At 46.4% G+C, this 102,050-nt stretch overlaps 1 protein-coding gene across 2 annotated transcripts; it reads right to left on the reverse strand.

Annotated features, from left to right (window-relative positions):
- Positions 1–204: 204 nt before the first annotated feature.
- On the reverse strand, positions 205–71,189 carry smim14 (small integral membrane protein 14). Of its 2 annotated transcripts, XM_072496594.1 has the most exons (6): positions 70,748–71,189; positions 64,319–64,372; positions 63,579–63,681; positions 36,587–36,635; positions 8,038–8,186; positions 205–5,674 (listed from the first exon to the last, which is right to left on the reverse strand). In XM_072496594.1, the coding sequence occupies exons 3-6, from the start codon at positions 63,651–63,653 to the stop codon at positions 5,636–5,638; spliced, it is 312 nt and encodes a 103-aa protein (XP_072352695.1). In that variant the 5' UTR covers positions 63,654–63,681; positions 64,319–64,372; positions 70,748–71,189; the 3' UTR covers positions 205–5,635. The 2 variants fall into 2 exon arrangements, with proteins under 2 accessions (XP_072352695.1, XP_072352694.1); XM_072496593.1 differs by lacking the exon at positions 64,319–64,372 and having other exon boundaries at positions 70,748–71,188.
- Positions 71,190–102,050: the final 30,861 nt, after the last annotated feature.

Raw genomic sequence — 102,050 nt, forward strand, 5'->3', positions numbered from 1 at the left:
GATGGTTTATTTATATGGATAAAATCACAGAAATTGTTTTGGCACAATGAATATAGACATTAAGCAGTGTGAAATATTTGCTGAATGGTCACTGACAATAGGATGATTGTATTACATACTCGTGAAATACAGTAAATGGTTTATTTCAAACTGTTCCTTCTGTTGCCATTCGCTGCAAACAAAAATAAAACAAACTTCATCCCATGTTTTTAACCATTTAATATTGAACAAAAAGTGCATAGTAAAAGCCATCTTTCCCCATAACAAATCTTTAACGTTTTTAAAAACCTTGAATAGCACTAATTACAGTACATTAGCAGAAATCAAGGGTCAAGCAATCATTTCATGTAAATCTTTAACATGACTATGACCTTTTGGCATGTTTAAAAATCTATTTAAATAATTTCAGCAATAAAACAGTTCCTCCTGTAACATGTGATAGCAATAACATACAATATTAGTTATATTGCTACAGCGCCCAACTTTTGATTTGGTGCAAGTTTCCCCTTTTCCCGTGCTTGGGCATACAAATCTTACGTGGCTTAGAAAGTGGGTAGTCAGTTCCCCCACTCTTGCTCTTTTCATTATATCTAGTCAAGAGTGGCCTGTCTTCCAATTTTTACCTTCCTAGTGTGATAGCACCTGACCTGCACTTGGTTCCTGGCTCCTACAGCTAAGCAGGAGAAATCAGAAGATATTCTGCGACCTGAATGCACTTTTTCTCTGCTTTATATTTTTTTTAAAAGTACACTTACTACACTATTTGGGTGCAATGATATAGCTACCTTTCACATGGTATCACCTAGTAGTTCCAGGCCAACATAGATTTCCAGGGCGTGCATGGAGGTAGGTGAAAGGGCATCAGTCACAGACCTGAACCACGGAATGCATCAGAGATCAGCAGGACTAGTTGAATTAAGAGCATGTTCCATTAAATTAAAAGTTGCAATAAAAATTAAACCAAAATGAGATATTAGAAACAAAATATGCTAGAGGTACAATGGCGATATCATTCTGTATATTAAATAAAATTAGAGTTTTACTCCTTTGAGTAAAAGGACAGAAACATTTGTCTTATAAATTTATAGGAAATATTAAAATAATTGAGATTTGTTTGATAGCCGTATGCCATTTTAACTAATGGATAATTTTTTTTCTTAAAAGTAAAAAAAAAGAATTATTTCCCCAACACAAACTTAAATTGCACAATTGTGATTTATAAGTCTCTTTGGAACAAGAGAATGACAGACTTCAGATGGAGTTTGTTGTTTGATGAGCAGACCCCGAGAGAAATATCTCTTTTTAAAAAATAATTTAACTGCAAATATTTATGAAAACATGAAGCAATGTTAATTTGATGTGTTCAGTAGGATTCGATAAATTCATGTTACCAAAAAGGTAAATGGTTTGCGCAATGTTTTCTCAAACATCGACAAGATTTTGTTATCCTCATAATTTGGCTTCCATTTCTATATTGGTAAATTAGGAAATACATTTGATTTGTACATTACAATAAATGGAAACCAAGCAAGAAATTGGGAAATTCAAGTAGGAAATCACATCTGTGTTCAAATTCTTCCATTGAAACTATTAGTGTGGATTATAATTTCATATCAGAAAGTATAAATTAATTGCAATTTATTTCTGGATTTCCTTCAACTGATCCTCAACTGAGATGCACATTTCTTCTAGTAAATGTAGCCAAAGTCAGTGAATCCTCACTCACCCCATAAAAATTCATCAGTCACTGCAGCATGGATGATACACTACTCTTCCTTAGGCAAGACATGATTTTTTCCTTTAATGCAGAATCTACACTTTCAATGTAATAAATGGACTTGAACTCCTCAGGTTATGTGGACAAAGTGGCCCATGTATGAACTACCACTACTGGAGGATTTTTAAATGTTGAAGGTACCACTTCATCACATGGATAATAATGATTAGTTTGTAAACCCAGTATTGGCTACGAGATTAACCAAATCGATTGTGGACACAAATTTTCTTCAGAAAGGTTTATACTACAATTTATGCCAATGTATATCCACACATATCTCACCTTTTCTATCTTATTCATATTGTATATAAAATACTGTTACAATGAGAATTTTTCTGAATATGCTGCGCCGTCAAACTGAGGGAAACAATAATGATTTTGCATTTTTCCCTCAAGTATGGCAATGTCATATAAAAGGCACATCAACTGAACACTGGCAATCTTCAACAATTATCAGACACATTAGATTTTCACCAATTTTATCCTATTTCATTAAGGCTCTGTTACATCCCTGGGACATGGTTCCTCTGGTGCCAATCGCCCTTCCGTACATTGCCCAAGTATTCATTAATCCTGTGTGAGTATTTTTACCAGCTGTTCAATCACCAGAAGCATCATAATTGAGCTCATTATGCTTCTTAAGCAACTACAAGGTAGAGACTTGCTTTTCTTCACTCATAAGGTTAGCTTCAATTATATAAACCCCCTCCCTCCCATCAATTACTGCAGTACATACCAAGGATTGAACCTGTGACTTTGCTGATCTGTATGGTGTAGACACAGAGACTATCAGTACTACTGCCTACCAGAGATGGTAGTAATCATAGTGGTCATATTTTAAACTTGAGTACGAAGTAGTTCAATATAAAAAAGTTACAGAAAATAGGGGAGAACTATATTAAAGTAAGGCATTCATATAACACATGAATGAAATGAAAGCCACCATAGTCCCAGAGGTCCATAGGCTGCTCTCACCGAGAACACTGACTGGAGGCGATTTAACCGGGGGATCACCACACCTCAGGAAAGGGGCAAGGTTGAAAAGGCAGGGTCTTCATGATTAACCTCAGCCGGTACTGAACATAGAACATACAGTGCAGGAGGCCATTCGGCCCATCGAGTCTGCACCAACCCACTTAAGCCCTCACTTCCACCCAATCCCCATAACCCAATAACCCCATCTAACCAGCCCTCACTTCCACCCAATCCCCATAACCCAATAACCCCATCTAACCAGCCCTCACTTCCACCCAATCCCCATAACCCAATAACCCCATCTAACCATTTTTGGACACTAAGGCAATTTAGGATGGCCAAACCACCTAACATGCACGTCTTTGGACTGTGGGAGGAAACCGGAGCACCCGGAGGAAACCCACGCAGGCCCGGAGAGAACGTGCAGACCCCGCACAGACAGTGACCCAGCAGGGGATCAAACCTGGGACCCTGGCGCTGTGAAGCCACAACGCTATTCATTGTGCTACCGTGCTGAACCCATGCTGTTGGCGTCACTCCGCAGCACAAACCAGCCGTACAGCCAACCGAACTAACCGACCCCTCAATGTAACACATAGTTTAACAAACAAGAGGTAGATTTGTACCTCAAGATGAAATTTAATTCAATAAGTTTATTTATTTCTTCTTCCCATCATCTGGTCTTACTAGGCTCCCTGCAGTACATGATCTGGTAGGAATTGATCTGGTAGGAATTTATGAGCAGAACTTTAATTGGTCCCCGATCCTCCCTGCTTCCCCCCCCCTCCCCCCCCCCCCAACCACCTGTGGGGAAACCCTAGTACCTCACAACAATAAGATTTAGATAAAATAAGAATGAGTAGAGTGAGAAACAGCAAACAGGAGTTAAGGGTGTTACCGCTCCATACCACAATATCTTGTTTTCAGAAAGGTACACCCGCACCATGAAAATCAAAAGAAGCATCGTATATATTCACAATTAAGTAAATAATGAACAAAAACATTTTAAAGCCTAACTCCGGCAGTGCTTTCTTCAATGAGAGATTTTTACAAAATAAAACTTTACCCAAAAGATATTGCAATAATCTTTTCATGCAACATAATCAGTGACTACATTCACTTGAATCCGTTCTGTGATCAGTTTACAGGTCTTGGCCAACATGCTAGTGGACAAATCTTATGGTGGTGGAGGTGGAGTAGAGTTTCAATGAGCCATCTCGTCTTCCAGTTGTACATTAGAAATTGGCAGCACGTATAGAACAGTATTGGCACTGGAATTGTACACAAGTATGTAGTGCATCCTAATGCCTGATGAATGTTAATACATAATTAAATGCAGTACATTTGCAATATATATTGGCACCAGGATAAATTATACTGACCTCACAATACCAGAACATTTAAATGAAGCACATTGATAAAATTAAAAAGGTGGCTGGAATGTGCTGCATTGCACAGAAAAACAATAAAACATTTGAAATATAACTGTTACAAAAGGATTGTTGAATAGCCCCTCAAAAAAGGCTGTGGATATAATCAACAGATTCTCCGTTCCTGAGACTAAGTGTTGACACCGGGGCAGGATATGCGGACTTCCACAACAGCAAAACTGGTGCCGGACCTGGGCCAATTCAGCGACTGTTAAGGGACTAGCACCGGCTCCGTGTGGAACACAATCGATTCCAATGAGAAACGGTACCAGATTCGTGATTGACACTCAGGAGGCTAACAAGCTACAGCCGCATATACACATTTCACTTCTCACACACACACACACACACACACACACCACACACCATCCCAGCCAACAACATGGCACTGGTTGCACTGGAACGCACCCAAACGGCTGAAGAGTCGGCTAGGGAGTGGCCTGGAAGAAAACCCATACAACCGGTGGTCGTAAGTTCACAGTGGGCAGTGAGCGGCGTGCACAGCTGCATGGTTGCCTTGCAGGCTACGGCAATGGTCCCATGCCCATCCACCCCGACTCCACAGCCCACCTCCTGGCCACCCCTGCTACTCCCCCCCCTCCCCCAGCACAAGTGTCAGCAAACTATGGCGATGTTGGACACTTTCCGTACCCACTCTCTCTCCCTCAGCAGCCACAGCACCAGTTTCACAATTTTTAGAAAAAACAGTAAACCCCTCGCCATCGGGAATTCGGCCCATTGGAGGCGGCGATTACCAGGTCAGGCCCACTAATGATATGCCAATGGCGTTTACGTGCATTTTGGAACACATTGGTGCCGCTGTCGAGGTGACGGAGAATTGCTATTTGGCATGAAATCAATACTCTCCACGATTTGGGGGTCAGAACCGATTCACCGCCCAATGGAAATTCTCAATTCCAGCGTTGGCCGACAGAGAATCCCGCCCAATGTTTTAATCAGCAATGTTTAACCCAAGAATCCATCCTGTCCCTCCGTCCCCCAAAAATTGGCAGAAACAAAATATAACATTATAACCTTCTTTAGGGCCTGATTTGGTTTGTCCTGCTTGCATTGTGATGGTCCAGTGCCAGGTACAGTTGTGACACCTATTCCACTGTCCCTGCACAATTCAAGGAAACATTTAATCTGTATTGTTCTCACCTGGGTGATATCAGCAATTCTATGGGAACACTCATCTAGATTTTACAGTTGTTTTTGGAAAAGGAAATGTTTTCATTATTTTATATGTATGTTTGATTTTGTAAGTGGCACAATTAACTGTTCAACCGTAATTAACTGTTCAACCGTTAAGTACTATATAGGGAATACTGATCTTCTAAGAAAATATTAGTAAAATATAGAAGTAAACTAAGAGTTTTGAGAATTATTCAGGCCACAAGTCACTGGTTTGGTCATTGGTTTTTTGACTGGCAATTGCAAGATATGCACAGGTCTAATCCACTGGAGGAGCAGGGGGACCTTGCCTTGGATTCTGGAAAAGAAATTGAACTGAATTATTACCAAATTTTTGACAATACTAGTTCATTTCAATACTTTTCAAAGTAGATACCATCAAGAGTTCAAATGGTTTCACAACTACATGAGGAGATAGCAAGACCTCACCACTTGAATAGAATAAACTAAATAACCTATTGGGAACACTCTTTGGGCTGATCTACTGGCTGCATCCCGCTGGAATGCGGGTAGATGCTGGGGAGGCCTTGCAAGATCGAACCAGATCTCGCGAGATGTCGCAATCTGGGTCCCTCCCGCAATGGGCAGGACACAGTCTCGCACAGTTTAGGAATCCACTTTCCTGTGCTTGCGCCAGGTCAAACGGCCACCTGGCATCTATCAGCTTTGCAAATAGGGACCAGGCGGATCAGTATTTGGAGAGGGGGGCGGGGATCGTCCCAACCGATTGGAAGCCAACGGGTGGTCGGCCTCCAGACAGGGTCGCACCCTAACACGGTTGCCACATGGGCACCTTGATGCTGTTGACCTGGCACCCTGGCAGTGCCACCCACACCAAGATCTGGCCCAGGGTTGCCCTGTCCATGTGAGGTGGGACGCAGGTTCACCTTGATGACCCCCTTATAGGCTTGTCGGAGCTCCGCAGTGCAGGAAAATATGCTAAATGCGGCCTCGCAGGTGGCGGGGCGGGGCACAAAAGACGTTAGATAGCGGAGTCATACCCTGTACTTCCAGAGTGAATTATTTTTTCTAACTTATATCGCGCCCTTTATATCTGGCCACTAGAACATTGCAGAAGAAATAAATAGAAAATATTTTCGACAAGTACTCCTTTTGTAAAGTTTAGAATTTTGAAGTAACACCTCTTATTAACAAATTCTTATTAACAAATCTGACTGTAGCTGTAATGAATGAAAGAAACAAAACCAACTTTTAAAAAAAAACTCATTCAGGTTGTGGGCGCCGCTGGGCCAGCATTTACGGCCCATCCCTAATTGCCCTTGAGGTGGCAGTTAAGAGTCAACCACATTGCTGTGGGTCTGGAGTCACAAAAAGGCCAGACCAGGTAAGGATGGAATATTTCCTTCCCTAAAGGACATGAGGGAACTAGATGGGTTTTTACAATAATCGACAATGGTTTCACGGTCATCATTAGACTTTTAATTCCAGATTTTTATTGAATTCAAATTTCACCATCTGCAGTGGCAGGATTCAAACTCAGGTCCCCAGAATGTTACCGTGGGTTTCTGATTTACTAGTCCACTGACAATACCACTACGCCACTGCCTCCCCGGTCATTATAATACTCCAAACAGGAGAGTGGGCAATAGAATAAATTAAAACACATGCTAAAATGTGCCATATTCTTACTGTAGTGACCATCTGAAAACAACACTGGCTGTTTAAATATGCAAAGAAGCATCCTGTGCCTGTAAAATGACTCATCTGACCAAATTTGGGTAAAAGTGGAGCCACAAGTGTTTTTTTGGTCCTACAATGAAGAAATACAAGAGCAGACTTGCTTTATAGGGCTTTTCACAACCACAGATATCACAAAAGCCTTTACAGCCAAGTTTGACATGTACTCACTGTTGTAATGTAAGAAACACAGCAGCCTATTTGCACACAGCAAGATCCACAACAGCAATGTGATAATATTCAGATAATCTGAACATTTTGTGATGTTGATCGACAGATATTGTCCAGAACACTGGGGGTAACTCCCCTACTCTTTTTGGAAGTGTCATGGGGATTTTTAACATCCAACTGAGAGGGAAGATGGGGGTCTCATTTAATATATAATCAGGAAGACAGCACCTCCGACAGTGCAGCTGTCCATCAGTACTGCACTGGAGTGCCAGCCTAAAATTTTGTCCTCAAGTCCTGGAGTGCGACTTGAGCCCACAACTCCAGAGACGCAAATGCTCCTTCCAACCTGCCTGAATGCAGGGCAAGGAGGCTGAAATTCAACAACTGCAAATGGTTAACTGCTCCTGGGAGGTAGAAAGGTGTGCAGGCTAGGTGGAGTTGCGGGGATAGGGCAGGGGAATTGACCCAGGTCTTTTGGAGGGTCGGTGTAGGCTCGATGGGCCGAATTGATTCCTTCTGCACTGTAGGAATTCTATGGCTTCTATGATGACACAAGAGGATCATTATTACGTGGTCCTCTAGCCCAACATTTTAGTTGAGGCATTTGTTGCCACCCCTTGCTTTATGCCTGACATATCTTTCAAAATAAATCTCACTCAACATAGTCATCATGTGCAGGCCATTTGTTTAGTCGGTCAGATTCATCCTGGATACACCAGGAAAATCTGGTGCCATGCATCTGTGAATATAGGCAATTTGAGTGAAAAAGCATATATATGTAAACCAACTTACATTCTGTGGCCCATGTGACTTTCCACCTGTTTGATATCGTCTCAGACTAGCAGGTCTCATCAGGAATAGCACAAGGGCAATGATCATCCAAGCCATCATAATCATAGACAATGTCATTCCACCATCATTGGAAGCACTTGGTCCAGGTACTAGAGACAGACAGAATAAATTTTGTACTAGCAGACATACTAGGGACAATTTTATCTTAATCCATCCATTGTGTGCAACATTGGTTTTACAGCTCACTCAATAATATTGTCTCACCCAATCCTGTGGACCTCCCACCCGATAAGTTAAAATTACTGTTTTTAAAGGAGATAGGAGCAAACAGTTGATATCAAATAGACAATTTCCAGTTCTTTGTTGTTTATTAAAATAATGGAGGCATTCCATATTCAAAAGTTTGCTTAGTTTATCCTTTAGGATCTAGCATGCCAAATATGAAATTTGCAGTTAGCTATGAAGTAAAAATAAAGTTGTCATAGTCCCAGATGACCATTGGCTGCTTTCCCCTTTGAGGGAGAGAGCTTACTGGTGGTGATTTAGGATCACCTCACCTCAGACAAGGGACAAGGTTAAGAAGAGGGGACCCGAGGACAGCACGGTGGTGCAGTGGGTTAGCCTTGCTGCCTCACGGCACCGAGATCCCAGGTTCGATCCCGGCTCTGGGTCACTGTCCGTGTGGAGATTGCACATTATCCCAATGTTTGCGTGGGTTTCGCCCCCACAACCCAAAGATGTGCAGGTTAGGTAGATTGGCCACGCTAAATTGCCCCATAATTGGAAAAAATTAATTGGGTACTCTAAATTTAAAAAAAAAGGGGGGCCTTCATAAATAATCTCAGCTGGTAAGGGAATTGTTGGCCTCGCTCTACATCAAGAAATAGCTGTTCTGCCAACGGAGTCAAACCGGGCCCCAGCATAGTTAGCTAAACACAATACAAGTAAACAGTGAGCAGCAACAATTAGTGTATTTTATACAGATGTGGTGAAACCTGGAAATCCATGTACCAAAATATCTCAAGGATATTTTCCCAAAGGTTAGTGTTTTTTTTGACCTATGAAAAAAACATATTTTCTTGTTTGGAAATATGGAAGAAAACTATTTAAAAGGGGCAACTTCATAAGCTGTGACCTAGGCTCATTCAATGAGCAATTTGAAAAAGAGTAGAACTAGATTAGATGTATTGGGTTAAATTTTTCTTGTAGTCTTTCCTTGAAATTTATGGAAATTTGAATCTGTGTGTTCAAACTTTTTCTTGCATAATAGGCTAGCCATTGAACAACAAACAAAGCCGCCTAGTAAATGGTAATTAGAAAGCTTTCATAGAATACCTCCACAAATTACAAGCGGCCTCAGTGCAGGCCTGGGGTGGGAAGGGGGAATGCGATGTGTCAGGTTTGAAGGTTGAGCGTGGTCACGGGCGTAAAGGGGGGCCGTATGATAGTGAGCGGAGTGTTGGAGGGGACGCTGGTGGTGTTAGTCTACATACATGCGCCTAACTGGGATGATGTGGGGTTTGTAAAGTTGGTTACCGGGGGGGGGGGGGGGGGGGGGGATTCTGGACTTGGATATGTGTAATGGAGCCGATAGGGATGGTAGGGGTGGAGTATGCGCAAATTGTGATTTCGGACCATGTATTGCATTGGCTGGAGGTTAGGCTCAGTTTGGGGCGGGGCAGAGGTTGGATTCAGGACTTTTGACGGATACGGTGTTTCGTGAAAAAGTGAGACTGGCAATTGGGAATTTTAAAAATAAATTTGGAGTAGACAATTCTTTTTTCCCCCCAATTATTGGGCAATTTAGCGTGGCCAACCCACCTAGCCTGCACACCTTTCGGGTTGAGGGTGAAACCCACTCAAATACGGGGAGAATGTGCAAACTCCACACGGACAGTGACCCGGGCCAGGATCAAACCTCAGCGCCGTGAGGCAGCAGTGCTAACCACTGAGCCACCTTGCCGCCCTATTGGGAATTATACGGAACTTAATCAAAACGGGGCGATGTCGGCGGCCACATTTTGGGAAGCACTGAAGGCGGTGGTTTGAGGCGATGTTATTTTGTTTAAGGCTCACGGGATAGGAGGAGGAGTGAGAAGCACAGGCAGCTGTTACACAAGATAGCTGAGGTGGATGGTACATACTTGGGGGGCCCCATGAAGGAGTTATTGGCAGAGAGGAAGAGGCTGCAGGGGCAGTTCGACAGGTTGATGTTGCAAAGCAGTGGGGCAGCTGTGGAGGGCGAGGGGGGTGCAGTATGAATACAAAAAGACGAGCCGTTTGCTGGCCCACCAATTGTGGTCATTTAGGGAAATGTTATAGGTGCGGGCGGAGAAAGGAGAGGTTGTGTCAGAGCCGGAGAAGATAAAGGAGGTGTTCAGGGGGTATTAAGGGAAGTTGTATGAAGCCGAGCCGGGTGGAGAAGCGGGGGATATGGGACGATTCCTGAACGGGTTGGAGTTCTCAGAGTTGGAGGAAGGGAAGAGGCAGGCATTGGAGGAGCTTCTGAGGCTGAGGGAGATGATAGATTGTATCAGGGGAATGCAGTCGGGGAAGTCCCTGGGGCTGGACGGCTTTCCGGAGGAGTTGTGTAAGCTGTTTGCGACAGAGTTGGCCCCTACCTGTTGAGGATGTTCAGTGTTGAATGTAGTTATAACTCGAGCAGAAGGGTGGCCACCGGAGGTTATTGTATCTTATTGGATGTGGAGAAGACCGTTGACCAGGTAGAGTGGTGGTACGTATTCAAACTTCTGGGTAGGTTTGGGTTGGGCCAAAGTTTGTGGCGTAGGTGTGTCTTTTGTACCCAGTTGGAGAGGTTTGGGGCCTTCTCTGGGTATAAGCGGAATGTAGGAAAGAGCGAGGTGTTTCCGGTGAATGCGACGGGGCCAATTTGGGAGCATTACCGTTTAAGGTAGCTAGAGAGAGGTTTAGGTGTTTAGGGATTCAGATGACGCACGAGTGGGCCACGATGCACAGGTGGAATTTGGCAGCGTTAGTGGAGGAGGTTAAGGGGATCTATTTTTAAAAATATTTTTATTCTCCTCCTTTTTCACATTTTCATCCAAATTTAAACCGACCAACAATCAACCAACAATAACAAATACAATGTCAAACCCCTGGTCAACAATTCCCTCCTCCCACCAATCCCCAAACAGCCCCCATTTTTCAATTTTTAAAATAAATTTAGTGTACCCAATTCATTTTTTCCAATTAAGGGGCAATTTAGCGTGGCCAATCCACCTAGCCTGCACATCTTTAGGTTGTGGGGGTGAAACCCACGCAAACACGGGGAGAATGTGCAAACTCCACATGGACAGTGACCCAGAGCCGGGATCGAACCTGGGACCTCGGCGCCGTGAGCAAACATTTTAAATACAAACATCAAAGAAAAGGAATCAGGAATCCACCATCCACCCATATATAGTCATCAACAACATACACAGTCTAAACATCCCAACCGCACCTCCCCCCTAATGTTCAATGTCATGCAATTCTTGAAAGTGCATAATGAACAAAGCCCATGAATTATAGAACTCTTCCATCCTTTCCCTCAACTCAAACTTCACCTTCTTGAGTGTTAAAAACTCCAACAGATCCCCCGCCACGCCAGGGTACAGGGTGGAGAGACTGACCTCCACCCCAACAGGATCCGCCTTCGGGCGATCAGCGAGGTGAAGGCTACAACATCTGGCTCCGTACCCGCTTCTAACCCCAACCGATCTGATACCCCGAATATGGCCTCCAGAGGACCCGGCTCAAGCCTCATGTACCACCTTCGAAATTACCCTGAAAACCTCCCTCCAAAAACATATGAACGTGGTTTGCGGCCCCCCTCCCCCTCACAAACATCCTCTACCCCTCCCCCTCAAAGAGACGGCTCATCCTCGCTTTTGTGAGGTGTGCCCTGTACACCACATTCAGCTGTATGAACCCCAACCTCACGCACAAAGTTGAGGCATTCACCTTCTTCACACCACAACCCCTCCTTCATGCTCTCTCCCAACTCCTCCTCCCACTTTGACTTAATCCCCTCCAGAGGTGCCTTCTCTTCTCCCAGAATCGCCCCATAAATCGCTGACACCACCCCCATCTCCATTTTCCCTTTCGTCAGCACCTCCTCCAACAGTGTGGAGGCCGGCACCACCAGAAAGCTGTTTCTCCTTCTTAGCGAAATCCCGGATCTGCATATACCTAATCATTTCCCCCTGCCCCAACCCATATTTCGCTTCCAGCTTCTCGAGTCCCGCAAACCAGCCCCCCAGAAACAAATCCTTTAGTGCCCCAACTCCCTTCTCCGGAAACTCCAAGCCACTTCCCTGGCTCAAATCTGTGATTCCCCCGAATTGGCACTTCCATTGACCCCACCCCCAACCTAAAGTGCTGGCGCAACTGCCTCCAGACTTTCAACGTCGCCGCTACTACCGGACTCCCCGAGTATTTCCCCGGGGACATCGGGAGTTGTGCAGTTCCCAACGCCCTCAGCCCTGACCCCCTGCAGACTCTCCTCCAGCCTGACCCACTGGGAGACCCCCCTCTAACCCAGCTCCTGTCCTTCTCCGCTTTCACCACCCAGTAATAATATAGTAAATCCACCCCCCCCGGGGATATAAACAAGGTAATCATCTTTTCAACCTCCTGGAAAAATGCCTTTGGCAGAAACAAAAATCATTCATTTAAATTGCCTGAACCCAACCTGCTAGCGACAGAGGGAAGCTATCCCACCTTGTCAGATCTGCTTTCACACCACCCACCAAACTAGTAATGTTGTACCTACGGAGCTCCCCTCAATCTCGTGCCACCTGCACCCCCAGATATCTAAAGTGAGTCCCCGCCCACGGCATGGTAACCCCTCCACCCCAGCCCCCACCTCTGGCCGAGACACCACAAAATATTCACTTTTCTCTAAATTAAGCTTATATCCCGAAAAAGACCCAAATACTCGAAGCAACTCCATCGGTCAAACTTCTTCTCAGCATCCAATGCCACAACCACCTCTGTCTCCCTCCCCTCTGCCGGTGCCATAACCACATTCAGTACCCTACTAATGTTCAAAAAGAGCTACCTCCCCTTCACAAACACTGTCTGATCTCCGCCTATCACCTTCAGGAGGCACTCCTCCAACCTACCCACCAATACCTTCGGCAACACCTTTGCGTCCACATTCAAAAGTGATATGGGCCTATACGACCCACATTCTGTCAGATCCTTATCCTTCTTGAGCAACAGGCAGATCGATGCCTGCCCCAAAGTCTGTGGCAACACCCCATTTCTCTATTGCCTCCTCAAACATCCCCACCATTAGTGGCACCAACTTATCTTTAAATTTCTTGTAATACTCCACTGGGAATCGATCTGGCCTGGTTACCTTCCCCGACTGCATCCTCCCAATCACATCTTTTATCTCCTGCTCCACTATCGCCCCATCCAACATGTCCCTATCCCCCTCCCCCAACCTCGGGTATTCCAAACCATCCAAGAATTCCTGCATCTCCCGATCCCCCCCCGGTGGCTCCGACCTATACAACCTCTCGTAAAACTCCTCAAGCACCCTATTAATCTGACCGGAGCCACCACCAACTTAACTGCCCTATCTCTCACCTGAACAATTAACCTCGCCGCTGCCTCCCTCCGAAGCTGGCCTGCCAACATGTGTCCTGCTTTCTCTCCATATTCGTAAACCGCTCCTCTTGCCTGCCTCAATTGGCGCACTGCCTTCCTGGTGGACAGCCGGTCAAAATTCACCTGTAGTTCCTCCCTTATTTCCAACTTCGCTGGATCCCAGTCTTCTGCATAACTCCCGAGTACCTCCAGCACCTCATCAATTACAATGTGTCGCTCCACCCTCTTCTTGTGGACGACTGCGTGCCAAAGAAAGCAGTATGTACGTTCCCCAACTGGAAACCATGGCTCAATCACGAGATTGACTCCCTACTGAAGGACAGATCTGAGGATTTCAAGTCAGACAACTCTGACCTATACAAGAAATCCAGGTACGACCTCTTCAAAGCCATCCGCAATGCCAAGAGAGAATATCAAACCAAGCTAGTCACATGTGTAGCCATCTGGGATGGCCACTTTCAGCATATAAATGGACACTCGCAGAGCATACAGGGAAAAATGGACAATGAAAGTAACCCCTACCCCCGACTGCACAGGTAGTGCACAATCCCATGAACCCTGTCACCACACAGCGCAGGGCCACAACAGACGGAGACCCCGATTTTCTGTACACCACCCCATTAACCGTCACCCAATTAAGGGAAGCGTGTGACAAAATCAAACTGTTCCAACCCACATCGGCCCCACACCATTATTTTGTGAGAGTTAAACAACAGGCGACCATGTACGGCCTGGGCGAAAAAGAGCAAGTTAAGCTCACAGTTTTGAGCCTCGACCCCTCGGTCGTGGCAGCCCTTCCCGATCCACAAAATGTAGGAGGTACCCTCCAAGAAATGCATGCAGCGATCCTAGATGCGATCGGCTACAATAAGGGAGATCCCGTAGAAGGACTCAATAAATGCAGACAGAAAAAGACCGAGCGCCCAACAGCGTTTGCTGGATGCCTTTGGACCCACTTTACTGCAGTATTTGGAGAGTTAGTCCGCGCCCATTTGACACTAGAAAATATGGCCAAATGGACTTGTATCCTAGTCTCCCATGCGACCGAAGCAGGACAGAGAGCTTGCACCAATTATGACCCCTCAGACGACACACATAATGAGAAATGGGTATTAAAGAGATTATCCCGAGCTTGGGAACAGTCCCTTCAGGGAAGGTCAGAACAAGGAAAAGTGGAGGAAGAACAGGCAGATGCTAACATGCATCCAGTCAGGACTCATCAAATCCCCGCATGGGTAAACGAGGGAAGAAACAGCCCACAGCAGCCTAAATCACAAGAATGCTATAATTGTGGACAGTTAGGACATTACGCCCAGGAATGCAATGCCCCCCAGAAACAGCAGCGAAACCAGCAGGCAAATGCCCCAAATAAGACCAAAGCCAAGCCCATTCACAGTGTTAGCACCCGTTCTGAGAACGCAGACATGAACGGCACCGATTGACGGTGTTCGGACTCCCCAACTTGGGTTTGCGACACCTTTTGGGACAAGTCCGGAAGACCGGTAGTAGCAGGCACAGTTCGGGGACGCCCCGTAGAATTTCTTTGGGATTTCATGAGCTCCCACAATCTTTCGCTCAAACCCCGTCAATAGGTGTGTGTGGAGAATGGCAAAGGCAGCACGAGCCCCCGCCACGCTCACAGTTGGAGCCTACGCAGACAGGATTAGCGCAGTCGGAGACTTCTGGTTTGATCCTTTAGTCAAGACAAAGAAGTTATAGACGTTTTGCAGAAACACAAAGCATCTTTTGCCCGGTACAAGCACGACTGCGGCAAGATCGCAGGTTTAGTTAACATCACAGGTCCCGATCCTAAACCCCAGACACAGTACGGTTTCCCCCAACAAGCAGAGGGAGAAATTGCAAACGTCATCCAAAGTTTACTTGACCAAGGCGTACTTTGTTCAGTAGCCTCAACTAACAATGCCCCAATTCGGCCCGTAAGGAAACCCGATGGCTCATGGCGACTGACCATCGATTATAGGGAACTAAACAAAGTGATCCCATTAGCAGCCCCTACCGTGGCCACGAGTCCCGACACAAAGGGATAGATTCAACCCTTGCCCACCTCAGATCTCACTGTTGGTGGCCCGATTTAAAATCCAATGTGACTCATTACATTGAGAATTGTTTGATTTGCACCCAGAACAATCCAGACAGGTATGCGAAGAAAGGTCAACTCAGTCGCACCCACCCTGTTAATGGCCCCTGGACGAATCTACAGATAGATTATATAGGTCCCCTACCCCCCTGCAAAAATGGTTTTAAATATATGTTGGTAGTGATCGACACCTTCACGAAATGGGTGGAAGCTTTTCCATCTGGGACTAACACGGCTGAAACGACAGCCAAGATTCTAACACAGCACATCTTCACAAGATGGGGACTCCCCCGTAGTCTCGAGGCAGACCAAGGCTCACACTTCACAGGACGCGTCATGAAAAATGTCCTCACAATTTTTGGCATACGACAAAAATTTCATATAGCCTATCACCCCCCAATCCAGCGGGATTGTAGAACGCATGAATCGAACCCTCAAAACAATCCTTAGGACAATGGTACAGCAGCAAAATACGACATACTGTGAGCAATTTTGGGCCCCACACCTCAGAAAGGACATACTATCACTGGAGCGGGTCCAGCGGAGATTCACACGGATGATCCCAGGAATGGTAGGCCTAACATACGATGAACGTCTGAGGATCCTGGGATCATATTCATTGGAGTTTAGGAGGTTGAGGGGAGATCTAATAGAAACTTACAAGATAATGAATGGCTTAGATAGGGTGGACGTAGGGAAGTTGTTTCCATTAGCAGGGGAGACTAGGACCCGGGGGCACAGCCTTAGAATAAAAGGGAGTCACTTTAGAACAGAGATGAGGAGAAATTTCTTCAGCCAGAGAGTGGTGGGTCTGTGGAATACATTGCCACAGAGGGCGGTGGAGGCCGGGACGTTGAGTGTCTTTAAGACAGAAGTTGATAAATTCTTGATTTCTCGAGGAATTAAGGGCGATGGAGAGAGAGCGGGTAAATGGAGTTGAAATCAGCCATGATTGAATGGTGGAGTGGACTAGATGGGCCGAATGGCCTTACTTCCGCTCCTATGTCTTATGGACATGGGACACAGTTCTCCCATTTGCACTCATGTTCATTAGGAACACGGTATCGACTTCAACAGGATACACCCCCCACACCCTCATGACCGGACGACCATGAAGGGAACAGAATACTTATTAGGGCTTGATTTGGCCAGCCCCACAATCACCGCCGTCAACCATGAGAAAGCAGTACAACAAATCCTTAAAAACGTTAAAGCAGCCCAGCTCGCCGCAGCTTTTAGGCTTGGCACAAGATAAAACGGTACACCCAATGGGATTTTCTGTAGGACAGCAAGTCATGCTCTCCCTGTACAACCCCAGTTCATTTCTTTCTCACAAATTCGCAGGACCCTACTCAATTTCAGACCAAGTCAGCCCCTACGTTTATAAGGTCATTTATCCTAATGGCAAGTCAGGATGGTTTCACATAAATCAGCTTAAGCCTTATGGCACACAGAGCAACCACTCCCACCACATCTCACTTGCAGCAGCAGACGAACACACCCCGCCCATGAACGACCTATTTCTACCCTCCTTCAACCAGTCCAGCCCGTCCTCGGACACCACATCGACTCCACCCCCCGAGACGCGACTCCGCCCCTCCCTTCATTCGACCAGCACCGACAGCGACAGGGACAGCACTGATACATTAGGCCTCATGGAACCGCCACACGATTTGAATTCTGCACCAGGCCCCACTCCCAGCGACTCCGAACAGGATATGTTTGACCCCTACGAGACCACTTATGTAAAAGCCACTGAACCGGACCCACCGCCCGATGACGATGGATTGCCCCCTACCGCCTCCACCTTAGACACTAAGCATAAGCACCGTGACAATTCCTACCGACTCATCCGTAACGATGAGATGGACCCCACATCGGCCCAGGCCGCCTTGGCACAGCTACTCCAGTCACGAGTATGGCAACCGGGAGAAGATGACTCAAGAGTCTGACTCCCACCATGCGACTCTTTTTACAGTAGAACAATAATGTGTCCAGATGATGAGAAAAAGGAACCGATTGACATTTACAGTGTCCTTCTTTCCGATGGAGCCTGCCCGCTTTCTTGTTTCAGCTTGGTTTTTTAAAAAAAAAAATGTTGAATGTTTGTAAGTTGTTCGACTCACGATACAGTTTATTCATGGCCCCACTCCAAATCTTGATGCAGTCATAACTGCTCTTTTAATGCCACACGGCAGTTAAAGGGACAAGTTTGTCGGCAGACAACAGTTGATACAGTCATGACTACTCTTCTGATTCAACGGCAATCATAAGAACCAGTTTATCCACGGTGAACACAAAATCTTTCCGTTCTTGTCTGGTCACGCAGGCAGTGGAGTAACGGCACTGATCCCCGCCCTGCTTGAGGACCCCCATCTGGTCAGCTAGGCTTGGGTAGTGCACCTACGGCACTGGTCACCGCCCTACCCGGGGATTCCACTCAATATCGGGGCCCTTAAGGCTGCGTACTTAGCCCCCTACTCTACTCCCTGTACACACACGACTGCGTGGCAAAATTTGGTTCCAACTCCATCTACAGGTTTGCTGACTATACGACCATTGTGGGCCGGATCTCGAATAAAGACGAGTCAGAATACAGGAGGGAGATAGAGAACCTAGTAGAGTGGTGCAGCGACAGCAATCTCTCCCTCACTGCCAGCAAAACTAAAGAGCTGGTAATTGACTTCAGGAAGCAAAGTACTGTACACAACCCCTGTCAGCATCAACAGGGCCAAGGTGGAGATGGTTAGCAGTTTCAAATTCCTAGGGGTGCACATCTCCAAAAATCTGTCCTGGTCCACCCACGTCGACGCTACCACCAAGAAAGCACAACGCGCCTATACTTCCTCAGGAAACTAAGGAAATTCGGCATGTCCACATTAACCCTTACCAACTTTTACAGATGCACCATAGAAGGCATCCTATCGGGCTGCATCACAGCCTGGTATGGCAACTGCTCGGCCCAGGACTGCAAGAAACTTCAGAGAGTCGTGAACACCGCCCAGTCCATCACACGAACCTGCCTCCCATCCATTGACTCCATTTACACCTCCTGCTGCCTGGGGAAAGCGGGCAGTATAATCAAAGATCCCTCCCACCCGGCTTACTCACTCTTCCAACTTTTTCCATCGGGCAGGAGATACAGAAGTCTGAGAACATGCACGAACAGACTCAAAAAACAGTTTCTTCCCCACTGTTACCAGACTCCTAAATGACCCTCTTATGGACTGACCTCATTAACACTACACCCTGTATGCTTCATCCGATGCCGGTGCTTATGTAGTTATATTGTATATATTGTGTTGCCCTATTATGTATTTTCTTTTATTCCCTTTCCATGTACTTAATGATCTGTTGAGCTGCTCGCAGAAAAATACTTTTCACTGTACCTCAGTACACGTGACAATAAACAAATCCAATCCAATCCTTATCCTCCTTTGCCTTTAACGAGATCACTTCCCCTCCTCACCACCACCTTCAGAGCTTCCCAAACCACCGCCTGCAAAACATCGCCTGTACAATTGAACCCCACATATTCCTCAATTACTTTCCCAATCTTATCACAGAACCTTCGGTTCCCCACCAGCCCCACATCTAATCTCCAACCCAGCCTCTGCACTGCCCCCCTCTCCAACACCATGTCTACCCAATGCAGAGCATGAGCTGATACTGCAATTGCCGAGTATTCCGACCCTTTAACCCCTGCCAACAGCGGCTTCCCCACCACAAAAAAGTCAATTTGCGAATAAACCTCGCGGACCGAGGAGAACAAAAAAAGAGTACTCCCGCGCGCCGGGTGCAGAAACCTACACGGGTCCACCCCTCCCATTTCTGCCATTAATCCAGTCAACGCCTTCGCCCTCCCTGATGGGACAAGTGAGCGCTGCCGTGATCTGTCCTATCTCGGCTCCTGCACCAAGTTCCAGTCTCCACCCATTATCAATTTGTGTGAATCCAAGTCGAGGAAGGCCCCACACACCTTCACAAATTCTACATCATCCCAGTTGGGACCAGACACGCTTACCAGCATCACCAGCCTCACCTCCAATGCCCCTATCACTATCACATACCTGCCTCCCGGGTCTGCAACCACTTTCTGGAACGGTACTCTTTTGCTAACCAGGATCACTACCCCTAGAGCCCTACCATCAAATCCCGAATGAAACACCTGGCTGACCCAGCTCTTCCTAAGCCTCACCTGGTCCTTCACCCTCAAGTGAGTCTCCTGCAGCATCGCCACATCGGCCTTCAAACCTTTAAGATGCTCCAGCACCCTTGATCTCTTGACTGGGCCATCCAATGTTCCACGTAACTGTCCTAACCAGGGGTTTCGCCCCCCCCCTTCTTATCCACCATCATCGTAACACCAGGCCCTGCCTCATGAGCCTGACCCTCCCCTATCCATTGTTAATATCAAGCCCCTTCCCCCTCCCTCCCAGAATCCCCCCTGCATTTCCTCTCAAAAAACTCACCCAGTACCGATCCCCCCCCCCCCCCCTTTCACACCTCTTCGGCCCATCAAACCCTGCTCGCAAGGCTCCAATGTCCACAGCCCCTCCCCCCACCTCACCTCCGTGCACTAGCCGACTTAAGTTAGCTCGTGCGAGGGCCCCCACCCAAGGCTTTCCCTCCCCTCCCACCCACTCCCAGTAAAGCAATCGAATCCAAACATCTCAATAAAATAACATAAAACCGTCGCAACAAAGAATGACAATCAAAAAAACCAAAACTCTATAACAGCATGAAGTAAATCCCATGTAGGTCAAACAATAAACACATTTACACCCTCTCCCAGATCCCCATTCACAGTCCACAACCCCTCTTCAGTTCCAGTCTTCACTTCTGTCCCAGGCCTTCTTCCTCCATCGCCTCGAAGTAGAAATCTCTGGTGTTGTAGGTAACCCTCAGCTTCGCTGGGTACACCACACCAAATCACACTCTGCTGTTGTATAATGCCGTCTTAACTCGGCCGAAAACCGCTCGCCTCTTTGCCAGCTGCACCATCGCAAGTCCTGGTATATGCGAACTCCAGCACCAGTCCACTGCACCTCACCCGCTTCTGCTTCGCCCAGTTCAACACCCTCTCCTTCATGTAGTACTTGTGAAAGCAGATGATCACTGTCCTTGCTGGCTCATTTATCTTTGGCTTTGGCCTCAGCGACCAATGAGCTTGGTCCAGTTCATACTGGGGGTTCGCCTCCCCCTCCCCCATCAACTCCTCCAACACCTTGGTGAAGTACTCCGTCAGCCTTGAGCCCTCTACCCCTTCGGGCAAGCCCACAATCCTAAATTTTGCCACTCGAGCAGTTCTCCAGCTTTGCTCGAAGCCCCTTATTGGCCTCGACCACCCTCCGTGGCTCATCCTCCATCGAGGTGCGCTGATCGCTGTGCTGCGACATGGCCTCTTCCACTCCCTTTATCCTCTCGCTCGGCTTCCTCACTTTGGCCGATGTCTTCGCCACAGCTACTCTCACCGGGGCGACTGCCTCCACCAACTTCTTCAAAGCCACCGCCATCTCCTTCCTCAACTCCTCCATGTGTTTCATAAACTGCTTCTCCAGCTCCAAAGACATCACCTCAGTCACCCTCTCTGCTGTGAGCAGTGCTGCCCCACCCAGCAGTCCAGCCTCCGCCATCGTACTAGCTCCCTGGCTGGCCCTCTCACTCGACGGTGAACACTCACTCCCTCCCTCTCTTCTTCATGGCTATTTTTCCTTTTAAAAAAAATAAATTTAGAGTACCCAATTAATTTTTTCCAATTAAGGGGTAATTTAGCGTGGCCAATCCACTTAGCCTGCACATCTTTTGGGTTGTGGGGGCGAAACCCACGCAAACACAGACAGAATGTGCAAACTCCACATGGACAGTGACCCAGAGCCAGGATCGAACCTGGGACCTCTGCGCCGCGAGGCAGCAAGCAGGGCTAACCCACTGCCCCACCGTGCTGCCCATGGTTGTTTTTCTTTATCCTTTTGACATCCTTTGCCTTCCTTATATATTCTCTCAATCAATCATTCACAAATTGCACCTCAGGACCGGACTTTAAAACTTATAAAAGCACGCCTCAAGCAGGAACCACCCAGCATGCGATTTCCCCTCTTCATGCCACCACCGGAAGTCCCCGGTTAAGGGGATCTCAAGAGGTGGGACACTTTGCACTTGACGTTGGCAGGGAGGGTACAGGCGGCAAAGATGAATGTGCTGCCAAAGTTCCGGTTTATTTTTCAGACCCTCCCGGTCTTTCTCCCCAATGCGTTCTTCCAGAGGGTGGAGGCACTCATCTTGAGTTTATATAGGGGGGGGAAGGTACTGAGTGTGAGGAGGGGTCTGCTGCAGAGGCAGAAAGAGGGGTTTGTGTTCCCGAATCTGCTGAGGAGAAAGGGGGCGTACATAGGTTGGAAGAGGAGTCCTGCAGGAGCTCTTATCGGAGGGCCCTGGTGACAGCTCCGTTGCAGTTGGCTCCGGGGAAGTATAGAGGGAGTCCGTTGGTGAAGTCGACAATCAGGATGTGGAACCAGTTGAGGAGGGACGCATGGGAAGTGGAGGCAGGCGGGCTGAAGCAGGTTAGGGACATGTTCTCAGAGGGGAATTTGTGGGACTGGACAAGCTGTGGGAGAGGAGTTTAGGTATATGCAGGTGCAGGGTGTTGCTCAAAAGGAGTGCCGGACGTTCCCCAAGCTGCCAGAGTACACACTGTTGGAGTTGCTGCTTCCGGACGACTTGGGGGAGGGAAGGGCACAATACATGGGTGGTTGGGGGAGCAGGGCGGGGCACAGGTGGTGAGGATCAAGAGTAAATGGGAGGAGCTGGGGAGGGAAATATGTTGGGGGCTGTGGTGTATGGCGATGCAGCATGTAGACTCAACCTCGTCCTGCGCAAGAATGAGATTAATTCAGTTCAAGGTGATGCATAGGGAACACATGACTCAGGCGAGGATGAGTGGGTTCCTCCAGGGAGTGGCCTATGGGTGCGGGAAGTGGAGGAGGCGGCTGGTGAAGTATACTCACACGTTCTGGGGTTGAGAGAAGCTGGAGAAGCCTTTGGGAGGTGGTGTTTGGGACGCTAGCTATAGGCAGTGGAGGTTAGGCCGGACCTCTGGTGGCGATGTTTGGGGTCTCAGAAGTGTCGGAGCTGTTGGAGGGGCAGGGGGCCGATGTGGTGGTCTTCACCTCTCTTTCTCCAGCTGGAGAAGTTTAAGTTCGAGTTGAGGGGGTTGGAGGATGGCTTCAAGATGCGGTGAAGGCTGTTCATGACGTTATTTCAGGAGTTTAGATTTGATGGAGTGTATTTTATTGACGTTACATGTGTTTAGAATACCTTAAAAAGAAAATCTCAAGAAGTGTGGTAACTGCATTGTAACAACTTGCATCTGTACAGCAACCTTAATGTCCAAACGCACTTCACAAGAATGTGAGAAAACAAAATGCCAAAAACTTTGTCAAAGTGGCTAGTTTTAAGGAGCATCTTAGAGGAAGACAAAGAAGGAGCAGGAGGTTTAGGGAGGCAATTCCACCCTCAGAACATAGAGACTGCAAGGAACTTGTAAAATCCTTGTCTGTTCGGTAGTTCTCTTTCTTAAGTCCAGTCCTGCAATAATACAGACATTTGGTTTTGAGCTGAATCCCCCCCTGCCAATCTATTTTGACTGACCAGGCAGACCCCTTGATTCAGTATGTTCTGTGGCATAGCCTGTGATGTCACTTTGATGGAATTGACAAGCAGCCAATCAGTTCTTTTTTAAATTCTGGGACATAGGGCGGCACGGGGCACAGTGGTTAGCACTGCTGTCTCACGGCGCCGAGGTCCCAGGTTCGATCCCGGCTCTGGGTCACTGTCCGTGTGGAGTTTGCACATTCTCCCAGAGTTTGCGTGGGTTTCGCCCCCACAACCCAAAGATGTGCAGGGTAGATGGATTGGCCACACTAAATTGCCCCTTAATTGGAAAACATTTTTTTTTTTATAAATAAAAAAATTCTGGGACATCTTCTATTCTTGACTGGGATTGGTGGCGCCTTTCAGAAAATTCTGCAATAGAAGGCAGTCTCTATTTTTGTCTCAGTTATGTATAGCCATGGAGAGCAGCAGAAGCAGTCTCCAGCCAGTTCTGTGAAGGTTCAACTCGATTTAAATGTTGAAAGAGTTCTCTCCCACCAGGCCTATGCAAGTGAAATCTCTCCCAGAAAGACTGGAACTATTTTCTTCTCTCATACTTTGACTGGAGTGAGCAGGGCTGGACATTCTCCCTATCAGCCCTGTGAAGGTTTACCTGCTGATTGAAAGACTACAATGACCAGCTAGGTCTGTGAAAGTTTAAATCTCTGATTGAAAGGCTAGGTAGCTGAAACTGACCTCTCTGCAGTCAGTTTAACCCATGAAAGGTTCCAGTCCAGTGCCACCTGCTAGCAGAGAGGCGGTTTGAAAATCCATTTCAACCCTCACATGGAGAACTGTAGATTGAACTCAGTGAGGCTGATGGTCCGTCTGGTGGACACAAGTGAGAATTGCACCGACCTGAGGGGAATTGTCTGTGTACATCGTCAGTGGAAGTGAAGACAATTCCTGAAGAAATCATACTGCCTAAGAGATCTAATTGAAGGTAGATACTAAAAGATTCCAAACACACAGATGGTTTGCCACATCTCGTGTTTGGGGAAGAACATCAACAACGAAGACCACAACCTCAGCAGTGAAGAAACCTGCCTCTAATTTCCCAGCTTAATCCTTGTTATTTTGATCCTTTCATACCCCACCCCATGTGTCTATCTTGTGTGTGTTTGAGGGGAAGGTGGGATGGGGTTAGGGGAACAGCTAGTTCAGCAGACCCTGGTTTTAGTTTTGTCATTACGTGCTTATTTCTTCTCATGTTATAAGTGAACGTTTTAAGGCCTCAGGAAAATACACAAATTATTGGTTAATTCACTAATGTTGGGACTCTGGTGTCACGAACAGGAGTAGGAGAAGGGAAGGTCTCTGAGATCTATAAGGAGCTGATGGAGTGGAAGGGAGCCCCGATAGGAAAGGTGAAGAGAAAGAGGTGGGTGGGGAGTTGGAGGTCGGGTTATGGAAGGAGGCCCTAAGGAGAGTTAATGTATCCTCGTTGTGCACCAGGCTCAACCAGATAGAGTTTAAGATGGTCCATAGGACACACATGACTGTGGTCCGGATGAGCAGGTTCTTTCAGGGGGTGGAGGATAGGTTGGTGCTGATTTTCTCCTTGGTTCAATTGCTGTTTTATTACCTTTGCTCTCGAGTCGCCAGGTATCTTTATACCGCCACGAGGTTCAAGTCCGAGTAATGATCAATAACCCAATACACGGATTAGTAAGATTCAAATCAAAGCACATTTATTATACACAGTAATCGCTACTCATGCACAAATTCTATGTCCAAGCTACTTCTACAACTAACAGGCCTATAGTTAACTTCGGACTGGCCCACCAGGTCAGGGGAACAAATGGCCTTTCGTTCGGGTTCAGAGTCTGCGGGATTCGAAGTTGGTATGGATTGGTGGCTAGGAGTGCCTATCTCGTAGCGAGTGTTGAATTAAGACTTAATTTGTCGGGAGTCACTGCACTGGTCACGGTCAATAGTGGTTCGTGTTGCTGGGTGACCCGGGCAGGACGCAGAGGTGAAGAGAGAGCCATTTGAACTTGGGGCTCAACTCTTATAGTCCCCAGGGGCTTCCCGCCTTTTGGGGCGGACCCTATACCTGGTCGCAAGTGATTGGACTTTGTCCCAATCGCTTGGTTCGATTTTCTCCAATACTGGAGCGGTTCCCTGATCGATGGGCGGTCTTGAGGTGCTCGTTCACCTCCTGTGTGTTGGCTCCTGCTGGCGCCGAGGAGTCTGGCTTTGCTTTGTGTGTCCAAAATGTTACTTATTGTTCCTAGGGATTGCTCATCAGTATGCAGATGGCTGCTACTTTGTTATGCTGATGGTCGCTGGTATCGATGTTGTCTGGCCTTTTCAGAAGTAAATACACAGCAAACCTGCAGCTGCTGGTTTCTGTCTATGTTGGCTGACTTTCCCATCAGCCTTTGCCGTTCGCCATTTTAAATCGGAGTTGGCCAATTTAGGTGGCTACACTCCCTCCCTTGTGATCCTAACGCAAAGCGTGAAGGATCACATAACTACGTTGCTTTCCATTCCCTGACCTGGGGAGCACTTCTTTCATGGCCTCTACACTGACATTAACTATGTAAAAAATTTTTAGCTGACAATTCTAAGGGGCGCTATGTCAAACAGGGACATGCATTACAAAACAAAAAATTGGGAACCTCTAACTATCCTTAATACACTACTCTCACTTAAACATTTCATCACTCTAACTTCCTCAACCATACAAACAAAACCATAGCAGTCTATACACATTTTTCCTGGCTTGGCAGTCAAGCTCAGGATTGTACAATTGCTTATGAACATTTCTTTATTTACAACAAAACGCAAATGAATGCTCTTTATTATAGATCGCGGGGGTCGGGTCGTATCCGAAAATAGGGGATCTGATCCTATATACAGGGGTGCAAGCGCGGTAGGCTCTCCTTCTCCATTTTCTTAGACGCATAGTCTGCACGATGCAGCAGAGTATCGCCAATACCAGCAAGGATTCTATTACGTAGGACAGAGAGTACCAGGTTATAAACCTGTCACACCAAGATGGTGCGGTGTCGCTGGTAACTGGGCTCTGGGTACTGTGGGGAAGTGAAACATTAACGGCTGGGGGGCTTGAGATCATGGGGTTCGCGTTCACGCGCAACCAAATGTCCATCATTCCGATGAACCATCCGAAGGAAGGCCTCATGGTGCTTCTTCTTTCACTTCTCTTCTCCGATCCTGAGGCTTCTGGAGTTCTGTGGAAACAAGCATAGTGTCTGTAACTATCTTTGTTTAACATCTCGTATGATAGTCTGTCTGTCTTTTAGTGCCAATTACTCCCTTTATAATTGGTCACCACGTGTGACTCCCTCATTTTCCCCCCCAAAAACCAAATTTTAGGACAAGACACACTTTCAAATAATGAACCAGTGCGAACCGTCTCGCAGACTGTGCGATTTACCATCCAAATGTTTCAGGATGTAAATAGCATGTGGTTTGCAACCTAAGGGTTACCTGAAACAAACCAAAACTTTTTGAACTAAAATTTCCAAAATGAGGAGCGCATGGGCCGCGACGGGCAAGAGTTGGATGGAGTCCCCGGGTAGGACGGCTACCAATGGCGTGTCTCCCCTACCCAAGCGTAGTTGACCAGAGGGGGGGTTCCCAGGCAGGGCGGGTCCCAAGCCGTTTCTCCACTGCCTGAGCAACCGACAAGAACGGGCAAGAAATGTCGTGGGGGGGGGCTGCCGTATTGGTTCCTTCCTTGAACCGGAAGAGCAGTTATGAATGGGGGTCTGTGGTATCTGTCGACAGACGAGTTCTGCTGAACTGGCGTCTGGGACCTTTACAAGTCTCTGTGGGCAAGTCCTCAGAGGTTTCGGCCGAAAAAGCGTGGGGCCGTGAGAAAAACATTTTGCAGTCTGACAAACTACATTTAACAAACTTACAAACAACATAAAACATGCAGCAGGTTCCATCAGAAAGGACACCGTTTCTCCCAAGCGGTTCCTTTAAAACATCATCTGGCCACCTCAGTTATCGATTGCGAACAGGGTCGCAAAGGGGTTCTCGTTTTGGGAGTCAGACTCAAGGTCGTCAACGTCTCCCGGGTGCCAAACTCTTGAATGTATTAAGGTTGATAGGGCTGCATGGTGTGATTTGTGGTCGCTCTCGTCGTTTCGGACGAGTCTGTATGAGTTGTCTCTGTGCCAATAGGTGGTGTCTAGTTGTGTGGGGACGGAATAGGGGTCGTCATGGTAGGTCGGTGGTGGGGTTTGTTTAGGAAAATGATCATGAAGGGATCACTCAAATCGTAGTCGGGTTCGCTGGGTGTGGGTCCTGTTGCATGGGGATAGTAGGGTGGCGTGCTGTGGCTATCGTCCGAGTCACAGTCACTGTCTCTGCTGCTGCAATCAGTGGGCGTTCCGGGACGGAGTGTATATTTCGGGGGTGGAGTCGAGGTCGAGTCTGTGGCTGGGCATGTTGGGGAATGGTAGGGTATCGTTGGCTGTGGGCGGGGTGTGGTGTGCTGCGCGAGCATGACGTGGTGTGAGTGGTTAGACTGCGTTCCATATGCCTTCAGCTGGTTGATATGGAACCACAGTCTTACCGTTGGGATACTTTATTTTATATACGGAAGGGCTTACTTTGTCCGCAATGGAGTACGGACCCGAGTACTTTGGTGACAGGAATGTGCTGGGGTTGTATACGGAGAGCATGACTTGCTGTCCTACACTGAACTCAGTCGCATGCACTGTCTTATCGAAACAAGCCTTGCTCGGTTTCTTCCTTGTGCCCAATTTCACCGCGGCTGCTAGCTGAGCCGTTTTAACATTTTCCACTAATTGCTCTACTGCTTTCGCGTGTGTGAGGGCCGTCACTTCGGGGCTGGTCAAGTCTAGACCTAATAAAAATTCTGTGCCTTTCATGGGGTGTCCGGTCATGAGGGTGTGTGGGGTGTAACCTGTGGAAGTTGAAACTGTATTTTGCAAAAAAAATCAGCGCAAAAGGGAGGACCGAATCCCAAGTGGTGTTGTTCTGCTGGACCATTTTTCTGAGGGTGGATTTTAGGGTCCGATTCATGCGCTCCACGATACCACTCGACTGTGGGCGGTATGCTATGTGGAATTTTTGGGTGATGCCAAATATCGTGAGGACGTTCTGCATGACACGTCCAGTAAAATGGGAACCTTGGTCTGATTCAATGCTGCGGGGAAGTCCCCAACTTGTAAAGATGTGGTGGGTTAAGATCTTGGCTGTGGTCTTGCCGTGTTTGTTCTGGATGGGAATGCTTCGACCCATTTGGTAAACGTGTCTATCACCACGAGTACATATTTGTAACCATTCCTGCAAGAATGCAATGGTCCTATAAAATCAATCTGGAGGTTAGTCCAGGGGCCATTAATGGGTCGGGTGTGACTAAGCTCAGCCTTTTTGGCATATCTGTCCGGATTATTCTGGGCGCAGATAAGACAATTCTCGAGGCAGTGATTTACATCCTACTTTAAATGCGGCCACCAACAAAGCTGCTTGAGGTGGGCTTTCGTGGGATCGATTCCCTGATGTCCATGACCGTCATGGAACAAACAAATCAATTGATTTCTGTCCTGTTCAGGAACCACATAAAGGGTATCTTTTAACACCACACCGTCATGTGTGGTCAGAGCATTTTTAAATCTCTCGTAGGGTGCTGGATATTTTCCTTTTACAATCTCCCTGTGATTGCTGTCCTGCTTCTCGGCCTCCACTAAATCCTCGGTCCTAGTCTGCGAGACCTGAACTGCACTCACTGGTGCGCTTTCGGGGGTGTCCAAAAATATCCGTGTCTGGAACCTGCTTTTGCCAGTGCGTCGGCTTTCACATTTCCAGGGGGAGGAGGAACGATGGTGACTTCGAACTTTGACTATCCCAAAAGTCCTGTTCTGTGCTCGCTCTAAAATGTGACGGAGCAATGGGGCTGAAGGGAGGGGTTTTCCGTCTGCGGAAACAAATCCCCTTGCTTTCCACAGGGGCAGGAATTCCGTGAGGCTGTTGCAGACATAGAGGCTGTCCGAGTATATGTCTGCTGGGCTGGGGAAGGAATCTGGGTGTTCCACTATATATGCGATGGCCGCGAGCTCTGCTGCCTGCGCGCCTAAGTGGCTTGGCAGTTTTATTGCTATTTCTTCTAGGGCACGTCCCTGTGCGTCCTCGACATAAATACCGCAACCTGTTACGCGCTTCCCATCCAATACTGTGGAAGATCCATCCACAGAGATCTTTATGGGCTCGCATGTGTCTGTGTGCTGGGAGCTCGGGGTTGCGCTACCTATCTTTCTGGGGGGTGTTTTAGCGATAAAGGGGCCTGTGTTGCGGTGTGGAGAGATAATTTCACATTCATGGGGGGTTCCGGGGTACTGTAAGTTGTCGGCTAAAAAGGTGTGCGACTTTGTCCGTTTAACAGTGATGTCCCGTCCCTGCAAGAGAAGGGTCCATCTAGCTGCTCTAATCTGGCTTACTGTACCGTCCTCGAGTCGTCCGTCCAGTAAAAGTTGGGTGGGGGTGTGTTCGGTGAGAATTGTGATGGGGTTCAGTCCAGTAATATATGAAAAATACTGACCTGCCCAAAATACTGCGAGCAGGTGCCTCTCTCAGGCTGAAAATCCCTGCTCCACAGCATCTAAAATTCTGGAGGATTAAGCTACGGGCCTTAACTGTTCGCGCCGTTCCTGGAGGAGCACGGCCGAAAGGGTGCGGTCTGTGATCGCTACCTCTATCGCGTAAGGGGAAAGCGGGTCTGGAACTTGTAGTGCGGGGGCTGCTATGAGTAATTGCTTCAATGCATCTACAGCATCCGTATGCTGCGGAAGCCATTCCCAGGGGGCTCCTTTCTTTTGGAGGTCTGAGAGGGGTGCTGCCTTGCTGGCGAAACCGTCAATGTGGTTTCGGCAGTAGCCAACCAGTCCTAAAAACAACCGGAGGGCGGAAACGTTCTGGGGAAGGGGCAATTTAGCAATCGAGTCAATCCTTTTATGCTCGATCTCGCGTTTACCGTGCGTGATAATTGTTCCCAAATATATCACCTTATCTTCCAAAATCTGGGCCTTTTTGGGGTTAACTTTACAACCAATTGAGTGTAAGAGATCCAGGAGTTCGGACAGAAGCTCAATGTGCTCTTCCTTGGTGTCTGTCTGCAGTAGTAGGTCATCTACATACTGGACCAGACATTCGGGGCGAGACAATTTGGCTAAACCATTTGCCAGCTGTCGGTGGGAAATGGAGGGGGAGTTGTGGAATCCTTGTGGCAGGCATGTCCACGTGTACTGCTAATTTTTAAAAGTGAAGGCAAATTTGTACTGGCACGCCTTTGCCAATGGAATGGACCAGAATCCATTACTGACATCCAAAACCGCAAAGAATCGGGAATTGAGTCCCTGCTTGAGCATGGTCTCGGGACTTGTGGCTACTGTGGGGGCTGCTGCGGGGGTGATTTTGTTGAGTTCCCGGTAATCGATGGTCAGTCGCCATGATCCCTCAGGCTTTCTCACTGGCCAAATAGGGGCATTATTAGTAGAGGCTACTGATCTAAGTATGCCCTGCTCTAATAAGCTGTCTATTACCTTTGAGATTTCTCCCTCTGCCTCTTGGGGAAATCCATATTGTTTTTGGGGTCTAGGGTCAGGTCCGGTTATTTGTACGGAGCCAGTCATCCGTCCAGTCGTGCTTGTGGGTTGCGAATGCTGCCCTGTTCTTTTGCAGAACTGCCCTAACCTGCTTGTCCGTACTAAGCGTGGTCGGGTTGAACCAAAATTCACCGACTGCGCTAATTTTGTTCGCGTACTCTCCTATGTTGAGCGTTGCGGGGGCTCTTGCAGACTTTGCCATTTTCCAGACACACTGGTTGACTGGATCAAATGATAAGTTGTGGGAATTCATAAAATCAATTCCCAGAATCTGTTCTGCTGTGTGGGGCAGATCGACTAAAACTACGGGGTGCTTGGTCGTGATGTTACCGATTTGAATGGGCACAGGGGCTGTGATGTGTCCCTGCTGTGAGTGGCCTGTAAGTGATGGTGGCTGTAGTGGGCCACGTGTCTTTTTGAAACAGGGTGGAGGAATTTATCGTGGTGCGGGACCCTCCTGTGACCCATAGAAATTCGATGGGCTGTCCCCGAATTTTCGCTGCAACTACCGGTCGTCCAGACCTATCCCAAAGGGTGTCGCAGACCCAACTGAAGGAGCCCGAACACAGTCAGTCCATTCCGGTCAAGTCCGTCTGATCTGAACGGGCGCTAACACTATGAATGGGCTCTGTCTTCTTCTTACTCAGAGTGCCCGTCTGCTGGGCTCTCTGTGGCTTTCTAGGGGCATTGCACTCTCTTGCAAAGTGTCCTAACTGTCTACAGTTGTAACACTCCTGTGACTTGGGTGGGGGGGGGGGGGCTGTTCTTTCCTTCATTTACCCATGCGGGTTTCTGGTGTGTTGTAACTGCCTGTATATCTGCGTCGGCCTGCTTTTCCTCGGGATTCTTGACTGCGGGTTTGCTTTGTATAGATTGCTCCCAAGCGCGGGACAATCTTTTCACTACCCACTTCTCGTTATGGGCCTCCTCTGAGGGATAATAACTCGCGCAACCTTTCTGTCCTGTTTCTGTGGCATGGGAGATAAGGGTGCGGGTCCATTTGGCCATGTTGTCTGGGGACAACTGGGCACGGTCTAAGTCTCCAAAGACTGCTGCAAAGTGGATCCACAGGCATCCAGCGAACGCTGTGGGATGCTCGGATTTCTTTTGCCTGCATTTGTTGAGGCCATCTACGGGTCACCCTGGTTGTACCCGATCGCATCCAGGATCGCGGTATGCATTTCTGCAAGGGTGCCTCCTCCTACATTCTGTGGGTCGGTAAGAGCTGCTGCTACTGAAGGGTCTAATCTTAAAACTGTGAGCTTTACATGCTCTCGCTCATCCAGGCCGTACATGGTCGCCTGATGCTTTACTGTGGCAAAGAAATGGTGGGGGTCTGAGGTGGGGAGGAATGGTGTGATCTTATCGCACGCGTCCTGTAATTGGGTCACTGTTAAGGGGGTGGAGTATAGAAATTCCGCATCATCCGATGTGGCTGTGCGGTGGCTGGTGACTGGGTTCATTGGAGCCTGAACTAGCTGCTCTGTGGGGGGTTGGGGCGCTTTCCTCTTTTGTGGCTTTCCCTGCGCACATGTTCCTTGAACAGGTCTCTGCGCTGTTTCATTTAATTCTTCCCAATCAGGGCCGTCTTCCTCATCTGATTTCGCTCCAAAGGTTTCCTGGAAGCCTTTCTGAACTGAAAGCAGCGATTGCAGCTCTGCAATCTGCTTCCGGCACTTTGCATGATCTAGAGTGCTTTGTCTTTGCTCTGTGGTGGCAGCATGGAGTGCTCTTAATGCTGCCTTTAGGTCGCTGCACTGTCTCTGCAATGCTACTCCCTGCTTTACTGTTTCTTCATGTACCAGGACTGCACGTTGCGTGTCCTGATAGGCCTTTTCATATTGAGACTGGAAGCTGCTTAAGTGCGCCAGACTAGACTGGTGTGCCCTTTTAGTATCCTCCACCTCTACGTCTTTTGCTGACAACTTCCTTCTCAATTCTAAATTCTCCTTTTCTACCTCGCTTACATCGACCGTACTCATTCGATGTATGGCCTCTACTTCTTACCGGAGCGTCCTAACGACCTCCTCTGTGCCTCGCAATTGTGCCAAGCAGGACACGATTGCCATCGGCTTGCGAGCTTTCCCTAAGCTCTTTTTGTGAATCTCGCTCAGGTTCTCCCACCAAGTATGTCCTATACTCCCGGGGCCTGATTCCTCGTTGTCACAGAATTCATTCCAAAGGGGCCATCCTTTCTCTTTGAGATATTTCCTGATCTCTTCCTCCCAAATGGGACATTGTCCCACTCTACTGCTGCTGGTCGCTGCAACCGCAAATTCCTCTGGGTTCATGAGGCGTTGCATTGCCATCTTTCCTATCCGAATGCTGCTCTTCAAATTTGGGACAGGGGTATTAAGACGGTACTGTAAATACGGGTACAGCTTTCGCTACTTTCCGATATACAAACTCCCGACAGTTTAGTCGCAACAAAAAATCTATCAGTTTTACCGTATCGTCCTGTTAGTTACGCATGCATACACACACTTCCGAATTATGAGTATTGATCAGAACTGCTTGAACACTTGTGGTTTTCTGTTTCCAATTGGATCTCTAATTCAAATTCTTGGGTTCTCCCGGAGTGATTTTGCCACTTCTAGATCGGGTCCCGTCAGATGTCGCCAAATAATGTGTTGCTGATTTTCTCCTTGGTTCAATTGCTCTGTTTTATTACCTTTGCTCTCGAGTCGCCAGGTACCTTTATGATACCGCCACGAGGTTCAAGTCCGAGTAATGATCAATAACCCAATACACCAATTAGTAAGATTCAAATCAAAGCACATTTATTATACACAGTAATCGCTACTCATGCACAAATTCTACGTCTAAGCTACTTCTACAACTAACAGGCCTATACTTAACTTCGGACTGGCCCACCAGGTCAGGGGAACAAATGGTCTTTCGTTCGGGTTCGGAGTCTGCGGGATTCGAAGTTGGTACGGATTGGTGGCTAGGAGCGCCTATCTCGTAGCGAGCGTTGAATTAAGACTTACTTTGTCGGGAGTCACTGCACTGGTCACGGTTGGTTCGTGTTGCTGGGTGACCCGTGCAGGACGCAGAGGTGAAGAGAGAGCGATTTGAACTTGGGGTTCAACTCTTATAGTCCCCAGGGGCTTCCCGCCTTTCGGGGCGGACCCTGTACCTAGTCCCAAGTGATTGGACTTTGTCCCAATCGCGTGGTTCAATTTTCTCCAATGCTGGAGCGGTTCCCTGATCGATGGGCGGTCTTGAGGTGCTCGTTCACCTCCTGTGTGTTGGCTCCTGCTGGTGCCGAGGAGTCTGGCTTTGCCTTGTGTGTCCAAAATGTTACTTATTGTTCCCGGGGATTGCTCATCAGTATGCAGATGGCTGCCACTTTGTTATGCTGATGGTCGCTAGTATCGATGTTGTCTGGCCTTTTCAGAGGTAAATACACAGCAAACCTGCAGCCGCTGGTTTCTGTCTATGTTGGCTGTCTTTCCCATCAGCCTTTGCCGTTCGCCATTTTAAATTGGGAGTTGGCCAATTTAGGTGGCTACAAGGTGTGGGCGCTGTGTTGGGGGGTCCTGTTAACCATGTCCATATGTTTTGGGCATGTCTGAGGCTGAAGGGTTTCTGGCAGGGTTTTTACAAGTGAGGGTGGTTCTGGGCAGCACGGTGGCACAGTGGGTTAGCCCTGCTGCCTTACGGCGCCGAGGTCCCAGGTTCGATCCTGGCTCTGGGTCACTGTCCGTGTGGAGTTTGCACATTCTCCCTGTGTTTGCGTGGGTTTCGCCCCCACAACCCAAAAGATGGAGTGGCCACGCCAAATTGCCCCTCAATTGGAAAAAATGAATTGGGTACTCTAAATTTCTTACACTAAAAAATAAAGTGAGGGTGGTTCCGAGTCCAGAGGTGGCGATCTTCGGTGTGTCGGAAGACCTCTTGCCTCCCTGGTGACCCGGAGACAGATCTTACTAGGGTGGAGCAACTCTGAACCCCTGAAGTCGGAGAGTGGGTTAGCAACATGCGGGGATTCTCAGACTCAAAAAAAGTAATTCGCCTTGAGGGGTTCGCTCGGAGGTAGCAGCCGTTCATCAACTTCTTTGAGAAAAATTAAGCTGTCAGCAGGGGAGGCACGGGAGAGACGATAGGAGAACCAATGGAGGAGTGGTTGGGGAAGGTGGCATTGTTTGTGTAAGCCATGTTGGCTGGGATTTGTTGGTTATATTATTGTATTTTTGTTGAAATTTGATGTGCTGGTTTAACACAAGGCTAAATAGCTGAGCTGGCTTTTAAAGCAGACTTTAAAGCAGACCAAGGCAGGCTAGCAGCACGGTTCAATTTCCGTACCAGGCGCCATAATGTGGCAACGAGGGGCTTTTCACAGTAACTTCATTTGAAGCCTACTTGTGACAATAAACGATTTTCATTTCATTTTTTTATTTCAAATTGTTAAAATTACAAATGCCTCAATAAAATATTTTCTGAAAAAAAATTAATGTTAGGAATCCGGGGTCTGTGGAGTTGGAACTGACCGCACATTCACCCAGGGTGTCTCAACAAGACAAAAACTAACAATTATTGAATTACTCAAAAAAGGTTTTACATTTATGAGAGAGAGTATATACATTTATATAAATTTGTTGCATTGTGATGACTTCTCAAAAGCTCTTTATAACATTAAGTTACAAATTAAAAGGCATGGTCAGTAAAAAGATAGTTTATTTCTGCATTTAAATCTAACAGAGTGGCAGTGGGAAAGGGATAATGTATTACATCGATTTAAAGTTCCAAAATACAGTAAAATCTCGGTTATCTCCGGTGGCACAGTGGTTAGCATGGCTTCCTACGGCACTGAGGACCCGGGTTCGATCCCGGCCCCGGGTCACTGTGTGTAGAGTTTGCACATTCCCCCGTGTCTGCTTGGGTTTCACCCCCACAACCCAAAGATGTGCAGGTTAGGTGGATTGGCCACACAAAATTGCCCCTTAATTGGCAAAATAATTAGGTATTCTAAATTTATAGAAAAATAAATAAACAAACAAATCTCGGTTATCCAGCATTCTCCACGAATGGGAGGTGCTGATTGTAAGACAAGTTCCGCATTTACATTCAATCAGAAAGTTCCTGGATGATCTTACGATGATGCGGGTGTTGACGTCTCGCAAAAGGTGCAGTAGTGCACGAATGTAGTGAGCTGTGCCCAGGGACATGGTGTTGAAGAACAGTGGCAGACAGACTGAAGTGAGGGCAGGCCACTGATAACAGGTACAAGTGCCGGTCAGTTTGACATTAGTGGTTGTGTGAGACTGGGAATTACGGGGAACAAGTGTTAGCACTGATTTCTGAGGGATGAGAGACATCTCCAATCATAAAACAGAACCGACAGACCCCACCCCATAATTCCGATTATTAGAGAATTTTGGTTGCTAGAGTGCCAGATAACAGAAATTTTACTGTATTAATCACTAACCTGCAGCCAGGTAAATTTTGAAATTTGTTGACATGAATAATTGAAGGTCCATGACCTTTCATACCTGCAACCAAAATTTGTATTATGCAAACTGGTATTTTGCAAAATTACTGTTTGATCGTTTTAAGCCGAAGCAGAACTTACGTTCTTGCAGACACTCATTGTCTGTGCAGTACGATTGTGACTGTCGCAGCTGAAATATAAAGAGAAAAGAAGAGATGTGTAATATTTTTTGTAAACCACATATTGTTTGCAGAGACTGGCTCTTTGCATATGAATGTATGTCACTTCTAGCGAGTATATGTGAGCCATGTTACAAGCTTCTCGAATTATTTTAAATTGGTCGTTAGTGTAATTATTAGTGCAGTCAGGATTCGGCAGATGCCCAAATGTGGGATGACATCGAAACGACATTTTGTTTTGGGTTTTATAAGCGCATGTTAGTAGAGTACAATCTGCACTCTGTCCATTATTAACTACTGAAGGAACATTCTGTCCAATTCAAATCAGCCAAACTTTGGAACGTACAGTTTATATTCCTGGTATCGCAGCAGCACTGAACTTTATTCACGCCGTTGTTCAATTAAGTGGTAGGCAGAACATCTTTTTGGGCTGATGGGAGCATCCTGTTGATGCAAAATATGACTTGCCGTTAAGGCCATTTGCAGCAGCTGCCTCAAGCTTAGTGCATCCTTCAGCACATAGTTCTTGTCCTTGCAATGTGCCAGTCATTGACAGTCACACTGGCCAACCTCAAGACACCGGCCCGCCAATAGTACACAAAAACAATTTGTTGACTGATCAGGGAGTCGACCTTTTGATGGGACTGGCTCCAAATGAGCCCATAGTGTTGGCAGTAATTTACTTAGTGGGTGGGTACGGTTACAGCACATTTGGATAGATATGTCTCGGCACTCCCACATTTCCAGATTTGGGAACTAAAATGGTAACTTCAGTCATACGGAGTTAAATCTTTTTAATGAAAATCAACAAAAATAAGAAATATATACAGAGTTGTGTTTTTAAAATAAAAATACTACAACTTCTGGTACAAGGCCATCATGTAGTCCATCTGTAAAATATGTGTAATGCTTGTGCTATGATGTATTCTAAACTGGTTTATGTTTAATTCAGAACTCCCCTGGTGAAAACGATGGCCATTACAACTGAACCAGACAGAAACCTACAAGGCACATTATGTAAAAGGTACCACCAACCCATTTTGATAAAACATTTCATCACCCTAGTATTGAGAGTTTTTTAACTTACGTATTTCACCAATTCATTCAATTAAACGCCCTAAAACCCATATTTTGAGCAGTATTGATGCAAAGTTTAATCAAGCACAAAATAACATTTGCAACTCTTTTCCACAGAAAGGATTTGGAAAAATAAATACTTTCAAGTGGTGGGATTTTAAAACATTTCTAACGTGGTTGATAAAAAAGGCCGCAGGCACCAGTCATTTGCCAAATATATGTTAAAGTCAGACATCAACATTATCATCTATGAAAATCAAACAGCAGGGAAACTATTATCCCTTCCCAGAACTCCCAACATTATAGGGGTGGTTGATCTTTATCCAAAACTAATTTTCAAAAGCAACAGCACAATTTAAGGCTTTAACAACAATTCTTTAGGCAGAACCCAGTTAGGGAGAGGGGTCACAAACAGGCAGTTAAAACATAAACGTGCTGCAAGGAGAATAAAAGGTTTTCCTGGGTTCTGGGGGATAAATAGAATAACTTCCCTGCATGAAGTAAGGTGAGCCACTAAAATTGGGTGGAGTAATGTTTAATCTTGATTGTGTGGCCAAGACCTTTCTAGGTGGGGAAATAACGAAAAGTTTTGGCTCTGGCTGGGAAAACTGGTAAATGGTGCCAGAATGTAGCACAGACTATAAATTACATCACATCACATCAATGGACAGGAATTGAACCCTGGTCAACTGCTTGGAAGGTAGCCGCACTAACCACTATACCAGTTTATTTTTGTAGTATTGCTTAAATACAAAAACTCAAACCCTCCACCACTGACAACAGTGGCAGCCGTGTGTACCATTTACAAGATGCACTGTAAGTAACTCGCCAAGGTTCCTTAGACATCACTTTCTAAAACATGATTACTACCATCTAGAAGGACAACAGCAGCAGATATCTGGGAACCTCACCACCAGGATCCGAGAGGTTTATGGCAACATTTTATAGATGCTGTAGGATGGGCTCATCATATTCCTGTATCATGTCACTGAGCAAATCCTCATTTTCGAAGACCGTTAACCAGAATTCTGAAGTGTCCTTTGGATCCTCCATCTCGGATTCAGCTTCCGCCACTTTCACGATTGCTCGTATATCAGATTTCATAGAACCCCAACTGACCTTTTTTTTGGGACAGTAAGGGCAATTTAGCATGGCCAATCCACCTAACCTGCACATCTTTGGACTATGGGAGGAAACCGGAGCACCCGGAGGAAATCCACGCAGACTCGCACAGACAGTGACCCAAGCCTAGAATCAAACCTGGGACCCTGGAGCTGTGAGACAACTGTGCTAACCACCGTGCTACCGTGCCACCTAGTTCTACTTTCTGCACCTCATTAGAAATATCAGTTCAAAGTACAGTTACTGAACATAATGCTCCAGCATCTCTCTTCACCCCAATGGCACGGGAGGGAGACAGAGGCCGAGCGAGAGCGAGCGGCCGAGAGGCCGAGCGAGAGCGAGCGGCCGAGAGGCCGAGCGAGAGCGAGCGGCCGAGAGGCCGAGCGAGAGCGAGCGGCCGAGAGGCCGAGCGAGAGCGAGCGGCCGAGAGGCCGAGCGAGAGCGAGCGGCCGAGAGGCCGAGCGAGAGCGAGCGGCCGAGAGGCCGAGCGAGAGCGAGCGGCCGAGAGGCCGAGCGAGAGCGAGCGGCCGAGAGGCCGAGCGAGAGCGAGCGGCCGAGAGGCCGAGCGAGAGCGAGCGGCCGAGAGGCCGAGCGAGAGCGAGCGGCCGAGCGAGAGCGAGCGGCCGAGAGGCCGAGCGAGAGCGAGCGGCCGAGAGGCCGAGCGAGAGCGAGCGGCCGAGAGGCCGAGCGAGAGCGAGCGGCCGAGCGAGAGCGAGCGGCCGAGAGGCCGAGCGAGAGCGGCCGAGCGAGAGCGAGGCCGAGCGAGAGCGAGAGAGAGGCCGAGCGAGAGCGAGAGAGAGGCCGAGCGAGAGCGAGAGAGAGGCCGAGCGAGAGCGAGAGAGAGGCCGAGCGAGAGAGAGAGAGAGGCCGAGCGAGAGAGAGAGAGAGGCCGAGCGAGAGAGAGAGAGAGGCCGAGCGAGAGAGAGAGAGAGGCCGAGCGAGAGAGAGAGAGAGGCCGAGCGAGAGAGAGAGAGAGGCCGAGCGAGAGAGAGAGAGAGAGGCCGAGCGAGAGAGAGAGAGAGAGGCCGAGCGAGAGAGAGAGAGAGAGGCCGAGCGAGAGAGAGAGAGAGGCCGAGCGAGAGAGAGAGAGAGGCCGAGCGAGAGAGAGAGAGAGGCCGAGCGAGAGAGAGAGAGAGGCCGAGCGAGAGAGAGAGAGAGGCCGAGCGAGAGAGAGAGAGAGGCCGAGCGAGAGAGAGAGAGAGGCCGAGCGAGAGAGAGAGAGAGGCCGAGCGAGAGAGAGAGAGAGGCCGAGCGAGAGAGAGAGAGAGGCCGAGCGAGAGAGAGAGAGAGGCCGAGCGAGAGAGAGAGAGAGGCCGAGCGAGAGAGAGAGAGAGGCCGAGCGAGAGAGAGAGAGAGGCCGAGCGAGAGAGAGAGAGGCCGAGAGAGAGAGAGGCCGACACAGAGAGAGAGGCCGACACAGAGAGAGAGGCCGACACAGAGAGAGAGGCCGACACAGAGAGAGAGGCCGACACAGAGAGAGAGGCCGACACAGAGAGAGAGGCCGACACAGAGAGAGAGGCCGACACAGAGAGAGAGGCCGACACAGAGAGAGAGGCCGACACAGAGAGAGAGGCCGACACAGAGAGAGAGGCCGACACAGAGAGAGAGGCCGACAGAGAGAGAGGCCGACACAGAGAGAGAGACCGACACAGAGAGAGAGAGACCGACACAGAGAGAGAGAGACCGACACAGAGAGAGAGACCGACACAGAGAGAGAGACCGACACAGAGAGAGAGACCGACACAGAGAGAGAGACCGACACAGAGAGAGAGACCGACACAGAGAGAGAGACCGACACAGAGAGAGAGACCGACACAGAGAGAGAGACCGACACAGAGAGAGAGACCGACACAGAGAGAGAGACCGACACAGAGAGAGAGACCGACACAGAGAGAGAGACCGACACAGAGAGAGAGACCGACACAGAGAGAGAGACCGACACAGAGAGAGAGACAGACAGACAGACAGGCAGAGTTGCTGTCCAGCATATTGGACACTCCCAAGGCACAGACCATTCAGAATTGAAGCCAGGTCCAGACAGTTAGTTATCGGCAGATCCCCAGGACCGAAGCTGGGACCCAGCGAGCCGCCACTGACAGGGGAACAAGCGCTGGCATGGAGCCCGCAGTAGCACCTCCCCAACAGGACAGGCTCAAGCAGTTGGCACCTGTTCAGTCCAAAGCCAAGACCCAATTCCCAAAACTGGTCTCCACATCCCCAACTGTCACATCCACCAGCTAGTGCGGACTAGTGCACCCCAACTAGCTGACCACCATTGAGATCGTGGAGCTGGCTGGCAATGCAATCTGGAGCAACAGTAAGATCCGCATCACCCTCTGCCATCTGAAGCTTGTCACGTGCTCAGTAACCTGCTGGTAAAACGCACCACAGTCCAGGGCCGGATAGGTCCTGCTCAACATCCAGGCCATGCTGCTACCCAAGAGAACCGACACCCCAGCAAGGTAAAAGCACAACATCAGAGAAAGAAAAGGAGGGATTGGACATGGGAGAAACTGAATCAGTGATTGGGGTCATAGCCCCGCATAGATTCTGGGCGGGATTCTCCATAGCTCAACGCCAAAATCAGGAACCGGGCAGAGAATGGCTTCCGACGCCGGAATCAAGGCAGGCTAGGGTTGGCAATGCTCCGCCCCTCCAAATCGGCACTCATCAGATAATTGCATTATTGTACCTAGTTGCAAGTCACAGTAATCTTCTGTCGCCTCGCTGACTGGAACGTAGTGTCCACTGGGTTCAGGGCCTCACATGCATCCGCCCCGAGGACAGACTCACGTTTCGTGTCCACAATGGAGAATGGTATGACGGGTCTTCTGTTGTGTACCTATGCTTCGAGTTCATATTCCCCCAACATCTCAATCTCATTCCCACTGTAGTCTATCAGCAATCTGGTTGATTAACGACTTTTGGTTGAACTTGCATCCCATGCAAATTGCACAGACTGAGGAGGTTTGCCCTCGCTCCGGAGTCAAGCTTGCATTTTATCAGTGTGTCATTCAGCATCACTGGAATTGTCCATCTGTTTGCGATGGTTTCAGCTGGACAATCATTGTTATTATAATTGGTCATTAAGACTTCTACCTCTTATATTCGGACTCATCGTGTCCTTAGTTGAAATCAGATCAACAAAAAATAATTCTTTGAGGAGCATCTCATCAACTGCGTTGACTGATTTGGTCCACTGTAGGACGCAAAAAACATGGTTTCGCAAAATGATTTCTACGGCCACACCTGGAGCACACATTTCCATATGCTGGGCATTGCTGTGGGCTATGCAGATTGCCACATTTCTGGCATAAGATGGCGGCTCCAGTTGGCCACTTAAAATGGCCACCTGCATTCAGACCACGTTCCTTTTTTGACTGCGTCACAAGTACTCTCAAAATGGCCACCAACACAGAGACAAAGAAACGTCTCAGTGCTTTAAGGCGCCAGCATCTTCTTAGAGATTGGCGCCAACGTCTTTTAAGGTGAGAATACTGATTTGCTAAGCAGCCAACTCACTTGCCTGGCAGATCTAGATATGGCATTCTGATTGAAGCTCTTTTTGGGTATGCATACTAAATGTGTAATGTTCACAATCTTTGTTTTTTTTGAGAGAACAATGCTGATCAAAGTACTTTATCACTTCATCTTAGCTCTTGCTTTCCTCTTCACTGTCGCAGGTATTGTATAGTTCTTTTGCTTGAGGACCTGCTACCGTGAGCAGCAACACAATAAGTCTCTCGTTAGGCTGGACCTACAGGCCAACGGCTACAATATAGAATCCAAATTGCGTCTTAGAAGCATGCCAATTTTTTTCTACGTTGCCGAGACTTGAAGCTGGTGGGATGCCTTACCTTTCATCTCGGACTTCAGCATCATTTGTTGCGTTGAGTTGCCAATAGCCGTTGTTCATCAGGTCAGCGGAAGAATCTTCTCCTTTTTGTTCTTATTCTTCGGCATGTTTCGCCAAGTCTTTTCTGCCTTTTAAAAGTTCAACACCCCTGGTACCATGTTGTGTTCTGTGGTCTTCCCGTTGCAATGATGCACACAGAACATTTAGTTGTTAAATTAGAATAATGCTTTATTAATGAACACGTGGAAAGATAACAAACAGAATACTACACAGACAAAGTTACCAAGTGAGTTCCATGAACTCTCCTGGAACTACCCTTATGTGCGTCAGTCCTGTTGTACGCCTTACTACCAACTGGCGAGTCTTCCATGTCATGTGACCGATGTCTGATGCCATCAACTGTTTGGAGGTCACATTGCTAACTTTGTACAATATTATTCACAGGCATATCACCACAGTTAGCATGGATGAGATTATAATGAAATATTTAATTAGATCGGTTGTGTAAGCAGCAAAAAAAGGTTGAAGGAAATGTAATGGATGCTATCTGTATGGATTCGAAAAAAGCATTTGGCAGGGTGCTACATAAAAAAACCTGGTTAACAAAATTGAGGCTCATGGAATAGGAGTGTGTCAGCTTGGATAAAATATTTACCAACACCATCAACTTCTAATTAAACAGTGCCTTTAATGTAATAAAATGCTCTCAAGATATTTCCTGGAGACATTATGAAACAAAATATAAAACTGAACATAGTGAGATTAGGTCAGAAGACCAAACGCTTGGTTAAAGAGGAATAAATCAAAGTAGGGGGCATAGAGATTAAGGCCTGCCGAAGGACAGGCAACTGCACGTTAAGTGGTTGATGACAGTAGACAGTAGTGTTCCCCAAGGGCTAGTATTAGGACTTCCTTTGATATATGTAAATTACTTGGATATTGGAATACAAAGTAACATTGCAAACACCAACATTTAAATAGTGATAACAGTGAGGGTGATACCTCACTAACTGCAATAGCACACACTGATGGGCAAACAAGTGGCAGATGTAATTTAATACAGAAGTGTGGAGTTATGCATTTTGGCAGAAGGGATGGGCAAAGGCTATATAGACTAAATGGCACAGTTCTAAAGAATGTGCGGGGACAGCGTGATCTCGGAATTCAGATGCACAGATCGTTCGACATGGCAGAACGGACTGAGAGAGTAAGTAGCAAAGCATATGGGATCTTGGGCTTCAAAATAGAAATAATGAGTGCAAAAGTAGGGAAGTCATGTTGAACGTTTATAAAAGGTCAGGCTAGAGAACTGTACCTCACCACACGCAAGGAAAGATGGGAAGAGCCCTTAAGGAGGTGCAGAGGAAATTTAGCAGAATTATACCAGGGATGAGATTTTATAGCTACAAGGTTAAGTCAGAGAAGCTGGGGTTGTCTGCCTGGAAGCAAAGAAGATTGATGGAAAATTTGATAGAAATGTACAAAATTACCAAGAGTAGTTGAAGAAAGCTGCTCCCATTAGCGGACGTTACAAGGACAAGGGGTTCCAAATCTACCGTTTTGGGCGAGAGGCAGGCAGGTTGCGAGGAAAAAGATTTTTTCTAATATAGTGGCTGGTAATGAACTGGAACTTGTTGCTTCCGAGAATGGGGAAAGTGGACACAATAAATTATATTGAAACGCAATTGAATGGCCACTCGAGGGAAATAAACTTGCAGGGTTATGGGGATAGAGCAGAGCAATGGGATTGACTGGATTCTTCCACAGAATTGTAGCATAGAGTCGGTGGGACGGGTGGCTTCCCTCTGTGCCATAACAACTCGAACTCTTTCACCTTGGGTTGGAAACCATCAGGTCCTATTTTTGTACTCCCTGCCCTATTTATAACATTCAGGATCCTGTATTATTTATTAACCACTTTCTCAGTCCTGTCCTTTCTCAGCCACTGTCAATGACTTGTACACATATGCCTCCAGGTTCCGCTACTCTTTCCCTTTAGTATTGTATCTTTTAATCCTTTCTAGCAAGGCCATATAAAAGCAAACCTATCAATTTTTCCAATTAAGGGACAACTTAGCCTGGCCAACCCACCTAGCCTGCACATCTTTTGGGTTGTGGGGGGGGGTGAAACCCACGCAACACGGGGAGAATGTGCAAACTGCACACAGACAGTGACCCAGAGTCGGGATCGAACCTGGGACCTCAGTGCCGTGAGGCTGCAGTGCTAACCACTGCGCCATGCTGCCCCTTCTTCTCAAAGTTTGACCTTGCTGCTCAGAACTTGTAGATTCAATGTTCTCCATGAAATTCTCATGCTCAGAATTGAGCTACCTGACACTGCCACTGACGTTGATTCGTCATCCATCACGTTGTTGTGAAAGTCTTCTCCGGTTTTCAAGAGTGCGCGATGATTTCTTCTTAAAACCAACCCATCCCTCGGTCTGGACATTGTAGGAACGAGGTTCTACTTCAAGTACAATGGCTTTTTTCGACCAATTGCCTGAATCTTCTACTGTCAAAATGTCATCACTACTCAAGAGGTGGTAAAGTTCTAGACACTCTTACTTTTGTTTTGCTTTAATGTTTTGCATTTCCTGAAGTACCACTGCATTCTCCTCCTTCTTTGCCAAGTATGAAAGTGTGGCACGCAACCTTCTATTCATGTGTAACTCTGCTGGTGATCTACCATGTGACAATGATGTTGTTCTGTAACTCAATAGTGCGAGAAATGGATCAGATTGGCTGCCCATTGCTTAACAATATGTACACCTTTTTCTGCTTTTCCATTGGCTTGTGGGTACAATGGACTCAACGTGACGTAACTGAAATCATATTTAACTGAAAAATGTTGCCACTCTTTACAGCTAAAACAAGGGTCGTTGTCACTCACAACAACTTGAGGAAGTTCGGTCTAGCAAAAATTAACTTGGTATACAGTATTACAGTGCTGGTGGTTATGCTCGACAGTAGAGCCATTTCGGGATAGTTTGAAAAATAGTCTATAATCATTAAATAATCTTTCCCTTGTAGGTGAAAGAGATATTAAGCTACTTTCTGCATTGGTGCCATAGGTAAATCAGATATTTGCATAGGTTCTCTTGTTTGCTTGCAATGACGTGCAACTGACTGTCCTATCAATATCCTAGTTTGTACCTGGTCAGTAAACAGAGTAACAAGTTCTCCGTTTACATTTCTCAATCCCGAGATGTTCTTCATGTAGCCTCTTTAGTGCATCCTTGCGAAGAGATTGAAGTATAACTATAGTGTTCAAACTAAGTACTACACCATTATTGTTGATACGGAGTTCAGATCTTGTATTGTAGAACTCCATACATTGACCTCTGGGCCAGTGCGAGTTGATGTTCCTCATAATCTGGAAGAGTTTGATCCTTCCTGGTCTCGGATCTCATGTAGTTTTGTATCCAATACTGTAGTAGTGTGGAAATAAGACGGTCATGCAGATCCACATCCACAGGGCAGCATGGTAGCATTGTGGATAGCACAATTGCTTCACAGATCCAGGGCCCCAGGTTAGATTCCGGCTTGGGTCACTGTCTGTGCGGAGTCTGCACATCCTCCCAGTGTGTGCGTGGGTTTCCTCCGGGTGCTCCGGTTTCCTCCCACAGTCCAAAGATGTGCAGGTTAGGTGGATTGGCCATGATAAATTGCCCTTAGTGTCCAAAATTGCCCTTAGTGTTGGGTGGGGTTACTGGGTTATGGGGATAGGGTGGAGGTGTTGACCTTGGGTAGGGTGCTCTTTCTAAGAGCCGGTGCAGACTCGATGGTCCGAATGGCCTCCTTCTGCACTGTAAATTCTATGATAAATTCAGCAATTTCACTACTAATTCTTTGTATCGGCGCTCTCAATAATGCATCTGCTAAGAACAAATATTTGCCTGGCATGTAGATAAGATTGAAGTCATAGCATTGTAACGTCATCATCAATCTCGGAATGCACAAAGATATCTGGTTGAGATTATTTTTTGATGATGTTAACCAAAGGACAATGATCTGTCTCAACTGTGAAGCCATAGACACATTTCTCCAAGCCTACAACTAAACCCAGGCATTCTTTTTTGATTTGAGCTTACCTTTGCTCTATTGTCATCATGGATCATGATGCACACGCGACTGGTTTCCAATCATCATGCTCGAGTTGCAGAACTGCTCCTAAACTCTTTGGATGTGTATGTTGACACTTGAGAATTGGCGTGGTGATTAGTGAAGTCGAGTTTCTTCCACTCTTGCTTATGTTGCTCAGTCCAAGTAAATACAGTGTTCTTGTTCAGGAGATCACGTAGATGTGTTGTTTTTGCTGACAGGCTTGGAATGAATTTCCCTATAAAATTGATCATACCAAGGTGAAGTTTGAGTTGAGGGGAAGGATGGAAGGGTTCTATAATTCATGGGCTTTGTATATTATGCACTTTCCAGAATTGGATGACATCGAACATTAGGGGGGGATTTGGGGTGTTAGACTGTGTATGTTGTTGGTGACTATGTATGGGTGGATGGTGTATTCCGGAATCCTTTGTTTTGAGGGTCTTTTGGGGGTTGGAAGAATTGTTGGGTGTAAACCAGGGGATTGTCATTGTATTTGTTATCATTGATTGTTGGGTGTAAATTTGGATGAAAATGTGGAAAAGGAGAATAAAAATATATATATATTTTTTTTTTTTTAAATTGATCATACCCATCACTCATTTTTAAAATAAATTTAAGAGTACCCATTTATTATTTTTTTTCCAATTAAGGGGCAATTTTAGTGTGGCCAATCTATCTAACCTGCACATCTTTGGGTTGCAGGGGTGAAACCCAAGCAGACACGGGGAGAATGCACAAACTCCACACGGACAGTGACCCAGGGCCGGGATTCGACCCCGGGTCCTCAGTGCTGCAGTCCCAGTGCTAACCACTGCACCACCGTGCTGCCCATACCCATCACTCTTGTGATGGCTTTCTTGTCATATGGTTTTGGCATGTTGAGATTTACTCGAATTTTGTCCTTGTCCGGTTCAGTGTCCCGAGATGAGAGCTTGTCACCTAGGAATGTGACCTCAGTTACTCCAAATTGGCACTTTTGCTTGTTGAACTTCAGCCCATTTCTCCTGACGCTCATTATAACTTTAAGCAACCTTGTATTGTGCTCTTCTATGGTTGAGCCCCAAATAATATCATTCACATACACACGTCCACTTTCGATTCTGTGCTCCACGGCACGGTGAAAATTTTCTGATGCCGAAATTATGCCAAACAGCATTCTTAGAAAGCAGTATCGTCCAAATGGTATCTAAAAAGTGCAGTATTTTGTATTAGCTTTATTTGCCAGAAACCTTGAGATGCATCAAGTTTTGTAAAGAATTGTGCATTAGTCATCCCAGATGCAATTTCCTCATGCTTTGGTATTTGGTAATGTTCTCTTTTGATATTCTCTTTAAGATCTTTAGGATCCATGCATATACAAATATTGCCATTCTTTTTCTTTCCACAAACCATGGTAGGTTCTTCGATCTTTCTGAATACTTTTAATTCTGTCTAGCTCCTTTTTGAGGCAATCCCGATGAGGTGCAGGTACTCTTCTTGGTGCCTATATCACAGGTTTTGCATCCTCTTTTGAGTTGTATCTTGTAGGTGAATGGTAGTGTAATAAAATCTGTGAACACTTCACTGAATTTGCTGATAATGTTGTCAGAGAGTTGATCCAATCAGTTGTGGATGCTACATGCCAACTGCACTAGACCTAATTCTTCACAGGACTGATCACCTAATATTGAATCCAAGCCTTCGGATACAATACAGAATGGGACACTTCACCACCACACTACGGTCACAAGCATCATAACACTTGATGCTTGAACAATTGTAATCTGAGATATTGTGATTTCTTCTAATCTGCTGAAATTTTAGATTTTTTTAAAATCAGTCATGCGGATTAAATTAGCTTTGGCACCAATGTCTAACTTCAATTGGACCACTGTACCGTTCACTTCAAGTGGTAGCAGCCATTTGTCCACATCAGCACATTGATTTTAAATTGACCATCAGTTTGCATTTTTAAAAAAATATATATAAAAAGTGCTGGAGAATTTTTTGATGTCTCCAAAAAATTATTCTTCTCTGTTAATACTCCAACAAACAATGATGTTTCATAACTGGACATTCTGTCTTCCACTGTGCTGACTGATCTGGGGAGGAGCTTAAAGTAACAATTCTGAGCAAAGTGTTTTTTTTCTTTGCATCTGGAACAAAACTTGCCAAAAGCTGGACACTGCCTTAATTTTGTGCCTTTGACCAGATCTTTTACACAGAAATACTTCGTCCTGATCTTTAACCTGTTTGTTGGTGTGTGAGGAGCTGCATCAGTTTCCTGCCTTTTTGGAAAAAGGGCGGCAACCAGAGTGCTTTCCTTCAAAATGACGCCGCTATTACTGAGAAATATTTTAGAATGCTGTGCCACTAGCTCATGAGTCGGACAAATCTCAACTGTTTGTTCCGAAGACAGCTCCTATTCTCTCAGCAAACATTCCCACATGTCTCTGAAATGGCCATCAGGTCAGACATTTCTATTGTGATTGGAGCTGACAATTTCTGCACTCATTCAGATACACAATCTTTAATTCTGTCTTTTTATTATTTTTACAAACTCCGGCCTTCTTTGCTGGTGCACTCTTTGCATGCTCTGTCCCTTCCTGCTACCCTCCGATTACCATTATCCTTAGTGCTACCTTGCTCTCTTGCCTTGACCTTCGCCCCCACTATTTAGTTTAAAGCCTTCTCTCCTACCCTAGTTATATGATCCGCAAGAACAATGGTTCCAGCATGGTTCAAGTGAAGACCACCCCAACGTTACAGCTCCCACTTTCCCCTGCATTGGCGTCTGTGCCCCATGAATCAAAATCCATTTCTCCCACACCAATCTTTGAGCCCTGCATTCACCTCCCTAATCTTTTTTTTTTTTAAACCTCACACCAATTTGCAATCCAGAGATTATTACTTTTTAATTTAGTCACGGTGTTCAACAGCTCCCCCCCCCCCCCCCCCCCCCCCCCGCCCCCTGCCCCAACCACCAAAAGAAGAAACAATTCCTGGTCCTATCTATGTCACTGGTACCTACAAAGGCCACATCAACTGGATCCTCCTCCTCCCACTGCAAGCTCCTCCCAGCCCTGATCAAATGTCCTGAACCCTGACATCGGTCGGGCAACACAGCCATCTTGTCTCTCACCCTCAACTGCAGAGAACTATGTCTAAGCTCTGACCACACTACTCTCTACTCTGTCCTCCCCGACGTCCTGTAGCATGGTGCAATGGTCATTTCACTCACCCACCTTGCAGCCTCTGCTCATCGATAAAAGCTGGAGGATCCTCAAACCTGTTGGATAATTGCAAAGGCAGAGTGTTCCCCCATTTCTACCTTCTCATTCCTCTTCCCCGACTCCCTCGCAGTCACACACCCCAATCCCTGACTATGGACCAATTCAAATTCGCCTAGGATTGGGAATGCCTCTTGGAACAAGTGTCTCTCCCTGATGTATCGTAGTGTCTGAAGCTCAGACTCCAGCTCATGAACTCGGGAGTCAAAATTCCTCAAACTGCAGACACATTTGACCTGGATCACATTGGCTTATACCACATACCACAACTGCATCACATCAACTCCACTGTCATCTTTATTGTGTTTTAATTAACTAATTAATTTTATTTTCATTTTAATTAATTACACAGATGAGGAATTAATGCTCTACTTACCTTGACTGAAATTCCCTCTTTTTAAAAATTCCTTAGTAGGATGTGGGTGAAAAATGAAATGTAAATCGCTTGTCACAAGTAGGCTTCAAATGAAGTTACTGTGAAAAGCCCCTAGTCGCCACATTCCGGCACCTGTTCGGGGAGGCTGGTACGGGAATTGTACCGTGCTGCTGGCCTGCTTTAAAAGCCAGCTCTTTTGCCCTGTGCTAAACAGGGTGTCGCTGGATGGGCTGGCATTTATCATCCATCCCTAATTGCCATTGAATGGAGTGGCTTTCTAGGCCACTTTAGAGGGCATTCGAGAGTCAGTCACATTAATATGGATCTGGAGTCCCATCTGTAGGCCAGACCAGGATAGAACATACAGTGCAGAAGGAGGCCATTTGGACTATCGAATCTGCACCGACCCACTTAAGCCCTCACTTCCACCCTATCCCCAAACCCAATAACCCCTCCTAACCTTGGACACCAAGGGCAATTTATCATGGCCAATCCACCTAACCTGCACGTCTTTGGACGGTGGGAGGAAATTCGCGCAGACATGGGGATAACGTGCAGACTCCACACAGACAGACAGTGACCCAGTGGGGAATCGAACTTGGGACCCTGGCGCTGTGAAGCCACAGTGCTAATCACTATGGTACCGTGCTACCAGATTTCCTTCCCCAAAGTACATTAGTGAACCAGATTTTTAAAAATAGAAATTGGATTGGATTTGTTTGTTGTCACGTGTACAGAGGTACAGTGAAACGTTTTTTTCTGCGAGCAGCTCAACAGATCATTAAGGACATGGGAAGAAGAGAGAATAAAAGAAAATACATAATAGGGCAACACAAGGTATACAATGTAACTACAAAAGCACTGGCATCGGATGAAGCACACAGGGTGTAGTGTTAATGAGGTCAGTCCATAAGAGGGTCATTTAGGAGTCTGGTAACAGTGGGGAAGAAGCTGTTTTTGAGTCTGTTCGTGCGTGTTCTCAGACTTCTGTATCTCCTGCCCGATGGAAGAAGTTGGAAGAGCGAGTAAGCCGGGTGGGAGGGGTCTTTTATTACGCTGCCCGCTTTCCCCAGGCAGCGGGAGGTGTAAATGGAGTCAATGGATGGGAGGCAGGTTTGTGTGATGGACTGGGCGGTGTTCACGACTCTCTGAAGCTTCTTGCAGTCCTGGGCCGAGCAGTTGCCATACCAGGCTGTGATGCAGCCCGATAGGATGCCTTCTATGGTGCATCTGTAAAAGTTGGTAAGGGTTAATGTGGACATGCCGAATTTCCTTAGTTTCCTGAGGAAGTATAGGCGCGTTGTGCTTTCTTGGTGGTAGCGTCGACGTGGGTGGACCAGGACAGATTTTTGGAGATGTGCACCCCTAGGAATTTGAAACTGCTAACCATCTCCACCTCGGCCCCGTTGATGCTGACGGGTGTGTACAGTACTTTGCTTCCTGAAGTCAATGACCAGCTCTTTAGTTTTGATGGCAATGAGGGAGAGATTGTTGTCGCTACACCACTCCACTGTGTTCTCTATCTCCCTCCTGTATTCCGAATCGTCGTTATTTGAGATCCGGCCCACTATGGTCGTATCGCCGGCAAACTTGTAGATGGAGTTGGAACCAAATGTTGCCACCAGTCGTGTGTGTACAGGGAGTAGAGTAGGGGGCTAAGTACGCAGCCTTGCTGGGCCCCGGTATGAGGACTATTGTGGAGGTGTTGGTGTTCATTTTTACTGATTGTGGTCTGTTGGTCAGAAAATCGAGGATCCACTTGTAGAGTGGGGAGCCAAGTCCTAGGTTTTGGAGCTTTGATATGAGCTGAGCTGGGATTATGGTGTTGAAGGCAGAGCTGTAGTCAATAAATAGGAGTCTGGTGTAGGAGTCCTTGTTGTCGAGATGCTCTAGGGGTGAGTGTAGGGCCAGGGAAATGGCATCTGCTGTGGACCGGTTGAAACAATATGCGAATTGCAGTGGATCAAGGTGTTCTGGGAGTATGGAGGTGATGCGCTTCATGATCAACCTTTCAAAGCACTTCATTATGACTGAAGTCAGGGCCATCGTACGGTAGTCATTGAGGCACGTTGCCTGGTACTTTGGCACCGGTATAATGGTGGTCTTCTTGAAGCAGGTGGAGACCACGGAGTGGAGTAGGGACAGGTTAAAGATGTCCGCGCAGGCTCTGAGTGCATGACCAGGGATCCCGTCTGGGCCCGTTGCCTTCTGAGGGTTCACTTTCAGGAAGGTCAATCTGACTTCAGAAGCTGTGATGTCTTATTCTGCCACAAAGTCTTATTCTGCACATACACCTTTAAGCTGCAAGGTAATCACGCTGATCAAATGCACTTTCTACAAAACTCTCAACGTCATGGATGTGCTGCAGTGACACCAACAGCTGCTGAAATTCCAAAAACCAGAGCTCAAACTACTGCAAATGACAGCACTTCAAGCACAGGTGGCCATCCAAAACACGAGAAGCATCCTGGATTTTCATATGGAACAGGATGTACACTTCACAGCTCCAAGCAGCCTTGACATGCCCCTATTTGTTGGACTATTACAAAGCAGCTCAACAATCAATCAGTTGCTTTGCTTGTACTGACATCACTCTTTTAATTTTTGTTTCCCCAACTCTGGTTTTTCTGTTCTCAACCTCTAACTATTTATATCTGCTGATCTTGCCGTGTTCCCGCTGCTGATCTTGCTGTACTCTGCCACCATTCTTTAATATCTGCCGGTATATACATAGTTGATTCCATAGTTGACTTACTGGAAAAATGAAATTGCTGACTATCTAAAATCAGCGGGGTTGAATGTAGTAAAGCATGGGGAGGTTGATAAATTAGCAAAATAGGCACACATTTAGAAATGAGGTTCAATGTAGACAAATGAGGGGACACACATTTTGGGAGCAATGAAGAATATAAGTATACCATAAATTTATGATTTTTAGTCAGGCTCACAATGTGCACATTTGCATATACTAGAAGCCACATGTTAATACACAAGGCCCTATTCTGTGCAGGCAAATAACATGTACACACATTGCGCCTGTTTCAGCAAAACAAAATAAGTGACCCATTTTCTGGCTCATTTCTCAGAGCAATCAGAGTCAAGCTGCCTGGTTTAAATTTCAAACAATGCTTGGTAATTAATGGTCAGTCACAATCAACTGTTGCATTCTCTATGGCAATGCCTCTATCAATCAGAGTTCACAGAATAATAATAATCTTTACTAGCGTCACAAATGGGCTTACATTAACTCTGCAATGAAGTTACTGTGAAAACCCTGAGTCGCCACCTGCTGTTCAGGTACATTGAGGGGGAATTCAGAACACCCAATTCACCTAACAAGCACATCTTTCGGGTCAAAAGAATTTCAAGATGGCGCCGGAGCGAGGCAACTTCTTGCAAGCTGTGCCCAGCATACCCTCTAATTCTATCTTTTACTCTTGTTCTATGCTTCTAAAACTTCATTCTCACTCTTTTAAACTCTCTAACAATGTTCTAATTCAATTACTTACAGATTTAGCGATCTTTAGGATCCTGGAGACACCTGAAACACCCTGTATCCAAGGTGGATACAGAACTGGCTAGGCCATAGAAGGCAGAGAGTAGCAATGGAGGGATGCTTTTCTAATTGGAGGGCTGTGACCAGTGGTGTTCCACAGGGATCAGTGCTGGGACGTTTGCTCTTTGTAGTATATATAAATGATTTGGAGGAAAATGTAACTGGTCTGATTAGTAAGTTTGCAGACGACACAAAGGTTGGTGGAATTGCGGATAGCGATGAGGACTGTCAGAGGATACAGCAGAATTTAGATTGTCTGGAGACTTGGGCGGAGAGATGGCAGATGGAGTTTAATCCGGACAAATGTGAGGTAATGCATTTTGGAAGGTCTAATGCAGGTAGGGAATATACAGTGAATGGTAGAACCCTCAAGAGTATTGAATGTCAAAGAGATCTAGGAGTACAGGGCCACAGGTCATTGAAAGGGGCAACACAGGTGGAGAAGGTAGTCAAGAAGGCATACGGCATGCTTGCCTTCATTGGCCGGGGCATTGAGTATAAGAATTGGCAAGTCATGTTGCAGCTGTATAGAACCTTAGTTAGGCCACACTTGGAGTATAGTGTTCAATTCTGGTCGCCACACTACCAGAAGGATGTGGAGGCTTTAGAGAGGGTGCAGAAGAGATTTACCAGAATGTTGCCTGGTATGGAGGGCATTAGCTATGAGGAGCAGTTGAATAAACTCGGTTTGTTCTCACTGGAACGAAGGAGGTTGAGGGGAGACCTGATAGAGGTATACAAAATTATGAGGGGCATAGACAGAGTGGATAGTCAGAGGCTTTTCCCCAGGGTAGAGGGGTCAATTACTAGGGGGCATAGGTTTAAGGTGAGAGGGGCAAGGTTTAGAGTAGATGTACGAGGCAAGTTTTTTTACGCAGAGGGTAGTGGGTGCCTGGAACTCGCTACCGGACTCGGGTGGTAGTGGAAGCAGGGACGATAGGGACATTTAAGGGGCATCTTGACAAATATATGAATAGGATGGGAATAGAAGGATACGGACCCAGGAAGTGTAGAAGATTGTAGTTTAGTCGGGCAGTATGGTCGGCACGGGCTTGGAGGGCCGAAGGGCCTGTTCCTGTGCTGTACATTTCTTTGTTCTTTGAAACTGACGGCCTGAAATCGACTGTGGATATTTGATATTGTAATAGTGCGAGGGCAAAGTAAGGAAATGAATAGATTCTCGAGCTCGCAGTGGCATGATGAATCAACTAGCCTTCTGTCCCATAATTTTGGTTCTCAATCAAACAAGTTACTCTGGCTATCCTATACCCTACTGCCTTTGGCAATCTCATGTCACAGAGCATTTTATATTATACAACACATTGGTATCGCTTAAAAAAAAAAAAACACATGAAGCTCCTTTTCAAAGTTCAAATTCCCTGTCACTCTTTCAGAGTGAGAGACCACTTCTAGAAGGGCATTTTGATTAGCTTCTGCAGAGAGATAAGCAGCCAGCTTCTGATGCTTATAGCAGTCTTTGTCCAGCAAGCTTTGCATTTGTTTCATCTGGTAAAACCAGAATGGGCACAAAAGTTGTTTTCCAAACAAATAAGTTAGGCTCTCAGCCAAAAAAGGATTTGCCTTCAAAACAGGATCTGTGTTATATTTTCAGGTCAAGTCCTGCATCAAAAAGTCTTAACTCTCATTACCTCGGGTCTTTCCCAAAGCATAGGACTTCTCATTGTGTACTTTAAACTGAATCTGCACACTCCAAAACCCATCCATGTGCCCCTAAAGGAAGTACAACATAAGGAAATAAACCATCAAACCCTTTTTTTAAATAAATATTTTTATTCAAATTTTTCAACAGATTTTCAACAGACTCTCCCCCCCCCCCCCCCCAAACAAAAAAAGAAACAAGAAAACAATCAAAAATTATACATTGGACTTCCCCCACATACAATAACCCCCCATATGACATTTAAAAGCACAAATAGGGAAGCCCCCCCCCCATCCAAACGCCCCCCCAAAAGAACCCGCCCCCCCCTCCCCAGGGCTGCTGCTGACCTCCTCCTAACGCTCCGCGAGATAGTCTAGGAACCCCTGCACAGACTCTCGCAAGGCAAACTTTATCCTCTCCAGCTTGATGAATCCTGCCATGCCATTGATCCAGGCTTCCACACTTGGGGGCTTCGCAACTTTCCATAATAGCAAAATCCTCCGCCGGGCAACCAGGGACGCAAAGGCCAGAATACCGGCCTCTTTCGCCTCCTGCACCCCCGGCTCGTCCGTTACCCCAAATGATGCCAACCCCCAGCTCGGCTTGACTCGGGCTTTCACCATCCTGGACATAGTCCTCGCAAAACCCCTTCAAAACCCATCCAGTACCGGGCACGACCAGAACATATGGACGTGATTTGCCGGGCTTCCCGAGCACCTCCCACATCTGTCCTCCTCCTCTTCCTTCAGCTCCTGGTAAATCGCCGAAACTTTGCCTTCTGCAACCCATACACCCGAAATCACCCTGTCCTGATCCTGTGTGTCGGGAGCAGCAGTAATTCCCTCACCTGCCGCCTCACAAACGCCCTCACTTGCATGTACCTGAAAACGTTTCCCGGGGCTAACCCAAACTTCTCCTCCAGCGCCCCTAGGCTCGCAAACGTCCCATCGATGAACAGGTCACCCATTCTTCTAATTCCTGCCCGATGCCAGCTCCGAAACCCCCCATCCATCCTTTCCGGGACGAATCGATGACTCCCTCGCACTTTTCGCTGCCCCAAGATCACTTTTTTCACCGCTCACTCCTGGTCCAATCCATATAATGTCAGGGGGACCCTGCTATCACCTTCCCACACTGGAAGCCGTCGAACAATTGCCGTTGGGGCCCCTCTGGAGAGCCCAAAAGTCCGTTCCCGGCGGGAGCTGCCGAACGTGCGACCTACCTAGGCATAGCCGCAACCGGAAGCACCATCAAACCCAACCAGGCATGGGGAGGCAGTGGCGTACTGGTATTGTCACTGGACTAGTAAACCAGAGAAATGCTCTGAGGATCCAGGTTGAAATCCCGCCACTGCGGATCGTGAAATTTGAATTCAGTAAAAATCTAGAATTTAAAGTCCAATGATGACCATAAAACCACTGTCGGTTGTTGTAAAAACCCATCTGGTTCACTAATGTCCTTTAGGGAAGGAACTCAGCCATCCCTACCTGGTCTTTTTTTTTTAAATAAATGTTTTATTGAAAATTTTTTCCCAAACAACAATTTTTCCCCTCTTACAAAGCAAACGCAACAATAACAATACAGAAATTTTAAACAATACACAAGTAACAAAACCCCTTTATCTTTGACCTAAACTTAAACCCCCCCCCCCGCCGGTTGCTGCTGCTGGTCATCTGTCTTCCCTCTAACGTTCCCCTAGGTAGTCGAGAAATGGCTGCCACCGCCTGGTGAACCCTTGAGCCGATCCTCTCAGGGCAAACTTTATCTGCTCCAGTTTAATGAACCCCGCCATATCATTTACCCAGGCCTCCAGTCCGGGGGGTTTCGCCTCCTTCCACATGAGTAGGATCCTGCGCCGGGCTACTAGGACGCAAAGGCCACAACGTCAGCCTCTTTCGCCTCCTGCACTCCCGGCTCTTCCGCAACTCCAAATAGAGCTAACCCCCAGCCTGGTTTGACCCGGGCCTTCACCACCCGCGAAATCACTCCCGTCACTCCCTTCCAATACCCTTCCAGTGCCGGGCGTGCCCAAAACATATGTGCGTGGTTTGCCGGGCTCCCGCCACACCTCCCACATTTGTCCTCCACTCCAAAGAACCTGCTCAATCTTGCTCCCGTTATGTGTGCTCTATGTAGCACCTTAAATTGAATCAGGCTAAGCCTGGCGCATGAGGAAGAGGAATTTACCCTGCTTAGGGCATCAGCCCACATACCCTCCTCTATCTCCTCCCCTAGTTCTTCTTCCCACTTTCCTTTTAGTTCGCCCACCGACTCCTCCCCCTCTTCCCTCATCTCTCGGTAAATCTCTGACACCTTGCCCTCTCCGACCCACACCCCTGAAAGCACCCTGTCCTGTATCCCCTGTGTCGGGAGCAACGGAAATTCCCTCACCTGTTGTCTAGTAAATGCCCTCACCTGCATATATCTCAAGAAATTTCCCCGGGGCAACTTATACTTTTCCTCCAATGCTCCCAAGCTCGCAAAAGTCCCACCCCCTTCTTCCCACACCGGGAAATGTCAAACAAATGCCGTGGGGGCCCTGTAAAAGAGCCCAAAAGTCCGTTCCAAGCAGGCGCTGCCGAATATGCGACCTAGCTCTGCATAGCCGCACCCGGAAGTCATCCCTACCTGGTCTGACCTACATGTGACTCCAGACCAACAGCAATGTGGTTGACTCTTAACTGTCCCCTGGAGGGCAATAAATCCCAGGAACAAATAAAAAATCTTGCATTTGTTCACAAATCTATTCATTTCTTTTGCTTCAATAACTATCTAATCTACTTATAAATGCTGACGCACTCTGTTTCAATCATATGTTTGATTGAGTGCTTGAACGGGTAACATTCTCAGTCTCAGCACTCATTCTACAGCCTCATAACCCTGAACATTTTTCACGATTACTGTTGCAATGTAGGAAACAAGTTCTTAAATTGGCTGTAATGTGCTTTGGAATGGCCTAAACTTCTAGAAGATAAATCTTTTATCTGCAAATCTTTTAGCACTTTTTATATCTCTATTTCCTCATACCAAGCTGCAACCCAGTGAATCAACCTCAACATTCTTCCTGCAGTGTGCAGTTTAGAACGGCATTTAGTACTCCAATCTGCACATGCAGAATAAATTAAATATAATAATCAACTCGAGTGAGACAAACTGTGTAATCTATTCAACTGGCTGTGTCTTCAGCAGCAGAATTTGTTGGCAACCAGTTTGATTTATGCCATGTCAGAACACATTTATAATAGAATTTACAGTGCAGAAGGAGGCCATTCGGCCCATCGTGTCTGCACCGGCTCTTAGAAAGAGCACCCTACCCAAGGTCAACACCTCCATCCCATCCCCATAACCCAGCAACCCCACCCAACACTAAGGGCAATTTTGGACACCAAGGGCAATTTATCATGGCCAATCCACCTAACCTGCACATCTTTGGACTGTGGAAGGAAACCGGAGCACCCGGAGGAAACCCACGCACACACGGGGAGGATGTGCAGACTCCACACAGACAGTGACCCAGCGGGGAATCGAACCTGGGACCCTGGAGCTGTGAAGCAATTGTGCTATCCACAATGCTACCGTGCTGCCCTAGAATCCACAATGCTACCATGCTGCCCTAGAAGATAAGAGGTTGTAATAATTGCCTGGCTGTCAGTCATCACCATAACTAAATCTGTGAAAAACGTAAGAGACAAAAAAAAATCTTCAGTGACAATTGTGTTTCACTAAATTGCAACATTTACTGACAACAATGGATATTAAAATGGCTGGAGTGCAAAATGGAGACTAAGAAAATTTACTTTCACATTGTGAGGAAAGGTGTCAGCCTTCGAGCTCTCCCAACCAAAAGCAGTATTACAAAGGAATTAGAAAGGTTTTTGGTCTGGAAACAACAGCACTAGTTTTCCAGTAGATAGTAAGTTCTCAAGTTTGAGATAACCTGCCTTGGACGATCATCTCAACATGTCCTGGTAGTTAACTCGGACAGAAGATTCCTACAGCCTAATCTGCCCTTGCAAACAATCTTCAAAAAATAACTTCTAATGCGCAACCACGTCAACCAGTCATTATCACATTACGGCCTGGCTGTCCACAAATTAGTTGCTGCATTCCATAAATTACATCGGTGACAATGAGTATTTCATTGGTTGCAAAGGACATTTGGAAATCTTCAGGTCATGGAACAGACTGTATAAATATGTTGGGAAAACTTTTCACACAAACATACCTTGATTGATTAATTGCTTGGACAGCAATCTTTAGACCCAAAACCTAATGACGGAGACCATCAGAACCCACAGGGAAGGAATGTGAATGGTCATATTCATCCCATTGTTATCCCCCCCCCCCCCCCCCCCCCCCCAAGAGTTACCAGAACTAGAACAGAAAAAACAATAGAATCCCATAGAATTTCATGGCCCTGTGTTTTGGTTACTTCAGCCATTCCAAAAAACCTTTCATTTCTCGAATTACACCAAGTTAAATATTTATTGAATCATGTTAATGTCCTAGTGATGGGGGTGAGGGTTCCGAGGGGGGGGGGGGGGGGGGGGTCTGAGATTCCAATAGGGAAGGGAAGCAATGGTAGAGTCCACACTTTTTTGTGGGGCATTTTTAGAAACAGAACTCAACTTAACAGGCTTCCTGCTAGGCGGTCAGTTTTCATTGACAGAAGATCTGCTCAGAAGGCATTTCAAATTGGATCAGGAACCCAATAACATTTATACGGTCAACCAATATGTCTGCATTACCAATGCATACCAATATTGATTACAAGCATCCTCGATTACACCTCCGCATGCTTATTCCGGCAAGAACGCCATTCCATTCTCCCAGTTTCTCTGTCCCGTTACATCTGAACTGATGATGCTATCTTCTACAACGGCTCTTCTGATACAGCTTCCTTTTTCCTCAGTCAAGGATTTTCCCCATCCCGACAAGTGGTTCACAAGGTCTGCAACAATGTTCAACCCATTTCCTGCACTTTTGCCTTCACCTCGTCCCTTCCCTCCCAGAACCATGGTACGGTTCCCTTTGTCCTTACTTTCCACACCACCAGCCTCCGTATTCATTCTTCACCATTTCAGTGAACTTGCGCAGGATGCCACCACCAAACACATCTTCCCCTAACCACTCTGGTCAGCATTCCAAATGGACCATTTCCTCTGTGACACACTGGTCCACTCCTCTATCACCGCAAGCAGCTCATCCCCTTCCCATGGCACCTTGCCAAGCAATGGCAGGAGGTGTAACACCTACTCCTTTTCCCCTTGCCTCCTTGTTAATTTTAACTTATCAGTAACACAGATGAATCACTCCAGAAATTATGCAGAATACTGACCCACAGAGGCAAAATATTGGACAAATTTCATCATGTTAAAATTCACAAGCATTTGATCAGCCATTTGTACTGGCCTACTGTTGATCTCTTACTTCCCAATCCTAACAGTTCTGACAACTACGGATTTAATTTTATTCTAAATTAGGAATCCAGAATTCACTGCAGATTTGCGAGTGCGGCACAGTGGTTAGCACTCCTGCCTTATAGTACCAGGGACCAGGGTTCGATTCCGGCCTCGGGTGACTACCTGTGTGGAGTTTGCACGTTCTCCCGGTGTCTGCTTGGGGTTTCCTACGGGTGCTCCGGTTTCCTCCTACAGTGAAGGTTAGGTGGACTGGCCGTACTAAATTGGCCCTTAATGCCCAAACGCTAGTTGGGGTTAAGGGGAGAGGGTCTAAACGGGTTGCTCTTTCAGAGGGTCGGTGCAGATTCGATGGGCCAAATGGCCTCCTTCTGCACTGTATGAATTCTATGAGACATAAATCACCGGAACTGATTGAGTTTTTACTTCTAGCTGACAAAATAAAATGAGAAAGTAACGAGTAATTTACAAGTTTCAGTTCCTCATAGTGTTGAAGGGATTGGTTAAAGGGAAGTGTGTATTCTTGTTAGGCAAATGATAGCAAGGAACAAACTTGGAAAGTACTGAACGAAGTGGCTCGGGGATTACTTGCAAGGGCCCATCCGGTTGGAAATGTAATGAGGAATTTTAACTCGCTCTGCCCAGGTGAAAATAGACAGAATAGGGGGAAAGAATTCTGAACAAATATAAATCAGGACCCTATAAGCCACAGCAAAAGCAAAATACTGTGGATGCTGGAGAATGGAAATAAAAACAGAAAGTGCAGGAAAAACTCAGGAAGTCTGGCAGAATCTGGAAGACAGAAAGAGAGATAACATTCCAAGTTCAATATGACCCCGGAGTTAACTCTACAGATACTGTCAGACCTCCTGAGTTTTTCCAACACTCTGTGTGTTCACTTCAGACACTGGGAGGTATATAGGTGATAAACTGAGACCAGTCTGCCTGCTCAGATGGATATAGGCAAATAAAATAAATACAAGATACTATCTGTGGAGGACAAGGAGTGCTCCCAAATCTTGGTCAATATTCATCTCTCAGCCAACATTACAAAAAAAAACCAATTGGTCATTCATGATCTAAAAAGTAAAGAACATGCAAGGATGCCGGGAGAAGGTTGAGGGCGGGCACTAGGTAAACTGTTCCTTCGGAGGGCCAGCACAGACATAATTGGCCAAATGGCCTCCTTCTGTGCTGCAACCATTCTGTGATTCTATTTCATTTTCTGTTCATTTGACCGCTCTGGACGTCCTACCACAATTGCCCCCAAAATAACAGTGGTTACACTTCACAATTAATATATTGTGGTATGATGTTGCATAAAAGTGTCATGTGAGAGTGCCTTTAAGAAATGGGTGCTTATAAATGGGTGTGTATATAAATATCTGTAGTGAGAGTACCTTTAAGAAATGGGTGTTTATTACTGCAGGGATGTCAGAGAGTGTGTGGAGCTGGGCTGTCTGTCAGCTTTTTACTTTTGTTTTATGCTGTTTGCTGCAGGGTGTGTTTTAGTTTCGTTTTCAGAGCTGGATAGCTGCAGTCACAGCCAGAAGGTGTATTTAGAGTCTCCCTCTGTAATCTAAAGAATGTAAATCGATCCTTTGGTGATTTAAAACTAATAACTGCTCGCAGTAGTGACTTTAACCTGATGTGCTTATGTTGAAAGGTTTTTTTTTAAAGTCTTCTGGATGTTAAAAGGACAGCTTACGGATTACTTAGTGTTGTATTCTTGGGGGTTGTATTTGAATTGATGGTTGCTAAGATGTTCACTGTTTGTTTTAAAAAGGTTAACTTGAATTCATAGAATAAACATTGTTTTGCTTTAAAAAATACTTTTCCATTTCTGTTGTACCACACCTGTAGAGTGGGCCGTGTGCTCCCCATACCACAATCTATTAAAAGTTGTGGGTCAGGTGAACTCCATGATACACTTTGGGGTTCTCTAAACCCTGGCCCATAACAAAAGGAACAGACGGAATTTTGGCTCCCCCCCCCCAACCCCCAAATGTGCTGACTCAAATGAGAAAAGCAGTGAGCTCCCTCCACCCCCCCCCCCCCCCCAAGGCTGTACTTACCTGTGCATCCTTGGAGTGTTCTCTTTGCCTGGTTCATGTTGATCCAAACTGCGGTAAACCTTAGTGACATGATGTCACATCAGCGAGGGGGAAATCCGAATGTGGGGGAGGAGGCGAAACAGAGGGGAAGCCCACTAATGATATTGAAACATAATTAAATGAGGCTCCTGACCTTCCTGGGCATGAACCGCATTAAGTCAATGGCAGGGAGGGGATAATGGTCTCGTGAGATCTCGCTAGCGAGATTCCTATTTTCGTCTTCTTACGAGATTCTGTTACCGTGTCACCATATACACACGCAGCAAAAAGGGGGATGCAAAATCCCAGCCATTGTTTTCCTTTTTAAAGTCCAGAGCAAAATGGTATTAAGTTTCGATTTAAATCTTCTTGCCATCCCTTTAAATTATGGAAGTTTATTTACTAGGTTGCAATTTCTTACCAAGTTTATCAGTCTTCTCATAGCATGTTCATGAGAACAGATGCATTCACACGGGTCAAAGCCTCCTTCCGCCATGGCAGGACAAGGTTCCTCCAGCCAGTCTCTAGTAATTAAGATAATGAGAACAATCACAATAGAAACAATAAGGACACAACCAGAGAGCCTGATTCAGCCAAAGCAATTTACAATTCTAAAAATGTTATGTTGTAGCCTACTAATTAAAAACATTTCAGAAATTTCCACATATATTTTGCATTTCAAGGATACAATTAGATAGTTTAGGTAACCTGCTAACCTACAAGTGAATCAGACTAAATAGGCGGGATTCTCCATCCCGCCAGCCCTGTTTTCCGGTGCTGCACATCCCCCGCCGGCAGTAGGATCCTCCATTCCGGCAGCCAGCCAATGGGGGTTTCACCTCGTGGCCATTCCACGCCAGTTGGGAAACCTGCGGGCGTGGGTGCGCTGCTGACAAAGTGGAGGATCCCGCTGATGGGGAATCCCAGAGAATATTTCACTCAGTTTGCATCACCACTTCCATTAAAGGTGATGGAAGTGACAGAAGTCAATGTAAATGTTAATTTGAAAATAGTTTTTTGTACAAATTAGTGATGTCATCTTTGTAAAATTAGAAAAATATTTAATGAAGATACATTTCCTTGCTGTGCAACTGGACTGTTGAATCTCTGTCAATAGTTCATTCACACTATTCATAAGAATAGAAAAATAATACTGCATACTATTTAGATGGTGAGAGACTGCAGAATTCAGTGGTGTAGAGGGATCTGGGTGTCCTGGTAGACGAATCACAAAAAGTTAACATGCAGGTACAGCAATTAGGAATGCAAGTTGAATGTTGCCATTTTACTGGAGCTGTACAGGGCCTTGGTGAGACCACATCTGGAATACTATGCACAATACTGGGCATAGTACAGGAATACAGGGCTAAATCGCTGGCTTTGAAAGCAAACCAAGGCAGACCAGCAGCACGGTTCGATTCCCGTAACAGCCTCCCCGAACAGACGCCGGAATGTGGCGACTAGGGGCTTTTCACAGTAACTTCATTTGAAGCCTACTTGTAACAATAAGCGATTTTCATTTCATTTCTCATTTCATTTTCAATTTTAGTTGCCTTATTTGAAAAAGGATATAATGTTAGAAACAATTCAGAGAATGTTCACTCGACTCATTCCGGTGATGCCAGGCATATCTTACGAAGAAAGGACAAACAGGTTGGGCATGAACCCATGGAGTTTAGAGGAATGAGAGGATCTGATAGGATAAGAATCAGATAGGAAAAGTTTAGAGGGATATGGGCCAAATGCAGGCAAATGGGATTAGCTTAGATGGACCTTTTGGTTGGCATGGCCAGTTTGGGCAGAAGGGCCTGTCTCCGTGCCATAGATTCTATGATGGATACCAGGAGGATGTTTCCTCTTGTGGGGGAAGACTAGAACAAGTGAACACAATTTACGCACCTATGTAGCCATGTAAAATGGCTGTGTTCCGATTAATCTGGCCAAAACCCAGTTTAAAACGGCTAACCCGAAAGACTGCTGGGAAAAGCAGCCAAGAAGACACAAGCAGGCAGCTGCAGACAGTTTTGCATATTCGGCTCTGGGAAGGTAGCCCAGATCAACCCAGGTATTCTCAGTTGCATTCAGGACTGTTTGCAGCCCATCTATTCAGACATCCACAGTTAAATCAGCTATCCCCGGGAACAATTGCAACATATTAGCAATTGAATCGACCGAACCAGACTTGTCGGCGCCTGCAGTGGCCGAAACAAAGACAGGTGAGCGACCCCCCCCCCCCCGATCGAGGAATCGCCTCACCATTGGACACATCGACCCCAGAGATTGGGGACAGAATCCAATCACTTGGGACTCAGGGTCAAGGGCCGCCCCGGGAGGCGGGAAGCCCCTGGGCCCGATAAAAATGAAGGTCCAAGTTCAGATCTCTCTCTCTCTCATCTTCGCCTGCTCGAGACCTTTGCAAGACCAGCCACCGGTAATAGTAAGTTTGAATCCAGCGATCGCTATCCGGTAGAGACACCTAGCCACCGACCTGTAGCAGCCTTTTGAATCCCGCGGGCCAGATTTGATTGGACAAGCCATTTGTTTCCCTGATTTGGTGGGCTCTTCCTAAGTTAAGTATTGGCCAGTAGTGATAGGTTTGTTATATAGAAAGTAGTATTAGGGTATTAATATTGCTTGATGTATATAATAAATGACCGTTGTTTTAATCCTTACTAAGCGGTGTGCGGTGTTATTAATCATAACCTGAACTTGAACCACGTGGCGGTATCATAAAGATACCTGGCGACTCATGAGCAAAGGTGACCTAAACAGAGCAAATAGACCAAGGTTAAAAAGAGCAACACCTACAAGGGCAGAATGGCCTACTCCTGCTTCCAAGTCCAATGTGCCACACATTCATTGGGACTAACCTCCTATTTCTATACTCACTAGCCCGTGGCACTGGAAGTAATCTAGAGATAACTACCTTCTGAGACTTGTTTTTTAAATCTATTTCCTAGCTCCCTAAATTCTGCTTGCAGGACCTCATCCTTTTGTTGGGCCTATATCTTTGGTACCAACGGGCGACATGGTGGTGCAGTGGTTAGCACTGTTGCCTCACAGCGCCGAGGCCCCAGGTTCGATCCCGGTTCACTGTCCGTGCAGAGTTTGCACATTCTCTGTGTGTTTGTGTGGATTGGCCACGCTAAATTGCCCCTTAATTGGATACACTAAATTGAAAAAAAAAAAATCTTTTGATACCAATATGTCTCACGATATCTGCCTGTTTGCCCTTCAGGATGCCCTGCAGCCGTTCAGTGACAACCCTGAACCTGGTACCAGGCAACACATCATCTCAAAATCTCTTTTGCGACCGCAGAAATGCCCGTCTGTTCCCCTTACAATTGAATCCCCTACCATTCTTCCTCCTCTCCTCTTGTGCAGCATACCCACCACAGTGCCATGAAGTTGGCTGCCACTGCTTTCCCTTGTACAGTCATCTCCGTAGCATCACTGATGCTCCAGTGAATCCGCCCTCAGCTCCAGTCCCAAATGCAGTCAGCCAGCAGTTGTAGTTGGACACACTTCCTGCCCACATAGTCACCAGGGACAACTGAAGCTAACATGATTTTGTACAGGAGGAGCATATCATGGGTATGAGCTCTCCTGCCATGACTACCCGCAAGTCCCTTAATTAATTCCCTTATTTAACAAACATTATGCTCATTTAAGACTACTATTAACTTACCGCCCTTATGCTAGCTTTACTTCCTTATATTAGATTACAATGATCCCGACTTTCACTTGTGTTGTTTCTCAGTTAATCCTTTCTTACAAATTTTTTTTTTAAAATCACGACCGCTTTGCTGCGAGGACACCGTTCCCAGACCGCTTTGCCGCGACGACACCATTTCTTTATTCATTAATGGGATGAGAATCACTGGCAAGGTTGGCTTTTATTGCCTATCGGTTGCTCTTCAGGAGATCAAGGTGAATCAGGAGATTGTCGAAATAGAGTTAAGAGGGAAATCAGGAGGGCAAAAAGGGGACATGAAATTGCTTTGGCAAATAATGCAAGGGAGAATCCAAAGAGATTCTACAGATACATAAAGGGGAAAAGAGTAACTAGGGACAGAGTAGGGCCTCTTAAGGATCAACAAGGGCATTTATGTGCAGAGCCACAAGAGTTGGGTAAGATCCTGAATGAATATTTCTCATCGGTATTCACGGTGGAGAAAGGCATGGATGTTAGGAAACTAAGGGAAATAAATAGTGATGTCTTGAGAAGTGTGCATATTACAGAGGAGGAGGTGCTGGAAGTCTTAAAGCGCATCAAGGTAGATAAATCCCCGGGACCTGATGAAATGTATCCCAGGATGTTGTGGGAGGCTAGGGAGGAAATTGCGGGTCCCCTAACCGAGATATTTGAATCATCGGCAGCCACAGGTGAGGTGCCTGAAGATTGGAGAGTGGCGAATGTTGTGCCCTTGTTTAAGAAGGGCAGCAGGGAAAAGCCTGGGAACTACAGACCGGTGAGCCTAACGTCTGTAGTAGGTAAGTTGCTAGAAGGTATTCTGAGAGACAGGATCTACAAGCATTTAGAGAAGCAAGGACTGATTCGGGGCAGTCAGCATGGCTTTGTGCGTGGAAAATCATGTCTCACAAATTTGATTGAGTTTTTTGAGGGAATGACCAAGAAGGTAGATGAGGGTAGTGCAGTAGACGTTGTCTACATGGACTTTAGCAAAGCCTTTGACAAGGTACCGCATGGTAGGTTGTTGCAGAAGGTTAAAGCTCACGGGATCCAGGGTGAGGTTGCCAATTGGATTCAAAATTGGCTGGACGACAGAAGGCAGAGGGTGGTTGTAGAGGGTTGTTTTTCAAACTGGAGGCCTGTGACCAGTGGTGTGCCTCAGGGATCGGTGCTGGGTCCACTGTTATTTGTGATTTATATTAATGATTTGGATGAGAATTTAGGAGGCATGGTTAGTAAGTTTGCAGATGACACCAAGATTGGTGGCATAGTGGATAGTGAAGAAGGTTATCTAGGATTGCAACGGGATCTTGATCAATTAGGCCAGTGGGCCGACGAATGGCAGATGGAGTTTAATTTAGATAAATGTGAGGTCATGCATTTTGGCAGATCGAATCAGGCCAGGACCTACTCAGTTAATGGTATGGCGTTGGGGAGAGTTATAGAACAAAGAGATCTAGGAGTACAGGTTCATAGCTCCTTGAAGGTGGAGTCGCAGGTGGACAGGGTGGTGAAGAAGGCATTCGGCATGCTTGGTTTCATTGGTCAGAACATTGAATATAGGAGTTGGGACGTCTTGTTGAAGTTGTACAAGACATTGGTACGGCCACACTTGGAATACTGTGTGCAGTTCTGGTCACCCTATTATAGAAAGGATATTATTAAACTAGAAAGAGTGCAGAAAAGATTTACTAGGATGTTGCCGGGACTTGATGGTTTGAGTTATAAGGAGAGGCTGGATAGACTGGGACTTTTTTCCCTGGAGCGTAGGAGGCTTAGGGGTGATCTTATAGAGGTCTATAAAATAATGAGGGGCATAGATAAGGTAGATAGTCAACATCTTTTCCCAAAGGTAGGGGAGTCTAAAACTAGAGGGCATAGGTTTAAGGTGAGAGGGGAGAGATTCAGAAGGGCCCAGAGGGGCAATTTCTTCACTCAGAGGGTAGTGAGTGTCTGGAATGGGCTGCCAGAGGTAGTAGTAGAAGCGGGTACAATTGTGTCTTTCAAAAAGCATTTAGATGGTTACATGGGTAAGATGGGTATAGAGGGTTATGGGCCAAGTGCGGGCAACTGGGACTAGCTTAATGGTAAAAAACTGGGCGGCATGGACTGGTTGGGCCGAAGGGCCTGTTTCCATGCTGTAAACTTCTATGATTCTATGATTCTATGTGAGCTTCCATTTTGAACCACTGCAATCCGTCTGGTGAAAGTGCTGTAAAGTAGGGAATTCTGGGACTGGACAAAAAAAAACAACCTTCAATCATCACACTCTGCCTCCTACCACTTCAGTCAATTTCGGATCCAATTTGCCAAAGATCCCATGGACTCTTATCTTCTTTTTTTAATTTTAATATAAATTTAAAGTACCCAATTATTTTTTTTCCAATTAAGGGGCAATTTAGCATAGCCAATTCACCTATCCTGCCCATCTTTGGGTTGTGGGAGTGAGACCCACGCAGACACAGGGAGAATGTGCAAACTCCATAAGGACAGTGACCAAGCTGGGTCCTTGGCACCGTGATGCAGCAGTGCTAACCACTGCGCTTCCCCTGGCTCTTACTTTCTTGATCAGTCTCCCATTGGGACCATGTCAAAAGCCTGACTGAAGTCCATGTAGAGTACATCAACTACACTGCCCTCATCTACACACCTAGTCAACTCCTTGAAAAATTCTATCAAATTTATTACACTAGACAGTACCCCGGTCAACCTTTATTCCTCAAGCAACATCACCAAGACAGGTTACCTGGTGTTTATTTAATTTTATGTTGTGGGAGCTTGTGTGCACGTTATCGTCCATGCTTCCATGGACTGCAATATATCCCATGGTCATGAGTTTTATTTCTTGCAAATGTAGGTTCTCATCTCAACATTAAAGATGTTTTATGTAAAAATGTAAGTGAGATAAACAAGTCGACTCGGTCCACTGAAGCTTTTCAAAACAGCTGCAGTTATGTAAATTTCTGGGCAGTTATATATAAATTTACTTCTCCATCGAAAGTAAATTTGATTAACAAATGAATAACTTTCACCAGATGTACTTCAAATCTACTTTCTAAATGTACTGAAGATGTTACTATTTATTTTAACCATGTGGGCGGCACGGTGGCGCCGTGGTTTCAGCATCTCAGTACTGAGGACCCAGGTTCGATCCTGGCCCCGGGTCAGTCAGTGTGGAGTTTGCACATTCTTCCGTGTCTACTTGAGTCTCACTCACACAACCAAAAGATGTGCAGGGTAGGTTGATTGGAGGAAAAAAAACCGAAAAAGTAACTGCTACTCCTTTGCACTATGCTAGATTGGAGTTTTAAATTCGTGAAGTGATGTAGATACAGAATTAATACAAAATCTTGAAATATGTTAATTTAACTTCGCACATGCTAAATTGGAAATATGTTGGCCGGCATACACAGGAACACTCCTCAAAACGGTAAGAAAAACATTGTACATTGATAGTTTCTACCAATTTACAATAGAACAACCTTAACGAAAACCATTGGGTTTTCATCAAGAAACTGCGAACTGAGAAATCTACAAGACAATCTTTAAAAAAAAAATGTTCACCCATTTTCAACAAACAATACCAAGTGGGAGAAAGAGTTAATGACAAGAAACATAGACAACTTGTTAATAATAAATAAAACCAGACACAAACTTCAATGTCTCATTACGAGCTACCTAATCGCATCTCGGAAACATGATCACGTTGCTATTAACTGCGATAACATCCGCATCAGAGGCATCAATAAACTGGGATCCCTTCAGATGCGACCGGGGGCTGGTTTTGAAAGCTCTGATTACAGGCACATTCCTGTGCCTGGGCTTGACCGCTTTCCAAGCGGACCCCCACTTGTCCCTGCGATACCTCTCAGAACGCTCCGGGCTCACATTCTTACCGGACTCGCGCTCTCAAAACCTCCGTCACCACCTGTCCTTTCCCAGCTGCTCCTCTGTTTTGATACACCAACAAGCACGTCACAAGAGGGAGGAGCAGAAGCCGGAGCCGGATGTACGCCACCTGGCCTCCTCCTGTGTGTGCACACTCGCGCGGGAGCTAGGGCATCACTGCCGGGAGCGCGCGCGTTAACCGCCACCATCTCACACCACGTGGGCGAGGGTAGGTGGTGGCCGCAAGGTACGGGAGAGAACTCATGACTCCCGAGTCGGCGTGTAATCTAAACTATTACTTTACAATGCGGCCCATGGAACTTGAGTTTAACGTACACCAAAACAATTGTTCGTTAAAATATTTGAGGCGGTGTCATTTGAATATTTTTTAAAAAGCGCAGAGAGCTCATGACAAAAACATTCGGACGACGCCTGCAGGGGGCCGTGTGCTCCGCAGGCACGGCACTTACACGTCTCTCTTTTTGATTGGTTGGTGGCCTCGAGGCATGCTGGGAGTCGTGGCTGGCTGCGGCTGCGCGAGGGCTCATGATGATCTGGGCAAGCGGGGGCCGGAAAGGGAAGTGTTTGGAATGTTGGTGTGTTGGCCGGAAGTTTATGGAAGAGCGTGCTTACGGGGCGGGGTCAAGCCAACCCATTCCAGTCCTGTGCTTCGAGCCGCCGCTAGTGCGAGTTGCACTTTCTGTTCCTGATTCTTGTACCGTTTATATGTATATAGGTCCTAGCGCAGGTTACTGCGGTCGGCAGATGGTTCAATATGGTTGAAGAATTCTGCCCCGTGGAAGAAGCAAATTTAACGTGGGTTAGATTGAGGTAATACTTACATTTTTGGGAGAAGAACTCCAGATTGGGAATGTGTACAGTCAATGGAAAGATGTGTGGAAGAACAGTCAGTGCCCTGTAAGTGCAACTGCTGGTGGATCAAACCCTTAAAAAAGAAGAAAAATAAACTACGGTATATATTTAGTCAGTGAGTTCAAGTGATAAGAAAAATGGTGAGGGGGTGATCAAAGTGTTTCCTTGAGTGTATTTTTAATTTAAGACAAAATTATCTTTTCGGGTTTAAAAAAAATGCAATCCTCAATGCATTCATAATACAAGTAGAATGTGAAAAAGTTACAAGTCTTTTTTGGAGAAGAACAATGCAATGATGTGACAAGGTGGGGATTTTTTTTTTAAGGAACATGAAAAAAATCCCACTTCCCGTATGTCAATGACCCTAACTTGCCTCATTGCATACCTGGGCCAACCGCCTTCCATTATTTCACCTGAGTCATGGATATATGTGGTGAAAACCAATGCCTCAATTTTTTTTGGAATGCTATTTATTACATCCTGCTTATCACCTTAACTAAAAGCAAAGAAAATAGGAGCAGATGGAGGCCATTCGGCCCCTCAAGCCTGCTCTGTCATTCAATATGATCTATTTCAATGCCATACTTCTGCTCTCCCCGTACCCCTTTAATGACTAGAAATCTATTGATTTCCTTTAGTGCTAATCTTCATTAGTGTTACATGTAGGCATACATTAACACTGCAATGAAATTACTGAAAACCCCCAAAGTCGCCACACTACAGACACACCAAGAGAATTCAGAATGTCCAATTCACCTTGCAGCATGTCTTTTGGGACTTGTGGGAAGAAACCAGAGCACCTGGAGAAAATCCACGCAGTCACGGGGAGAATGTGCAGACTGCACAGACAGTGACCCAAGATAGGAAATGAACCTGGGTCCCTGATGCTGTGAAGCAACAGTGCTAACCACTGTCAGTGACTTGGCCTTTTTTAAAAATTTGTTCATGGGCTGTGGGTGTTGCTAGTTCGGCTAGCATTTATTCCCCATCCCTGAGGCAGTCAACCACCTTGCTGTGGGTCTGGAGTCACCCTTGTCATAATGATGCATCTAATTCCACATTCATTAATTTTTGCCAATCTTTTTTTTATTTTTAAAGTATATTTATTAAAGTTTTTTAACAAAACAAAACAATTTTTCCCCTTACAAACAATAACCCCCCCCCGGTAACAAAATAACACAAAATCGCCCTGAGCAAGACATATACATGGTAAGATGATATATTTACAGAGCTTTATACATTGGCTCTCGCCTGTTCGTGCCAGTTTCCCCCACCCTCCATGTTATCCCCCGCTTGTCCGTCCCCTCAAGCAATCTCTCAACCAAACTGCATGGGTCAGTCCCATTAAGTTATGCACATGCGATTAAATAAACCTCAGTAACAGATAGCCATATTGGATCTAGTTCACTAATGTCCTTCAAGGAAGGAAATCTACTGTTCCTATCTGAGTAAATTTGCAAATGACACTAAAGTTGGTGGAGTTGTGGACAGTGCGGAAGGATGTTACAAGTTACAGAGGGACATAGATAAGCTGCTGGGCTGAGAGGTGGCAAATGGAGTTTAATGCCGAAAAGTGTGAGGTGATTCATTTTGGAAGGAATAATAGGAAGACTGAGTACTGGGCTAATGGTAAGATTCTTGGCAGTGTGGATGAGCAGAGAGATCTCGGTGTCCATGTACATAGATCCCTGAAAGTTGCCACCCAGGTTGAGAGGGTTGTTAAGAAGGCGTACGGTGTGTTAGCTTTTATTGGTAGAGGGATTGAGTTTAGGAGCCATGAGGTCATGTTGCAGCTATACAACACTCTGGTGCGGCCACATTTGGAGTATTGCTTGCAATTCTGGTCACCGCATTATAGGAAGGATGTGGAAGCATTGGAAAGGGTGCAGAGGAGATTTACCAGAATGTTTCCTGGTATGGAGGGAAGATCTTATGAGGAAAGGCTGAGGGACTTGAGGCTGTTTTCGTTAGAGAGAAGAAGGTTAAGAGGTGACTTAATTGAGGCATACAAGATGATCAGAGGATTGGATAGGGTGGACAGTGAGAGCCTTTTTCCTCAGATGGTGATGTCTAGCACGAGGGGACATACCTTTAAATTGAGGGGAGATAGATATAGGACAGATGTCAGAGGTAGGTTCTTTACTCAGACAGTAGTAAAGGCGTGGAACGCCCTGCCTGCAACAGTAGTGGACTCGCCAACACTAAGGACATTCAAATGGTCATTGGATAGACCTATGGACAATAAGGGAATAGTGTAGATGGGCTTTAGAGTGGTTTCACAGGTCGGTGCAACATCGAGGGCCGAAGGGCCCGTACTGCGTTGTAATGTTCTATGTTCTATCTAGTCTGATCGATATTTGACTTCATACCTGCAGCAATGTGGTTGAGCCTCAACTGCCCTCTGAAATGGCCTACAGATGCTCTCGGTTGCATCAAACTGCTGTGCAAAAGTCAAATAAGAATACAAGTAGATGAACCACCCAACATCAACTTGGACATTGCATACAACAATGGCACACCCTTCCCACTCAATTTTGCAAAAAGGCCTCTTCACCAACATCTAGGCAAAATGTGGAGAGCTTCCCACAGACTAGTCAAGCAGCAGTCATACTCATAATCATATCTTACGGCCAATGTCCCAGACACCGTCATCACCATCCCTTGGTATGTCCTAGTCCTTGATTAGTAAGTTTGTGGATGACACCAAGGTTGATGGAGTGGCAGATAGTGTTGAGGATTGTCAGAAGATACAGCAGGACAAGATAGGTTGGAGACCTGGGCAGAAAAATGCATTTTGGTAGGTTTAACATAGAGGGGAAATATACCGTAAATGGCAAAACTTTTAGGAATATAGAAAATCAGAGAGATCTGGGCGTGCATGTCCACAGATCTTTGAAGGTGGCAACACTAGTGGACAAGGTAGTCAAGAAAGCATATGGAATGCTTGCCTTCATTGGATGGGGCATCGAGTATAAAAACTGGCAAGTCATGCTACAGTTGTATAGAACCTTGGAAAGGCTGCACTTGGAATATTGCGCACAATTCTGGTCGCCACACTACCAGAAGGTTGTGGAAGTTTTGGAGAGGGTGCAGAGGAGGTTTACCAGGATGTTGCCTGGTCTGGAGGGTGTTAGCTATCTGGAGAGGCTGAATAGACTCAGACAGTTTTCATTAGAAAGACGGAGGTTGAGAGATGATAGTGGTCTACAGGATTATGAGGGGCGTGGATGAGCAGGCACTCTTTGCCAGGGTGAAGGGGTCAGTCACCTTGGGGCATAGTTTTATGTCTGTGGGGCAAAGTTTAGAGGAGATGTGCGAGACAGGTTTTGTACGCAGAGGGTGGTGAGTGCCCGGAACGCGTTGCCAGGGGAGGTTGTGGAAGCAGATACATTAACGGCGTTCAAAAGGCATCTTGACAAACACATGGATAGGATGGGTAAAGAGGGATACGGCACAAGGAAGTGCTGAGGGTTTTGGCAAAGGTTGGTATGACCGGTACAGGCTTGGAGGGCCAAAGAGCCTATTCCTGTGCTGTATTATTTGTTTTTTGTCCACTGGCAGGACAGAATGACCAAGGTGATGGTGCAGTGGTGTACAATTGAGAGGGAGTAGCTTTGGGAGTTTTCAATATTGATTTTAGAACCCATGAAATCTCGGAGTCAGAGAGTCATTTCGCGCAGAAAAGGTCATTCAGCCCATCAAGTCTGCACCGACAATAACTATCCCTAATCTCGTGTTAATCCCATTTACCAGCACTTGTCCCGTATCTTTAAATGTGATGGTTTTCATCCTGAAATACCCACCAACACATGCCTGTGTTCAGCCAATTTCATTCACTCCACATGATATCAAGAAATGTCTGTCCACACTGGCCACAACGAAGGCTATAATGCTATAGGCTTGTGCTCCAGAACTAACCATACACCTTGCCAAACTGTTCCAGTACAGCTACAAAACTGGTATCTATCCACATATTGCCTAAGTATGTCCTGTCAACAAAAAGCGCGACAAATCTAGTCCATCCAAAGGTCTACTCTTGATTAACAGCAAAGTGATAGAAGATGTTGTCGGCAGTGTATTAAGCAGCACATACTACTGCTACCTTGCTCATTGATATTCAGTTTGGGTTCTGCCACGATCACTTGGGGCCAAACCTCATGACAGCCTTGGTTCACCAATGGACAAAAGAGCTGAATTCCGAATGTTGTGCTTTCTTTTACTTTGTCTTTTCTGTGGCTCTGTTCCAATTATGGCAATCAGTGAATTTGCCTTCTTTCTGGGTTATCTATGTCCGAATGCTGAGAGTCGCCAGGTATCAAATGATACCACCACAAGTTTCAACCGGCTATCGATCAAAGAGCCAAACACCAGTTAGTTAGTTCAAGGTCCAAGGGTACTTTATTTACACACAATTAGTCATGCAACATAAACACGACTAGTTAACTACACCTATCGACTAAGACAACCTGTACTTAACTTTGGGCACCTGGCTTAGGTCAGAAAACAGTGGCCGCTGTTCGATCCTGGATCTATTGGGTTCAAAGGAATAACTGCTGCTCAGCTGGGCTCATCTGTCTGGTAGCGGGCGTTGAACTTGTACTTACTTCTGGTGTTGCTACACTTGCCGATGGCCGTGACCGGGGTACCAAGGCCAAAAGAGAGCAAACATGTGGCGAACTCCTCTTATACTCGGGGAGTTTTCGCGCTCTTTTGGGCGGTCCATCAATTTGGGCCTTACTAATTGGGTGATCCCTGATCACTGTGTTCGATTCTTTAGCCAATAAGTGGGCGGGGATCAGGATGGCTGGGCATGTCCCAAGCAGTCACTGACCCCGTTGTTTGCATTACCCTTGAACAGGGAGTGGCGCCGAAATGTCTGGGACTGTCCCGGTTGCTTGAGTACCAGTCCTTTGTTTTGGTGAAGATGGGCCATCAAATGCTAGTCGGCCCCTTAAAATGCTAATTGGACGGAGTTTCGATACTGTCTGGACTTCTTGCTTACGAGTATGCATTTCAGGCTCTAAGCCTGACTGAGTCTTGGCTTGTCCATTTTACCCGCCAGGCTTTGCGTGTTTCTCTGTACCTAGTTGGAAGTGGCCAACCCAGATGGCTACACTCCATCCTCTTGATCCTCAACGCGAAGCGTGAGGGATCACAATACTGGGTCTTCTTTGTTCTCTGAAATGCCGGGTACCCTTAACCAAGGACAGGTTCTACCCTACTCTGTCCTATGGGTCAAAAACACTTACCTAATTTTCCTTAAACAACACATATCTAAGAATTCCTAAGGGGCCATTTAACATTCAGTAAAAAGGGGAACCTCTAACTGTCTCTAACTAGACTACACTCATGCTGCTATTTATCAATCAAAGAACTTATCTTACAATACAAAGAAAATCCGATAGCAGCATCACATTTCTTCCTATCACTAACATTCACATACAGAGAAGTTACTTTATTAACAAAAACAACAACCATGGATTTTATTAAAGAGAAAGGTTCAGAAAGAGTGTGGGGTTTGCTGGAGTCGGAGGAAAGGGGTTCTAAATATGTATACTGGAGGGCGAGAGGCTCTCCTCCATTTTTGCAATCTGATTGGATGATACTGTGCAATATGGCTATCGCTAGTAAGGCTTCCATTGTGTATGACAGGGAATACCACTTAACGAGATTCTCACACCATGTGGGGGTATCGGTGGCTGGGTCGTTCACCAAAACAAAGGACTGGTACTCAAGCAACCGGGACAGTCACAGACATTTCAGCGCCACTCCCTGTTCAAGGGAAACGCAAACAACGGGGTCAGTGACTGCTATGTGTTGGGTAGTCGTGTTCGGGGCCTGTGTGGTGAGGGGGGTAGAGGTGGGTAACGCACGCAACTGTACTGTTCCAGCGACGATCATGATGCTGATCATTAGGGTCGTCTTCATTTTGTTCAGGTTTTCCTTCGCCTTCGAGTATCTTTGTATCTTTCTAAGGGAACAAGCATAGTATCTGTTATAATCGTGTTGTTTAACATCTCGTATGTCTGCCTGTTTCTCCTTAACGTCAATGTCCCATTAGAATCGTCACCATATGTGACTCCCTCATTTTTTTTTAAACCAACCATTTGCGGAGACAAGACATCCGAAAAAAAATTCTGTCACAGTGCGAGCACTCTTGCAGCCTATGTCTGTTTGGCTGAGTGGGCGGACAATTTCTCCGTCCTCTGCAAACTTGTTTTTCTAACCAAGTGTTTCTGACATGTAAATAGTAGGTGGGGGGATAGCAATCGAAGGGTTGCCAGGAAGGGCAAACGTCGTGGCAAAAAGCATTCTTTAAACCACAGGACTGAAAAAGAACAGCAAAAGAGTTTCAAAAACAATTATCCGAATGGGGTGGTGCGAATGATCCGCGGCAGCGCAAGAATGGGTGGAATCCCCGGGTAAGGCGGTGATCAGTGCTGTTGCTCCACTACCCGAGGTTGGCTGACGAAATGTATAGGGGGTCCCAGGCAGGGTGGGGATAAGTGCCGTTACTCCACTGCCTGAGTGACCTTCCAAGAGCGGTAAGAATTTGTAAATATGTGGCTCCAACAAACTTGTTTCTCTAACTGCCATGTGGTGTCAGTAGAGTAATTATGACTGCATCAAGAAAGCGTCCATGAGGACGACACACAAAATCGTACAAGAGAGAACGAACAACATTTAAAACCAAACTGAACATAAAAGCGGGCAGGTTCCATCAGAGTACAGGACACCGTAAATCTCAATCGGTTCCTGACTCTCATCATCTGGACACCTCAAGGTTCCATTCCAAAAAGGGTCTCAAAAGGGTTACCATGGTGGGAGTCAGACTCGGAGTTGTCACCATCTCCCAGGTGCCAAACTCATTCATGGAGTTTGCGTGCTAACACGGCGTGTGCCGATGTGGGGTCCATTTCATCACTCCTTGTCAGGCGACAGGAATTATCACGTTGCCAGTGTTTCATGTTCCATGGGGAGGTTGCAAGGGGTTTGTCGCTATTGGCGGGTCAGGTTCCGGTATGGGCAAATAAATCGTTTCAAAGAGGCTGAGCATATCGTGGTTGGGGTCTCTGGGCCTGTAGTGACTGGGGCCTGGTTCGTGGGAGCTCTGTTTGGGTCTCAGGGGCTTCAGTTGTGCTGTCACTGTCGCTAGCAGCCGAATCAAGCGTCAGGGTGAAATTTGATTCTGGGAGCGTGGACAAGGTCGTGTCTGTGGATGAGCTGCTGCTGCTGGGGTAGGGGGGAACTCGGGTTGTCAGTGGGCGGATCCTCGTTGTCAGCCATCGCCAGTGAGAGCTGCTGCGAGTGGCTGCACTGCGTTCCATAAACCTTAAGCTGATTTACATGGAACCATCCTGATTTTCCGTTCAGATACGTGATTTTATAAACTGAGGGGCTTACTTTGTCCGAGATTGAATAGAGTCCTGCAAATTTAGGGGAGAGGAATGAGCTGGGGTTGTATAAGGTGATCATCACTTGCTGTCCGATTGTACACTCTGTCGGGTGTACTGTTTTATCAAAGCAGGCCTTACTCTGCTTTCGTTTAGCGTCTAATCGAACAGCTGCAGCGAGCTGCGCTGCTTTAATATTCTCTACCATGTGCTGGACTGCTTTCTCATGGGTCAGGGCAGTGACTGCGGGGCTGGCTAAATCAAGTCCGAATAAGTATTCGGTACCCTTCATGGGTCGTCCGGTCATATGGGTATAGGAGGTATAGCCTGTTGAGCTCGACACTTTCTTTTTAAAAAAAATAATTTTGATTCAAATTTTCACAAAATATCAACAACAAAATACAGAAAGAACCCCCCCCATATACATAAATAATAAATTAACAGCCTTCATCAACACAAAGGCAAAAATACACGCCCACTCAAGAAAAACAAAAAACGACCCCCCCCGGGTTGCTGCCGCTGCTGACCATCTTCTAACGTTCTGCCAGGAAGTCTAGGAAAGGTTGCCACCGCCTGAAGAACCCTTGTACCGATCCCCTTAATGCGCATTTCACCCTCTCCAACTTAATAAACCCCGCCATATCGCTGATCCAGGATTCCACGCTTGGGGGCCTCGCGTCCTTCCACTGAAGAAGAATCCTTCGCCGGGATACCAGGGACGTAAAGGCCAGAATACCGGCCTCTTTCGCCTCCTGCACTCCTGGCTCCTCTGCCACCCCAAATATTGCGAGCCCCCAGCCAGGCTTGACTCTGGAGCCTCCCACCCTCGAAACCGTCCTCGCTACCCTTCCAAAAGCCCTCCAGCGCTGGGCAGGCCCAGAAAATGTGGATGTGATTTGCTGGGCTCCCTGAGCACCTAGCACACCTGTCCTCGCACCCAAAGAACCGGCTTATCCTTGCCCCGGTCATGTGAGCCCTATGCAGCACCTTAAATTGTATGAGGCTGAGCCTCGCCAAGAGGACGAAGAGTTCACAACACTGTGTTCCTAATAAACATCAGTGCAAATGGGAGCACTGTCCCATGTTGTGTTGTGCTGCTGCACCATTTTTCTAAGTGTGGCTTTTAGTGTCCAATTCATGCGCTCCACAATGCCGCTGGACTGCGGATGATAGGCAGTGTGGAACTTTTGTTTAATCCCAAATATCAATGGTCCGACTCAATACTACGGGGGAGCCCCTATCTCATAAAAATTTGCTCTGTTAAGATCTTCGCCGTCGACGTGGCTGTATTTGTTCTCGAGGGAAACACTTCGACCCATTTTGTAAATGTGTCTATAACCACTAACATACTTGTATCCATTTCTGCAGGGGGGGGGGGGGGGGACCAATATAATCCAATTGAAGGTTTGTCCACGGGCCATTTTCAGGGCGGGTGTGCCGTAGCTGGGCTTTTTTCGCGTACCTAACGGGGTTTTGAGCATAAATTAAACAGTTTTCGACGTCATGGGCTATGTCGGTTTTCAAATTAGGCCACCAGCAGAGGGGTCTGAGGTGGGCAAGGGTGGATTCAATCCCTTGGTGTCCATGTCCATCATGGAACTTACAAATTATCTCATTCCTGTCCTGGGTGGGGACTACATAAATTCCATCTTTTAAAACGATTCCCTCATGGACCGTCAACGAATTTCTAAACTTTTCGTAGGGAGCTGGGAAGTTTCCTTTTAAAATCTCCTTTAATGCTTCGTTTTGTGCCTGGGCTAGGTCTTGGATGTTGGTCTGTGAGACCTGAACTGCGTGTACTGGGGCACTCTTGGGGGGTTGCCAAAAGTGGCCATGTCATGAGCCTGCCTTCGCTAGGGCGTCAGCTTTCACGTTACCGGGAGGGGAGGAACGATGATGACTTCTTATTTTAACGATGCCATATTTTCTGCCTTTAGCTATCTGAAGGATATGTTTGAGCAGTGGGGCTGAGGGTAGAGGCTTTCTGTCGGCGGAAACAAACCCTCTAGATTCCCACAGGGGTAGAAATTCTGTTAGGCTGTTGCAGACGTACAAACTGTCCAAATATATGTCTGCAGGGGTTGGGAATGAATCGGGGTGCTGGACAATGTAAGCAATGGCTGCTAACTCGGCTGCCTGCGAACCTTAATGTCCAGGAAACTTTAAAGCCATCTCTTCTAAAGCGCATCCCTGCCCGTCCTCTACATAAATATCACAGCCTGTTATCCTTTTTCCCTCGAGGACTGTGGAGGAGCCATCTGGGCAAATTCTCAGTGCTTTGTCTGTGGGCTGGGGTCTAATACCTGTCTTTCTTGGTACCCACTTGGGAACAAAGGGACCTGTGCTGTGCTTGGGGGCTATGATCTCGCACTCATGTGGGGTTCCTGCATAGTGCAAATTATCGGTCAGAAACGTGTGTGTTTTTGTCCGTTTTACAGTGATGTCGCGTCCCTGTACGAGTAGGGTCCATCTCGTTGCTCGAATTTGGCTGACTGTGCCATCTTTTAGTCTGCCGTCCAATAAAAGCTGGGATGGGGTGTGCTCGGCCAAAATGGTCACTGGGTTGAGTCCAGTTATGTACGAGAAGTACTGTACCGCCCAGAAAACTGCTAACAGGTGCCTCTCGCAGGCTGAAAATCCGTGTTCGACCGGATCTAAGACTCATGAGGCATAGGCTACGGGTCCGAGACGATCGTGCCTTTCCTGCAGGAGTACGGCCGAAAAGGTTCGGTCTGTGGTCGCTTCCTCTATCGCGTATGAGGAGTGTGGATCTGGGGCTTGCAAAGCGGGGGCTGTGCTCAAGGCGCGTTTCAATGCATCCACAGCATCCGTGTGCTGTGGAAGCCATTTCCTTGGGGCCTGTTTCTTTAGTAGCTCGAAAAGTGGGGCTGCTTTTGTGGTGAATCCGTCTATGTGGTTCCTACAATATCCAACCAGTCCTAAAAATGACTGGAGTGCTGTAACATTTTGGGGCAAGGGCAAGTTTACAATGGAATCGATGCGTTTGCGTTCTATTTCATTCACGCTTCCTATGCGTGATGACCGTACCTAAATATGTGACTTTTTCCTGAAGGATTTGGGCTTTCTTGGGGTTAATTTTGCATCCAATCGTTGTGAGTAGTTCTAATAATTCAGAAAGGAGCGAAATGTGCTCTTCCTTGGTGTCCGTCTGTAGGAGCAAGTCGTCCACATACTGAACAAGGCATTCAGGGCTGGAAAATTTCGATAATCTGTTTGCCAATTGTCTGTGAAAAATGAAGGGGGTGTTGTGGAAGCCTTGTGGAAGGCACGTCCACGTGTACTGCTGTCCCTGGAAAGTGAACACAAATTTATACTGGCATGCTTTGTCCAGTGGTATGGACCAAAAGCCATTACTGATATCTAACACTAAAAAATTTCTACTGGAGTCCCTGTCTCAACATGGTCTCGAGACTCGTGGCAACGGTGGGAGTTGCTAGGGGAGTCACTTTGTTCACTTCTCTGTAGTCGATGGTCAGTCGCCATGATCCATCGGGTTTTCTTACTGGCCAAATCGGGGCATTATTCGTCGATGCGACGGGTCGAATCACACCTTGATTCAATAAACTTTGAATTACCTTGGCTATCTCTCCCTCGGCTTGCTGGGGGAAGCCGTACTGTTTCTGGGGCTTGGGATTTTACTATTCCTGTGATTTTGCCGCAGTCGTGCTTGTGCTGGGCAAATGCTGCTTTATGTCTTTTCAAGACCTCTCTAACTGCTATGTCTGTGGTAATGGTTTGTGGATCAAACCAGTACTCTCCTACTGAGCTGATTCTATGGGCATAATCTCCTACTGTGAGCGTGGCGGGGGCTCGCACTGCTCTAGCCATTTTCCATATGCATCGGTTGACTGGGTTGAATGAAAGGTTGTGTGCGCTCATGAAACCGATGGCTAGGATGTGTTCTGCTGCCTGGGGCAAGTCTACAAAAACAACCGAATGTTTTGTCCTGATATTACCGAGCTGTACGTCCACAGGGGCTGTGATGTGTCCCTGCCGGAGGTGACCTGTAAAGCCACTAAGGGTAATGGTGTTCGTAGTGGGCCATATCTCTTTCTGGTACATGATGGAGGAGTTTAATGTGGTTCGGGACCCTCCTGTGTCCCAGAGGAACTCTGCGGGGTATCCCCGGACTGTGCCTGCAACGACCGGTCTTCCGGACTTATTCCAAAGGGTATCACAGACCCAAGTTGGGGAGCCCGAACACCGTCAGTCGGTGCCATTCATGGCCAAATTATCTGGTCGGGCGCTAACACTGTGGATGGGTTGGGTATTGTTTCTGGGGGGGGCGTTTGGGTGCTGATTCCTTTGCTGCTTCCGGGGGGGGGGCTTGACATTCTCGGGTGTAACGTCTTTTCTGTCCACAGTTATAACATTCTTGTGTCTTGGGGTGCGGCGCTGTACCTCTGCCTCCATTTACCCATGCGGGGTCTTGGTGTGCCCTTACTGGATTCATTGTGGCGTCTACTCTCTCATGCTCTGTCTTTTTCTGTACAGACTGTTCCCAAGCTCTGGACAATCATTTCAGAACCCACACTTCATTGTGTGCTGGGTCTGAGGGGTCGTAACTGGCACATGCCTTCTGTCCTGCCTCTGTGGCATGGGACACTAACGTACGGGTCCATTTGGCCGTATTGTCTGCTGATAAATGGACGTGGGCTAACTCACCAAATACAGCAGTAAAATGGATCCAAAGGCGTCCAGCAAATGCTGTTGGATGCTCTCCCTTTTTCTGCCTGCACCGGTTGAGTCCGTCTACCGGATCTCCTCTGTTATATCCAATGGCAACTAAAATGGCCGTTTTCATTTCTTGGAGGCTACCTCCTCCTACATTTTGTGGGTCGGGAAGGGCTGAACTAATTGAAGGATCTAAGCACATAACTATGTGCTTTACCTGTTCCGGCTCGTCTAAACCACACGAGGGTTTATTGTTTCACTGACTCGAAAAAGTGATGTGGGTCCGATGTGGGGTGGAAAGTATTTATCTTCTCACGAGCATCTCGTAACTGGGTGATCGTTAATGGCGTGGTGTACACAAAATCGGGTTGGCCTTCCGTGGCAACCCTGCGCTGCGTGGTAATGGGGTTCATTGGGTTGTGTGCTGCCTGTGCAGTCGGTGGTGCGGGTGCTTTTCTTCTCGGTGTCTGGGGGGCTCTATTTTGATTCTCGGTCTCGCTTACATACCGTTGGGCCGTTTCACTGAGTTCCTGCCAATCGGGGCCGTTTTCCTGGTCTAGCTGTGGGCCAAAGGTGTCTCTAAATCCATTTTGAACTGATAGCAGGGATCGCAACTTTGCAATTTGCTGCCTGCATTAGGCATGATCCACCAAACTCTGCCTCTGTTCCGTGGTGGAACTGTGGAGTGCTCGGAGGGCTGCCTTTAGATCATCGCAATGTTTCTTTAACTGTTGTACCTGATTCTCTATCTCTTCTCGTACCATTGCAGCACGTTGTGTGTCCTGGTAGGCCTTACCGTACTGGATTTGGAAGCTGTTAAGGTGGGCGAGACAGGATTGATGTGCCCTCTTGACATCATCCATTTCCTTGTACGATTGCCATCGGCTTACGAACCTTAGTCAAACTCTTTTCATGGATCTCGGTCAGGCTGTCCCACCAAGTCTGTCCTATGCTGCCAGGACCTGTCTCTTCATTCACGCAAAATCGGACCATAGGGGCCATCCTTTCCCCTTTAGGTAACTCCTAATCTCTTCTTCCCATACAGGTCACTGTTCTGATCTATTGGTCGCTGTGACTTTGGGCTCTTGTGGATGCATAAGGCGTTCCATTGCCTTCATGGCTATCCCTACAATTACTTCTGTCTCTTACCGGAAATTTGGAACAAGGGGAATAAAGCGGTGGTGCAAACACGGGTAGGATTCAAGCTATTGTCCGGTTTACGCAACTCCCGAAAGTTTCACGCAACAAAATCTATCGAGATTACCTTGTATCCCTTTGTTAGTACGCATGCAAATTACACACTTCTGAATTCTGGAGGTTTGATCGATACTGGTTTCGCTTGTTGTTTCTTTTACTTTGCCAATTTGGATTCTAATTCAAATGCTTTTGTGGGTTCTCTCGGAGTGACACGGTCACTTCTGGGTCGAGTCCCATCAGAGTTGCCAATAACTGTTGTGCTTTCTTTTACTTTGTCTTTTCTGTGGCTCTGTTCCAATTATGGCAATCAGTGAATTTGCCTTCTTTCTGGGTTATCTATGTCCGAATGCTTAGAGTCGCCAGGTATCAAATGATACCACCACAAGTTTCAACCGGCTATCGATCAAAGAGCCAAACACCAGTTAGTTAGTTCAAGGTCAAGGGTACTTTATTTACACACAATTCATCATGCAACATAAACACGACTAGTTAACTACACCTATCGACTAAGACAACCTGAACTTAACTTCAGGCACCCGGCTTAGGTCAGAAAACAGTGGCCGCTGTTCAATTCTGGTTCTATCGGGTTTAAAGGAGTAACTGCTGCTCAGCTGGGCTCATCCGTCTGGTAGCGGGCATTGAACTTGTACTTCTGGCGTTGCTACACTTGGCGATGACCGTGACCGGGGTACCAAGGCCAAAAGAGAGCGAACATATGCCGAACTCCTCTTCTTATACTCAGGGGGTTTCGCGCTCTTTTGGGCGGTCCTTCAATTTGGGCCTTACTAATTGGGTGATCCCTGATCACTCTGTTCGATTCCTTAGCCAATAAGTGGGCGGGGATGTGGATGGCTGGGCGTGTCCCAAGCGGTCACTGACCCCGTTGTTTGTGTTTCCCTTGAACAGGGAGTGGCGCCGAAATGTCTGGGACTGTCCTGGTTGCTTGAGTACCAGTCCTTTGTTTTGGTGAAGATGGGCCATCAAATGCTAATCGGCCCCATTAAAATGCTAATTGGACGGAGCTTCGATACCGTCTGGACTTCTTGCTTACGAATATGCATTTCAGGCTCTGAGCCTGCCTGAGTCTTGGCTTGTCCATTTTACCCGCCAGGCTTTGCGAGTTTCTCTGTACCTAGTTGGAAGTGGCCATCCTAGATGGCTACACAAACATGAGTTGAGAGTAACAGCCCTTGACACCCAGACCAGTGGTGAAATCAAGGAACCTTCGTAAAATTAAAATCAGCGGGAATTAGGAAGAAAAACCTCTTCAATGGCTGGAGTTATACCTTGCACAAAGTAAGATGGTTGTAGTTGGTGGAGGCTATTAATCTCAGCTCCAGGACAATGCTGTGGGAATTCCTCAGGACAGTGTTCTAGGTCCAACCATTTTTGCTGCTTGATTAATGACCTTCATTGTAAGGTCAGAAATTAGGATGTTCACTGATGATTGAGATTCGTAAATCTTCATAAAGGAAGCAGTCTGTGATTGCACGCAGCAGGATCTGGAAAACATTCAGGCCTGGGTTGATAAATGACAAGTAACATTTATGCCACATAAGTGCAATGTCACGTCTCCAAAAAAGGAAAACCTAACCTGAACTCCTACTATCAACATTCTCTGAGGGTCACCATTGACCGGAAACCTAACTGGACCAGCCACATTAAATCTGGATTCAAGAACAGTTCAGAGACTGAGATGTCTAGGGTATGTAACTCATCTCCTGACTCTCCAAAGCTTGACCGCCATCTACAAAGCACTAGTCAGGAGTATGATGGAATATTCTCCATTTATCTGGATGAATAAAGAGCAGAACACCAGGACAATTCACCTACTTGACTGGCACTCCCAAAACATAGTGGAAACTATATCTTCTGAGGTGCACTGCAATAACTTGCCAATAATCTTTCGACCAAACCTCCAAACTTACAAATCTCTGCTATTAAGAAGATATTGGACAGCAACCCATCACCTTCAAGTTCCCTTCAAGTCAGATATCATTTTGACTTCGAAATATGTTGGTGTTCCTTCACTGTTGCCAAGTTAAAATCCTGTACTCCTTAACAACACTGTGGATGTATCTACATCACAAGGACTGCAGTGGTTCAAGAAGGCATCTCACCATCACCTTCTCAAGTGTAATTGCTTTGATCCCAGTTTATGCTATAACTTGTCTGGAAGATTCCAGAATGGAACCCTGGCTCAAAAGACCATAACTTTTCTTTTTTTTTTGTAAAACATAAAGTCACAGGACCGCTAATCTGTTTTAACAACAGAAAAATAACATTTATTAAACATGAAAAAATTGGATTATGATACAAAAATCCTTTACAACCCCCCCCCCCCACCTTAGTTTACCAAATACAGACCGGTTTTAAGACTTAACACGGACTACAAAGTATACCTTAAGATACAACGGTCTCAGTAATGTAAAGTCCCTTTGAACACACAGATTGCTGTGCTTAAATACACACACTCTACACTGAACCCGACGTGAATGTTTGTGGATTTCTCCTCAGAATCCCCCCATTTGATTGTCATATGAGTTTCCAAACTTCAATCCCAAAAAGACATGCTTTAAAATTGTCTTTCATAATATTGCTTTTCATCAATGGTTTGCATTCCAAAATCTAGTCCAGGTTTTCTAAATGACTCTTAACCAAAGTCTTTGTTCCACTTTTAACAACAAATCCAGGATTTTTAACTCCCCTTTTAGATTTAATTGTCTTAACTACAGTACAAAATGTTCACAATTGCTTTAACTCTCAATTCCCAGACTCTATTAAAATGGCATCAAACTGATTTACCTCTGAAGTCTGCTTTCCCAATTTAGCTCTGGTTACTGCAGCTGTCTCTTTTACTCACAACACTTTGTCTGCTTCTCTCTTTTGAATTCCTCTCTGAACAATACCTTGATCCCTGTTCTCCTTTTTAAAAAATAAATTTAGAGTACCCAATTATTTTTTTCCAATTAAGGGGCAATTTAGCGTGGCCAATCCTCCTAGCATGCACATCTTTGGATTGTGGGGGTGAAACCTACGCAGACATGGTGAGAATGTGCAAACTCCACGCAGACAGTAACCCGGGGCCAGGATCGAACCTGGGTCCTCAGCACCATAGGCAGCAGTGCTAACCATTGTGCCGCCCGATCTCTGTTGTCCTAACTTTTGTTTTCTTCAGACATTCTTTATGTTCCAATTCCCTGGTTATCTGGACTGTATCTGTTTCTTTGGAATCCTGCTCCTTTGCAGCTCATTTGTCCTGTCCAGTCTTTCTTCTGGCAGAGTTAAGAGATGCTCTCCCAGTGTCTTTTCTCCAATTCAAACAAATTCAGTTAAAAACTAAAACTTTAAAGCCGTTCTACTGTTGCTATCTTTACTTGCTATAAATATAGCAGTCAATAAGGTTGGCCTTTTATCTAGATATTGATAATACGCTTTCAGAGTCGCCAGGTATCAAATGATACCGCAACAAGGTTCAACCGGGTATCGATCAAAGAGCCAAACAACCAGTTAATTAGTTCAAGATCAATGGTACTTTATTTACGCACAAGATTAACTTACACATGCAACATAAACACTACGAGCTAAACTACGCCTAACAACTATGACAACCTGTACTTAACTTCAGGCACCCGGCTTAGGACAGAGGAACAGTGGCCTTTGTTCGAATCTGGATCGGCTGGATCTGGAGAAGTAACTGAGGTTCGGCTAAGATCATCCGTCTCGTAGCGAGCGTTGAACTTTAACTTGCTTCTGGTGGTGCTGCAGTTGGAGATGGACATTGTCGGAGCGCCAGGTCCAAATTGGCAGTGTCTCTCTTTATCCTTGGGGAGTTTTGCGCCCTTTTGGGCGGTCCTTAGGTTTGGACCCAATTAATTGGACAGTCCTCAATCACTGCCTCCGATCTGAGCCAATAAAGGGGCGGGTGCCTTGATGGCTGGGCGTGTCCTAAGCGGTCATTGACCCTGCTGTTTATGCTTCCTGAGTAAAGGGAGTGGTGCCGAAATGTCTGGGCTTGTATCGGTTACCTGAGTATCAATCCTTTGTCTTACGTAGATGGACCATTAAATGCTAATTGGGGGTTTCGATGCTGTCTGGATTCTCTGCTCACGAACATACATTCAGGCTCTGTGCCTGCCTGAATTTTACATTGTCCATATTTCCCTTTAGGCTTTGCGAATGTCCATGTTTCTTGTTGTAAGTGGCCATCCCAGATGGCTACACTACCTTAAAAGATGTCTCCCCATATATGCGTGGGTTTCCTCCAGATGCTTTGGTTTCCTCCCACAAGTTCCGAAAGACGGGATTGTTAGGTGAATTGGATATTCTGAATTCTCCCTCAGTGTACCCGAACAGGTGCTGTAGTGTGGCGACTAAGGAATTTTCACAGTACTTCATTGCAGTGTTGATGTAAGCCTACTTGTGACATTAGTAAAGATTATTAGATTAGGCCCCAGTTGATAAGCAATCACTGCTACTTCTATTTACTCTTAACGCCATAAAACTATAAGAAATAGGAACAGAAATTAAATGAAAATCGCTTATTGTCACAAGTAAACTTCAAATGAAGTTACTGTGAAAAGTCCCTAGTTGCCACATTCCGGCGCCTGTTCGGGGAGGCTGTTACAGGAATTGAACCGTGCTGCTGGCCTGCGTTGGTCTGCTTTCAAAGCCAGCGATTTAGCCCTGTGCTAAACTGAAGTATGCCATTCAGTCTCTCGAGCCTGCTCCACCATTCAGTAGGATCATGGCTGATTGGACGTTTTTCACGTCCACTTTCCTGCCCTTTCCCCGTAACCCTGATTCCCTTACTGATCAAGAATATATCTATCTCAGCCTTAAATATACACAAGGTCTTTGTCCCCACAGCTGTCTGTGGCAAGGAGTTCCAAAGAGTCACCACCTTGGTAGAGTCCCAACCTGTTTAACCTTTGCTCATAAGACAACCCATCCATAGCATTCTAGTGAACCTTTTCTGAAATAATATCTTTCCTTAAATAAGGTGACCAAAACTGCTCAAAGTACCCCAGATGTGGTCTCACCAGTACCTTGTACAGTTGCAGCAAGACTTCCCTACTTTTATATTCCAACCCTCTTGAAATAAGGGTCAACATTCCATTTGCCTTCCTGATTAACTGCTACACCTCTGTGCTAGCTTTCTGTGCTTCATGCACACTTACTCCCAAGTCCCTTTGTGTTGCAGCTTTCTGCATTTTTTTCTCCATTTCAATAATATGTTCTTTTGTTCTCCCTTCCAAATTTCACAACTTCCCATTTTCCCACATTATACCCCATTTGCCAACTTTTTGCCCACTTACTTGACCTATCAATATCTTTTTGCAGACTGTTGGTATCCCTCTCACAACTTGCATTTCCACCTATTCTTGTGTTGTCTGCAAATTTGGCTACAGTACATTTGCTGCCTTCCTCCAAGTCAGTAATATATATTGTAAATAGCTGCGGTCCCAGAATTGATCCCTGTGGAACCCCACTGGTTACAGGTCACCAACCTGACAAAGCAACATGCTGTTTCCTACTCATTAGCTAATTCTCTATCATTACCAATATACTACCTCCAACACCATGGGCTCTTAGCTTATGATTTAACCTTTTGTAAGGTACCTTGTTGATCGCCTTCTGGAAGTTCAAATACAACACATCTAGTGGTCCCCTCTATCCACACTGGTTGAGACTTCCTCGAAAAACACTCATAAATTAATCAGATACCATTTCCCTTTCATGAAGCCATGCTAACTCTGCTTGATTAAGGGCAGCACGGTGGCGCAGTGGGTCAGCACTGCTGCCTCATGGAGCCGAGGTCCCAGGTTCGATCCCGGCTCTGGGTCACTGTCTGTGTGGAGTTTGCACATTCTCCCGGGGTTTCACCCCCACAACTAAAAAGATGTGCAGGCTAGGTGGATTGGCCACGCTAAATTGACCCTTAATTGGAAAAAATGAATGGGTACTCTAAAAAAATTTTTTTTTAACTCTGCTTGATTAAGTTATGATTTTCCAAATGTGCTGCTATTACTTCCTTAATAATCGATTCCAACATTTTCCCAACAATAGATGTTAGGCTAATAGCCCTATAGATACCCGCCTTTTGCCTCCTTCCTTTTTTGAATGGGGTTGTTGCATTTCCAATCCTCCGGCACTTCACCGGACTCCAAGGATTTCTGGAAAATTACAATCAATGCATTCACTATCTCCATGTCTGCTCTTAGCCCCATTAGTTTGTCCCATGCTACTTCTCTAGTGATGGTGCTGGTATTTAATTGCTCCCCTATATTCTTTAGTATTAATGTGACGTTGAAACTACCTTCCACTGTAAAGAATGATGCAAAATAACTGTTTAACTCCTCTGCCATTTCATTGTTCCCCATAACTATCTCCGCAGATTCATTTTCTAAGGGGTCCTATGTTCATTTTGACCTTTCTCTTTTTATATATTTAAAGAAGCTCTTTTGTCAGTTTTTATATTTCTTGCTAGTTTGCCCTCATAGTTTATTTTCTCTCTCTTTATTAACTTTTTAGCCCTCCTTTGCTGGATTCTGAATTTATCCCAATCTTCAGGGCTATCACTGAGTTTGCCTCCTTGCATACTTTTTCTTTCTATTTAATACTCTTTAATTTCCTTGGTTAGTCATATGGTCGGTTTATTCCTCTCCGAATCTTTCCTCCTTACTGCGATATATTTTTGCTGAGAGTCATGAATTACCTCTTTAAATGCCTGTCACTGCTTGTTTACTGTCTTTCCTGCTAATCTATCTGCCGATTCCACTTTAGCTAACTCTATCCTCATTTCATTGTAATTCCCTTTATTTAATTTATACGCAGTGGTTTCCGACCCAAGTCTCTTACTCTCAAACTGAATATTTAATTCCACCATGTTATGATCACTATTTCCCAGGGGATCTTTTACTCGGAGGTTATTTATTAAACCTGCCTCATTACCCTTCACTACATCCGATGTAGCCTGTTCCCTGGTTGGCTCCACGGCACATTGCTCTAGAAAACTATCTCTAATACACTCGATGAATTCGTTGTCGTAGCTACCCTTCCCTTTTTTGAAAATTTTAAAGCATTTTTATCCCATCCTTAAAATTACCAAACCAATGCACAGAGTAGACAGGGCAAATCCTTAATCCATCTCATTGCTTGCTCCAAAATCAATTAAATTCAGATGGTATGCTGTTTCGACGCAATCAACGAGACCTGCTGAAGGTTCTACCTCATCAACCTGTATTTCCGATGTTGGATCTGCAGGACGCTATCATGCGACATCCCGGGACACCAGCAGCTGGTGCCCAGCTGGACGTAAAAACCTCAGGGTCTCCAGGCCCACTCGGGTCTACCCGAATCAGACGTGCACCCAACCGTCTGAATTTGTGAACATGGGACTGATACAATCATTGTTCTCTGTTCTGTATTTGTGCATGAAACTAACTGTCTTTGTTCTATTTTAGTTACAGCTCTGCAACTATAAAAAAAAAGTGAAAAAGGGGAATGTAGTGATCTTTACATGGGTATGTACAGAAGGGGCTGATGGGACATGGAAAGACCACTAGGGGGCAGCACTGGCGGGTATAAAGGGGGAAGCAAGCAGCCCTCAAGCCTCTTTGGCTGATTAGACTGTGAGAACAAAGGCAGTGATTTAGCTCAGGGCTGCTAGTGTGGTCAGGCCTAGTTATGTATAGAAAAGCTGTAACCTTTCTACTAGTACAGTTCTTAAAGTAAGAGCTCATGCAGTTATTTAAGTTGTGTTACTCAAGGGTGTGCAAAATGTGAGGGAGGACCAGCGAACCATGTCCACATGTTCTGGGCATGTCCAAAGCTTAGGGGATTTTTGCAGGGGTTTGCTGACGTCATGTCCAAGGTGTTAAAAACAAGGGTGGCATTGAATCCAGAGGTGACGATTTTCGGGGTGTCGCAGATCCGGGAATCCAGGAGGAGAAAGAGGCAGACGTTCTGGCCTTTGCTTCCCTGGTAGCCCGGAGACGGATACTATTAGCTTGGAGGGACTCCAGGCCCCCAAAGTTGGAGACCTGGTTATCGGACATGGCTAGCTTTCTCTGTCTGGAGAAAATCAAGTTCGCCTTGAGAGGGTCACTGTTAGGGTTCGACCAGAGGTGGCAACCATTCATCGACTTCTTCGCGGAAAATTAATCGTCAGCAGAGGGGGAGGGGGGGGGGGGGAGTTAGGTTAGTCTAATTCAATTTAAGGTGGTCCACCGGGCACACATGACGGCAGCGAGAATGAGCAGGTTTTTTGGGGTAGAAGACAGTTGTATGAGGTGCAAGGGCAGCCCTGCAAACCATGTCCACATGTTTTGGGCATGCCCGGAGCTTAGAGGGTTCTGGCAAGGGTTCACGAGGGCAATGTCCAAGGTGCTTAACACACGGGTGGTGCCGAGTCCAGAGACAGCGATCTTTGGAGTGTCAGAAGACCCGGGAGTTCAGGGGGCGAAAGAGGCCGACGTCTTGGCCTTTGCCTCCCTAGTAGCCCAGAGACGGATTTTATTAATGTGGAGGGACTCGAAGCCTCCGAGTGTAGAGACTTGGGTTAACGACATGGCTGGGTTTCTCAGCCTCGAGAAAATAAAGTTTGCATTAAGAGGGTCTACGCTAGGGTTCTCTCGGAGGTGGCAGCCGTTCTTCGACTTTCTCGGGGAAAATTAAAATGTCAGCAGCAGCAATCCGTTGGGGGGGGGGGGTGGTGAGTGCTTCATTGGGATGGTGTGGGAAGATTGAGTCGCGTGGGGTAATGTTTATTTAATTGTTATTGTATATTCTCTTTTTGCACTATGTTAATGTTCACTCTAGTCTGTTTTGTTATTATTGTTCCGACTGTTTTATTATGAAATATTCTGTAAAACCTTAATAAAAATACTTTTTTAAAAAAAAGGGACAATCACCACAAATCAGGTGATTTGTGGTAATTGTCCCTTTAAGGATAACACAGCACAAATCACCACAGTTCTGGTCTTGCTGCATTTGGACATGGACTGCTTCTGTATCTGAGGAGTCGTGAATGGTGTTGAACATTGTGAAATCATCAGTGTACATCCCCATTTCTGACCTTATGATGGAAGGAAGGTCATTGACGAAGCAGGTGAAGAAGGTTGAGCAGGACACTCCTCTGAGGAACTCGTGCAGTGATGTCCTGGAACTGAAATGACCGGTCTCCAAAAACTACAACCATCCACTCGGCACTTTTGGCTGAAAATGTTTTCAAAAGCATTATCCTTTGCACTGCCATGAGGATGGGGATATTTGTGGAGCCTCCGCCTCCAGTGAGTTGTTTAATTGTCCGCCAACATTCATAATAACCTCGAGTGCACCATTAATGTGACCACCTTCTGGAAATTCCCAGAGACTATTTTCTATTCATTATGATTTGATTTGATTTTTTTTTTTTCCTATTGGCTGAAGGTGATAGAAGTTAAAAACACTTTAATAGGTTTTCAAAAAATTCACGAGTGGATCTCTCGTGATTCTGATTAGTTGGGTGATACATTGTTTTATAACAATAGATGTGTTCTGCTATGTAATGTAAAATGTATTATTTTGCTGCTTCAGTGGAACTGAATTAAACTGACCTTAACCTTTAGGTCACAAATTTAATTATTTGTACTAGGCAAATGTGGAAACAATTAAAGATCAATTGTTGCTGGCAAATTGCAGATTGACCGGTATTTCTAAATTAAGAAACCAGCATGAAATGAATTAACTTCCATTTTTAAAATACTTACAACATTTTGAAATAAAGGAGGGGATCTACCGGTCACGTTGCGCCCGAAAGGCAGCGCAGCGCGGCACAACATACCGGGGATTCCACTTCCGGGATCTACCTGGCTCGCCATGCCTTGTGAGATCCTTTTTCTTTAATAAACATTTTATTGAAGTATTTTTGGTATTGTAACAACAACACAATAAACAATGTACATGAAACTATCAACATAGTGCAAAAGCCGTCTCCCTGCCTTACAGGTCCCACTTTTATTAACCCCCTACTCTAAGCCTTGTGAGATCTAATGCGATCTCACGAGACGTTGCAATGTGAATCCCCCCCCATATTGGGCGGAATCACTTGCTGGCAAATCTGTATATTAGAGTGAGACAGCTAGTTTCACTCTAATATGCATTCCTGCGATCTAACCAAGGCGTGAGGTCTAACCCCCTCGCCTTGGAGACCTCGGCTCAGCACTGTTCAGTGCTGGTCTCCAGAAACGGGGACCATACGGAATGGCACTCGAGGGGGTCTCCCAGAGAATTGGAGGCCCCCAGGTTCTTGCCCTTTGAGCAGGGTTGTACCCTGACACGGTTGTCCACCTGGATACCCTGTCAGGGTGCCAGGGAGGCATTTTCTGCGCGGCGGTGATCAGACTGGAGAATGCCCTGTGCTGGTGTGGAGGGGTCTGGAGACCCCTTTTGGTGAGTTGGGGTTTGGGGGTGACATTGGGGACTCTAGAGATCAGGATGCCACTGAGGACTTCCAGTGAGCGGAGCTCCTCGGTGCAGAAAACGGGGCTAAATGTGGCCTCACCGGGGTTCACCGCTGAGGGCCCCGATCTACCCAGATGGGCGTTAGATAACAAGGTGTTTCTCAGTGCCCCTAGTGCCGGAAACCACCCAGCTAATCACGCGCTACAGGACTCTGTCCCTATTCGGGTAGATGATGTTCAAAATGTCTGAATTGTGATAGACAAATGCAGAACTCAAGAGTTTAATATATAAATTGATAAAACGGATCAAAGCCCTAAAACAGTTATCATGATTGGTGCTTTAAGGACTTAATAAAACATTGCCACACTTGCAAACATTTTCTGCCTCCAGTCATTAGCTGTTAAGGGCCATATTCAAAAACTGATATATAGAAAAAGGAGGTAATGACTCAAATTGTTCCAAAATTGTGTGAGAATGCAGGATGTTCTTAGGAAGGAGATCAACGTCACCTTTAAAAGGTGGAGACAAGGTGGGGGGACACTGATAGTCAGGGACCTATACACTGACAGCAGGGTCACGAAGCTGGACGAACTGGTGGAAAGATTCCAGCTAGCAAAGGGCAACAAACTCAGATACCTGCAGCTTAAAAACTTCCCACAGAAGGAGACAAGGACATATCCATGACCACCACGCCAGACATTACTAGAGGAATTACTGGACGTAAACATTCTAGGTAAAGGAAACTGTAGCGACATGTACGAACGACTGGTAGAAAGGGCCAACACTGTACTGGATGTGGTGAGGAAGAAATGGGAGGAAGACCTGGGGCTCGAAATAGGGTGGGGACTCTGCAGCGAAGCACTACAGAGGGTCAACTCCACCTCCAAGTGTGCAAGACTCAACCTAACGCAATTAAAGGTGATACATAGAGCCCACTTAACAAGAACCCGAATGGGTAGGTTCTTCCCGGAGGTGGAGGACAGATGTGTACGGTGCCAAGGAGGCCCGGCCAACCACGTCCACATGTTCTGGTCTTGCCTCAGACTTGAAGGACAGCCTTCTTCAAGGCAATGTCCAAAGTGGTGGGGATGAGGGTGGAGCCGTGCCCGAAAGTGGCGGTCTTCGGGATATTAGACCAGCCAGATCTGTTCATGGGGAGGAGGGCGGACACCCTTGCCTTTGTCTCCCTAATCGCCCGGTGTAGAATCCTGCTTGGCTGGCAGTCAGCAGCACCACCCAAAGCTGCAGACTGGCTGTCCGACCTATCGGAATTTCTCCAAATGGAGAAAATCAAATTTGCCATCCGGGCGTCAGAAGATGGCTTCTTCAGAACATGGGAGCCATTCACCCAACTGTACCGGGACCTGTTTGTGGCCAACGAACAAACAAATAAATAAGGGATGGAGGACCTGGGGGCGGCGGGGTGGGGGGGGGGGGGGGTGTGCTGTGCAAGAGGGGGTAGCCAAACACAACAGAAAAGAAAGGGGAGCTGCAGAGAGGGAGGGGGGGGGGGGGAAGAAGGAAGGACAGGGGGCAAAGAATAATAGAGGGGAGGAAAGACGAGGGAACACAAACTAAGGAGAGCACAGGAAATGACAATGACCATAGCGAACACAGCAGGGCAACAGAGAGTAAGAAAGTAAAGGAGGAAGGAACGACAGACGGGGCGGAGGCAAACAAACAACAACAACAGCGAAAACCCACCGGGAGAAGCAAGCAACATCAGGGGCGCTGCCCATGCACCCCGCCCACCCAGATTTGTTTTGTTTTACTTGTGCTGTATTTCCTTTTTTTAAAAAACAGAAGAAAAGAATGGGGGGTGGGGAAAGCCCCACCCCCAAGACATGTATAACGTAATTGTCTCTCCGTTGCTTCTATGTATATACACTTTCCCACCCCTTGTTTTATAATTCGTGTTTTTTTATTTATGTAGTGTTTTTGTGTTTGTTATCTCTTTTTGGTTTCTCTTTGTGTACACCTGTAAATATACCATGTACAAAAAAAACACTAAAAAACATTTTTTTTTAAAAAGGAAGATCAAATTCAAGGGCATTTACAGAAACTTATCAAATGGACTAAATAAACATAGGGTAGAATTTCACCCTTGATGTGTGCGCTCGGCAGGCAGAACCGAAAGCGGCTGCGAATCCCAGCCCTGCCCAAAATCCAGTTAAAACTCGCAATATTACGCTGGCTGCCACTTTAGTGAAAAGACTAATAGATTTTAAATCCTTCTCATTTGGCAAGTGACTTAAGTGGAAGACATTGCAAATTGCATCTGAATTGTTTAAGCAGAGGCGGGCGCATGGTGGGTTCGTGTCCAATGGGGCCCGCTGCAAATTTCAAAAGCAGCCTCCACAGGCTGCAGAAAAATCTGTCAGAGCAATGGCAGCGGCAGGAGGCCACAGCAGATGGGAGGGGAGTTCAGATGGTCAGCAAATTAACTCCGAGCCCTGGTGGAGGCAGTCACACAAAAAAAGGATGTACTTATGCCAAGGGTGGAACAAGGAGGAAGCCACCCCACTTCACGAAGAAGGCATGGAGCGAGGTGGCAGCGGAGGTTAGTGGCCATGATCTAGTAAGGAGAACCTGGGTCCAGTGTCAGAAAAGATTCCATGGCCTTCTGCTTCGGCACGGGTGAGTACTGAATGAGCATTGTGCTGAATGGGACATTGAGGAGGGTGACCATTCATGGTTGCAATCAAGTGTGTGGGTCTCAGTAGTCTTGGGTCACATATGCACCAGTGCGTCCGTCCTAAGGCTGGAGAGATGAATCAGCAGCCTCTAGTCCATCAACGATTCAGGTCTCCAAGGGGTGGTAATGTTCTCAAACGTCCCAGGGGTGTTTTGATTTTATTGGGGGGGGGGGGGGGGCAGCATGTTATGGCATTTGAGATGAAGATTCATTGAAGCTCTACACTGAATTGCAGAGGAAATGGGGCCACAACAATTAGAAGCGAACTGCCACTGGTGTGCCAAACCTGGCAATCCTCACTAGCTATGAGCTGGGAGTTCTGGAGTTGGAGGGAGAGCGAGGCCACAGGCTGTCAAGTAACAGAGAGGCTGGCATGTCTGAGGAAGGTAAGCTAAGACATTCAGGATGAAGGCAATGATGGAGGCTCATCTCCATCAGAACAACCTAATTTATGCAGAGGACACTGAGAAACCTCAATGTAACTAAGACCAATCTCTAAGGCGGAGATGTTAACTTGTGTGATGCGACTACTGAATCTCATCCTTTGTTTGCATCACTCAGATAAATCATCCATCAGAGCCAGCCAAGAGACAGATGACCCGCCCTTGACACCAGAGACGTTGAGGGAAGCACACACCATTTCTCAGGACCCAGCATCAGCGCAGATATACGCACGCCGGAGCTGTGACCGTGTCAGGAGAGTTGTTAGGGCACAGCAGTGAGGACAGTTCACACTCATGTGATGATTGAAGGATTATAGGAATATTGGGACGAGTCAAGAGATAAAAGCCTGGGGGTATAGTGTGTTTGGTTGCAATGGTCAGGTTTTTAAAAAATGAATTTGTTTTGCTTCTATTAAATAGCAGGTGAATTTGAACAGAAGAATGTGGATTGACTTGAGAGGTCTCCGGCAGCGGGTTGGGGGGGGGGGGGGGGGCAGCCTGCAGAGATAATGATATTTTAAAGGAAATCAGTCTTGTCTGAAGACAAGAAAGAGGCTGAAACAACCTTGTTGAAGCAGCTACTGGAAGACATTCAACCAGAGTCTGATGGGGTTCCAACCAGAGCCAAATCCATTTTATAAAGCAAGTATTATTCTATGCCCTGCTCATATTAAACTGGATTAAGAGCTGTATGATTATTTTCTTATTGTTTAATGGGAAGTTGTATAATTGTGTTAAGGGGTCACCCAATCTGTGTCTGGTCTCTCGAGTGTAGAGAAGACCGCATTGTGGACATAGAAACTAGGAGCAGGAGTAGGCCATTCAGCTCTTCAAGCCTGTTCTGCCACCATTCAACATGATCATGGCTGATCCTCAATCTCAATACCATATTCCTGCTTTTTTCCCATACCGCTTGATGCTATTAAAATCTAAAAATTATCTATCTCTTGAGTACATTCAGTGACGGCCTCCACAACCTTCTATGGTAGAGAATTCCACAGGTTCACTACCCTTTGAATGACAAATTTTTTCCCCATCTCAGTCCTAAATAGTCTAACCTATATCCTGAGACGGTCCCCCCAGTTCTAGATTCTCCAACCAGGGAAAACATTCTCGCTGCATCTAGTCTGTCCAGCCCTGTTAGAATTTCATACGTTTCAATCAGATCACCTCTCATCTTTCTGAACTCTAGTGCATACAGGCCTAGTCGAACCACTCCTTCCCCATAGGATAGTTCCTCCAGTCAGTCTAATGAACCTCTGCTGCACTCCCTCAGTGACAAGTATGTCCTTTCTTAGGGAGGGTGACCAAAACTACAAACAATACTCCAGTTGTAGTCTCACCAAGGCCCTGTATAACTGCATTAAGACATTCCTACTTCTGAACTCAAATCTTCTTGCAATGAAGGTCAGCATATTATTTGCTTTCCTAATTGCTTGCTGCACCTGCCTTTCCAGTTTCATTGACAGGTGTTCAAGGACACCCAGATATATCCCTTTGTAGATCCACACTTCCCAATATATCGCTATTTAAATAATACTCTTACTTTTTGTTCTTCACACCAAAGTGTATAACTTCATGTTTAACCATGTTGGACTGCATCTGCTGTGTTTGCCCACGCACTCAACTTGTCTAAATCACCTTGAAGCCTCCTTGCAACCCCCTCACAACTCATAATTCTGCCAGCTTCATTAAGTTCCACTTATGGAGCCCTGTCCATTCCCTTGCCACCTGAATCCTCAAATATCTAAATCTATCCCTCGCTACTGCAAATGGCATCCCCCCTAAATTTCTCAATACTGAGCTTAACAGTTTTAGATCAAAAACTCTGCCCCATCGTGTTGCGTGTTTTTACTTTGCATTCAGCTGGCTGTTATCCAGCCACTCACATTTCATCTAGACACATCTTTTGCTCCTTTTCTTTCCCATTACCATTCCCTTTGCTTGATGAACAATGAACCTTTTGTCATTAATTTCTCTTGCCCTCCACTCGATCACAGACCTTCCTTTTGTTCTTCTTCTGCTCCTCACCCCATTTCACTCGTTCAAAACGTATTACATTTCTAACTTTCCTCAGTTCTGATGAAAGATCACAGGCCAGAAATGTGACTTCTGTTTTCTCTCCACTGATGCTGCCTTACCTGCAGAGTTTTGCCAACGTTTTTGATTTTGATTTCAGACTTGCTGTATTTTGCTTTACTTCTTTATTTCAGTTAAAACACCTGCTAATGTGGGAGGCAATGTTCCCCCTAAGCTGCTCAGGTGTGTGGCTGTTTGGCAATCTGAAATGTACCATGCAGTCCAAACAGGTTGCCCACAATGAAGAAAAATTGGAGGAAATATTGGTGGGCGATATAGTTGGGTAAATGCTGTATGTTTACCCAACTACAATTTGTATTAACAAGTATATGCTCATTTCTGTGGATCTAGAAACAGTGGCAAGCTTTTGTAAGTGCCTTCAGGAACTGCTGGCAGTGGTTGGGGGTGTCAGAATTGATGCACTATCAATTACCACAAAGACGAGAGTAGTGGAATAATCGAGGCTTTATTGAGCAAAGATGTTGTGCCTCCTGTAGCTGCCACCAGAATGGCTGCAGCACCGGCAAGCACACACATTTATATGCCGCCTACTGGGCGGAGCCAGCAGGCAGGGATTTACCCATGTACCTCTATTATACGTGTCTTACCGTAATACATATAATACTGCTAGTGGTGACTACCACATTCACCCCCTGTTAAAAAAAAGAGTCCGGCGGGGTGGTGGAAAAAGAATTACAAGTTCAGTCTGTCGGGGGCCTTGACGCTCCTCTGCGATCGCCTCAGTCCTGTTGGTGATGTGGCCGCCGACTTGGTCACCTGTGACTCCGAGAGCGTGTTGTCCTCGTCTTCGTCACCTCTGAATGGAACCAATGGGAGAACGGATCCTCCTGGGGCGGGGGCTGCGGTGAGGTTCGCTGGGGGGAGGGGGAGTGGCGCAGGGGTGAATGAGGCAACCGGGGGGGGGGGGGGTGTCAGGTCGGGGGCCATGGGTGGGGATCCAGCGGGTGCCAGGTCCCGGACGGAGACTGTGTCCTGGTGCCCGTCAGGGTGCGCCATGTAGGCGTACTGCAGGTTCGTGTGTAGGAGGTGGACCCTTTCGACCAAAGGGTCCGACTTATGGGTCCGCACATGCTTGCGAAGGAGGATGGGTCCAGAAACTGTCAGCCATGTTGCGAGCGAGACCCCGGAGGTGGACTTCCTGGGGAAGTCAAAGAGACGTTCATGAGGGGTCTCGTTAGTCGCGGTGCAGAGGAGCGATCGGATGGAGTGGAGCGCGTCAGGGAGGACCTCCTGCCAGCGGGAGACCGGGAGATTTTTAGACTGCAGGACCAGCAGAACGGCCTTCCAGACCGTCCCGTTCTCCCTCTCCAGCTGTCCATTTCACCGGGGGTTGTAGCTGGTTGTCCTGATCGAGGCGATGCCCTTGCTGAGCAGGAACTGACACAGCTCATCACTCATAAAAGAGGATCCCCGATCGCTGTGGACGTAGATGGGGAAACCGAACAGTGTGAAGATGCTGTGGAAGGCT

The sequence above is a fragment of the Scyliorhinus torazame genome, chromosome 3, assembly GCF_047496885.1.
Source record: "Scyliorhinus torazame isolate Kashiwa2021f chromosome 3, sScyTor2.1, whole genome shotgun sequence".
In the NCBI taxonomy this organism is placed as follows: Eukaryota; Metazoa; Chordata; class Chondrichthyes; order Carcharhiniformes; family Scyliorhinidae; genus Scyliorhinus; species Scyliorhinus torazame.

Bases quoted from the DNA above. Each gene is read 5' to 3' on its own strand.
- smim14 (XM_072496594.1), bottom strand. From the start codon at position 63,653: ATGGCGGAAGGAGGCTTTGACCCGTGTGAATGCATCTGTTCTCATGAA. The intron at 8,187-36,586 runs GTAAGTTCTGCT...GTCTGTCTCTAG, and splicing joins CAATGAGTGTCTGCAAGAAC to TACCTGGACCAAGTGCTTCC. The intron at 5,675-8,037 runs GTAAGTTGGTTT...TTTCTTTTCCAG, and splicing joins AGTCACATGGGCCACAGAAT to AATCCAAGGCAAGGTCCCCC.